Source organism: Euleptes europaea, chromosome 12 (assembly GCF_029931775.1).
Source record: "Euleptes europaea isolate rEulEur1 chromosome 12, rEulEur1.hap1, whole genome shotgun sequence".
Lineage (NCBI taxonomy): Eukaryota > Metazoa > Chordata > Lepidosauria > Squamata > Sphaerodactylidae > Euleptes > Euleptes europaea.
The window spans coordinates 34,194,374-34,337,828 of record NC_079323.1 but is presented as its reverse complement, the minus strand read 5'-3'; the positions used below and the strand labels follow the sequence as shown (position 1 = coordinate 34,337,828).

Genomic DNA, 143,455 nt, shown 5'->3' with positions numbered 1-143,455 from the left:
CCCCGCTCCCTAAACTCCACCTTCTCTAGCCTCCATCCCCAAATCTCCAGGAAATTTCCCAACCAGAGCTGGTACCCCTAGGCTTTTGTGAAGAGGACAGCTTGATTAATTGATGGTGAAAATCCAGAAGGAATGTTTGCCAATTTATTTTCTGGTTTATACTTTTTAAATATATAAAATCAACAGATTCAGCTTTGCTTGGCATGCAAATGGCTGCCAACGTGGAAGGCTTTAAGAGGGGAGTGGACTTGTTCATGGAGGAAAGAGGTATTCATGGCTACTAGTTAAAATGGATACTAGTCATGATGCATACCTATTCTCTCCAGGATCAGAGGAGCATGCCTATCACATTAGGTGCTGTGGAACACAGGCAGGATGGTGTTGCTGCACTCGTCTTGTTAGTGGCTTCCTAGAGGCACCTGGTTGGCCACTGTGTGAACAGACTGATGGCATTGATGGGCCTTGGTCTGATCCAGCAGGGCTTTTCTTACGTTCTTAAATAGAACAAGCAGCGTCTATTGGGGATTTTTTGGTCCTGGCAAGTACAATCGGTCTTCTGGGTTTAAAGCAGAAGTGGGGACCATCTGGCCATTTTGTTACCAGTACTCCATACTGGTTTACTTTCATCCTTGGTTTTCAAACAAGTTATTCACCTGTATCCATTCTGACATCATCATGAAAGGGACTTGAAGGCCTTTTATGCATGGGTTGTTCCTGTGGCAGTCACCCCCCAACTACTTCACGGCTTCATGTATGGGAACGCCCCACCACACACACACTGGTGCCACGGTTCTCTTCTGGGACAGAAATGTCCCCTGCGCCAGAGTAAGTGCCCCTTCTTCTGTGATAAGAGGGCACTTATGCTGGTGCAGGGGTCACACCGCCTCCACACCACTTTCAGCTCTAAGCTCAGGAATAGTCGGAAACTTTCTTCATATTCTGCATCTATCATTACCTTTTCATTTTCTGGGGGCCCTTGAGAATTTTTAGTGGGCCTGGCAGTAGTGAGACCTACCTGACGTTGAGGGCAGGTCTCTCCTGACATCACTGTGTGTGTGTGTGTAAAGTGCCTTCAAGTCGCAGCCGACTTATGGCGACCCCTTGTTTCAAAGGAGCAAAGAGCCGCTGGTTCCTGACTTGCTGATAAAATTAATTGCTGATCTGAGCAATATAGATATCCCTTGATCATTTTTATTGGACTAACTGTTTGTGTAAAACAATGGCCAGTCTATTCAGCTATCACGTTTCAGTACCATCCATAAAAGTCTAATTGCTGTTGTCATGGAAACTAGTCATGAAATGGTGGTTAAGAAAGCCTTTGCCATACAAACTGTGCCTAAAGTGCATTCATTTCTTTGTACTAATATTCTTGAAAACCCAACAATATTAGCACAATATCTTGTCTGAGCACTTAATGGATGGGGATATTTGCTCAGTATGATGGAGACAGAGCTCTTGGGGTTATGGAATAACACTCACTAAAATGGCAGTTCAATACGCTACAGCAAAGGCAGGGGAAATCCAGTATTAGGAATGAGGCTGAAAATAAGCATAGGTCTTAATTCTATAATATGAGTTTGTGTTATGGCCATACTTTTAATACAATTAACTGCTTTAATCTCCGCCATCTCAAAAGGTCAACTAAAATTATTGAGTTAGAATACACTTCCTACAAGGAAAAACTAAAGTGTTTAGTGATTTTTAGATTGTTTTGCTGCAAAACAACACACAAAAACCTAACAGAAGACTTCATAAGAAGTTTGTAAAACTGTGCATAAGGGGAAAGTGAATACAGAAATTTCTTTCTCTCCTATATGTAACTTCACACGTCCTAAGGAAACTGATTGGCAGTTGGTTCAAAAAGAAGTATTTCTTATACACAATTAACTAGTGAAATTTGTTACTACGATATATAGTGAAAGCTGTGAGCTTAGACTGCAAAGGATCATACAGGTTCAGTGTCTATAAAGGTCTCTTATGAAAGCTAAATGGCACTTTCAGTCAGCTACATGATTCTGATTACCAGATGCTAGAGGCCTGGGGACAGAGGATGGCTGTCACCTTCATGCCCTCTTTTCAAAATTTACAAAGCCACCTGACTACCCTCTAATGGGCTAGATGAACCTTAGGATGATGCAGAAAGGCAATCCTTATGGGCGGTTGAATGAAAGCTTGTTAATGCAAACTAGTAGAGAAATTTAAAATTATTTCAAAAGACAGCCCCCATCACGTGTGTGTGATTTTGCCATCAAGTCACAGCTCACTTATGACAACCCCATAGGGTTTTCGAGGCATGAGACGTTCGGAGGTGGTTTAGCCATTGCCTGCCTCTGCATGGGTTGAGAGAGGTCTGAGAGAACTGTGACTGGCCCAAGGTCACCCAGCAGGATTCATGTGGAAGAGTGGGGAATCAAACCCGGTTCTCCAGATTAGAGTCTGCCACTCTTAACCACTATTCCACACTGGCTCTCAGCCCCCATCATAAACTTACTGAAAGAAAGCAGATGAAACACTACAGATTATTATGCAATAAGCATGGAATATATATTACTGGCTTGTTAAGATTAATCACTGATATAAATTATGGCCAGTACCAGGCCAGGGTCTCCAAGAATGCATAAGTACTGCTAAATGTTACGTGCTACCATATGAAGAGTGGTAGATGACAGGAGAGAGTACTTCTGCCAACCTGTAGTTCTGAACCAACTAGATGTTCAATGTTTATTTTACAAATCTGAATTTATTGAGCCAAAACCTGAGCCTTGATTAACTTTGTGATCACACATTATAATTCAAACCTCTCCAACTTGAGACGTTTATTTGAATGAGGGAAATGAAATTGTTGTTTACCATCTCATTTCAAACCTGTTTAGCCTGCTTTTTTCCTATAAAGGACATGAGGCCGGGCGCCATGATTTTTAAAATAGACCAGAATAATTTACAAAAACCCCTACATATAACACAGATTATAAAAACTTCAGACAAGTGGAAAGAGTTTATATATTGGAAGTGGCATATAAATAATTTGGTCTTTTACTGCCATTGAAATGCTAATGTGGAAGCCTACCTGACCTGTGCAACAAGGTATTCAACCACAAAGGAGCTCCCACTGAAAACACTCTGGAGTAGGCAGATGCAAATCTCATTTGCCTCCATGATGGCACTCTAAGAAGACCTTGGTCTGGTAGTCCTTGATGTATGAAGCTGTCACCCAGCAGTATACTGGAAAAGGTATTCCTGAAGATACATATGAGTCCTAGGCCAAGAAGGGATTTATAGGTCATAACCATCACCTTGAATTGGATTTAGGAACAACTAGGGAGTGAATGCAATAACTTTGCTTATTCTCCAAAGCATCTATACCTCAGACTAAAGACCCAGTCCTGGCTTTCCTCCATTTCACGGGAGTAGGAGGGACTTCCGAAAGGATGAGGGAGATTGCCTTTGTGTCTGCAAAGATCAGCAGAAGAAACAGCTGCCTTCATCATAAGAGGATGCTTGGCTTAGAACTTCCTAACATTTTGTGCAACCTACCAATGTTTTGTGATTGGACCCAGCCCCCTGGGCAGCCATTTTTTGTTCTCAAAGTTTCACAAATTGGGCAGCCCATTCCTGAAGGGGGCAGAGATCCGCTGCGGTTAGAAGTGGTGCTGCCATGCCACCTCTACAGAGGCTTCCCGGCCACTGAAAAGAAATTTAATTTCTGTAAAAAGTTTTTAAAAATAGGAAAATGCCCCCATAGACTTCAGCAGGACTACGACACCAAAAAACGTGTCGTAGCTATACCGCTGCGGGAAGGGGCATTCCTGGGGTGAAAGGGGTTAGGAAGCTGCTAAGGCAACTCTGCCCCCAGGAACACCCTGGGAATGCCTCCCAGGATGCCAGCGTGAGGACTTGAACCACTAGAACGCTGCCAGGAGGCAGCACCTGCGCCTGAGCTGCGGCATGGTATCCCTGCACTGGCGTGGATGCCACCCGTGACAGCGTGAGTGCCCCTTATGCCGGCATAGGGTCACGCTGGCTCCTAAGGAGCTTCAGCCCCTCCTTCAGGTTTGCAGTCTTCATATGTATAATGGTTTATAAACTAATTGCAGTACTTGTAGAGCACAGGTTTCAAAGGCTTTGAATGAACAAGACCGCTTGTTGTCCACAATGGTAGCACTTACATTAAAGTATCTTTTTTTGTCATTCCAGATCATCATGCTTCTCAAGGATTTATTTCAGGTTATGACAACTCTGAAGCACCACAGCAGTTTCACATAGACAAACAAATAATGTCAGTTTAATTCAGGAGATGTGGTGATTTGGTCACGCAAATACATAAGGGCACAATCCAGTCAATGGCAAACACTTCTGATTTCAGTCATTTGAGTGAGAACATCAAGAGACTTAAAATCACTTCACTTTATCTGGACTTGGCAAACCTATTTAATTTACTGCTTGTGTATCCATACTTAAAAATACAACCATATATGAGAAAGCACAAAAATGCACTCCCTTTCATGGAACCCTCCATTTCTTCACATCTTTGTTAAAGATTCCAGTTTTAAAAATGAAGGTTTAGGAAAGACTGGGTGGGAGGGCACATTCGGAAGGGAAGTATGCCTTTGAACTCTTCTTTCACTGATGGAAGAGAGTAAGACAGTAAGTTTGTCCTCAACAAACATGCCCAGCTGTAGAAACAAGTCAGTGACTATATAGGTATTAGAATTCTCATGATATAATTGTACCTATACATCTGCTAGTATCTTCATCTTTTGGCATTTTGCTTGGCAAACCTAAAACCTAACAGCCTTGAGAACTGACGAGCCTCCTCTCCATTTCCAGCTGAAAGACATGATAAAACTAGATTTGTTGTTTTCCGCCATGGAAAAATACCTTCAAACACTATTCCTCATTATCAAAGTACACCGTTGATTTTGCTTTTTATAACCATGGTCTTGACATGTGAGCTGAGTAAGAAGAATTGTGAGACAGAGAAATTTAAAGTAGCTGATTCAGTCTTAGAATGAAAAAGCAGAGGCAGGTCTGGAGGCAGTTTTGAATGATATCAAAGTTGTGTTGTCATTTCATAAGATTCCTGATAAGGATGTCCTATTGAAGAACTCAATTAGTGGCTGGGAAGCTTGGTTGGAGAAAATGAAATATTTCATACAAGAAGAAAAGGTACAGGAGAGGAAGGGACTGCATCCCCTTGCCCGCGTGTTCTGCTTCTATAACTTAACATTTCTCCTGACCTCTAATTTATATGTAAACAGGTAGATTTCTGCACAATCAGCTCCACCCCAAGGTTGCTGTTAGATAAGAAGATGATTCTCTAATCTCACCTTGCTGCTGTCTGTGCATGTGGGAGATGTTTTATTGTTAGAAGGTGTGTGTCTCATTTGGCATTTCAAAGGAATGTGGTTGGAGTATTGCTGGTTTCTGTACTTCCAGTGTGGCCTAAGAGTGGACAAACAGCATAATACGCCATCAAAATGCCTCTTCCCGAACAATTTGCTGTCATCTAATGACTGCAATAAAGTTAAGCTTTGTGCCTGCATGCATTTCACAGAGGATGTTACAACCAGGCTGTAACTCCACAGCCTGAAAATTTTTCTTCCTATCCCTCTTATCTTTTCAGTATCATATTGTCTGATGAAGAGTTCTGGTGAGCTTGAAAGATTGCAAATGCTTTGTATCAAATTGGCTGGTTCTAATAAAAGGCATTACATGGATATTGTTCCAGGTTTTGGAAAGCCTGTGCTCTGTCTCAGGGGGTGTGCTGGGAAAACTCAAGCACAGCACAAGACTGGCTATTTGGCTGCCTCTAAGAAGCAGAGCAGCGCTTCCCTGCTTTACAGAGAATACATGCAAAACTTCCCTTTCTCTGAAGGTACCAGACCTGTGATGGGCTTCCTAGAGGATAGGGTTAGATCTAGACCAGGGGTGGGGAACCTTTTTTCTGCCAAGGGCCGTTTGGATATTTGTAACATCATTTGCAGGCCATACAAAATTATCAACTTAAAAAGTAGCCTGCTATATTTGGTCAAACGTTTAGCCTAGAGGCACGACCGGAGACGGCTCCGAGTGTCTGCCACATACAGCGACTCGCTTTTGAACTCTGCTGTCCCCAGCTGGGCCCAAGAGATTCAGGCAGGGCAGCATCCTGCTGAGCTAGAGATCTGCCAGGACCCATGAAGGGCCAGACCAAATGATTTTGCGGGCCTTATATGGCCCCCGGGCCCGACATTCCCCACCCCTGATCTAGATCAAAAAACCTCTGCCTCTGCTCCTTCCCTGGACCCCAGTCCATCTTTGCCACAATGCCATACACAACAAGCAAGGAATTTAACCAATCATACCATCAGGATCAAACCCAGTTCCCAGCATACTTCAAGCAAATGGTGCCTCTGGTTGTATGGAATGAGAGCCCTCCTCAAGACAATGAGCCAGTATTGCAGTGATCAGAAATGCTGTGTCCCCAAACACCATTGAGAGGTGATGTTGCTTGTGCGAACTTGGGCTAAGACCTCTGGCCTTGGCCAGCACATCTGTCAGGCATGCACTGGTGAGTATACCCCCTCTACTCCTCACCACACGAGAAGAACAGTCACGTAGAGAAAAAGTAACCGAAAGCAGACATTGCATCACTAGCAGAACAGTGGCCAAAATTAGTGTATTCTCGGTTCAAGTCCAACAGCTGGAGGAAGTTTCATTCAGATTGGTTAATCCTTCCAAGATTAACCGAGTTTAAGTTTTTTATGACATACTTTCTAAATGTATATCCCCAGCTTGTAGGAACTATTTATTGAATCGTGCAGAGGAATGGAAGGCATAGCATAGCGGTTAGGAGTTTAAGTGGAAAGGCTCCAGTTTAAATCTTAGCTCAGACACGTATTCACTCAGTGGCCTTTAGACAGTATCTCGGTCCAGCACCTCTTCCCCCTGCCCCCCTCCCACCTGTAAGATGGCCTAATGGTACTGATCACTGTTGCGTGGTTGTAAGTCTATCCCAAACATTTTTATCCTACACTTCCTCAGAGGGGCACAGCTACATGGTTCTCTCCTCCTTATTTTATCCTCACAGCCTGTGAGGTAGGTTAACTGAGACAGAGTGAGTGGCCCAAGGTCAACCAGTAGGGTTGCCAGGTTCCTCTTCGCCACCAGCAGGAGGTTTTTGGGGCAGAGCCTGAGGAGGGCGGGGTTTGGGGAGGGGGGGGGCTTCAATGCCATAGAGTCCAATTGCTAACGCGGCCATTTTCTCCAGGTGAACTGATCTCTATCGGCTGGAGATCAGTTGTAATAGTAGGAGATCTCCAGCTAGTACCTGGAGGCTGGCAACCCTATCAACCAGCAAGCTTTATGGCAGAGTGGGGATTTCAACCCAAATCTCCCAGATCCTAGCCTAACCAATCCACCACACTGGTGTGTACTGCTATAATTAATGATATACAACACTTTCATCAGCTAGGGGACAAGGTTCTACATCAGTGATTCTCTCTCTGTGGTTCTTTTAAGCACTGCTCCCCAATGTGACACCTGCCATATATTTTAGGAAAGTTAGCAAGGCCTTGTCCAGTGGAGCTTGGGGTGAATAGATGGTTCCCACCTTGAAATGGCCACCTTTGGAGGAATGAGTAAGCTACAAGCTTCCCTGAAGTGTACCTCAATGGCCAGCGATGGAAGTAAATGTGGCTGTTTTGATTGATGGTAATAAATTTATGAAAGTAACCCTCTCAGGCTGCAAACTGAGTACTACTATTCTATATCCATTCTAAATACTTATAGGACTGAAGAGGGGCCATAAGTCATATTCTTGATGGGGCGGGGCTACAGTTATAATCACCTGAACACCTGGTCAGAGATTTTAAATATACAATCATTGATCTTGTTCTTTATACCACTTTGCCAACCAAGGATTATTTAAAACCATACATTGAATCAATTTGGTGTAATAGTTATAGAGTACTAGGAAGATCCGTATTCCCATCTTAGCTGTGAACTATGAAGTTCAGTGGCTGAGGTTGGGCAAGTCGCTATTTTTCAACTAAAAGGTGGAGTGGTGTCAAAGCAGAGCCTGGGAAAGGGGAGCCTTCCATCCAGCAGTTGCTAGGCAGTTTCTGTCAACTTCCTTCAAGTGTTGCTGATTTGTTCCAAGACCTGCCAACAGTGGCAGGTGGTCTCCATGACAGCCAGGAGCCTGTCTCAGGTAATAACAGGCCCACACATTGTGCAGGTCACACTCTTAATCTGGTGTTTTACTCTGGGGAAGAAGAAGGACGAGGACTGTATTGCAGCTCGCTGTAATCATTTTGCTAAGTACGGTACTTTGTAATAAAATCTCTTGCATCTGTTCCAACTTAGAGCCTACATTAGCAGTGACAGGTCAGATGGTCCTAGGATACCAATTTGCGTAGTTGTGTGGGATACCTTTTATCTTCTCCAGTCCGAGGATGTGGACAAGATTCTTGGGAGTTTGAGGCCTACCACCTGCTTGTATGACTCTTGCCCCTTTGGAATTTTAAATCTGCTGGGAAGGGGTTGGGAGACTGGATCTGGGAGACAGTAACTTTCTCCCTGAGATATGGGGTGGTTGCCCCCTGCCTTGAAGCAGGAAAGTGGAGCATTCACTCCTAAAGGAAGGTACTATGGACCAAGGAGAGTTGAATAAGCTGGAACGTGTCCAGAGGAGGGCAACAAAGATGGTGAGGGGTCTGGAGACCAAGTCCTATGAGGAAAGGTTGAAGGAGCTGGGTATGTTTAGCCTGAAGAGGAGAAGACTCAGAGGGGATATGATAACCATCAAGTACTTGAGGGGCTGTCATATAGAGGATGGTGCTGAGTTGCCCTAGAAGGTCGGACCAGAACAAATGGGTTGAAATTAAATCGAAAGAGTTTCCGTCTAGACATTAGGAGGAATTTTCTAACAGTTAGAGCAGTTCCTATCTACATGACCTATCAGTGAACTATCAGACCTAAAAGGACTATTACTGAATGCCTAACCAGTCTGTGGGAAATCAGTCTCCATCCAGGAAGTATTTCTGTCATCTAGCACTGAGACTTGCTTAGATGGATTGGGAAGATCCGATGTTGCCTTATGGGTTTAATTTGTATTCTTCTCTGCTTAGTGTCTTAATTGAATTATTTTCCTAGTAGCATGATTGTAATTAGGAGCCCCGTGGCGCAGAGTGTTAAGCTGCAGTACTGCAGTCAAAAGCTCTGCTCACGACCTGAGTTCGATCCCAACGGAAGTCGGTTTCAGGTAGCTGGCTCAAGGTTGACTCAGCCTTTCATCCTTCCCAGGTCGGTAAAATGAGTACCCAGCTTGCTGGGGTAAAGGGAAGATGACTGGGGAAGGCACTAGCAAACCACCCCGTAAACAAAGTCTGCCTAGTAAATGTCGGGATGTGACGTCACCCCATGGGTCAGGAATGACCCTGTGCTCGCACAGGGGACCTTTACCTTTTATGATTGTAATTATTTTAATCAGGGTGTTAGCCACCCTGGGGAATAAGCTTTTTGGTGAGGGGCAGAATATAAAATGTTAAAAATAAATATTTTTTAAAAGACCAAATCAGTCATAACAAAAAAGGGGTGTCATCTTGTACACAGATAAGTCCCATGGAAATGCAATAGCCAAGAAGTAAAGTAGTGAAGAATAGCCAAAAGAATTTTATTTACATAGAATAGTAAAGAGGAAAAAAATAATCTGCCCAGAAAAGCAGTGTAATTTGTTTTCAATAACCTTTGGTTTTGTTTATGTATTTCAGCATTACTTTAATATTTCATTTTTTTAAAATAGGTGTTTGGGGTTTTGTCAGCAATTTACAAGATTTTCAGAGTGGAAATATTCTGCCCAGAGAAAACTAATATTATTCTGGGGAAATAACTTGCATTGTGTACAATGATCCATAAATGCCCACAGGACTGCAAAAGTGAATTTAAAATATCCTGTGCAAGTTATCGCCAAAGTTGCCAAGAGGTTCTTCTGCGCAAGTTTGGTTGCCGGACAAAAAGTCATCACCTTTCCTGTTTGCAAACATACCTGAAACAGGAGTTCTCATGATCATATTAGTACCTGAGTCCTCAACCAGAGGAATGAGAGCAGTTCCACAGAAAAGCAGGGCTACGTGTTGTAGAAAAGCTCGAGTCAACATTTATCTCCTTAAATTGGTCCAGATTGCGCCAGTCATGTTGAGCCTGAAATCACTCTTGCTTGCAATGTGAATTGAGAGGGGTCCAGTGCACATATCGTGTTGCTTCCAGAAATCAGAGCTCCAAAATATTGACAATATAGAGGAGCCTGAAAAGCAAAATCTTAGGAATGTTTACTTGGAAAATAATTCCATTGAATAAAGTGGGACTTAATTACCAAGCAAGTGTGCACAGATCTCCCATCAACCACAGTGGTTTGGTGCCTTTCCATTGACTGAGGAATCTTCTCTTCACAGAAGGGTCCCTCCATGAATGGCAGATTCCTCTACCAGTAGAAGGGACTTCTGAATCCCATCCAGTGGAAGGACAGAAGGTTTTTTTTGTAGTTTGCTCCTCTGATGATCAAGAATTCCATTTCCTCTCTTCGATGCAGAATTAGCCCACATGACTGCAATGCAGGAACAGAACAAGAGCTAAATAAACTCAACGATAAGGCTCTTTTATCAACACTATACGGGAAGTAGGTCACAAGAATATTCCCAGAGTAGCTAGATACGATTAACAAACATTGCATTATCCACACAAATATTTGCTGTACCAATGCAATTGCCACTGATGTCAATGTTCCTTTGTCAAACTAGCACAAAAAAAACATTGCTCTAGAAATTTTGGGGCCAATTTATACAAAGGCAGCTGCCATGTATTTATTGCTAGAGAATGGCCTCAGGGCCCAGTCACAATTAAGGTGAATGATAAAAAAATCATTCTGGATTTTTTTAAGGGCCACAATATTTGCTAGTTACAAGTGGGGTTGCCAGGTCCCTCTTTGCCACCAGCAGCAGGTTTTGGGGGCGGAGCCTGAGGAGGGCAGGGTTTCGGGAGGGTAGGGACTTCAATGCCATAGAGTCCAATTGCCAAAGTGGCCATTTTTCTCCAGGTGAACTGATCTCTATCAGCTGGAGATCAGTTGTAATAGCAGGAGATCTCCAACTAGTACCTGGAGTTCGGCAACCCTAGTTATAAGCCCAAGGATTATTTTCTTTTTATGAACCAATCAATACCTAAGACTGATGCCAAGTGCCAGAAGCACCAGGCAGCACCCTCCTTAAAAATCTTTTAAGATTTTAATAGGCAAGACTTTTTTTACCAGCCTTGATTTTGCAAGGCATATTTGCAACCACATAGATGGCATTTCTTGAGGACATGGCAGGCCTTTCCATGAGGGCAGGGGAACTGTGGGAAGATGGCTGCTGGCTTGTAATAGCCAGGCTGAGTGTTAGTCTCTGTCCTGTGCAAGTACGTAAGGCCTGGATGTGGCTGAGGGTAAGAACCAAAGAGCTCTTGGCCTTCGTTTCTTAGCCTAGAACTGATAAGATTTCCTGAATGGGAGTGGAGTCTGTTCTGCATTATATTGTACTTCTGTCCTGAGCAGCATGGGTCCCCATTTGGGGAGAAAGACAGGTGATCAATGAATGAATAAGAACATAGGAACAGCTGCAGACAAGGTGACCCGGAAGGCCTTGAAACAAATGCTAATATAGGAATCTGTAAATGGTGAACCTGTACTAAATCCACTACTGTGTACACCAGTGGTGAAAAGGCAGTAAAGGTTTAAAAACAAATCTAGCCTGAAAACATCACTAGCTCTCCCAAGCATACTGTCTACCAAACACCCACATAGGGTTGCTAACCTCCGAGTACTAGCTGGAGATCTCCTGCTCTTACAACTGATCTTCACCTGATAGAGATCAGTTCACCTGGAAAAGATGGCCGCTTTGGCAATTGGGCTCTATGGCATTGAAGTCCCTCCACTCCCCAAACCCCGCCCTCCTTAGGCTCTGCTCAAAAAACCTCCCGCCAGTGGCGAAGAGGGACCTGGCCACCCTACACCCACACCACGATGTTTAGCTCAGATCTTCTGTCCAGGCAGCCAGAACTGTAACACCAGTCTAACTAGATTCATACCAACAAGAGGCTTCTTTGTGGAAAACAGAAAAGTGGCAGAATCAAGTGAATGACTGATTAGCAGCTGATCAACACTCATGCTTCTTATAGCCTGCAAGATATCTGAAATACATTTATCTGTTTGATCATCCAACCTCAATCCAGTATCTTTAGTAAATAAGCTGCATAGCAAGTATAAAGCTGGCTGATTTTAAAGCAGGAGTCATGGGACCTGGTGAGTATTTATTACTGTTTTATCCCATCATATATTTATCATGTTCAGGGAGCTCTGAGCACCAATAGAAGATTCTCCTTACAGCAACCGTGTGAAGTAGGTTGGGCTGAGAGTGTGTGACTTGCTCAAGATCACCCAGCAATCATAGAATCATAGAGTTGGAAGGGACCACCACGGTCATCTAATCCAACCCCTGCACAATGCAGGAAATTCACAATTACCTCCCCCCCCACAACCCCAGTGACCCCTACACCATGCCCAGAAGGCCAAAAAATAATCCTCCAGGATCCTTGGCCAATCTGGCCTGGAAGAAAATTGCTTCCTATCCCCAAAGTGGCAATTGGCATTTCCCTGAGCATGTAAGAGAGGGCTACGAGAGCCAAACACTGACGCAACCCTTCCTGCCCTCCCTCTCATGATCTGCCTATGTTCACAGAATCAGCATTGCTGACAGATGGCCATCTAGCCACTGCTTAAATCCATCACCTCTCGAGGAAGCCTGTTCCACTGAGGAGCTGCTCTGTCAGAAAGTTCTTCCTAATCTTCCTTGGCAAAGTGGGCATTTGAACCTGGGTCTTCTTACACTCTAACCATCACACTACACTGGCTCTCATTTGTTTAGTTACTTAGCTTTTAAATAATTATAATAATACATAATTATAAATAATATATATTTCCTCAGTAAGAAGACCCCCCCCCCGCAAAAAAAAGGCAATTGTTGGAAGATTGCCCCATCTCCAGCAGTCCCAACCCCAAGATTCAGAGGTCAGGATCTAGTAATGTCAGGGCCTAACCACATGCTACGCTGGAACTTTTGTGTCAGAAGCTTCCAGTGTCCTTTTAAAAATCTCTTACAAGGTACACAGGGGCCAAATTTGAATTGGGACTGTAGTGTGAGGGAAGAGGGTTTTTAAGCCTCCTGTGCTGTTTTCCCAGTCTAGAGCAGCTGACACAGAACTTCCCGTATATTATCTAGTGAGTCATTTATAGGGCTGGCCAAGTGGTTAACAGTACCTTCTTGAACTGCTAAATGTGTCGGCAGAAAAGCTGTATATTCACCTAAAGCGCTCAGTCTGCAAATCTCCCATCCGCGACCAATACCATCTATATGTAATATCAAGACCCTACACTTCTGGTCACACAACACAATCTAGATCACAATTGTGCCACACAGGCAAAACAGGATATATTTTCAGAGGGGCAGCCATCTATTGTAGCAAAACAAAACAGAAATCCAATGACACCTTAAAGATGAACGCATTTATTCCAATATGGACTTTCATGAGTCAGAGTTCACTTCCCCAGATTCTCTGAAGAAGAGAGCTGTGACTCAAAAACTCACGTTGGAATAAATGTTGCTAATCTTTCAAGCAGGATATAACCTACGTACAAAGCAGATAACTGTCATGCAAGCAGCCAAGGCTCATATAACCATATATCTCACACACAGAAACACCTTGAACTCTCTATGACAGCTGATATTAAAAACAAACAATAAGGAACATTGTTGCTTTGGTTATAATTTTCACCGACACATCTGGTGTTGAAATTAGAGGCGGAGGCTAGGGCCAGAGAGATGGGTTGTAATTCTGGGAGAACATTAGGCTCCATCTAAAAGTTGGTAATCTTGTATGCACCAGCTACAGCATCTGCCGGTTCAAATAGCATGGGCATGATGAGCTATAAGCAGCTGGGGCTAAACCCCTCCTCCCATAGCCACTGTGTATACACATGTACTTTGAGACATGCTCACACCAAAAATCTTTTTAAAAATTCATTTTCCTTGGCTGCCACTTTTTGTCTCTCCCCTGGAGATTTAAGTCCTTTGGGGAGGGGCCGTGGCTCAGTGGTACAGCATCAGCTTGGCAGGCAGAAGGTCCCAGGTTCAATCCAAGGCATCTCCAGTGGGGGGAAAAATCAGGAAGTAGATGATGTGAAAGACCTCTGCCTGAGGCTTTGGACAGCCACTGCCAGTATGAGTAGACAATAGTGACCTTATTGGACAAATGGTCTGATTCTGTATAAGGCAGCTTCACATGTGTGTTTCTCAGAGAGGACAACTGTATATTACCAGCCCTCAAATATTATGAGAGCATTCTCTGTTCACATGGAATAAGAGCAAGGCCCAAAAGAACAATTCCCAGAATCCACTGAAGCACATCGGAGTTGCATGAGAGGCAAGTTGTTGCAGAAAAGGTTCCCTAAACGTAGAAAAGCTTTTTAAGCCACTGTTCTAAAACCAGAAGTATTGTTTTTCAAAGGCAACTACCATATTAAAATATTTGGTGTTCACGCCCTCCTTTTTTCATCCATAGTTCATTGTAGTTTTCTTCTCAACCATCCATTTTCTGTTACTAGTTAGTAACCCTCCCTGATCCATTTATAGTCATGCTTAAAGGATCTTTCAAATCAATGTAGCTTAAGCCAGTCCTGATCAATTCGTATCATTGATGGAATGAGGAAGAATAACTCCAGGAGGGCTACTGCATGCCTCTGTCCAAGCAACCAAGCATAAGGCCTGTTTGACCTCCGCTATTTCTCTAAAAGTAGGTTGGATGGAAAAGTGGATGGAAAGGCTGTTGTCTCTGCTTAAAAACCTACTTTTAGAGAAATAGCGGAGGTCAAACAGGTCTTATGCAACCAAGCACAAGGCCTGTTTGACCTCCACTATTTCTCTAAAAGTAGGTTTTTAAGCAGAGACAACAGCCTTTCCATCCACTTTTCAGATTTCTCACATACAAAACAATTAAAGCTTCCAAAACATTTGGCACCTCTCTCTCTCTCTCTCTCTCGTAGAACTCTTGTTCTGTTAATACAGATGAACATTCAGAAGTTCAACAGGTGAAGTTACCCCCAAATGCTGGAAAAGGCTCCAGCTGCTGAATTTCTACCTGCCATCCGCGTGTAACACACACACACACAATACCAAAGAGGCAACCATTTTTAAGATATCCTGTGCAAAGAATATGCACCAACCACCAGTTAGCATTTTAAAGCAATAAGGGAGAACAAGAGTGTACCTTCATATCTGAGGAACGAGGATAGATTTGAGCTGAGCCCAAACTTGTCTCAACTGGTTAACGTCTCTACTGGTTCATGATCCTCAGCCACTCTGCGATCCGTGTATTTGCCCCCAACTCAACTCAACCCAACTCAACCCAACCCCCACCTTTCCTCTGGGTTGTAAAGCGATATCAGGAGAAGCAGCCGGACAGCCTTCTCTCCATCCCTCCCCCTCTGCCCTTGGTCGCTAAAAGTGAAAGTTTCAGACACGTGTTCCGCACATCCGCTCTTTTTATTGCCGAGCTTCAGATCGGAGCTGCCTGGCTGGTTTCTGCAGCGGTTCAACGCGAGACGGGGCGCCAGGGCACTGCTGTTGCGCCACGCGGGAGGAAGGCGGGCCGGAGAGTGACAGCGCGGACTTTTTCGGCGCCGTGGAAATTCCCACGCCGCGTGAGCCATCGCGGGGACCTTCCCCGCCTGCCCGCCCGCCCAATGGCTGGAAAACCCGGACTGCTGCTCAGCACCCGGGGAGAGGTTTGCAACGCCCGCTGGGACCTTGCTGTTCCCATTTCCCAAATGCATTCCTCGGGAACGGGGTGCTTTTCTAAAACTCTGCACCCAGGAGCCCTTTATTAAAGAAAACTGACGTCCTTTCCCTTTCCATTCTCCTTTTTGCTGAGACAGCAAGGTAGACTTCCCCTGACTATGGAAGATCCACTGGTTTTGCAATTTGTAATAATCTCTTTTCCTTTCTCTAAATGTATTGAAACGTATTAGGACGGCAAGGGAATAGCTTGTTGTTGGGCAGGGCATCTCTATGTGTCTGTGTGCCAAGAATTGGGGCAAGAGTCAGGGAGGGTTACAGTGAACCATCACAAGAACTGGGTGAAACTGTTCCTATACTGCCGCCTCTCTGTCTGTATTACAATCAGATACGCCCTGAATGTTGATGGCTGTCATATCTTGAATTTGGATAAATATCCCTTCCTCGGTGGTTGATCGGGACTCAGAGATTTCTACCCATTAGGGCCTCTGGGTCGCAGCTGCCAGAATAAACTGTTTTCTTGAAATAACGGTTCGGGTCTCTCTTTCCCCCATGAACCTCTGGTTTACCATATCATTACATAAAGGAGAAATGAGCAGGGGCCTCGCTCTCTGTCTGGGTGTCAGCTTTGAAATGTTTGGTTGCCAAGTCTCACAAAAAAAAGCTGTGCGAAGGGGACACCTTTCGTCTTTCCCAAGTTGCTAAATTTTGCTCGGTGGCTATTAAGGTCCGTTTGAGAGAGACCGCTAATGGTAATGTTAATATTGGTTGCAACTAACTTTTAGGTAAATTTTAGTATAATATATATATTTATTGCAACTATTTTAGCATTTTAATGTATTTATGTTAAGCTATGGAGATACTTTTGATTTGATACCTACCCTTTTAAAATCCTTTTTAAGATTGTAGTTGTATACTATGTTCTGGCAAAAGCTGATAATAATAATAATAACAACAACAACAACTTTGTTTAAAAAATGAAACCATCAATATAGAAAGTACAGGAAGCACATGTTGTATTACATTGTAAAGATATGGAGGAATTTAAATCAACATGGTTAAAGGCTACCACATATTGGGATAAGGTGACAAAAACGGATTTTAAAAGTATAGTTAACGAATTATAGTTCAATATGATTTTAAATATGATATAATTATAGATATTTTATTTTGTAATGTCATAACACTCCATCGGAAGTCCAATGGTGAAGGGCACCGCGGTGGGGGGGTGGGATTTGGATTCAGGGCACGATGGAATTTAGTGAATTGTATACTGTATTAATGGATAAGTAGTGCGCTGAACATGTATTTCTTTTTTCTTTTTATATGTATTATTATTTTTCTTTTCTTTTCTTTTTTTTGTGTGTTTACGTTTTATTATAAAAACAATAAAAATTATTAAAAAAAAAAAAAAAAGGAAGCACATGTTGTAGATCCAGTGCTTGTGCTTCTGTTGCTAGCTTTGTGCTCCATTCGCTTGTTGCAATTCTCCCCAGCTGTGTTTGGCCATTCCCAAGGTGGGACCTGGAGTTCTTTCAGAATTACAACTGATTACCAGATGGCAGAGACCAGACCTCCCCCTCCCCGCCCTTGCCAGATTGACCTGATTTCTCACCTTCTCCTCATCCAGCAGGCTCTATGAGAATAATTAAAATACAGGACAGTAACTGAAATCTTCAACCAATTTCCTATGAAGTTGTCCTGCTGGCCTCAAAGGCATAAAGATTTCCATGACGTTCAAGAATGCTGAACAAAACAACCAGGAGTATCTGGGTGCATCTGCATCTACCACACACACATACACACACCCCAGGACTTTACATACCCCTCTGGCATCTGCAGCCCCATCCATCTCCTCCATTTGCAGAATATGCCAGCTGCCAGGGGCACATGCACGAGCCTTTTCCCGGGACTTCCCCTCACCTCTTGCTCAGTGCCGCCTACAGACAATGCTGTGGGCACGAAGCAAACAAGTGTGAATCTCTGTTCTGTCCTGCCTGAGTAAGCAGAAAGATGCACAACTTGCTAGCCCTTTTGAAAGATGATTGTTTTGAACTCTTCCCTGAAGCCAGGAAGCACTGTGTGGGTGAAGCTTGCCTGCTCTCTCAGGATATCATTATACCATTAGATTACCTTGATTCAGAACATGATTTGACTTAATTGCTTTTGACTGTCTCGTGTGAAGGTGGCCTAGGATTGTCTAAGCCCAATAAAATCAGTGGGGCCTAATCTAGTTAGACTGGTGTTTCAGTTTTGGCTGCCTGGACAGATGATCTGAGGTAAACATAGTGGTGTGGGTGTAGGGTTGCCAGGTCCCTCTTTGCCACTGGCAGGAGGTTTTTGGGGCAGAGCCTGAGGAGGTTTGGGGAGGGGAGGGACTTCAATGCCATCGAGTCCAATTGCCAAAGCGGCCATTTTCTCCAGGTGAACTATCTCTATTGGCTGGACATCAATTGCAATAGCAGGAGATCTCCAGATAGTACCTGGAGGTTGGCAACCCTAGGTCCAGTGATCACCACAAGGAAGTGATTTAGGATATGTCCGCTTACTTAGGATCATTAAACTCAGTGGGACTTAGATGCATAGTTTCAAGCATTTAGCACCTCATGTTGAAAGTACTTGAAGGACCTCTTCCATCCATAAGAGCCTGCTTTGATCCTCACACTGTTCAGTAGAAGCTTGCTGTAGGAACCCACTTTTTATTGATTTGGTTGGCAGGGACTTGTAGAAGGGCCTGTCTAAACTGCCACCCATCAACTCTGGAACTTTTTATTCCAAAAGGAGTTGGTTATATCCTTACAGGCCTTCTGAGGAAATCTGAAGACATAATTGTTCCCGAAGGTCTTTGAAGGCCTGAGGTTTTAACTGGACTGTATTTCTGGATTTTATTGCTGTTTTTATTGTTGTTGTTATTGTTATTTTGTGGGTTGCTTTAGGTATTCATACAATGGAAAGCAGAACATGAACTTCCATAATAATAAAGAACTCCTAAGTAAATAATATCAAACAATATGTTCTTTGCCCAGAGTACAGCACTTTGCAGACAAAATTCTTAACGCATGACTTCTTGACATAAGTGTTTATCTATAAATAACTGGACAAATCTAAAAATGCCTTCACATTGGGCATATGTTAAACAATGAATAGAAAGAATCCATACTCAACTGGACAACTCTCAGTGTAATCTAAAGTAAAGTTATATTCTTCTAAATCCATTGAAGGGAATGGGTGCAATTCTGTTTCAGATTGTATTGTAAGGATGCAATACTAAATAAACTTAATAGGAATTAAGTCCCATTGAATTCACTGGGACTTACTTCTGAATATATGTGCTTAGCATTGCACTGCATACCAGAAGTCCCCAGTTGTATCAAGATAATAATTTTCTTTTTATTTACTCTACTATATTTAGATGTGCTCCAGATAACATATGTAACAGGGCTTCCGTCATTAAGTAGGTTAATGTAAGCCAGCATAGTATAATGGTTAGAGCAGGGGTGTCACTCATTTGTTACGAGGTCCGGATATGATATAAATGTCACTCGGTCAGGCCGGGCCACATGCACCATAAAGTTTAATGACAGGTGCCGGTGATACAAACTTTATAGAAGACACAGACAAAGCCAATTAATGATATTATTTTTTACTTTATTTTTTTTTACTTAAAATACAAACCTTCTTAAAACAATAACACTCTTACAGCATTTTCTTTTATTTAACCGTCTTTGGTAATTGACACCTTGGGAGCGGGGTGGGGGTGGCCATCCCAGCGGGCAAGCCCACCAGGAGCTCACCAGCCCAACTTGGGAGTGGGGGTGGGGTGGCTACCTCGGCTGGGTCGTGGGCCCGATAAGAGCTTTCAAGGGGGCGTATCTGGCCCCCAGGCCTTATGTTTGACACCCATGGGTTAGAGTGTTGGACTGAGACTGGGGAGACCCAGGTTCAAAACCCTGTTCACCCATGCTCTATAGTTTCCAGCCCAGCACTGGCAACTGGCTGGAGGTTTAGGGGGATGGGGATGTGCAGATAGGATTTGTTCCAGTGCTGCAACACCGCTTCCGGCACAACTCCGAAGTGATATCATTGCATTGGGGCAGTGCTTTAGAGTGTACCGTAGACTTTTAGGGGAACCCTGAATCTAGGGTTGCCAACTGCCAGGTAGTAGTAGGAGATCTCCTGCTAATTCAACTGATCTCCAGCCGATAGAGATCAGATCAACCTGGAGAAAAATGGCCGCTTTGGCAATCGAACTCTATGGCATTCAAGCCCCTCCCCTCCCCAAACCCCACCCTCTTCAGTCTCCGCCCCCAAAATCTCCTGCCGGTTGAGAAGAGGGACCTGACAACCCTACCTGAAGCATAATCATTGCACCTTTGGGATTGCACTGGAAGTGCTGCTGTGGTGCAGGAATGATGCCCATTTCCCTCCCCATTTTCCCCCTGCTGCTCTATTGAGCAGCATTAGGCAACTGTGGCTGATGGTGGGAGGTCTTCTGGCATAGCAGGCGACCTGGCAGCCCTACCCCGGTCTAGTCATTCTCTCCCAACTCAACCTACCTCATAGGGTTGTTGCGAGGATAAATTGGAGGTGAGAACCGTGCCCTTTGCTCCTTGGAGAAAGGGTGAGGGGAAAAACTTCCATGCCAAATAACTATTACTGTTTAACAGGTTGAGCAATGTGATTATTACTTGATATTATCTGCTAACTGCACTTCTTGCATTTGTTGCAATGAACAAAGAAAGATTGCAATGACTTTGCTCTTTGTCTCCTGCAGCCAGGCTGGGGAGAATTCATACATTTGATTGAAGAAATATTCATGGATGAGGTGATAGCTGGTCAATTTCCTCCATATCGGCTACTTGCTTATAAAGAAGTTATGATCCATCACATCCCATGGTCGCAGTTTTCCATTGCCTTGGATCCATGGTTCTGTAGTTTAGGCTCAGTATTCTCATTTCAAAGCTGTATCTCAGAGCTACAAATCCACGTTCCTTGCAGTTCAGATTTGAGGAAGAGTCTATAACACAATGGCAGAACATTTGTATTCACCATTTTCCAGGTTTGGTCCTGGACATCCAGTTAAAAGGACCTTTGGCAACAGAGCTGGAGAGGTCCTCTTCCTGAGATTCTATACAGCTGCCGCTAGCAGTCAATCTATAAAGCAGCCACTATGAAGCAGCTTCACAAGCGAAGGATTTCAATATTACTTACCTCCAAGTATTCATTGGAAGGATGCTTACTTTTTATAGTAAGCATCAGACAATGCTTTTTAAAGAGCAAGGGGCGATCCTGAGAAAAGCAAAATAGAGATGAAAGACTACAACCAGTTGATAGATGGAGCACAATAACAGCACTGTGCCAAGTTCAGGGTATTGTCAGCTGAGTACATTACAGCAAAGGAACAAAGTGCCAGTGAGCAGGAAAGAGTTCTTAATCTGTATGACAAAAACTCATTTATATGCAATTACAAAACTTGACAAAAGTAGGAACAAAGCTAATCTACATCCATTTCTGGGATTATCCACTTTTGGCACTTAATCAGTGATTTAAACAAAATGCCAAGACCATAAGGAAACATGATGAAAGCAATACAAGGTGGGGAGAAAGTGTCAGCCGGGGAAAAGTTTAAATGGAAAAAGAAGAGACTAGCGGTAAGCTTTTCTAGCTTAAGCGGATCCAGGCGCAAAGGAGGGAGAGGAAAGGAAAAATGGATTCACACAGCTGAAGAAATTTAAAACACAGCTAGACGGGAGGGAATGAGTGGGTGAAAAGAAGAACACTGAACTCAGCTATGCAAAAATTTCTCTTTGACGTCAGTTCCTTTAGGGCATTTCATCTACATAGCTCGCCTGTTGAGTTGCATCACATGTTCCCAGTTTCTTTGAAGGGAGATAAGTCAAGAGCCTCCACAGCCTGGTTGCTTCTTTTTGGAGGAGAATCTTGTGGAGGTTTTTAATTTTAAAAAATATTTGTTTTAGTGGATACAGATTCAACCTAAGAGGCCCTCCTGCAGGACAGTGGATCTGCCACATAAAAATATCCTGTCTCTTTAATGGAGGTTTAATGGAAAGCTTTTTACCAGGTCATCACCTGGTAAAGTTCCTTCCATACCATGAGAAGCTTCAGCCGCTCAATTCCACCCATTAAGTCTCTGTTACAGGCACAGGGCATTTTTCTCCAGACCAGCAGACAACCCTACGAGTCATACCCAATCTCAGAGAGCATAAAAAGGGATCCTGTACCACCAACTTAGTATCCACCTGCTTTTCCCTCTGTCTTTTCCAATACAAATTTCTTTTTTCACATGCCTGTTGTAATATTTTCACTCTTTTCTGAGAGACCCCTTATATGTAACCTCTGTAAAAACACCTCTCTGTAGTGTTCTGCAGTGACGAGTGTTATGCTGCTTCCTTGCCTTTCTTAGCGTTCCCACCAAAGGCTCTTGCCTTAGAATTGTTAGTTGAACCCAAAGAACAGGATGGCTTAGTTATATTTAGTAGAATGACAGAATGGTCAGTGGGGGGAGTGGCTTTGAGGTAAAAGGGGATCCTTACTCTAAATAAAATTCCATTCATGCATGGCTATTTCCTTGAGGTCACCCCGCCGACTACTACTTCGGGGCTTTGCTTTGATTATGCATGCATTTTCCGACCATCAGAGATCGCCTCGCTCTCCCTGTGCGTTTTTGTGCATTTTCCCATATGCGGGGTGACTGGGAGGGAAACAGCCATGCATAAATGGCCAAACTGTTGGTTTTCTTTGAGCATAAATAGAGTTTATTTATAACAGTGCAGTGGTTTCTGGATGGTTAATAGGTTTAATGGTTTCAGATAGGTACATAGGTGTAATCGTTTCAGATTGGTGTGCAGTTCTTGTTTCTTTAAAGTTTTTAAAATAGACCTAGTCATACAGGCTTGTTTTCTCACTTGCCACTTAGGCTAATAAACTTCCACAAAGCTTAATTTTCCTGACTTGCCACTTAGGCTAATAACTTCCACACAGAACACAGATTTCTCTCACAGCACTCTACAGCATCTCTCTCCTCCTTCTCTCCACACACACACACACACGCTCAGCACTAAGTCTCTGTCATACAAAGCCTCTCAGAACAAAGCAGTCAACTTCACCCCCCTAGGGTACAGCTATCATCCAATTATCATGCACTTGAATCATCCATCCAGCCTCCTTCTTTCTTACTCTACATTCCTGCATGCATCACACCTGTTCTCTCCCTTAATCAAGGACAGGTTCATCTCCTACAAGCTCCTTGGATGCTACAACAGAGCCATCAATGGAGCATCTGCTAGCAAGTATACCCCACTGATGAAACATGTACTGTAGTTAAGGAATGGGAACCATGTTTTTGAGAGAGGCCCTAGCTCCAATATGCGTAGGTTAAACCCTGTCTTCCATTTACTCATTTATGTGAGACCATGATTTTGGATCCTGTGTCACAGATTAGGGGGACACAAAGATGTTGCTAAGCAGTAATACCATGTTCAGATAAGCAGTAATACCACGTTCGCATTTTTTAATGCTGGAAAATTGTTGATTTATGTCAGACTAGCAGTTCAAATTCTCTTTCAGGTCTCAGGTGTGACCTTTAACGTTTGATGAACATGCAAAGCCATAACTTTCCCTTCAGTCCTTTAAGGCACTGGTGCCATTTAATTTGTTAGTAAATGATCTGGAACTGGGGGTGAACTGTGTAAGGTCAAGTCTGCAGATGATACGAAATTATTTAGGATGGTGAAAACCATGGCCAACTGTGAAGAGCTCCAGGAGGATCTCCACAAATTGGGTGAGTAGGCAACAACATGGCAAATGAAGTTTGCTAGTGTAAAGTGTAACCCTAACTTTAAATATCTTCTGACAGGATCTGAACTGGTTGAGACTGAGACTGAAAGAGATTATGGGGTTGTAGCAGATAGCTTGATGAAAACGTCCAATCAGTGAATGGAAGCAGTGATAATGGAACATTCTATGTAGTGAAATTATTATTTACTTATTACTTATTAGATAAGTAACGGAAAACAAAACAGCCAATATTGAAATGTCCTTGTATAAATCTGTATTGGCTTTAAAAATCTGTATTGGCTTTAACAGATTTATGGAGGATAGGTCCATCTGTGATTATTAGCCATGGTGACTAAAGGAAACCTCCACATTCAGAGGCAGTAATCCTCTGAAAGCCACTGCTAGGAGGCAACATCAGGGGGATGCCTTGGCCCCTGTTGTTAGCCATCCTGGTCAACTGGTTAGCCACTGCATGAGACAAAGTGATGGACTAGATGGACCACTGGTCTGAGCCAGAAGGGCTTTTCTTATGTTCTTCTGATTAGATACTCTGTACAGCTCATACCCTCGTAGCTGTCACCATCTTCATTATTTATGCTCTTCCTCAAAGGTTGCCAGATTGCAGCATGGAGATTTCCCTTTTCCCTATAAATCTGCTATTGTACTTTACAAGGAAACAAGGCAACTATGACTTGTCCCATCCATCTCCCCTAAGTCCTCTCCTGTGCCCCTCCCTCACCTGCTGTAAGGAGTAGGACTCTAGGTACTCATGGGGAGGAGAAGTAGTTGACAGGACTAAGGGGGCTGAAGCAGACAGAGTTTATGGGGGTTAGCGCACTTTGTATTCCCAACGATGTATTAAGAGTTTGAAAATGTTGTAAAAAACATCGCTTTAAAAGGGTTTTTGGATACCACGGCTTATAAATGGTTGGAAAACGTCTTCACAGCTAAAGGGGCCAAACAAAGTGCTAACAGTATTTTTTATAACGTTTTCAAACTCTTAATACATTGCTGGGAATACAAGTGCGGTAACCCCCACCATTTCTCCTGTTTTTCAACAGGACTGAAGCTTGTGGCCTGAACTTAGTTTGGGGAGATCCAGGTTCACATTGCGCTGAAGCTCACTAGATGACCTTGGACCAGTCATGGTCTCTCAGCCTGGCAGGGTAGTGGTGAGCATAAAATGGAGAACCATGTACTCTTCTTCAAGGAACAGTGGGGTTTAAATAAATGTACCTTTCTTTTTAATGACAGAGCCTCTGTGCCTTAGTAGTAACAAAAATTCATTGGCTGTCTATCATAAACCTGCTGAAGGCAGAAGAGCCCTGCCTCAAACTAAGTGGCAACTCTACTCTGGAGCAAAACATCACCTTTTAGCAATCAAAATACTTTAAGTATTATGCTGCTTATATATTTTTTTCTAGGAATGTATACACACTAAGAGTAACATAAAGGATTCTCATATAATCCAAACAGCAGGAAGCTAGGGTGATCTTGAATTCATAATAGTGGTATCCTAGGAATCACAGATGGTTCTTTTCACCACTAATTTGTTGACATTCAGTGGCTAATATCGGTTGTCATGCCTTGGGATTTTTTAATATTACAAAACATTAGGTCACAGAAGAATGAGTCGAACAAAAACTCTTGTCAAAATCTATCCTACCATCTAGTGGCAAGAGTGAGCCACCACAAGCAGTAAAATAAAACGGGTACCGCAGCACTTCACTTTCATGGAATAAATGTAGTTAGTCTTTAAGGAGCCAATGGTGTCCTGCTTTATGTTGCTGCTACAGACTAATGGCTACCCCTCTGGCACTTCAAGCAGTTGCCCATATTTATCTGTACTGGAGAGATTTTCTTTTGCTATGTTTGTGCTTTCATGTCCACTCATGCACTCCTACCTAGGCAAGTTATGACTTAGATTGGGTGGTTTGCAAATAAACAACAAATGAAAGAGGAAAACAACCTCAGATCCAGGTAGAAGAGAAGAATCTCTGAACATGATCGTTGGCATCAGGGGACTGTAGGCAAAACAACACATAAAGACAACAAAATCCCCCTGAGTAAGTGCATAATAGTATCACTTGAGTAAATGTGACTATATTTGTTCAGATTACAGCATTGAACAATTTGCAGGACCAGACCTGATTTTTTCTTATGCTTTTTGTGTTTTTCCTCTGCTACCAGAAACATTTTCAGAAAGATCAATATGTCAAAAATAAATGAACTTTTTAAAATTGTTGTGTTCTGTGCTCTGTTGAGCAATGGACTAATTAAGCTTATCTAACGGAGTGTGACTTACAATACCAAGCAGCTAGCAACTTTGGTTACCACCAACATGGATGATAAGTAAACCTGAAGAATTAATAATCCAGGATGATTTATATCCAACTGTCACGTAGGTATGACGTACAATTGCCACAATATCGTCTATATACCAATAGTGAAGTTAGCCAAATCTGAGAATATTTAAATCCAGTGATTGGAGCTGTTAACAGGCAAGACAGATCTTTCTACAACCCCAAACAACACCCCAGGTTTGCAAAAAAATCTGAAATCTTTAAAAAAAAAATTAATTAAGGGGTTTAAAAAACCCCAACATGAAAAAAGGAACACCTTGTAGCTTTAACAGATTCCCTCAGTGGCTTAGCCATTGCTAGGCAACTACAGCATTCCAAAGCATGGTTTCTCTGAGTAAAAGGGGAAGGGGGAAGGGTCCTTGCCAGGGCTGTTCTGGTCTTTGAGAGAGGACTCATCGGAGTCAGGCCTAACAGCAACCGCTGGGTGACTTGATACCACTTGACTTGCATGACTCATGTTGGCCCGGCTGCTTGCTAGTCTTCAGTAACAGCCACCTTATGAAAGCTAGTGTGTTGTAGTAGTTAGAGCTTCAGAGTAGGATCTGGGAGACCCAGGTTTGAATCCTCATCTTGCTGTGGAAGCTCACTGAGTGATTTGGGGCCAGACACATACTTTCAGCCTAACCTACTTCACAGGGTTATTGTGAGGAGAAATAAAAGGAAAGGAGAATAATGTAAGCTGCTTTGGTTCCCACTGTGGAGAAAGGTGGAGTATAAATGAAGTAAATAATAAATATAGCTGAAAATGGAAGGCAGCTAAAAGGTAGGTTGGTGAATGGCTGAAAAGGCAAGAATGAGGCAGGGAAAGGGGAGATAATATGGGGTTGGCCAGGGGGAAGGAAAGAGGAAATTGTGTGGGGAGAGGGATACAGGGAAAAGTGAGGTGCCACCCCACAAGTCCTTGAGGGTTCCCTACCATGGAAGTGGGCCTCACCTAGAGGCCAGCACCACACAACTGGGCCATAGATTTCCAAGCAGAAGCTGCTGGGGGGAGCTATTGGACCTAGAAATACAATAGCATGTTTCTATTATCTTGGCATGAAACATCAAACAAGTGTCCTAATCCACCAATTTAACTTTAACTGGAGATGCCGGGGATTGAACCTGGGACCTTCTGCATGCCGAACAGATGTTCTACCACTGAGCTACAGCCTTTCCCCCAATTTTTTTTTTTACAGTGAGAACAGTTGAACACATGAACCTGCCTTATGCTGAATCAGACCCTTGGTCCCTTACCGCATATTCCTAAGTATGGCATTCATTACATCTTCCCCAATATTTGTTAGCATCTTTAATGTTCCAAACAGGTTTTGGTATCATCTGGCAACCACCTTTATATCTTGACTGTTTGCAATAATAGACTTTAGGGTATCATAATTTCTTGTGATTGCTAGAGCTGCCTGTGTCACTTCTGGGTAGCTCTAGGAATTGTCAGGGATTCTGTGGCCAGAACCTCTTGTAGACAAGGCCCTTTTTTTCTTTCTAATTGTTCTCCCCCTGGATAATTACACCCCATTTGGTCCCAGTTTCTACCCACTGATCAGCTCAGTATCAGCAGACAAGGGCTGCAATTGCCTGGAGGTCTCCTGTCATTAGCGGGCAAATGGGAACCCTAGCATCATGTGGCTTGATCCACATCTTCCCTATGTAAGCTTCCCAACATGATGTCAGTGCCTTTGAGTAACCACAATACTGGTTATATTTTGTAATGCAACAAAAATAATCCCTTTGTTCTGATATAGGTAGAGGCTAGCAAGTTTTTAGTCAGGCAGTGGGCATATAGCATGGGGCAATATATGCAAGCTATATCCTAAAGCCAAGCCCTGAATCCTCTCTATCTGCAATAAGTAATGTAAATAGTGATTTTTGGTAAGTCCCAGATGGAAAACAGCCCTATATTTTACTTGTTTAACACTCTCAGGTATATGCCAACCAAATCTGGTGACTATTTTTTTTTGGGGGGGGGTCAGTTAGCCCTAGAACTTCATTTCCAAAGTCCCACACTTGCGTATGTAACTTTCCCTTTCCTTTCACATTGATACTGATATGTCTTTATTGAAACCCTGTTCCCCCACCATAGCTTGAACCCTTATAAAGAACCCGTGGGTACTCTATACAAACAGTATGAAGCCATCTGGCTGTTTTGATATGAATGTCAGTCCATTCCTCCCTGAATATCAGGAGATACTTGGCCAAAAGGTGTTATGCACAGGCTGCCTGTGCTCCGTCTTACAGGAAGTCCTGAGTTATGTCAAATTTTGGGCTCACGCTGGCTGTGACAAGGTGACTGGCTTGACTTTATATCTGCCAAGTAGCTAGCCTCTAAGGAGCTCAGTAATGATAGTGCAACAGTATATTTACTAAGACATAACTGTTCATCAGTAAACAGAACATTACAAAAACTTAAGACTTCAGTCATCTGCCTTACAAAAGAAATGTTGTAAAACTACACCCCAAACTTTCCACTGACCAAAGGAGGAATGCATAAGCTATCCTTATTTATCTTTTATATTACCTAGATAATATTATTGGAACAATGTTAACCCTAACTGTGAAGTTAAAAATCACATCCTTTCTCGGTGTTGCATGATCTCTCTCTTCCTCACTGTACAAAGACATTTTGGCCTTACAAAGTCAATCCCTGATAGGATATAACAATTGGTAAAGTACTTCCACAACATATACAGTAGCAGATATTTTGATCTTCAGAAAACTGATTACAAAAGATTGAAAAAGTGACATCTTTACCTCTCACCTAGTATACATGGGATATAAATTCTGCCTCATAAGGGCCAGCACTTCTGTATGGAAAGGATAGACTGCAAGGTTTCTGGGATCCCTATTACTTGAAGCCGCCTCTCAGACTGCAGAAGGGGGGATTTCTCATGAAGCTGCCTTATACTGAATCAGACCCTTGGTCCATCAAAGTCAGTCTTGTCTACTCAGACTGGCAGCAGCTCTCCAGGGTCTCAGGTAGAGGTCTTTCACATCACTTACTTGCCTAGTCCCTTTAACTGGAGATGCTGGGGGTTGAAACTGGGACCTTCTGCATGCCAAGCAGATGCTCTACCACTGAGCCACAGCCCCTCCACTTCCCTTCCAGTAGTAGCTAGGAAGAAATATATCAATGACTATTGAACTGTGTTTAATACTGCAATAACGGACATTTTTTAATAAAATACTGACTTGCCTCTTAACGGCCTTCTGTGCAAACAAATGCAGTAACTGTAAAACATTTTACCAACTGGGAAGTGATACAGAAATGCAGATGAATATATGTGAACTAAACCTCATCTGTTATAAATATGTATACATGTGCTACAACGCAATCTGGACAAATCAGATGCAGGTTACAGCCACCTCAAATCAGCAACGGTAAATCAGCAGTGCGGATATATCCAAAATTGTACTACAGCAGCAGCGACCACATTTGATTATGAATTCCTCTCAGGAGACTATAGTATGTTTCTGGCGGACACACGAGAGATAAGAAAGCATCCAGCTGATTTTTCACAATGATCTCTTCTGGATGTAATTTGTGTGGCAAGTAGTGCGCCAGTGACATCTCCCAAGCGTCTACAAAGTACACTCCGATTCCTGAGAACATCTTCCTCATGATTGTGTCAAGCTGATATGAATACCAGTCACTGTTGAAAAGGCTCACTTCTGGCCCGAGCTCCTGGACGTTGGCTGTCCTGATGATTACCAGAGTTTTGGGGCTCCGATCCAACAGCCGAACGATAGACCTACGGATGTTTCTCAGTCTCCTGATGTACACTTCTACAGGGAAAGTGCTGAAATGAGACCAGATAGTTATGGCAATCACAGTGTTCCTCCCACCTACTATGCGATTCAGTTCATTGGCGATGTAGTGCAGTTCGCTGGTAAAAACAGTAGTAAAGCGAATGGGGGGCCCGTGGCAGCGGAATTTCAGCAAGATGTTGTGCTTGATGTCCACAGACATGAAAGGACCAACATTCTTAGGGCTGCCCAGGTTCAGTTCCACAAGGTCTGAAATGAGAAGAGTTAGGGTATCATTGCCTGCAATTTGTTACCAACCGATACAGTGTTTAGCATTAAGTCTTCTGAAAGGTAATCGTTTCGGATACAGAAGGTTAAATAGGTAGAGCTTACTTCACGGGCATCATTTGTAACCATTTCCATTTGAGACATATGACCAACTAGAAAAGCCTCTTTTGAAATTAAAGAACCCAGGATGGTTACCTCTCCTGCTGTGCCCATCCTACTGACCATATACTAACAGCGCAACCCTAAAGTCTAAACCCATTCATTTCAATGGGCTTAGACTGGAGTAACAATGCATAGGATTGCACTGTAGGTCTTGGCTTTACCTTTCATTGCTTCCTCTTCTCTTTTTTTTCTTACATAGAATCTGCTGACAAATCATGTCATTTTTCTCCCTCAACAGTGTTGCAAAGACCTGCCCCTTCCTCTCAGCTCTCTTGGCTAAAACTGATTCATACAGCATCTCCTACCTTGACTATTACACCTGTCTTTAGCCTTCTCAATCCAGAACTCTGCTACTAAAGTCTCTCTTGTCATTCAGACTGTGGGAACCCCTTCATCAAAACCCAACACTAGCATCCCATCTGTTTTCACATCTTGAATCAGCTCCTTGTCCTTACTTTAAAGGTCTGTTTGGGCATTCCACTCTAAAGTACCTTCTTCCTTCCTGCCCCGTGTGCTTGGGGCTTCTTCTGTCTTCTTCCTAATCTCTCTTCAAAAACTACCTCTTCCATTTATTTTTATTTCTTTAACAAAATTCATATCCTGCCTTTCTGCCCCCACAAGGACCACCAAGGCAGCTAACAAATTAAAACATGATCAAATCATCTTTTAAAACCATTAAAACCAACCCCCTATAAAGCCTTCAGCGTAAATCCTCACTCCCAACTGAAGCCTAAAAATGTGTAATTGCACATAATAATCCCTCTGACTTTGCTTTCTCTTTCCTCTGTATCTTTTTTTAATCTCCCCCGTTATCAAAATGTAAACAAGAAAAGAGGGGCCATTTACTCGCTGGAAGCAACCATTTGTCTAGGAGGTGAATATGCTCCAGGAGAAAAAGATATTTTTAAGCATTCTTGATGGTATAGTACAGTATTCTAGAGGTGATCAATATATACTAAATTTTTCAACACATAAATTTCTCTAGTTCCTTCAAATTCCTGCAACGTCAACCAAAAGAATGTTGGCGATAACCAAAATGCTACCATATTACCTAAAAGTATCAATTTCTAGACAAATGCTAATTCTGCAACAAAGCAAGAAAGGAACTGAAGACAGAGATTATTCCAGGAGAAGTTATGGTTGTGACTCAGGGTACACTGGGAATTAACAGTAAAAACAACAACAACATGATTCAGCACTTTATTGATTTATCAGATTTCAAACAACCCCTTCTTACATTTGGAAAAAAAAATGCTTTTGGTTTCTTGTCTAAGAAAGGCTCAGTGTGAGACTTGAGACAGTTTTTGTTCTATCAATTTTTAACACGCAAAGCCAAAGCAGAAAAAAATAGTCACCTGGAACAAATGATGTTAGATATTCAAACCACTGCCTGACTGTAGAGTCTCCAAACAAGTGGATAACTTTCCCCTGTAAACATTCAGTAATATCTGATGATTTATTAAAATGCTGAATCCACTGGGTTCTTGACCTCCATTCATCTTGGTAATAATAACCAGAAGGAAATACATCAGGGCTCTGTGATCTTTCCAGATTTTCCATCTCTGAAAGAAATAATTCAAAGCATTTAATTAAAAAAAAAGAAAAAGCTATGCCTTCTAATCTAGCTAGAGAATACGTTATCATCAGTTATCCTAAAATAGAGCTGGATTGGTGGGTGTTATCACTTAAACTTTCAGCTTCTTTAGAACAAGAGTGAGAGTTGGCAGCAGAGATGTTTCTCACTTATGCTTGGCATCCCAGTGAATCTGGACACATGAATTAAATGGGCCTCATTCTCATAGGAGCATGTGCATTCATGCACACATGTTAACACTATCAGATCAATGGTGAAATAGACAGAGCCTTTTTGTAACCTTAAAAAAACCTCTTCCATGGTTGTGAACAGGAACATTCAGTAAACACTTTCAAGAAACCCACCCCCACAAATGACAAATGCCAGCATGAAATATTTCAGCCAATTAGCTTCTTAAATCTGAGAACAAAACTTAGAAACAGGTACGAAAAAAACCTAATAAATGTGCTTGCAATACAGAAACCACTAGGAATACTTAATGTGCACTTTGAGCCTAATTATATGATCAGCTTAGTAGGTATTTATCCAATGATAGTTTCTTAATTTTATAAGTTGGCTTCTGACAGGCATTGGGAGCTGATATATATAGAGGCGGAGACTGGGAATCAGGAAGTTCCTGGTTCAAATCTCACTTCAGCCATGGTCACCATAGGCAAGACACTATTCTCTCAATCTCCTCAGTCCCCCATCTTGCAACCGCAGGATAATAAATACTGGCAGTAGAAAAGAGCAAGAGTCCAGTAGCTCCTTAAAGACTAACAAAATTTCTGACAGGGTATGAGCTTCTGTGAGCCACAGCTCACTTCTTCATATACAACTAGAGTGGGAGTCCATCTATCCTTAAACAGAGAAGAGTGAATTAGACACACAATGTAAATGTCAAAAGCAAGTAAATGACATTAGCAGGCATATCTCACAGGGTTGTTGTTAAGGTTTACTGAGATGATGTATTGAAACTATTTAAAGCACCATAAAACTACCTAGTGTTGTTGTTGTGTGTGTAAAGTGCCATCAACTTATGGCAACTCCAGCAAAGGGCTTTCAAGACAAGTGAGAAGCAGAGGTAAGTTTTGCCAGTGCCTTCCTCTGCAGAATCTTCCTTGGTGATCTCCCTTCCAAGTGATTCGCTTCTGAGATCTGATGAGATTGGGCTATACCATGCCACCTTCCCTCCCACCAAGTGTTGTTACGTGTTAATCTCTTCCACAGCAGCTGATCAGCAGCACCTCCCCACACCAATCAAGTTGTCACCTGACAACGGCACTCATTATGAGATCAGCAGTCATGTGAGTTTGCTCTGAGTTTTCACTGATTCCATGAACCCTGCAAACAAGGCCTGAGCGGTGTGAAACAAATCTTCCAAATGCTTACTTTACCTGCATGCCCCAATGGCCTTACAATCACCCTATCAGGACCACTCGAGAATATTGGCACTTTGATATTCACATCACTAGAAAAAGAAAAAGATACAAAAATGAGACAATTCATTGAAAAAATGCATACCTGTATTGAGTCAAAGGCTCAATGTTCCTCAAAATCTCATTATTTCAAGCATGAGGGCTGGGGAAGATTGGGGAGAACAGGCTGGAAAGGAGAAGGTGGATCTATGCACTGCTTTGTAGCTTGCATCCTCATTTGGAAGTCTAATACATCTACAAGAACCTGGAAACCTGTATTCCAAGGGTCTATGCACAGACTTGTATTGTCATGCATGCCCACAATCAATGAGGGCATATTAAATTACTGGCTGAATGCCACTTGTAAAAAATATGACTAGAGTGCATATATGTAATAGGAGCACCAACAGAAACCAAAAGCTGCCCTTGAAGACTGAAGCTTGGCTTTGAATTGCGCTCTCTGATGCTGTCCAGGCAAACTAGGCGCAGATAGAACTTACATATGAATACATTCATTCTTGCTGCTTGGCCCCCTTTTCTATGGGCAAATTCAGCCTACAATGTTGTTGATGCAATACCTTTCACCTTCCATGCACACAATTTTCAAGGGAACGAAACATCAACAGAATCAGCAATAATAAAGACACCATATGGAAGAACATGACCTTTGGAAAAGGAGGCTCTCTTCTGAGGTTAAAAGGCCCTTCTGATATCCCCCTTTGTAATGGCTGGTCCTGGTGGCACAGGAAAGTTTTCTTGGCTTGTAGCAAAACCATGGCTCACCAGTGTAGAGATCTGTGAAGTTACAGACTGGCATGTCTCCAGGCAAGCATACATTGCACACAGTGGTTTCTGATACCCTCCCTGATTTGAATAGGCTTTTAAAGTACACCCTATCTGGTCTTTCTTCTCGTAAACGTTGAAGGACCTGGATCCCTTCACTAGGATGGACCAAGGACACAGATACTGTGATCTCCCCTGGCCAAAGTAAAGTGAAAAAAACTCTGTAGGATCCATTCTGGTAATCTACAACTCTTCCAATGGCTCCAGCTTTCAGGTGAGCAGAGTGGATTCTTGTCTGAAGGTAGTCTCCGCCATATTGCTTTGGTTTTCCTTCATAGTCCTTCACATAGACCAACACCTCCAGCTGATCACCAACCCTGAAATGTGTATAAGGATTCAGTATAACAAAGTTGCTGTGAGAAGGGTCAGTGCTCCTCACGAATGGGATTTTGTTCTTTGTGGGCTTGGGCCACTGGACAGCAGCAAATAAGGACTCTTCTTCCCTTTGTTCTCTCTTGGACAAAACTTGGTGCTCATAGCCACAGTATAGCTTTCTGGGTATTTTAGTGGTTTGTGATGAAGACTGTTGGTCATCATCTTCTATCAACCATTTTAAACCTGTGTCATGGTCCAGATTCTACAAAAGAAGGAAACCATTTACAACAGGATTATATATATCCACAGATTGAAAGGTAAGAGTTCACTTTTACATCACAGAGCCATAAATGTGATCCCCGTGAAACATTTCCCCCGCCCATAAGATACTTATTGTAAAAAATGTATAGGCTAAGTTCTTCTCCCTTAATTTCTTATTTCCTTGTTGCTAATATACATGTATATCACAATGTGATCAGAAGAATAATTAGTAAAACGACTGAGGCAAAGTTTACATGCGTATAATCACTGTGGGACAATTCTTTCTAACCTTTTAGAAGTAGATCTTAAAATAGAACAGAAGTACAGAATGTATGAACTGTTAGTTACGTAAACAGACTAACATGTAACAGAAATCTTCAAAGTAATAATAGGCTAACTCATCAAATGATGTTAAAGCTTTGAATGTGCAAAAGAAAAAGACACAAGTTTCGAATGCAATTTATAGTCCAGTTTTGACAGTAAACAGGGATACTCGAGTCTAGCGTCAACGGGCTTGGTTACCAGTCAAACTGAAGTAAATGCTGGCAGTTGATGGAATTCCAGATATTCTCTTGTTATTCACTGGTTATCATAAAGACCAAGCAGGGACTCGTTTGAGCAAAGCTTTATCAGAGCCTTGCACTTGGATTTTTCGTATGTGTTCTCAAAGATACATATTAATGAAGAGTATTACTATACGTACGAAGGATTCATTGTGCTCATCACCAAATAACAACAGCTGCCTTTCACATCTAGAATTAGAGCCAGCCTGAATATCACAATTGCCCCAGGGATTTCTGTGGCCAGTCCCTCCCACCCCCATCCTACCAAGCAAGTTTGTTTACTGCTTGCTCCATAACAGGAGGATCACACTGTGAATTTCCTCATCCAAGATCCCCATAACTGGCCTTTGTTGCAATGGTGCAGAAACTCACATGATCGCCCTGATGATGATGTGCAAGTTGGCACTGGCTGTGCAGCTTTTATTGAGAGCTTTTATCTATTTTAATTATTTGTTTTAAATGCTAAAGCCGATAAGAGGCCTGGACCATCTGTTGACTCTAGACAGAACTTCTTGGCTATTTGCCAGAACTTTATTTTCCTTCTTCATTCTGGGAATACAACTTACCAAAATGGAGAAGTTGAAGGTAACATGATTTGTCAAGTCTGGCCCTGAGAAAACTCACTGGAAGCCACTATTTTCCTTGTTGGGGAAACTTACATGTAGCCCATCGTTACATGTAAGCTACCCCAATGAGACAAATAGGGCACCCCAGCACCGTTGTAGGTTGGGAAAACAGTGCTGGGAGAAGCTTAAACCCTCTCTTCCTGTGTGCTATGGTCCTGACCCAAATTGGTCCCCCACAGGCCCAACAATTACGTTTCAGCATAGACTTCCCAGTGCATGACTCCTTGACAGGATGGGCAGACCCAAAAAAACTATAACAGCAATGGTTTTACATCAACTGGCCTCCCTTCCCCTCCCTGTTCTTTCCTTTTCTTTTCCCTTCCCCTCCTTTCCATCCTCTTCCCTTTTTCTTATCCCTGTTTTTGCTCCCCCATTGACATCTGTCGGCTCCCCTACTCTGCATTTGCATGGTCTCTCTCCAGAACTGAAACGAAAGGGATCAACAGAGAGCCATGACTAGGGTGCTACTGTTAGCCTTAATTTCTGTAATTATATTTTAATTGACTTTTATATGGTATTTATATTTTAAAATTGCATTTATTCATGTTGTCGGCTGCCCTGATCCTGGCTTAGTTGAGAAAGGGCAGGATAAAAATATAATAAAATAAAAAAACACATAGTTAGGCCCTTCTGGAGGCATTCTCCCTTCTGTAACAGACTGTCCCCAAGATGATGCCTGCTGCCTACAGTTTTTATAAATACTAGTGTATCAAAATTAAACCAATGAACTAAAGACTGTGTCCCTAATTAACAGAACAATCAACAGATCCTCATGAGTAGCATAATGCCAAGATCAACTCTGAAAGAACAGGACAGAAGTAGCTTCCAGGAAGACTCGAGACTATCACCATTCTTTATAGATAAAGACACCTAAGTGCAGGGGACAACTATTATATAAGGTAGCCCATTAGCAACTACCAATTTAATTCTCAAAAAGTCTTTTGCAAGGCTGAAGACTGGAACAACCAAGTATGAATTTTGAGATGTCAAAGCAAAATGTGACCATTTCTCTGAGAGAGGAGCAGACAGAAAGGCAGTGAGAGAATGGCACCGTTGTTCTAAGCTAGTCAGGTATGGCTGATGGCATTAATAGAAGGCTTTGTACATTTATCCTGGCAGCCACATAATCAGCCTTTATCCTCTTATTTTTTCTTAATATTGCTGTCATCTGTGTACTACAGTGACACAGGGAGCCTGTCAAACTGATACACATTTGCCAATGTACTGCAACATTTCTGCAAAACATGCTACAAATTTTCATCCTGTAAAAGACAAAGTTGGGATAATTATTACATATTTGTTTTTTGTTTTTCCAATGGATGGAGAGCAACTTGGAGAGCAACTTGTCCCAGCTTTCTGCCAGTGTCAGGAATAAAACCGAAATAATTCTTATGCTCAGAAGTGACTTGTACGTCAACCATAAGAACATATTACTCCTTCAGGTCACTGAGGGATTTCTATTTATAATCAGTTGAACATCCAGTCTTTTTATTGATTTTCTGCACTTGCCTCTACACCTGGTGGCAATCCAAAATGTCAATATAGGACAGATTTAGATATATGATCTATTTTGGTAATGTTTGCTGTCATACAAACCATTATATTAAAATACTTTTGTCCTTCAAGTGAACAGGATTTTTGAAGGCACAACACCGATACACAATTCCCCGCTCCCCCCTAATGTAACTTACAGAATTATACACATATAATTTCTGTAGAAGTAGAGAGAAATTTTTTAAAAATTGGTATCTTTAGAATGCCTACTTAAGTTCTTAAAGGTGCTTTCAAGTGCTTTGATCTAATGCTGAAAAGCATTTTAAAAAGAAAAGCAAACCAGAAAAAAAATAAACAAATCATAAATAAAACAATAAATGCCTTAGGTGAAGATTTTTCTTCTTCTGTTAACCTTTTTTAAAAATACAATGATATCAGATATCTCCAAATAGTAATCACTTCACTACTAAATATTTCTTCTCAGCTGCCCACATGTAACAACCAATGGAGGACAGGGAAGAAATCACCCAAAAGGTTATCTCCTCTATTTACATATTTCACCCTCTGACTGTCTCTTCTTTGCTACATGGGTGACATCAGAAAATGTGGGGTCATGTTTCTTTACCCTGCTTTCCCTGTTATAATGACAGAAGATAGCCTGCAGCTTACAGACACAGTAAAAGGGAAGGTGATTAAGATACAAAATGAGTAATACTGGGTGTGGCATTGTACTGTATCCATGTAAAAAAAAATAGCACATTAATAAATAGAAATAAGACTTAATAAGACACAAAATTTATCCACAGACTGTCTAGTAGGTAGGCATTCCAGACCAATGTAAAATGTTTTGGGAATATATTATTAGCAATCTGAACAAAATTCAGAGAGTGATCATGAAAAGAAAAATAATGTTGGTAGCCAAACCAAAGAAGCTGTACCTTTGCATGTAAAATAGCCATTTAACAACACACACTCTCTTTGTATCACTCTGTACTGCCAATCAGATGTAATGTAGGGAAACGTTCCACAGGGAATGGGCATGGGAAATAAGGCATCATTGGCATCATGAACCAGAATCTGCAAGTCACTGATGAACAGAAGCACTTGGCCAATCTGCTCCTGATGGGTGTGGGAAATCATCGCAAGGATCCCTGTCATGATCTTCCATTTGCCACTGGAGAGGTACATGAGGGAGGGAGTAGGGTATGACTCTTCTGCTCTTCTCTAAACCCGGACAACTCCTTTTGCATTCTACTCACAGAGCCAGAGTATATGGTTCTCCTCCAGCACACGCACACCTGTGCAGGGTTTGCACATGCTAGTAGGGGCCACCGGAGAGCTGCCCTCTCCCTTCCCCCACCCCCAAACAACCCAGTACCATCTTACAGGGTGACATTTTTGACATTTTCCCACTTGCCAATTCTGAGCTGACTTCAGGAGGACAGAAAGATCATTCTCATCACAGAGACATGGGGTCTTTTCATACAGTTATTCCCATGGTTTGGGTGCTGAACTGCAGGAGTTTCCCTCTAGAGCTTCCTTCCTCCTTGTTTTCAACTTGTTTCTTTCTATGGTTTCTTCATCATTTTTCTGTGATATATCAAACTACCTTTCATCTGATTTGAGAAAGCATGAAGAAATAACAGGGAAACCATAGAAAGATAACAAATGGAAGATGAGCCAGTGAGGAAGCTCATAGAAAAACTGCTGTTCAGCACCCAAACAGCAGGAAATCCTCCACGTGAATAGACCCATAGTCCCCTACACCTAGAAACTGGCTCCTTTGTGTGAAGGCTGCCATTACAGATTCATTAACATTTGGGGCAGATGCAAGTCCACTAAAGAAGGCCTGGAGCTGCCTGTAACAATGCTCTGAATAACAGTTTATTGGGGGGCAGGAAAGAAGCGTTTTGTCATTTCCTCACTCTCTTCTCCATCACTGAGGGTGTTGCCTTGGGTGGAAGAAAAAGAAGAGACTAGGTCTATTTGGCTAGAGCTAGATTTACCCTATGCTCATTAGGATAGAGATGCTGTAATGACAAATGGGGTAGGAATTTGGCTGGGATCTAAGGGCTGGTTTACATTTTCAAAAGTTCACCATGTTCACCATGTGGTCACAAGGTTTTTGGATCAGTCATGCACTGGAAGTTGTCTACTGAGAACTTAATTTCCTTGTTCAAACAGGCCCAATTCAGATTGGGACTGCAGCACTGTAAGAGAAGGGCTGAAGCCTTCGTCCCTGTACATAAGATACTTATGTTCTTATGTACCATTTTCCTGACTTGAAAATGTACCATTTTCTTATGTTCTTATGTTCTTATGTACCATTTTCCTGACTTGAAATGACCCCTTCTGAAGATGCCACTATACAAATGTGTAATATTGACAGGTGCCTGTATCCAAGAATTCTCTGTTGTGGTTCCCACCTTGTAGAATGGCCTGCTTGATAGGGACAGGAAGGCTTCCACATTTCTATCATCCCTCAGATTGTGTAAAACAGAATTGTTCAGGAGGGCATTTTTTCTAAAGGGAATAAGGTTGTAGTATCATGGAAAGGTTCACGGGCATACTTCTTTATGAAAAGAACAAGATTGCAGTAGATTCCAATGTTTCTTGTATATTTTATCCTGCTCTCACTCCATTGTCTTCTACTTTTAAAATTCTATTTCCAAATTTGGCCTAGTGGCTGAGAATTAAGTTCCCAGGGGGTAACTCCAAGAACACATCGGTTGAAAGTCCACATAGGGGACACGTGGACTTTGTGACATGTGAATTGGCCCTTGTAGTGGGTAGGAGGAAAAGTAAAGGAGAGTAGAAGGAGATGAGTAATACAAAAGAAAAGGACCAGAGTTCTTAATACCCCCACAAACAATCCTTACTGTAAACATTTCATGAGGCTTTGCTTAGAGTAAGAATACATCACTTTACCTGAATAAATTTAAATCATAATTCAAATGGACTATGTAAATTTTATTTAAATCACATAAAGTGAAGAGAGTTTTTGGAGTAGTTAGCTGGAGTAGTTGTGGCTTGAAGCTTTTTTTTTTTTTTTGCCCTCAAGTCACGGGTGACTTCTTGGCAACACCATAGGGTTTTCAAGGCAACAGACATTCTGAGGTGGTTTGCCATTGCCTGCCTCTATGTCACAAACCTGTTCTTCCTTAGCAGTCACCCATCCAAATACTAACCAAGGCTGACCTTGCTTAGCTTCCAAGATCTGACAAGATTGGCCTAGCCTGGGTTATTCAGGTCACAGTAGTTAGCTACAGAAGTGAAAAGAAAGGAACCTGATAGTGCAGTCCTATGCAGAATAACTGCAGTCTAACCCTACTGAAAACAATGGTTTTAGACTGGAGTAACTTTGGACAGGATTGCACTGTAGAAGGACTATATGCATGTTACGTTTGCGAAATGTCCAACTCAAGTATTTTCAATCAGATGTCAGCCGCAAGTTCCCTGCTGGGAAATCAGTTCCTGACCCAAAACCCAAGAGGATACTACTTGCCTCATTTGGGATTGAACATGTACTAATGGGGTACTCGTGAGTTTCCCCAATGTGGCAAATAGCCCCAGAGCCCCTGGTACTATTTCAAGTAGGGAAATGGCACAGGGAACAGACTGGAGCCCATTCCTCCACATACTGCTGTCCTGATCCAAATTGGGTCCCCACGTGCTTGGGAATTTCTAGTGTCGGGAACATTACATTGATTGTTTTCTGTTTTCAGGTCTGAAACATGGCATCTTGCCATAACTCTGATATGGAGAACCAATCTCCTAACTGATTAGAGGAAGAGAATTCTGAAAATGATAGTAAAGCAGGAGAAACGTATGGGGAGAACAGAACCAGACCACTGGTCCCTATGCACACTGCATTTCTTTTTAAGGTAAAAAGGTATGGGAAAAACATGAATGGAACAAGGAATATTCAAGGATGTTGATGGGTAGTGTGATGGTTATAACAATATTCTGTATGACATTTGCAATTATTTTAGGAGTTATTTTTCAGAATGCAGTGAAATACAGCAACTCAGATGCCAACAACCCTTATATGCTGGGGCTAGGCAGCACTGGTCAATGATCCATCAAATGGAAAGGCCCATCAGCAGGGTAACAGAGGCTTATTTCATGTACCCTCTCTAGTCAGTGGGCCTTAGCCCAACCCAATTATTGTGGTCAGAAGAACAATGGGTATAACAATGGGTGTTGTGTTTTGACAGTCTGAGGGTGACAAAACAACACAATTTGACAAAATTAGAAACACGTGTTCATGTAGCTCATCAATGAAGTACCCTGAAGGACTACAGGAAAAAAAATATGAACTTTGAAATTCCCTTAAACAGGATAGAAAGTGAACAGAGTTCTCAGGATCTAAGTTCTGAACCCCTGAACTATAATGGAAAACCTGGTGGAAACTATATCTACAAGATGATGGAAGATCAGAACAGCTCATTGACAGGATCATAGTAAGGATAGCGCCTTCATGGCATGTTTGTGCAGGACTGATGTTTAAAGTCCTAACTGCACTGGATTTTTGTAACAAGCCTGGTTTTCCAATAAACGTTAAACAGAACACATTATGAAGAATCATGTATGAAACAGTGTTATAGCCAGACAGATGTGACAGCACGTCAAGTCCAAGAGTGGAATTGTGAGTACTATACTTGAAACATGTGCGAATGGAGAAAATCTTGTAGACTCCTGAGGAATGGAGTTCTATAAATGACAAAGAAACCACAGAAAAAGGCACTTCCTGGGGTTGTCAGAGGGCCATGGCATATGCAGGCATCTCTTTCATAAGGCTCTTTAACCCACTTTGGCTTCTGAAGCCAAACAGATTTTTTTGAGGCCTCACACAGTTAAGGAAGTCTTAAGCTGCATTTTTCAAAACCTGTTTTGATCCAACGGTGTGTGTTTGTATTTGCTCGGCTGCTCTGCAGCAGACTGTCCTCTGAAAGGTCTACCACCATTTTAAAGGTGCCAGCCCTCTTTCCCCACCTTCTCCCCCTCAGCTGTTATCCCGCCTTTCAATAAAAGGGTTCCAGCATATCAATATATTGAGCTATTTTGAGATATGTACTATCCAATCACACACAGAATGCAAGTTTTAACAAATCACGGACGTTCCTCTGCACTGACAGATGAGCTGACCTCCAGTCACAGCAGGTTTCACATAGAACTGTCAGGGCTTTCCTTATACCTATCAAACCCTTCTGCATGAACATGCCATCAAATGGAAGGTGGCGTGGGGCGTGGGGAGGTACCCTGGAGGGACAAAGAAACACTTGATCTTCTGGCAATTTGTGGGTAGGAAAAACTCCAGGAGGTTCTCAGAACCTCCCCCGGAACCTCTACAGTTTTTAGAACGTTGCTGATGTAGGAGACAGCTAGATGTAGGAACCATTGCTCTGTATTAGTGTGTAGAGCGAAAACAAATGCTTTACACAGAACATAAAAAGGTGGTTACCCATAATAGTTATTCTGTGAATGAGCCTGAAATATGCCCTGATTAGAATAAATTGGACCACATCTTGCACGGTGATGCGAGTATGAAGCAAACTAAAAAAATAACTGGAATATCATATTAGGAAAAGTTGAGGGCAGCAGGAAAAGAGGAAGACCCAACAAGAGATGGATGGACTAATAAAGGAAGCCACAGCCCTCAATTTGCAAGATCTGAGCAAGGCTGTCAAAGATAGGACATTTCGGAGGACTTTCATTCATAGGGTCGCCATGAGTCAGAAGTGACTGGGCGGCACTTAACACGCACGCACACACACATCTTATTCTACTAAGTCAATATACTTGAAACATGAAAAGGCATGTGGCATCAAAAATGTGACAGTTTAAAAACAGAAACAGCAATTTACAGTCTATTAGAAAATGGATATAACCAGTGTCTGAAAACTCCGTTTCTACTTTGCTTCAGAGAAAGACTAGGGAGCAACGCCTAGTCAGGGTAAACTGACAGTGCTCTGAGGTAAATTAGTTAAAATTATTAAATGCACTCCGATGCAATTTGTGTGAGTACATCCTCAGAAGGGTATAAGATGTAATAATAAGTTTAGCAAAATAAGTGACTTATCACAAAACTATATTTTACAGAATGTTACAGGTTTTCCAACTGCTGACAAAAATGAGATATTAACTGAAAGGAACTGCGAGCACATGATAAAAGACTTGTAACAACTGTAAGAATGTTAGTGGCTTTGCGGCTTGAATTTAAATGACAACCACTGTCACATTATTTTGACAAGTCTGAAACTCCTTTCTTCTGAAGTTATGATAAGCAGTTCCTCTGTTAGCAACGTCTCAATGAATAAAAGCACTACTATGTGTGTAATCGTATTTCAATAATAAGCAAAACAGAGTATCAAAAATTGTCTAATGTATGCAGCTTGTGTATGCTTTAACAATTATAATATTTTGGGAGGAGGCCTGAATAACTGACACTTGACCTGGAATTGATTTTTTACAGAAATTTGATTTTTCCTTCAGACCAAATAAATGGCAAATTTTAGGGAACCAATATATGGTCTGAATCTAGTTCCACAATGGGTTCAGTTAAAGCAGGATGAGGCCCTGAAAATATTTAACCAGTGGCATCCATCCTATTATCCCAAAAGAGTGTCTGCAATATGAAGATCAGCAACCAATCTGGAGCAACAATCTTGCAGATTTAAAATACCAAGATGTGTCAGGGCTCTAATATTATGGTTGCAAGTGAGAGCTATGAACCTTGGAAGAGAAGTAAAATGGTGTACAATTCTTGCAGATAAAGGACACTCCCATAAAATGGTGCATCTTGATCTTGAACTGTGAAGATGGCTGGTGACAAATCATACTAAAGAAGGATCTGATTTAATAATTTGTGACAGAATTGTATAGGAAAACTGTGCATCTTGATCTTGAACTGTGAAGATGTCTGGTGACAAATCATACTAAAGGAGGATCTGATTTAATAATTTATGCCAGAATTGTTTAGGAAAACTGTGTCTGAAGTTAAAAGAATTAGTTAGCCAAGAATATGAGCTTTATTAGCAAGCTATTGTTGGAAGACAATTTTGAAAACCTATAAATATGGCAAACTGAACTAATCTGGAATGCCTTATTTGAAGATGCTCCTTTTGTTTATTTATTAAAACATTTATATTTCGCCTTTCTTCGTAGGGGCTTTACTGCCACTTCCAAGTTTCCTCTGTGCTGCTCCATGCCAGAAACACTGTTTCCACATACAGATGTTTCTGAGTGGAATACAACATCCTCTTCCTTCAGTTGGGAACTTCCACTTGACACCTTGCTCTTTCCAAGCATTATTTAGCCAGAACAAAGAAGCCATTTTCCCATGAGCCCATATACAATGCCATCTGATTTTAATGGACTTAGAAGGGTATAACTCTGCTTAGGGTGGCACTGACAATGTAAGAAGAAGAACTAATTGTCACTGTTTCCTTAGAAGACCCAGTTATTTTAATCCAACTGTGATGAAACATTTGTTAAGAAACAGTTTCTTAAAGAGCAACAGAGATGTACATCTAATTCAATATCACTGACATTGCAGCTAATTTAAGCACTCTCTACAGCTAATACTTAGAATATCCTTTTAAGGTTCCATCTTCCCAAGTGTAAAACAGATTTCCTTTGAGCAGGAATTGTCTAGCTCTGAAGAAGCATTTTATACATGTGATAAAGCAAGTAATAAGCTTATCTGCAGTATGGATTTAAGAGCACATGAAAATGGGAATACACAGTTGCAATTATCCAGAAAATAAAATTCAGTGATGGATGGCATGTCTTTCAGTCTGGATTCTCTGAAACGCCACATACCTCATTAGTATACTTAACATTTCTAATCTCATCTCCAATGTTACCTCTTATCGTCTGCACATAGGTCTCCTAACAAGTTCTTCACGCATATCCATGCTGCAACCTTCCAACATGATGCAACATGATTAGCGTAGTTGGACAGTTGTGTGTGAAACTGACAGACTGAAATTTGCTGAATATAAGTGGAGACGTTCTGAAAATGACAACAGAAGAATGCTTCACATGCTTATTCTATTTACACTTACACGCAGAATTATTGAGCAACGCAAAACTTACAGACGAGACAAAACTTTTGATTTTCATTCCTGTTGTGTATATTCAGGTCTTTTCATGCACAGAGTGGAGCTTTTTAATGACTTTCCTGATCAACTGTTTACACCAACTCAAGCCAAATTACAAATGGCTGCAGGGCAGTTTTAAAAGTCTCCGTAGTTAAGGCTAAAGACAATCACTTACTGCTATTTTGGCAAGTCTGGGGGAAAAAGCCCAGGGTGCATGTGAAAAGCCTTACATGCATCTTTCAATCAAGACCCAATAGTATGCTGAAGGATGATCTTAAACCAACAAATAGAAGCCAGAGAAAGCACAGCCCTGCTTTTCCCACCACCATCTACAAGAAGAGCCTTATTGTGAAGCAAAGTAAAATGGCCTGGCCCCAGGCAGCAGATCAGGGTACTGCTCACCATGTCTTTGTTTCATTTTTGCACAAAAATAAAAAAAGCTTCCCTTGTGGCAGAGCCAGAGGCAGCCAACTGGAAGCTCTCTTGCACGATAGTGCCTCTGTCTTGCATCATGAAGCAGTGTCAGTATGCAAGGTTTTCCCGAAGCTCCTCCATCTCTCCCTGGTGGTAATGCTGAGATGAACCAAGCATGGAATCAACCAGCTGTTTTATTACAACTGTCTACAAGCAAAGGGCATGGAGGTCTCAGCCTTTCAATTACCACCCCCAAATCATCCAGAGGGACAAATCTTTGTTTAAATAAGATTTTTTTTTTTGCTGATAAGTCACAACTGACTTATGGCAACCCCATAGTTTTCAAGACAAGACATCTTCAGAGATGGTTTGCCAGTGCCTGCCTCTGCGTAGAGACTCTGGTATTCCTCAGTGGTCTCCTAATCAAATACTAACCAGGGCTGACCCTAAACATAAGAACGTAACAAAGGCCATGCTGGATCAGACCAAGGTCCATCAAGTCCAGCAGTCTGTTCACACAGTGGCCAACCAGGTGCCTCTAGGAAGCCCACAAACAAGACAACTGCAGCAGCATTGTACTGCCTGTTTTCCAAAGCACCTAATATAATAGGCATGCTCCTCTGATCCTGGAGAGAATAGGTATGCATCATGACTAGTATCCATTCTGACTAGCAGCCATGAATACCCCTCTCCTCCATGAACATGTCCACTCCCCTCTTAAAGCTTTCCAAGTTGGCAGCCATCATCACATCCTGGGGCAGGGAGTAAGCTTAACTTCTGAGATCTGATGAGCTCAGGCTAGCCTGGGCTATCAAGGTCTGGGCTAAATAAGATTAGATTAAGATAATTTTATTAAACCAAGCAGTGCCACTGGAAAGAAATGGAATGATCTGCCTGGCCAAGTGGGGAAAAGAAAGAAGAGGAAAGCGGAAAAAAGATTACCGTAGTAGAGGGTATGGTCAAATGAGAGTGGTAATAGAAAGAAAGTAAGAAAATGAGAGAATAAAGTGTGCAAAGCGAAGAAATTTTAACAACTGTTTAAATTTAAAATTAAACTTGAATATCTATTACAGATCTGTTCTGCCAGTGGACGCATTTTTCTCCTGGGCAAGGAGCCCTCCCTTTGCATTAGTGGAAGGTTCTTGGAGCCAGAGGAAGGTGACCATGCCTCTGCGGAATCCAACTCTGCATCCTTTTAAAGCAGATCAATCCTTTTTGAAATTAAATGTAAACAGTGGGGTGGTGGGTAGATGGCAAAATGGAATGAAATGAAGTGCTCCTTGAACACAAAGGGATAATTTCTTCAGAAATTAAATTCAGAATATTTATTACACTTATGGAATCAATCTGAAATAAAATACTTCTTTAAAATAGTGGGGGGTTTCAAAAAAAAGAAGAAGAAAAAAGGACAATGGAATGGGTAGAATCAGTCTGAAAAATAAAAGTCTCCTTTAATAAAAATGACGAGTTCTCTAGCCACGGTACACAAGCTTTTAAGTGACACAGAATTCGATATCTGATTAGATGTATCTACAGATTGTTTCAGATTTAAGATGGTGAATAAGGGAGGTTTTTTTTTCAGAAATGTAGAAAAATCATAAGCATGTTAAATAAGAAGTTTAACTGAAATCAACGGGACCTGGTCCTTGCTTAGGGCTGTCGCCCTAAAGCCAAACCAGGTTTAATGGTGACAAATCTGTTTGTCTGAGGCAGAGTTTGTACCAGTCACACTCAAAGGGGTGGGAGGATGCATTTTTTTAGTATTAGAGGCATGTACTATAAAGGAAATTGAACTCTCCTAATGCGCACAGGAATTACTGCAAAGGGAAGCCTATACTTTCTATATGTCCTGTAGGATACATTGTATTTATGTCATGTCTTTTGGAAAGTGCTTTGAACAGTCCACATACATGGAGACGGTTGCTGTGCAGTAGACTTTAATCAAGCAGGCAAGTCCAAACACACTTCTCTAGAAGTAAGGTATATTGAACATTACAATTTTCATTCCTCTGTATGCAAGTGTGCATGCACATATTTAATCAGGGGTCAAAATTCACTAAATAAATAAATGAATAAATCAACTGAGGATAATATTTCATGCATATAACCAGGTGGGATCTAGCCCCTGAAAGCTTGTAACTGTCATTCTAAATCTGTCATTCTTTTAGGAAAGAAGACCCTGTTGTTAAAACAGCAGCAGTACATGGCTCTTCTTCACTTTAGGGGAGGAATAGTGGCATGCTGCAATAACCTGGGAGCATGAAGAGGCAATGTTTATTGCCCTGCTAGAGAGTGCATCAACTGCTCATTTGTTTTTTACTTTTTTGTTTGTTTGTATCAGGATCCTGTTAAATGCACAGGAGGAAGACCAGAAAATGTGCTGTATACTAGGGGGGGGGGGCTCCTTTGCTTTTAAAAAGCTACATGACTGGTCTGAATGTAACCTCAGTACAATAATTGAGATGAAATGATGGCAAAAACAGCATCTGTTATATTTCTGCCAATCATGAAACCTTTGAAGGCACAGGACATCTGCTTGAGAAAGAATGCCTACAAAATGCAAAAGCATGAAAGAGTGCATAAAAAATACAGACACACAGAGTGCGACAAAAGTAAGCACAAAGGAAAAATGGAAGAACCACTCAGAAAATGCAAACAGATTCCGCTTTACAAAGTATTGATAATAAAATCGGAAGAACTTACAGACAGAAAACAAACAAGCTAAATTGCGACAAGGAAGAAAACTCCATTTAAACAATGGTAAAACAGATCTGACCTATATAAGAAGCAAGAGCAGATTAAGCATACACAGGCACCCTTAAATAATCTACTATGTAGGTAACATTGGTGATCAGGAAAGACGTTGCTCAAACGCACTATCCTGTCCTTGAGAGAATATTGCAGGACTCACCTCTAACTGATAAAAGTTGTGGACTAAAACCAGAAGAGCCAGCACGGCCAGCCCCAAGCACAAAATATGTATTTTGCAGAGACTGGGCCACATGATCCCTTCATCCCTTTCTCGCTCAGGTAAGATGCTGCCATGGTGCCCATAGTCCACAGGCACCAAAGTCATTGTGACTGAGTATCATGCAAGAGATTTCAACAGGAGGCTTCCGCTGCATTGCCTCTTCCTGTGAATAGATTTAAAATTTTCTCGATTAGATCTTACAATACAGCCATCAACCTATGAAAGTCCCCTCAAGTCTCACAGAGAAAGGCAGACTCTAAATAACATAAATACACAAATACAAAATTCAGCCAGGGATGAATTCTTTCTTTTTATTATTCTTATGCCATTCTCTCCTCAGAATGGATTCTAACCTTGTGAATTGCAAGAAATTAAAATGGAATGGAAACGCTGCTGCTGAAAGTGAAGAAGCTGTGATGTTAATGATTACACAATTGAAAGGTTTATGTTTTAAAGCAGTTAACAAATTCCTCTCCAAAAGAATCTTTGAAAAAAGCACCACTCAAGTAGTTACTGAACCACTAGTTTAAACTCCATGCAAAATATTTGTTATGCAGATCAGAGGTCTGGGATCAAGAAATGATGACTTATATCAGATGTTGCTGCATATAACTATGTAATGGTTTCTTGAGCACAATTTCTAATCTGCCTAACAAATTTAGATGTGGCTCATGTAAAAAATACCCCAGTAATGAAACAGATATCTGTATGCAGGTAAAGGCTACATTTGACTCCAAAAACAGGAATAGGCTCTGAATAAAGTTTTCTAATACAAATCTTGATCACAGATTTACCTTTTCTAGTCAGAAGCCCAGAACCTTCTAGTCAGAAGCCCGGATTTCAGAGAACTGGAAAGGGTTTAGTTGAATCTAAAGAAATTTAAAAATTGACTATAATACACTCTTGCCATAGGGTAAAATATCAAAATCCTGAAAAATGTCCAGATCATGTAAGCATCAGGAACTCTACCTTCAGCAGCAGAAATATTATTCGAACCTCCATTGCTGTCAGAAAGATTCCTGGTAATTGAAATTTTATGGAACCTCCATTGCTGCACTGGGATTGGGTTTGGAGGGAAATTATGCCCTTTTCCTTCCTCCAAGAGAATTGAGAGATTCACAGGCAAATTCAGCTGCCATCAGTACGTTGGTGCTTATATCCCATTTATTATTTATATATTTTCATTTACATCTTGCTGAGATGTAACATGGTTAAATTACAAGTTAAAGTCCTTCCATTCCAAGCATTCAAATCACATTATAACTGAACTTGGATAAATATCCTCCGGGTTTTGATCTGAAAAAGAAGTTCTCCCCCAACAGAACTGATATAGTACTTGGAATTTCTAGGAGAGGATATAAACATTAAGCAAGATCAAAGAAAAATCTTTCTTCAGCTATTGGTACAGCAATAGCATTGCTGGGCAGAATTGGGTGTTTATATTTAACACCCAGAAGTTGCCTCAAAGGGTCAGTCCCTTTCTCGCTTTCAGAATGTAGAACCCATGAATAATATCAGGGTGACAACAGTTAATCACTATTCAATTTTACTCAAGTTTCTTAGACGGGTATCAAATGTCTTGAAAAGTGTAATATATCTTTAAAACCCTCTCTTCCAGCCCATTGGTTTGAATCCACACTACATTTTCCAGTGGAAGAATAGAAGGCCTCCCCCCCTCCCCCTGCAGCCCACAAAATGCTGTTCGGGGGAGATAGAGGACCCTGAGGAATGAGATGGGGAGGAAGGAAAATCAGTGGAAATTGCCAGTTTACTCTGGATCCAACCCCGTATGTCCCATGATAACTATGAAAAAAGAACAGTATCTTTCCTGCGTGGGAAACAGCGGGCTGTCAAAAGCGCCTACAATTTTTGTTGAACACCAGAACAAAAATGATCGTGTACTGGCTCATTTTTCGTTTAGATTACTATGTAAGGTCTGAATAGATAAAAGGGAATTTTTTTTAATGAAATTGCTCCAAATCAGGATTTCTACTGTGCTTACACCTTCAGATTCTTTTATAATTCTCCTTTTGAAATAATTGTATAATTCTCCTGGGGCTGGTTCAAAAAGCACAGTCTGTAACCATAGCTGTCATCACAATTATACTCCTCCCACTTTCACTTTCCCCAAGTAGCAGTGATCCATTTGAAATTCAGGATGCTCCCCCACACTTCCTTTCCTTCAATTAAACAAATGTTTTTGAGAGCCAGCCATTGATCTAACACATTGGTCCTGTTTGCTCTGAGCACATATGAAGCGCTTTATGCTGGGATCACTGGCCCATCAAGGTTGGTGCTGTTGACTCTGATTGACAGTGGCACTCCAAAGTCTCAGATGCCTTTCACATCACCTACTCCCTGATCCTTTTTTTTTTTTTAATGAAGATGTCAGGGACCTTTTGTATACAAAGCAGATGCTCTACCACACAGTCACAGCCTCTCCCCACCTCTTCTACCTTTACTGAAGAAGAGGGGAGATCTAAAACAGACAACTGAGATTAAGGTAAACTCAGGGATAAAAGCCCTATTACTGTACCACGTGGTAAACCACAATTCTATGCCTGCTGTGTTGGGATCAAATTCCAGTTCACCCAGAAAATGGACTCGGGTTAAACTTAACACTACTTGGGAGATCTGATTAGTACAGTTATACCTTTCTACGGCCAGTGAAGTCAATGGGTGAAGAAAGGTGTAACACTGCTTAGGATGGCACTTTGTTGCGGTATGCTAACAGCCCTCGGCTATCCTAGTACACCCAGCAAGGTGTTCAGGACTGGAGCTAGTGTGCAAGGAGGGAACATTGCTGTATAGTTAGAGACAAACAGGGGTCTCCTGGCAGCCATCTTGTTTGTGCCAAGCTACAGAAGCCGACTGGGCAAAGTTCAGGCTGTTTACCATGCTTCCCCTGGGAAGAATATCTGGTGTTCCTTGGAATACCAAGAGACAAAGACAAACCTCTTTAGCATTTCTTTAGCTCTCCTGCAGCAGAAAAGACACACCTTGCCAAGTCTCATCAATCCCATTCCCAGGCATTGCCAGTGAAACATAGCCTCCAACTTCTTCCCTGGGTATAAATGTTTCCCCATTCAACATAACAAATTGCTAGTGTTTTTCCTGGATCCAAGACACGAGCCATGATACTTGAGTGTATTGTTAGGGGAGGGGCCGTGGCTCAGAAGTTGAGCATTTGCTTGGCATGCAGAAGGCCCCAGGTTCAATCCCCGGAATCTCCAGTTAAAGGGACTAGGCAAGTAGGTGATGGCCATTTATTCATGGAAGGTTTTGCATTGGATTTGCCACTCTTGAGATGCACTTTTCCCCAATCCATATTCTCAAAACTCAACAATAAGCCGCCATGCAGAGTTTTGAGACTTCAGACGGGGAAAATGTGTATCTACAGAGTGACAAATCCAATGCAAAACCTTCCATGAATAAATGGCCGATGTGAAAGACCTCTACCTGAGACCCTGGACAGCCGCTGCCAGTCTGTGTAGACAATACTGACTTTGATGGACCAAGGGTCTGATTCAGTATAAGGCAGCTTCATTTCTTTATGGTTTTCCTTTCCTTGCAAGTAGTGCAGGTCGTCACAGTGCTGCCTCTATCTGGGCCTGCACTCCCCAGAAGGTAAATATCATTTCCCCGGGAACCTTCAATCTTTGTGTCCACCCCCTCATACCTTTACTTTCTTAGCTCTGTATGTACTGGGATTTGTATGTGTGTGCAACTAATTTGATTACTTTGAATAAAACCCTTACAATTAATAAAAAGCCTCTTTATTGGGAACCTTTTCCACTGGCATGCTCATCCCCATAAAATTTGGTCAAGATCCCCATGCTAACCTCTTGCAAAGCTCTACCAGTCTCCAGCTTATTTCCCACAATTAAAGGAGCCCCCTTTGCTTGGTATAACTGTGGATCTCCAGATTTATTTATTTTTTACAATATTACAGTACCTCATAATTATGCTTTAACCTTTGTGAACCTATTCTTCAAAACAGCCCTTCAGGTGGCTAGAATGTCCAAGCACAGTGGGTCTAGATACAATTTATGTTGTTTTATGGCTTGTTTCTACATGGATAACTGTGCTACTTGAAAGCTGCTACTGGCTATTAATATTGCCCTATTTATCTTTTATGCTTTTTATTATCTGGCCATCGTGCTCTCTCGCACTGATTTTGCTCTGTCGCTTATCTTCTTGGTGCTGCTGTGTTTGCGCAGCACTATCGTAGTTTATTGATTATGTGGGTTTATTTATTATGCAGTCTGGATGTGACTATGTTGACAAGCCACTATAAACACCTTTTGGTGGAAGGGAGCACATAATAATAATAATAATAATAATAATAATAATAAACAAACTATTTTTAGTTGCTGTATTTTTGTCGGGATTTTTTTTTTAAAAAAATGCATACAGTATATGTTTTTAATAGTGGGGGACTTCTGTAACACCTCCACCAACCCCTTTCACAAATCAAAACGGTTTTGTTCTAACTTTGGGGGGGGGTGGATTAACCAGAGCCGGTGGGAATTTGCTAGGAAGCTGAACCCACCCACCCACATGCATTTTATTCATTTTCCAAAAATATGAGGGGGAGGGAATGGAGGAGAGGAGGCTGTATCTACAGCCCTGCTCTTCTTGAAAGCAGGGAGGGCTACTAATGAGATCGAATTTCAATAAGCCCCATCCATGGTGCTACACCCCGTCCATGTCATTAAGGCCATTTATGCAGGGGAGGTTTTGCCTTGGGTGTGCTGCTCTGCAGATGCGCATTTTCCCCATCCGAATTCTCAAAACTCTGCATGGGGGCTTGTTGTCGAGGCCATTTATTCATGCAAGGTTTTGCATTGGATTTGCCACTCTTTAGATGCACTTTCCCCCCCATCCACATTCTCAAGATTCAACAATAAGCCGCCATGCAGAGTTTTGAGAATTCAGATGGGGAAAATGTGCCTCTCGAGTGGCAAATCCAATGCAAAACGGATTGGGGGGGGGAAATGTGCATCTCTAGAGAGGCAAATCCAAGGCAAAACCCTCCCCTGAAAAAACGGCCTACGCCAGCTCCTTCTTGCAACCGACTCGGTTCTGCCCTCCCTCGCCCAGTCCCACAAAGAGGACCGAGCCACTTCCACTGCAGCTTCTCCCCCCTCCTCCCCTCCCCTCCCCAAATCCCGATGGCCACCCTGCAAGGATGACTGGAGCCAAGGTCTGGCCCAAAGCGCCTCCTTTCCACCACGGCGCACCCCCTCAAGCGTGCCTCTGAGCGCACGCAGAGCGCCCCTCGGGGACCTCGCGGCTCCGCAGGCAAAAAGCGGCAGAGCTCGGAGAGCGGAAGGCACGAGCGCAGGCGGGACCGAGCCTCTCCGCACGCCCCCCCCCCCGCGCCGAAATGGACACGCCCAGAAACACCCCCGCCCGGCTCCACTCACCTGCACCACTCGCCCCAGCAGCCCCCGAGGCCACGCGCCTGCTTCGCCCTCCTCACTCTTGCGCTCGCCGGCTGGCGGCTGCTTGCAGCGGCGGGGAGGACGAGACCACTCTAGGGCGATGGGGGGGGGGCGGGGATGGACCCTGCAGCCCGCCGCCGATTGGCAGATGGCGGCGCGCGCGCTCCTCGCCACGCCCCCGCGCGGTCCTCCTCCTCCCGCCCCCGGGACAGTGACAGAGCCCGGCGCGACTGCTGGCAGGCCCCGCTGCCTGGCGTCTGCTCGCTTGCAGCGCAGCTTTGCCCGACGGCGAGCACTGGCGTTCCTTTCCTATATGGAACAGATAGGGAAGGATTTATCAAAACAAAAAACCTGGGCAAAGGCCGTCACATGTTGGGATAAACTGGCAAAAATGGATTTTACTATTTTAATTAGTGAGTTATAGAAACTAGTTTTAATACTTTTACATTTTACTGTTAATAGGTATTTTAAAACTGTTTAGACGCTTCTTCGGAAGTCGGGGGATGGGTCACTTTTTAAGGTGGGTGGAGGGTCGAAGGGGTATCTTTTTGAACTTTATAATTTTGTAACCATGAATGTATTAATAAGTATATATAGATACTCTTTTGTATTTTCTTTTTTAAATTTTCTTTATATTATTATTATTGTATTTGTTTGTTTTGTTATAAAAATTATATATACATACATACATTTATATATATACATATATATATACACACACATATATATGTGTGTGTGTGTGTGTATATATATATATATATATATATATATATATATATATATATATATATATATATATACACACACACACACACACACACACACACACACACATACACACACACACATATATATACACACATATATATATATATATAAGAACTGGCGTTCTTTTTAGGCCCTCATTGGAAAGAGGCAAGCTGGCTTTTGATGTTTAGGAGGTTCTTGTTCAGGCAGGAGATAAATCCAGCTTTGTTATCGGTTTTTATTTCATTCATTTTGACTTCTGTCCCCGGCAGGGTGGCTAATGTGGGTGTAAAGTGCCTTCAAGTCGCAGCCGACTTATGGCGACCCCTTTTGGGGTTTTCGTGATAAGAGACTAACAGAGGTGGTTTGCCGTTGCCTTCCTCTGCACAGCAACCCTGGTATTCCTTGGTGGTCTCCCATCCAAAGACTAACCAGGGCTGACCCTGCTTAGCTTCTGAGATCTGACCAGATCAGGCTAGCCTGGGCCATCCAGGTCAGGGCGGCTAATACCCAATAAAATAAGTACAGTTTGATTAAATACATTTTTGGGCATATTTTATTATTGATAGGAAAGATGAGTTAATTTTGAGCTTACATAAAAATTCTAAAGACTTCTAGAGTACAAGATGCAAAAAGCTAAGTGCAAAAGGGAGGGCAAAGCAGAATGAGCTGAAATATAAGATCTATAACAATCAGCCAGGTGAAATTGGCAGTTAAGGTACAAGAAGATGCTAGCTCACCACAACAGGGAAAAGGTGCTTGGTTGCTAAGGGTTGCTAAGTGAACAGGATATCATTTAACTACAAATGCTGAACAACTGCAAGTAGGGAAATTCCAAAATGTCAAGCAAAAGGTAATTGTTTTCTGCGTATGCTTGAATTAAAAATAAGTTGCTTGCTACTTATACTGGAGAGGGGAGGGGGTTATGCCATATAAGGCTATAAGTACCATATTCACGCCGGGATAGTTAATTGGAACCCTTCCGCGCGGGGCCTTAAATTGAGCTGCACTGCGCCACAGACCTTCAGAGACGCACCCAGGTGCTTTCTCTCTGTGATCTGCAGTCATGTAGCCTTCCTCTCAAAATACTCGAATTCGAGGGCATCCAATGAAGTTGATGGGCAGTACAAAAGCAACACTTCTGTATAGAGAGCTATGTTGGCTTTAAAAGGACACTAGGCAGATTGATGGAGGATAGATCTATTGGTGGCTACTAACCATGGTGACTGAAGGGAACCTCCACGTTCAGAGGCAGTAAACCTCAGAATCCCAGTGCCAGGACACATCAGCAGGGGAAGGCCTCATACTCTGTGCTCTGTTGTTGACCCATCAGAGTAACTGGCTGGCTGCTGTGTAAGACAGGATGCTGAGTTAGATGGACCAGTGATCTGATCCAGCAGGGTTCTTATGAGGATAAGTTTTCTCCACAGGATATAAAGAAGAAACTACAAGCATGTACAGAGTACTCACTTGTTCAACCTTTACAAATCTGGGATTGATTAGAGAAGACCTTAAAGAAAACAATTTCTTCAAAAACTTCCAACATTCAAGCCTCAACCCCCAGTAATTCATGTCTGGAAGAGGAAAAAACTCACCCTCCCACATAAATATGGCTTCTGTTGATTATCTCCATCTGAATGTAGACTAAGGGCATGCCCAGTTGTTGCACCAACTGGATTTATCTGCCACTTTTGATACAGTAGACTATGCTACCTTGTTGAACTGTTTGGAGGGAGGCAGAAGAAGGTATTGGGGTGTGCTTTGGATGGGTTTAAATATTTACAGAACAGACCCAAAAGGTTGCCACTGGAGACCAGTTATCATCAGTGTGAGATTTGTCTTTTGAGGTTCCCATGCTATTTAGTCTTTATGTAAAGGGTTAGAAGAGGTCATTCACATTTTTGGTAAAAACTGGGTGTTGGCATAATATCTCTCTGTAGAAATCTTCCAAGGATACAATAGGGATCTTGGTTAAACGACCGAGCGAACGAACTGAAACTGGACCCTTACAAGGAGGTGATGCTGGTTGGGAAGAGTGAAGTCTTGAAGGAGATCATGCTTCCCACTTTTTGTGGGGTTCAGCTAACCCTTACTGACCTAAGTCAAGACTCTAGATATTATACTGGACCCAGTGTTACTGCTGGAAAAGCAAATTAACGCAGCCACAAAAACCGCTTTCACCCAACATAGTTGAGCCTGCTCGGGTAACCTAGATCGCTACCACTGTAACATCTCGACTATTGTAGTGAATTCTACATATGTCTCCTCTCAAAATCAACTTGGAAACTCATTAGTGTAGAATGCCTCGGCTCAATTACTATCAGAAACTAGGCTGGCCTGCATATTACATCCATTCTGAAGTCATTCCATTGGCTGCTCATTACTTACTGGATTAAATTAAAGGTACTGGCAATCATAGGCAAAGTCCTTCAGTTGCCTCATATCTGTAGGATTACCTCTCCTCCTGTGCCTCCCCCCCATGACAACTTGATTTATCTGAACGAGCAAGATCAGCAACTGCCCACACATGTGCATTCTCTGTAGTGGCTTGAACCCCATGGAACGGCCTGCCTAAGGAGATCAGGGAGGCTCCCACACTTTTAGCTTTCCACAAACTATGTAAAACAATAGTTTAGGGGGGCATTTTTATAAAGGAATAGGGCTGCATTAGAATGGTTTAGGAAGAAATTTCAAGAGAAGGAATGGGATTGTGGATTATACCACTGTGTTGCTGGGTGTTTCTACCTGGCTCTCACTGCATTATTTTTCTATTTATGTACTATCATTTCTTACATTAAACAATGTCATGTTTAGCACTTATACCTTGTTTCAGATTTCTGTAATCCTAGTCCTATATTATTGAATGACTCCTCATCCTATTGTTATGACTTGCTCAGTCTCAAAGTGATTACATAATGTGAGAAAGGCAGACTATTAAAAAAAAAACCTAAATAAGTGATAGCCAGTGCTGCTTTTTAATACAAATAGGAAGTCTCAGAATTATGCAGCAGTGAGATAAGGGTAATGCAGGCATTTTTCAAAAACAGGAGGTGGCTGACTTTTTAAAAAGTCATTGTAAATTGCAACCCACATGGACTTGGAAGTAGGATATATAGCATATCCTACCATCAGATATCTGATCAAAATAATCTGTAAAAAGGAGGAAGAGAGCATGTGGATTCCATCCAGGTGTTCCCACTCATGAGCACCTAGTACAATCTGATGTTGCTGTCAAAGCTCTGATCAGGCAAACAAGATGGGAAGGTATAGTGCCTGGACTGATGCATCTTTTCTAGATTTCTCTTGCCTGTCCTAAAGTCCAAGTGTTGAAAAGCAGGCAGGCTGTCAAAATACTAGCCAGCTGGAAATGCTAAAAGGATTTTTTAAATATAATAATTAGTTTGTCAGCCATGATCATTGCGGTAGCATGAATCACACTGTAGAAAACCATGTTATCTAATCTGTTTTGGCATCTTTAAAATAGGAAAATGCGATGAATCTGCTACTCATTCTTCACTGTCTCCCCTTTGAGAGCATCTGATCAAACACTAGGTTCCCCTAATAATATTTATCCATCCCTCACATGGAGCAAAGGCAGCTCCGGCAGATACAGAAATTATGAACAGTGTTTTACAGAGTAATCAGAAATAGTGTGTGAGCTGAAAAGTATACCATGTAATTTAGAAAGGATCTTTATTTGGCTACGTCGAGACAACTCGCAAATGCAATTTTTACAAATTGGGGCATGCAGACTTTTTTTAAAGGAACTATAAAAGTTATATTTCATTAAATGCGCAGCATAGAGGATTCCATGACAGTTTCATGATACTTTAACTTAATCTCAATTACACAATCTGCAATTATCCCACCTGTAATCTTACGGGCTTGCAGCACAAGAGAGCATGCCATGGACACATGTTTTAAAAGAAAAATGTCCTATTGAAAGGGTTTTCCTCTTAAACTTTGCCTTCTGGAAGGTGTGGAAGTTTTATTACTAATTACAGTAAGAACAGTGTTAGAGAAAATGCCTCTGAAGGGCTTACACATTTTGTTTTATCAAGATTAACAAGAGGCAGACTAGCCCCCAAATCTGAAGAGCACAGACCAGTGTGCTAAAAATTCCACACTGTTTATTTATCCCCAAATCACACATCTATGAAAGAAAATACAGGTGGCGATAATACCGACTGGTTCGTATCCTTTCTTTAAAGAATCTAAAAGAGGACAAATATGAAAATTAGAAATGCGTTCTAGAAGCTTGCTCAAGGCCATGTTTATTTGAAAGTAAACTCCCAATTATTTCAACAAGAAATGCCTGATTCCAGCATGTTACATACAACCGAAAAAGCATCAAATGCCAGTAGTAATCCGGGTTATAATATTGGCACAAGGATGTTTACAAGAAAACCACAAAAATTATGGGCCCCAACTGAAAAAAGAATTGTGTTTCAGATTTTCACTGCCTCTTTGATAAAGGTGGTGGGGCATCCTACCATTATGTTGCTACGGAAGGAAAAGTAGCATTAGAATGAATTGCAATTCCTCTTTCCTCCTTTATCATAAAAAGACAAAACAAGCTGGCTTGTGGCATTTGGAAGTCTAGGTAACAGCTGAACAGGAGCAGCCACCAAAGAAGTGGTGCAGTTAAGAAGTACGGGGAGCAGTGGAAATGCTGTTCTTCCGTTTTGCCCTTGCGGTTCCTTCCTTGACTTCCCACAACAGAAACATACACAGACTCTGAATGTGATTTATCCAAAGATGGAATTTGTCTTAATGTTTAAGGCTTAGAAAAAGTAGGCAGCTTCACACGAACAGTCCACTATCATCACACACATACACATTTTAAATCAATGCTTTAAGAATCCAGTGATAGGCTAGCTTCAAGGAAATAGCTTTGTTTTGTTAATCTGAGAACTCTCAACCCTTCTTTTGCTTCCTCACAGCAAAAAGAAGTACTGTTCCTTCTATACCACATACCATTTAGTTGTTTTGCCTACATACAAACAAATTACATCTACCTGTAGGAACTAGGCACCATTACACCACAGAAACTAACCCAAAGCCCCTTACCTATACATCTCAGTCATAAAGAACAGAATAAAATGTTTTATTTGGCACAACAAAGACAAAACTGAGAAAATTTTGACTCCTTTATTATGAACACCTCCCCATACTAAAAACCTTTTAGTTATTACATGGAGAGATGAGCATGGAAGCAAAACAAGACTAAATAATATTGGATTCAAACGGAAGAACCTTTGAGCGTGTGTGTTTTGAACTCCACTGCTACAGGCGAACACTGAACATTCTGGGCTTTCTCTGAACATTTGGATTTTCCGTTATCATGGCAACTAGGCAACAGATTTTATTTCTTCACAATGCCATCTGTACAATAGCATTCCAGTCTAGTCAAGGATTCCTCCATGCATCAAGCAAACAAGCAGTTAAGTACCATGCCAGACAAAGGCAACAGGACGACACTCAATGTATGTTTCATTGCCAGGGAGCATGTCTGTTTGCAGCTAGGGAGAGATCATTACAGAAAGCAATGTGAAAGAATACTCAGGGCTTTTTCACACATGCTGAATAATGCACTTTCAGTCCACTTTGCAGCTGGATTTTACTGTGTGAAACGGCAAAATCCGCTTGCAAAGATCATTAAAATGCATTGCAAGTAACCTGAAGTGCATTATTCAGCATGTGTGAAAGTGCCCTAAGTGTAGCTATTGACAGCTAGTGTACAATGACATAACATATACTAGGCCTTTGAGATTTATGGTCCTTAATCACCAGTCAGACACTCTTTGCTTTTCAAGCACATGGCTCTGTTAAATTAACATTTCACTTTGAGAGACTGCTGATTTCCACCCACTCCCCATTCTCATGGATCCTTATTTCAAGAACAGCGGGAGGAAGGAGACTTTCTTTCTTTCAGTGGTCCATATGGGTCCAAAATAGCTGTTCCTTGCCTCTCCAAAACACTGGAGTTCTTTAACTCCAGCTGACTTCTGAGGGATTGAAAGGCTAGTTATATCAAGCCATCTAGAAGGTAGATGTGCAATTCATACTTTATGGTGGATATGCAGAAAAATGATGAAAAGATGTCTTAATTATCTAATTTTATAGTCTCCTCACTGTCAGAAATATAGCTCTAAAATTCCTTTGTTCATTGACAATGCAGATAATACCTTTGTATAGCTTTCAAAACAAGTCAAGCTATTTCAGATCCCACTGTGTTATGGTAGGAAGGAGAAAATAGAGTCTTTCCCAGCTGGTAAACTCCTTTAGATCAAGGGTTCCCTGGAAAGCACGTTGGTAACCAGCTGCCACCACTCAGGACCACCTGAGAACATCTAGACTGACCCACTGAGAAGACACTCTTCTCGCACAGTACTAGAGCAATAATAAATAACAGTACTAGAGCAATAACAAATAGACAGGGTAGAAACCCTAGGAAATACCTTATCAACTATGTAGCGCCTGTGCTGTGTAGTACGAGGGGAAAAGATTACGAGAAATATCCCAGAGAAATAAATTGTACTATGTGAAGCCAAAAAAAAAGTCTTTGAAAAAGGGTTTATTATAAAAGAGAGCGAGAGAAAGGAAAAGGGTGGTTGGTATCAAGAAGTGGTAGAAAAGGGACAAAATAACAAAAGCACAGAGATGTTCAAATGAAAAGCAATACAGTTGAACTAAACTAAACATACATTACCAAGGCTGCAGCAGGTTCCTCAGAGCATGTACAGAGCTCCTTGCTGTAACAAGAAGTTGAAGGGGTTGTTAACCCCTACCCAACTTTCTGTGGACTCAGTTTGCCATTAGCTTTAAAGGACACAGAAAGGTGTAACTTTGTAAGTTGGCATTGTAAGTCACTAGCCTTTTATTAAAGACTTAAGTGGTGCAATAGCATTGTGTTTCTATGGGGAAAGTCATTAGTTTCATGTGAGCTATATTAATGCACTCCATGAAAATATTACTACAAGATGAGTATCCCTTATCCAAAATGCTTCGGATCATTCTGTATTTTGGAATATTTGCATATACATAATGAGATAACTTGGCAATGGGACCCAAGTCTAAACACAAAATTCATTTATGTTTTATATACACTTTATACACATAGCCTGAATGTAACTTTAAACAATGCATTTAATAATTGTGTGTACCCTGAACCATCAGAAAGCAAAGGTGTAACTATCTCACCAGAATACCTGTATCAGCTGTTAAACAAGAGAAACAACAAACTAACAACGGCAGGCTTTGTTTCCACCTACAATGCTGTATACGCTCTATTTTGTTTTTGTTTTTAGGTGAAAAGAAACATCAGAAGCAGTTGAGGGACCAGGAAGACCAGCTTTCGGGTCATTCTGGTTTTTTAGTTAAGGGATAATCAAACTGTAGTAACTCCCGAGCAGGGGGAGGAGGGAGACAAGAGGAGAAACGTAATATCTGAGGTGTTAGAAAACGTAGTGAATAATCTTGTGGAAGTGAAGCTGTGATAAGGAATGCAGTCTTCATAAGCAAACCCCTCAGTTAGATTCACTGTTGTTTTCTAATGCAAGATCACACCACACACTCCTGCATTCTAAAGTACCATGGCGGCAAATCTGAAAGTTAAACTTGAAATAGTTAAGATTTTTACAAAATGTCTAGTCATAAACGCACGGCAAATTTTGCAATGGACTTAAAATGTTTTGCAAATTTTGCCACTGCAGGTTTGTTCTTTATGCTGTCTACAACCTTGTCCCTATGCCTAACATTGAAAAAATACACACACATCAATGATTACATCTATGTTCCTAAATCCTCATATAAAAATACCCATTTACCACTGTTCATAGTTAATAGTAAAAAAAAAAAAGTTAGTTTACTGTCAAAACCAGCGGGGATTCATGTTGGGAAGACAAACTCTCCTGAATAGTTACAAATGGAATCAGGAGAACTTATGATTCCCTGCGACCACAAGAATCTCTGAGATGCACAGCAGGGCCATCATATAGAGGCCAATTTCTCTTTAGCTGAGAGCAAATTCAGTCAGAGCTTCTCTCATCTCTTCTGAGCAGACGATGACACAAACTAAGGCAATTTGTTGAAAAATGTTGAGTCCAACACTACCTTCTGCTTCAGTTGTTGCCACATCAGCAGAGGTTGGTGCCAGAATAGCTGAAATAGCATCCCATGCAAATCTATACCGATACAAGTCTGGCCAGTTGCCTTTAAGAACCTCTTATCCACCCACCTTTACTGCAGTAAGGACCTTGAAGTACAGAGACCTAGAGGCTGAAGAAGTCTTAACACCCTAACCTCTAAAAACTTCTGCTTGGAATACATAACAATTGATTGTCAGGCTGCATTCAAACATCATGAACAAACCCTAGTATTTTTGCGATGAACACTCCTCATGCAAAAAAAGGCGGGGAAAATCTTAAACTATCTTTAATAGGTCACAATATCAGAATGCAGCTGCCTGGACTACTTGGGCCTTTTCCCCTTCCTCTGAAACAGTATTCTTAAACAAGATACAACCATGGTTAAAAATCCCAGGTACTGAGAAGGCAAATAACCCCAAATAGCGCAGCCAGCTGCATACAGATGTCACAACCTAAGATTTCTTTCTTCAATCACTTCACGAGGGAGGGAGTGTGAGAGCGTAACTATTAGACGTAGTAGTGTTGGTTTTTGATACCTTGCTTTTATCTAACATAAAGAGTCTCAAAGCAGTTTACAATCGCCTTCCCCAGCCCCCAACAGGCACCTTGTGAGGTAGGTGGGGTTGAGGGAGTTCAGAGAGAACTGTGACTAGCCCAAGGTCACCCAGAAGGCTTCATGGGGAGGAGTGGGGAATCAAACCCGATTCTCCAGATTAGAGTCTGCTGTTCATGTGAGGAGCAGGGAATCAACCAGGTCTGTTAACTAGGTTTAAATTAGTCATAAATAAACTGAAGTTTGCTCATAACATTTGAAGAGGGTTATGTCATTGAAAGTCATGACAGTTATGTCACCGAAAGCCCTATCTGATAAAAAACAAGGCTGTATGAAAGTCAGCAACCATGTTTGCAAAAATACATATTGCATATGTTTTTTCTTCAAGCAAAATGATCTGTGTGTGTAGCAAGTCTGGGAAATAAAATAATTTATGGCTTAGTACCTGAGTTCTTAAGCATACATTTTTGAATTGCCTGTCAAAACACTTCCCCTAGATTGTTATATTAAGAAACACTGACCATCTTCTGTCCCTTAGACATCTACGTACTTCTCCAGTTTACAAATATTCTTAATTATTTTAATTTCTTCCCAAAAGCAGACAAAAGTGAGAATATAGTAAGAACGTATGCTTTGTATTTTGGAAAAACGAACGGCTTAGTTCAACAAAGGTAATAGGAAAAGTAGTTAGAATGTTCAAAATTATATTTCATAGAAACCTGTTCAGTGTTCAATTACGTACAATTTTGAATTAAGTGCATTATATCCATTATACTGAACCTTACCTGGTAGAGTTTAACACAGTGTCAAAGGTTAGAAGATCAGCAAAACGCTGTTTACAAGATAAACTGTTCTAACAGCAGGGGACTGGAAGTCCAGAACAGCCTCCTCCCACCAAAAATAATCAAATTTTGTATAAATAACAACGAGGAAGTGGCTTTTCTGCTGTTTCAACAGGTCTATGCCTGCTACACAGTTACGCTAACAGGAAGTGCCTGGAATGAAGAGTCACAGTCTGTCGGTTTTTCTTCTGCCGTTTCTGCATTCAAATGACACCTTTCTGATGCCTGGGCAATTCCATCTTGTGCCGATGGAAACCCATCTGGGGAGCCTGAGGTTTCAAATGAAACAGCTGCCTGGAGCCTACAGCTTTCTGTTTCATTGCTGCAACTTGATTTTTCATCAGCATCGTCGAGCTGCTCAACTGATTTTAAATACTGCTGGAGAAGGCTATTGTCCAGCTCACTGTTGGATCCCTTTTCACTACCTTCCCCGTGGTTTAGTGGGACCTCTTCCGCATCTGAAAGGCAGCCTGAAAGAGAATCTTCGTGCAGTTTGACTGTTTCCAAAGAAGTCCCTAGCGTGCTCTCGTTTGTTTCTGACGAACTTTCTTCAGATCTCCTTGATTCGTTAAGGCAATTTTGGTCAGTTACACCGGAATGAAAGCCTGAATCAGGAAATTCTGATGAAGACTTCTGTTGACAAGCTTCAGCAGCTGAAACTACCCAGGTAGAGCTAGCAACAGGAGACAGTACTCCGGATGACTCTTCGGGTAGCTCTGAAGGATGCAAAGCACTTGATGTAGGGATGCCATGCTGCCCGGCAATACTTAGATGTTGGTTTACAGAAAGTTGCCACTCCTGCATGGATCTAAGCTGTAAACAACATAAAGGGAAATTTTATAATACAGTATGAGAAAACTAAACACTTGTATTTGTGACAGCTAGGTGTAAATTAAATCTATGATGTGTTGAAGAGAAAAGCTATACTCTTGGCTAATGAAGTAAAGAGGAGCAAGATTTGATACGCACTGATTGGTGATGTGCAATGACTCCTGAACAAACACAGATTTAGCCACACTGAAATAAAATGAATTTGAACTGGGACACAAAAAAAGGTGCAGGTGAGAAAAAGAAAATGCTAACACATCAAAGACAATAAAAGGAGCAACAGTCATAAACCTGCCCTGGGCCTATGTGTTCTTACATGTGTGTTGTGTGCATGTAAAGTCTGTTTCTCTTCATTGTGCCACCACCCCAAGTTAAAATCCAGCCTGCCACATTACCAGTGACTTGGGGTACCCTGGTAAAGGCTGCCTCTGGGCAAGTACAAAGGGCAGAGGTTCCCAATTACTTCAGTCCATCCAGTGTGCAAGCATAAGAGCATGAGTGATCTAAGGCATGTGCAAGGAGGAGCTTAATCACAGTCTGCTTTCTTAAACAGGACAAGACTTGATTATTACAGATTAAGCTACAACACAGAGAAAATAGCAATTATGCCTACTGGTTATAGACTGAATGAAAAGAACAGAAATGTAAGTCTAAGCTAAACCATACAGAAGAGTTACCTCCACCATCCTCCCTGGATGGCTATGGAACAAATGCACATCCTGACCCCTACCTGCTGCTTGCAGAGGAATCCAACTTTCAGCATTTGGACAAAGACTAATGGATGTTTCCACCTTTTAATTCTTTCTGCCCTTTGTTGGTGGGAAAGCCTCTCCCAATCCAGATTTAGAGAACTTTTCCCACATGGGAAGGTACACCCCAGTCTTCCCCAGTCAACCTAGCTCACACATTCCACACTTCTCCATACCTAGATGTTTTACAACAACTTTCTATCATGCCCTCCCTGGCACATGGCAAATGGTTATCTCTCTGCGGAAATACATCTTCTGCTCTCTCTCACCTTGCTGTGCATGTTATGGCTCTTCCTTGGGAATATAAACAGCTGACAGGATCCCAGGACTCCCCGATGCACCTTGCATCCCCAAATCATAACTAGTTTAAAAACTCACAGCAAATAAAGTTTGGAAAAAAACATGGTTTTGAGGAAGGGATGCACATAATAGCAGACAACTGAAGCTTGAACACATGAAGCTGCCTTATACTGAATCAGAACCATGGTCCATTGAAGTCAGTATTGACTACTCAGACTTGCAGCGGCTCTCCAGGGTCTCAGGTAAAGGTCTTTCACATCACCAACTAGACTAGTCCCTTCAAGTGGAGATGCTGAGGATTGAACCTGGGACCTTCTGCATGCCAAGCAGATGCTCTACCACTGAGCCACAGCCCCTCCCCAAGCTTCAACAGTATGGCACTTTATTCTGTGAAAATCTGCACCAACATGTACCTGAGGATTGCCAAAATGAAATTACAAATGTTATGCTCTCTGTCTAATGTAGGCAAAGATCACTGGAAAGCAGCAAGCCATTTTTTTTTTAACAGAAGCCTTTACATTGTCTTTTAAATTTTTCATAAAAGACTAATTTCTTCAATGGATAGCACTTAGATGAGGAAAACCACACATTGTTTGAAAATGGTGACAGATTCCTCTAGTGTGTATACACGGTGTTTATCACATGATACATGCAGTTTTCTATATTGAAGCAGTATCACTGGAGAAAATTTGTTCTGTGATGCTTCCCATAGTCAGATGAACTACAATACCAAACATACTTCTCTTCAGGGTATTCCTATCCCACGGAGTCTTGCTTTATATTGAGATAAAGCATGAAAAGGATTTAGTGGCAAGCTTTTTACCTGGTCCCAAAGGAATTTGACAGCCTCCTCTTGCACCATCCTTTGAAGCTTTTCCTCATCTTTTTCTTTCCTTAATCTAAAACAGCAAAGACCCAGAACATATATTATTTACACTAGAGAGAAATGTAGGATACCTTAAAACTGTTACCTCCATCCATTGGCCATATTTGCAGCAGTCTTCACATTATAGTGTTACCATTAAAACTGCATCACTCTCCCCGTGTGCCAATTCTTATTCTTAGAATGATAAATAATAAAAATCCCTCTTTGCTATAGATATTCAGGACTGTGGCTTTCCTTCTTGTGCAATAAATGTTAATGTAATGATTCTGCAGGATAAAACCATGTCTTCTGTTGCCTCCAACAAGCTAGCCTCTGAAACATTCTGTAGATGGCAGGGTTGTTTTTTAGTTTCCCTCCACCTTACCTCATATAAAGAATTAGAACAATACAGGAAGAAATACAACTGAGGGTGCAACAGCTGTATCTTGGTATCCTCTTACAGTTAGCAGCTAGATGTGTTCAAGATTATATTAAGCCTCAACCTGTTAACAGTATCATTTCTAAGGGTCACTGCGAAAAGGCAGCTAGAATTGCTGACTTACTTTCCCATTTCTTCAGTTAAATGCACAATATGTTCCTGCATTCTGCTGAGTCGTATTTCATAGCGCACTTCTTTGGCTCTGGGATGGCGGTTCCTAGTGTAATATCCTCTCCAAGAGGCCTGAAGCTTTGTGGCTGCTCTGTCCATTTCTTCAAGCACATCATTCTTTTGAAATAAAGGAGCAGAGGCATCAGAAGATGTTTCTTCTAGGTATGTGGCAGGGCAAGCAGTTTTGATGATGTCTTCCTCAGGTGCAAGTGAATGCTTGACAAGCCTGCACTGAACACAGTCTTCAGAGGATGCCTGATGGCTTCCAGCGTCAGTTGATAGAGTAACAGTGGCCACTGGCAGACTGGAAGTGGACAATATGCCTTCTTCTTTTTGACTTTTCCTTTGAGTTTCCATAGTCTCTTCTAATTTGATGGGATGCTTTCCAAGAGCCAAAAACGTCTTTTCCTGCTTTTCTTCATCTTGTTTATTAACCTGTTCTACACATCCAGTGTCAGCAGCACCCACACTTTCTGTATCAATACGAACTCCATGAAGCCTCAGTTCTGCAGTAGTAGGAGACATCGGTGAGAGCCCCGAAGCAACAGGCATAAAGGTAGACTCCGAGGACAGAAGGCTACTGTTTAACTTGTCCTCATCAGTTTGTATGTCTTCCAGATAAAGGTCCTCACAAGCATTCCTTTCACCTTGTGAAGAAGCTGGAAAAACATTTGTAATTGCATAGGAATGGTCATCGTTAGATCTTGGCCCAATCCAGGAATTCTTTTGGATAACAGGTTCTGTAAAAACAGAATGAGACAAGGTTAACAGTACTTTGGGTATTCTGTCATCCACTTCTGTCATCTGAGCAGTAACGAATAACGATCAACATGATCTACTTCTCAGACCTTCAGAGTGCATGATATTTCTCTGCTGGTTTACAGCCAGGTGTATGCAGTATTAGCCATTAGCTTCAGTGGGAAGCCAATCCATGCTTCTTTTAGAAGCATACTTCTGTTCTTGGTACTCTCTAAAGCTGCATGAGAAGGCCATGTGTGCTTCAAGCATGAGTAGTATCCATAGTACGAAGCATGGATAGTGAAGGAGTTTTGAAGCTGTAAGATAGTAACTCGTGGTTGAACTCTGGACATGTAGATTATACTGTCAGTCACAATACATCATCTCTCTACCTCAAAAAACATCATTACAGTCAAGTGCTGTAAACATAACCAACATCTCTCTGGAAATGCTTTTTTTCCCTTTCCTGAAGAAGAGGAGGCATATTCTCCTCTGCCTTTCCAAATGAAGCAGCATTGGTTTGCACTGACATTGAGATACTGCTGCCCATCTCTGAACTCCGCCAGTACATTAGCTGACATTCTCCAAGTTCTTAAAGACCGAACTCTCTTTCGCAAGATTCCTCCCACACCCTCTTAGCCCCAACATACTATCATCCTCCCTCTCAACTTAAGCTTACTATAATTGTGCCATTTTGGCCACAGTCAAGAGAAACAGGGGCTACTAGTTTACAAGGAGTCCCACCACCAGAAGGTATTAAGCTACATCAGTGAGTGTGACTTACCTAGTTCAGTCCTTATTTGCGGCCCATGGGCAGGGCTGTTTGGTTTGCTGGTAACAGGCACCCCTTTATTCCGAGACAAGGAAACAGGGAGCTCATCGGCTTGGCTTTGGTACATCAGTTGCCTCTGGTGCAACCTGAAGACAATAATTACAGACTGGCTTGGTTTTGCTAACCATGGAGCAGATTGGTATGAAAACATCCTGCTTTTTTGGAGGAGCTAAATTAGCAAATGTGAATAACACAGGCCTTTCTTGTGAGAGCCACTGTGTCCAAGTGTTGGAGTAGAGGAGGCCTCCTCACCATAAAACTCGCTGGGTGATATTGGGCCAGTCATCCTCTCTCTTCTCACCTGTTACTGTGAGGATAAAATGGAGGCAGAGAGAAGCGTGCATGCAATTCTGAGCTTCTTAGAGGAAAGGATAGGACTCACAATAATGGGTTTAAATTGTGGGCAGAAAGGTACCAGCTGGATATTAGGGAAACATTTTTTACAGTAAGAGTTGTTCAACAGAGGAATCAACTACCTAGGGAGGTAGTGATCTCCCCACCCCACCCCGCTGGCAGTCTTTAAGCAGAAGCTGGCAGTCTTTAAGCAGGGATTCTCTAGGCTGATCCTGCATTGAACTGGGGGTTGGACTAGATGGTCTTTATGGCTCCTTCCAACTCTATAATCCTATGATTCAAGCAGGATTAAAAAAAATGCACTACAATAAATTCTGCATTTTCACAAGAAGACAATTCACAGTATTTATAGCTAGTGGTATGTGGGCTGAAGCTGCCAAATCAACTGAATTATCCTTTCAGCACTTCTGCTACAAAAAACAATTCTGTCTTATTAAGTTACTTACCGATGACAAAAGAGAAGTGTTCTCACCTTTGTTTATGCAGTATTTTTTCCAATTTGGCATCCTCGGCAGTTTGCAGCCCAAACATAGTGGTAAGAGGACAAACACTAGCAAGGTACTGCACTAAGGAAACATGTTGGCCTGGGCGAAAAGATCTTCCCTTTCCTTGACTGTAAAGCCACTCTGCTTTCAAACTAGAGGGAAGTACAGACAGTCATGGTAGCAGACATGCTTTATTCCAATTACAAAACTGAGAGGGGAGAGAATGGCGTGATTAAGGAATTTTGGTAAAGGAACTGGAGAGGTGATGAACATGTTTTAGTCAGATTAGTTACCCAATGCTTACCTTTCTTTCTGAGAAATCACATAGCCATCAAGAACTTTAAGATTAAGACACCAACTAACAATATATGGCCGATAGTCAAATCCTGGGATGGAAGGAGTGGCCATCACACAAGGATTGTTCATAATTGACAACTGCTCCAGCTCAGGGAAAGAAGCCAAGAAGGAAATCTGAAATAAACAGTAGCTTTGTTGATCAAATAAAACTCAATTAATGTCATGGGCTGCATATGAATACTATACATTCTGTCCCATTTTGGTTTATAAACAATGAATTGCTTGAGGAGAGAGAAATGCTTAACTTCAGTGGCTTAATTCCATTTACAGGCCAGATTTTTATTTACTGTGACTTGGGTCACATGTTATGCTAAATCCAGGGATGGAAAGAGTGGCCTTCATACAAAGATTGTTCACAACTGACAACTGCTCCAACTCAGGGAAAGAAGCCAAGAAGGAAATCTGTGACTCCGGTCACATGTTATGCTATATATCATGAGTGAGCCTTAGCCTCACCAATGCCTCCATTCCATTCCCTCACACACTACGATTCTCTCCCTCCTTAACAACAGTTTGCAACTGGGGGGCGGCAAGCACAGTTTAGATCAACTACAAAAAACAAGTTGGATCTTTTCAAAGTTCAGTTTCATCACAGCAGAGAAGAACTCCTATTTTCTATCAAATGTTTTTTGCTTTGGTTGGTCAGGAGGTAAGGAAAGGAAATACAGGAAGCGCAGCTCTACAGCACCTGCCCTCTTGGCTCTCCTTGGACTGCTGGTCTTTAAGTCTATAAGCAGGTGCTCTGCATTCCCCGAAGCTGTGTAATGCCACAGGTACCCAGATGGAGAGCTACCTCTACAAATGATAAAGTCAACTGATTCCCAGATCTAACCCAACTATATGCTGTAACAGAGAGTAACATATAATCAAAATATTCTTCACAGATGCCTATGTATCATTTCCAAACTGGAATAAGTGCCATCATAATCTCATGATCATAAAACACAACCTATCTGTAAAGTCCTTAGCTATAACATTTCCATATTAATCTTATATAATCATATTTGATCCATATGATGAGCATCAAAGCCGTGTTCAAATTCCAACTTGAGATATGAACAAGCCTGGACCACAGCTCAAATGCACAAATTGACATCACTGCTTAGCTTGGGGCAGATGCATTTAAATATATGGATATTTGGAGGATGAACTTAAGCAGGGTTTCATAGGAACCCACTCCATGAATCTGGGTAATTATGAGAGTCAGATAAGAGAGGCCCAGGATATGCACCTCTGTGGAAAGGAACTTTATCTTTTAATTACAAAAAATAGCATCTGTCCAACAGAATGACCTTCATTCTTCTTGAAAAATAGCTTTTAATTATTCTGCCTTAATCATATCTTCTTTTTGGAAATTTTATAGCTGCCATCTGTTCTGTGCCAGTGAGTATGTGTAGCTCCCCTCCTGTTTATGGACATGAACAGGAAACTAAAAGCTTCAGTGACAGTTATCTGTGCTTCACTTACAACTTTATTTCAGCCTTTCTCAAAAAGATACCTAAAGAACGACTCATTTGCTTTTGTTGAGAAAGGCCATTCTTACCTCATTTAAGTCTCTGACTTCATTTTCTGCCAAAGAAAGAATAGCAAGACCTTGAGGTAAACAAGCAGGAGCTGTACGCAATGATGTTATGATATTTCCATGCAGCAAAAGAGTCTTGAAGGATGACAAGAGGGGAGGGAAGTCCGACAGGTAGAAATCTGTTTTAACAGTGTTATGTCAATTGCTTTGAATGTTCCAAAAGAGCTGCCTAAATGCCATGAAAACACCCCTCTGGCAAATAACTGTAGAACGTACCAACACTAAATTTTATGTTTATCAATAACAAAGAAAATATTTTAACCTTCATGTCCACAAAAATATTTCATTTGGGAATCCTTGAAGGATTCCCAAGCATGAAAAGCATTTGTAGCTAGGAAATACAGTATTACCTTGGTTGTACTCAAATGTCATAAACTTCTCTTTGTTCGTCACAAGACAGCTAGAAAGAGCTTGGTTTCAGGCGCTCCCTCCCTCCTCCCTCTTCCCTTACACAACTGTGTGTGTGTAAAGTGTTCAATTGCAGCCGACTTATAGTGACCCCAGCAAGGGGCTTTCAAGGCAAGTGGTGAAGCAGAAGTGGTTTGCCATTGCCTTCCTCTGCAGAGCCTTCCTTGGTGGTCTCCCTTCCTTGCTTAGCTTCCGAGATCTGACAAGACTGGGTTATACCATGTCGCCTTCCCTCCTCTTACACAGCTGGGAAACGGAAAACCAGTTTAGACCCGCAGAATGTTCTGACACTAGAATCAGACAAACCAACTAACTGAGATTTGCTCGCTAGCCTACAAACCAGGTCTAAACTATGGAACAAAGAACAAAGGTTTGCCTGTGATGCTTGAACACATTCACAACTTTAATGATGAACAGCTCTCAGCCAAGAAAAATAATACCACACAGAACAACCAAGCAACACTTACCTTCAGAGAAGAAAGCTTTGAGATATCACCTATTTGGGATATATTATTGTCTGATAAATCAAGGTGTTGAAGTGATGCGCAGCTGTTGAGTTGGTCCATAATCTACAGGAACATAAAATGTTTTTTCAGCAATCATAAACATTTTAAAAATTATTAGATGAGTTTCTCAATGAATCAACTCTAGAACTACAACACAACTTCTTGCTCTTTAAATTTAAAACTATGTCCAAAAGACTGTAGGTCATAGAACTATTGCCCTAGGTGTTCCGGAATTCCATTCTAAAAAAATGTACCCACAAAAATGGATTTTTGTCACTAAGAATAAGCAATGAGACTGATTACATAATTAAGGATTTAAAGAATTCAGAAATTTTAAGCCCTGGAATAGGGCAGTAGACAGAGAGGGAAAAATGGGATGAGCAGGGTGTGCACTGATGAACAAGGAAGGAGACAAAAATAGATGCATAGTAAATTAGGGAAAATGGTTCTGGAAATACTGCTGAGGCAACTTCCCTCTGCAAAAATAAATGCTACAAATGCACTTTTAAAAATGAAGATGAATATTCTCTGGGCTAGTTCAGGTATAACACTTGGCATCATAACATGCAATGATTCCAACAATACTTTTTGTTGCATTTGTGTGAAAACGATTCATTCACAGGTGTTAAAGCTTGCTTTCTAGCGACATCATGTGCTGCATATAAATAGTCCACAGGGTCACCTCCAAAGAGTTTGCATGGGCAACCCTTTCTGATGTAATGTTTGTCACATTTTCGTACTGGGTCTGTGTGTTCTGACATGCGTGTTGCGTGGCTGCCTGTATAACTGTGATTTCTCTTCTTGTCACCACCCCAAGATACAATCCCTCAGTAACTCAGTAACCTCAGTCTTGGGGTACATTGGTAAGGCTGCCTCTGAGCAAATACAAAGGGCAGAGCTTCCAGTTACCTTAATTCCCCCTTGTGGGTGCATGTCTTTAGAGTGTATGAGTGAGCGCGTGGGTGGTGTTTCAGACACAGTCTTAGCATGTGGGTGGGCTTTCAGACACAGTCTGCTCTCTTAAACAGGAGCTTTATTACTAAAGATTAAACTAGAGCACATACATGGAAGTAGCCACCATAGTAGAATACAAAATCTAAGGAAATAAAAGGAAAACATATATCTAACCGAGTTAAATTATGCAAGGTACCTTCAGATGGAGCAAACACATTCTCGGTCCCCACATCTGGGCGAAGTGTTTGAACCCAGAACAAGGGAAGAGTTCACCTTTTAACACTACTGCCTGCTTAAGTGAAACCCCCTCCCCCCAATCCAGAGTTAGGAATCTTGCCCCACCTGGGAGCTGCTCTGCTCTCTGCCAATGGTGCCTCTTCCCACATTTCCCTCTTCTGTCTCTCCCCCTGATCGAGAATTTTATGATGCCCATCCATCAGATCCCCTTTGGCAAGTAGGCTCAAATGGCTGGACCACAGCTCCTGTTTTTCTGATTCTCCTCTCTTGGGAAAATAAGCAGTTTGCCATGGGTTCAGGGACCCTGATCATAACATGTTTTCCTGAGTTTGCAGCTGGGTAACAATTCCATAAATTAATCTGTACATGAAAGATACTACAACAGAACAGGTCCCTGAGATTTGAAGAGCCATCACATACCACTAAAAAAAAAAAAAAAAAAAAAAATTCTAAAAACCACTCCAGTGGCATAAATATCATAAAGCAAACTGCAACACATAATAAAAATTAAATCAGATTAAGTTTTATTAGTTTAAGTGGGAACAATTAAACCACACACAACTTTTGTTACAGTTATCTAGTTACAGTTATATTCTGACAGAAAACGTAAGAAAATTCACCTTTAAATTATTTCCTGCCAGGTTCAGCCACTCCAAGTGCACCAGATCCTTCAGTCCTTCTACATAACCAATACTATTGTGAGGCAAGTTTAATACCCGAAGCTGAGTGAGTTTTGCTACTCCCATCATCCGTACCAGCCGATTATTCGCAACGGACAGCTGCAAGGTAAAACAAGGCACAGCAGTCAACAACCATGACATGTAGTCAACAAATCAACCATGATGGCATCAGATCTGGTTTCCATTCAACTGTCAATTTATGACATTTTCATGCTTTTCAAAAAGCGCATGACCACACAATTAATAACTTTTGAATTTATCCACAGCAGAAACATACTGGGTGTGGAAAAGGTAACAAAGTGAAAACACAGTTGTGTTAATCACTATCTCAGAAAATTGTTGGAAGAGCTGGCAAGATATATGATAACAGCGGCAAGAGTCATCATAGAAGCAAAGTGGAAATCAGAAGAAAGCCCAGACATTGAAGACTGGAACAATAACTTAGCAAAGTATGCAGTCATAGCTAAGCCGGATAACCAAGTAAACAAAAACCAAAAAAAATCTAAGCAATAATTTTTTTTAAATGAGAATTGTATTTTTCATATGCCTAGAAAGCTGTGTATAGATAAGAAATGTTGTAATATGGTGAGATATAAATTTTTGTTATTAGGTTTAGACATTCTAATAATTATGAGTTGAAGAACCAAATATTATATTAGGAAAAATGTATTTGTTTTATAGTGGATAATGGCTATATATAGTTAAGTAGGGTATTGAATTAAGGCAGCGATGGAATATTTAGGATATGTTCCAAAAATTAGTATAAAGGAATAGCCACATTATTATATTTAGATTTTCTATAATAAGATTGAATACCCCTTAAAAAAAATTATGAATTTACAGGAAAAACCATGAGATCTCACATCGGTCAACTGCAAAATCTCAGCTGCCATTTGGGGAACTGGCCAGCAACTCCATAAACATAGCTATGGCAAGGATAATGCAATGCAATCTGGCCTGCCAGTTAAGAGCTGCCTCTCAAACCCTGCTCTCAACACACCCGCCTTCAGAGGTGAGGCAGGTAGCAACTACAAACGGGGCATTTTCTGTGGTGGCATCTTACCTTTGGAATGCCCTCCCCCTTCAGGCTCACCTAGTGCCTTCTTTACTTTCTTTTAGGTTCCAGACTACAGTACATCTCTTTACCCAGGCTTTTAAATAGGGGTTTTACCTTATCAGCTTTTTAATAGTCTTGTTTTATGGATAGTTTTTATGCTGCTTATGTCCAGTGGCTTGTTTTTTAACACTGTTGCTTTAAATTGTAAGCTGTCAAGAGCAGGACTCCGAAGAGGTGGCACAGGCCTATTCTAAACAAACAAGGGGAAACTGCAACAGAGGAGCCAGTGGTCGCAATCATTTGCTCAAATTTTGTTATGTGTGTAAATATTTTAAAGTTGTTAGCACTCCAATGTAAAGTTTGTGAAAAATCTATCAAAGTATTCTAATATGTTAAGGAGTAGTTATTGTTCCTCAACTTTTAAGGATTCATTTGTCTCATTTCCCCCCCAGTACCAGTAAACCAAGGATAATCTAACTACAATAGCACAAGTGTATCATAGACATGCACAACTAACCTGCATCAAGTTCCTGCATTTCTCCAGGTGTTCCAATTTAATTAACTGGTTTTTATCCAGAATCAAAGTATGTGTATCTTCGTCCCATGCCAAAGTTGGTACCAGTTTTTGTAATCCTTGCCCTGACCAATTAATTACTAAACCTGTGAAAACAGAAAAAATTCAAAGAATTTTACATGTATATGTTGCCTAGTACTAGGAAAAATTAAATTAACTTTACTCACAGGCAATTTATTTAATAATTATTTATTAACAAAATTTATATCCCACTTTTCTCCCCTCACAAGGGCCACCAAATCACCTAACATATATGATAAATTCACATTTTAAAATTATTAATATCAGCCCCCCGAAAGCACGCACCATTAAAACAATTAAAAACAGAGTTAAAAAATCCATACAAAGCAAAAACTAAAACACTGGCTAGGAAGGAGGGATCACTGAAGGAACGCCAAACAAAACAAAAAAGTCTTCACCCGCTGGCAGAAGATGGCAACAGAAGGGGACTGACGAATCTCCCTGGACAGAAAAAGCTCAGATGACATGACCAAGAAGGCCCTCTCCCAGGTTTCCACTCACCTAATCTCAGAATGTGGGGGTACCCGGAGCAGGGCCTCCGAAGAAGACCACAGTGGTCATGTTATGCCATAATACTTTAATCTTTAAAATTATGGTAAATTCCTGCCCCATTCACTCTTTTGGGTGTTTGCTTGCTTGAAACCAACATTAACAATGCAAAATGTAATGCTATTTGTTTATCCAAACAGTCCATCCAGTTTAACAGGAGCAAAGCTTTATCCATCCAATGGCAAAATCTCCTCAGCAAGCTGCCCCACACACTTTTGAAAGCAGAGCTTAGGCCTGCCCCCTCCCTGCATTGTCCCTGGAAGGAGTGTCCATACAGGCACTTCCCACAGCTAATATGTGGATACTCCTTTTTAATGGGATTAAAACATTTGTATTTTTAATCTGTTTAAAGGGGAAAACCTTGGGAAGGTGATGGATTGTGCTCAGAATATTTATCATAATCACACCCGGATGCTCCCCTTCAGTGGAAGAGCATTGTCAGGAGCTTCCCATGTGGAAGCAACCAAAGATAAATGAAGAGGGAAGAATTGTGCTGGCCAATGGCCATAACAATAAAATGAAGAGGGAAGAAAATATCTCTTGGGAAAAAGCAAACTACTTTGGGGAAAGTCACATATAAATTGCACTAAATAAATGGATTAGTTGAAGAGGGCCTGCCTTGCTTTGGCCCCAAATTCTACCCTCCCCAGGCACTGCCCCAAGAGCTCCCAAACTGGAGTTAGCGATGGTTCTGTCAGTTGTAGGATTGCCAACAGATTTACACCTATAGGCCCATGGACACCACTGGTTTGAGCAGAGTGTAACTCTGCTTAGGATTGCAATGCAAGATACATATCACTTCATAATACAGAAGTAATGACTAGGTTATCGTTTAGTCTTCAGAACAGAGGACACCACCAATGCATACATTCAGTAGATAAAGTTATGCACATAAAAAGATGATTGTTTGGCAAATTAACAGTGTCATCTGAAACAAAATTACACCCTTGTAAATCCACTGACATCAGCAGGCTTAGACAGAGTAATTCTGTTTAGGACTGCACTATAAATTAGCATACAACATCTCTTTAGAACTTGATGTGACCTTTATTTAGACCTCTTAGAAATCTAACATGCTCTCTCAAAAATACATGGATCGTGGACAGTAAAGAAAGGAAGGGCAAAGGAGGCAACTAAATGGGAATGGGAGCATAAATTGATAAAACACAACCCAAAAAGTCTGCCGCAACAAGCATAAAATAGCTTTACAACGTCCTATATCTCTTCGGCTGTGTGTGTGTGTGTAAAGTGCCGTCAAGTCGTAGCCGACCCCTTTTGGGGGTTTTCATGGCAAGAGACTAACAGGTGGTTTGCCAGTGCCTTCCTCTGCATAGCAACCCTGGTATTCCTTGGTGGTCTCCCATCCAAATACTAACCAGGACCGACGGCTAGCCTGGACCATCCACGTCAGGGCTATCTCTTCGGCTAGCCTGTGCTTCTGTTCCCTCGTCTGGTTCTGTGTGCAGTAATGAAGACCCTGTGGGATTCACACCTGCCTGGAAACCACTTTAAGAGTAAACCCCTTTTCTCTTCCCAGCCGCTCGGCAAAGGGTGTGATGGCTCAGTAGTAAGGACAGGGCACTCTGCACATGTTCAGAGACCTTCATGACGACCGAAGGACAGGGCACTCTGCACATGTTCAGAGACCTTCATGACGACCGTTTCCTCGTAAGAACGTTCCGCAGTTGCGCTGGGGCACTCAGAGAAGAGACGCTAGCTGCAAGGCCATTCAAAAGCTTTGGCCGATCTTCTACTCTCATCAAGACCAGAACACCTTTTGGAGTACTAGCCGTGGCTCAGTGGTAGAGCATCTCGTTGGCACGCAGAAGGTCCCAGGTTCAATCCCCGGCATCTCCAGTTCAAGGGACTAGGCAGGTAGGTGATGTGAAAGACCTTTCTCTGCCTGGGTCCCTGGAGAGCGGCTGCCGGTCTGAGTAGACAATACTGACGTTGATGGACCGAGGGTCTGATTCAGTATAAGGCAGCTTCATGTGTTCATGTGTTCTAGCAAGAAAAGACAACAATGCCCCCAAACTACTGTCTCATGTGCTTCTATGGCTGATTTCACCTGCTGTTTGACACCCGATTTGACGGTTATAGAGAGGCAGCCAAGGGAAAACCATCTGAAGGCAGCTAGGGCCGGTTTGTATTTGCTACACTAAATTGTCGCACCGAGAAAAGGCCAACGTGCCCTTTCCCCTCGGCTTTGAACAACCCCCGTTGTCTTAAAAGCACAACGCCCGCTCCTCACAATAAAGAAAACGGCCATCCCGCAAGGCCCTCTGGGAACTATAGTCCAATTCTAAAGTAACTAAAGACGTTAAACGAGACGCGGTAGAGGGGGGAAACTACAACCCCCATAAGCCACCACCGGACACTTTCTTCTCTCTCTCTCTCTCTCTCTCTCTCTTTCTCTCTCCCAGCCCCATGAAAGATAAGTACTTGCCTGCCCCTCATCCAACCCCCCCCCCATAATACCTCTCCCTGCACATTTACCAAGGTCCCCTCAATGCTTTCCCTACCGTCCATAAATGACTTAGTCGCCTCAGTCCTGGAGGATGATCCCCCCGCAGCTACTGCCGACGCCATACTTCCCGCTTGCTAACAACACTAGGCAACCGGGCGGGTGCTGAATGCCGATTGGCTGGTTAAGGGAACCTCAGGAAAAAAAAAATTTCCAAATATTTTTTTATTAAACCATGAGGTTTTCGAAACCTTACGGCGGCATGAATGGTGATTTTTTTGAAACATTTTCGGCATTCACTAGCTGCCTGAAAAAAGCATCCCATGATGCCTTGGAAACGGGGGCGTTTCCCCATAACGCCCCGCGCGAGTATAGAATCCGGTTTCCCGTGATCCTCTCTTCCTTTTCGCCGCTGGAGTCGCCAGCGCTGGAGCAGTTGCCGCCATTATGAAGTAAGAACCGGGCTCTGCCTCGGGGGGGGGGGGTCTAATCCGGTGCCATCCTCTGGTTTGAACGCTGGTAGTCAGTCGTGACGGGCGTTTCCCGCCTTGCTAACCCTTTCTTCTTTCTTCCTCGCTGGCCCTTTCTCGCGACGCAGGGTCGAGCTGTGCAGCTTCAGCGGGTACAAGATCTACCCGGGCCACGGCCGCCGCTACGCGCGCACGGATGGCAAGGTAAGGCGGGTGGAAGTATTGGCAGTGGTTGCGGCCCCCGGGATGGCTTCGGCGGCGTCTCAGAACCGTCTCTGCTCCTGGTTCTTTCTAGCGCGGTGCGACAGCGGTTTCATGAGGGGTTGACGCTGACCCGGAGACGTGTTAGCAGCTGTTTGTAGAACTAACTTGTTCCTTATAGAGAAACTGCTGAATTACAGTTGATGTTCAAACTAAAGTCAATGCATTGACCTGGGCTGAATCAAGACCTTGCATTCATGGCTCATGACCAATGCTGATTTTTTATGACCTTAAAGACCTTGCATTCATGGCTTATGACCAATGCTCATTTCTCCACACCCATCTCTCCCCTGGACATCACAGACTCGTCTGCATACCACCCCTAATCCCATCACGCCTGCTATTCACATTGATATACTGTTAACGTTTACATACTAATGCTTGTCTGAATTCACTCTCCTCTACTTCAAGACAGATGGATTCACATTCTAGCTGTATCTGAAGAAGTGAGCTGTGGCTCGTGAAAGCTCATACCCTGCCAGAAAATATTTTTGTTAGTCTTTAAGGTGCTACTGGACTCTTGCCCTTTTCTACTACTTGTGCCTTATTGTTGCCCTTCCCACTAAGGTGCTCACTTTGGGATACCTGACTGCCAAGGGGAGGGGCCGTGGCTCAGTGGTAGAGCATCTGCTTGGCATGCAGAGGGTCCCAAGTTCAATCCCCGGCATCTCCAGTTAAAGGGACTAGACAATGCGAAAGGCTTCAGCCTGAGACCCTGGAGAGCAGCTGCTGGTCTGAGTAGACAATACTGACGTTGATGGACCAAGGGTCTGATTCAGTATAAGGCAGCTTCATGTGTTCATGTGTTCCTAACAACTTAGCAAGGTAGGAGTGGCCGAAAGAGAACAAAGAGAACAAGTTGCCGAAAAGCCATTCATTGAGTTGAACAGATAGTTGAACGTAGGTCTTTCCAGGCCTGGTCTCAAATGCTAATCACTGCACCACACTGACTTTTAATGCAACCCAGGCAGTTACATATCTGTTCATGTGAATGCCGTAATCTGTGAACTGGTTAACTTATGAAATTCAGTTGTACTGTGATGCCGAATGTACAACTTGCTTGGAATAGTAGAAGTTTTCCTAGAATTATTGGACCCACTAGTCTCGCTTAAATGTTATTTCTTTTAACACTGCTTAAAAAGTTGTCTGAGTTGTTGAACGTTTGATGGATCAATGCAGTTAAGTCAGTGGTTCAAATTTTTTTAAGTAGGTCTTCCTTCTAAATTTGCTCTGTTTTTGGGATCTACTTGCAAAGAAATTCCATGCTCTCCTACATGTAACACAAGCGTCATGTCAGTTAACACCAAAGAAGTGTAACGGTTAATAATGTATAATATTATTGAACACCAGGTTGTACTTTATGGCTATTTCACATATTATGCAAATGCAAGTCCAAATTTGCATCAAGCATCCCAGAACCACATCTTCCCAGCTCCCCATTTTAACTCTTCTGACCTCTTTTTGGGCCTAAGCCACAATTTGAAAAGAGCTACTGTAAGTAATAGCTCAAGGAGGGAAAAGGCTCTAATTAGATACAAATGCTTATTATTTATAACATATTCATATATTTTTTAGCAGTGATTGTTCTCTTGTTATAGTGTGAGAGTGTTCACAGCTCACAATTTTACTCTGCTATACCACCAGTTAGCCTTTAGGTGGTAGAATGGAACCCACAGATATTGCCTGATCTGAGGTGTTTTGCACCAGCCTACGTAAAATTGTAGTGCTGCAATGTTAAGAAATGGATTCTGGCCTGTATGTTTGGGCTGAAGGTAAGTCCATGAAAAGGTTAAAGATTTTTGCTTTAGAAGGCCCTACTTTTATATCTGTGCAGTGTTCTGTATTTGTGGCATGTAAACTGAATCTTCAATAACTGATTTAACAATTATTATATTACAGGTTTTTCAGTTTCTTAATGCAAAATGTGAGTCAGCATTCCTCTCCAAGAGAAACCCCCGTCAGATCAACTGGACTGTTCTATATCGGCGCAAGCACAAGAAAGGGCAGTCTGTAAGTATATTGCAGCTTGTGTGCTTATTTCCCGAGAGTGATAAATGGTAGGCGAGATGACCATGCTGCTTCCCATTTAGTTTATGATTTATTGCATAGTGGGTAATGATTCATTACTGAATTTGGTGACTTTATGTAGCAGCGTAATGCTTGAGCTGGGCCAGACAGGGATTGTGTGTGTGTGTTGTCCTTTCATAATCCCTTTTGTATGCAGACAAATCCTCTGTGATCACTGGGTGGTGTTCAGAACCAGATACTTGTTAGCAGTGCCTTTCATAAAAATAAAAAAGCATCAAAACTTGTCACTATAAACTGAAGGAGAATGTTTGCAGTGTATAACTGAAAGAAAAGGACGGTTTAGGATTAGAAACCCATTAAGCACATAGACAAATGTAGCTAATTAGCTACCAGTTTTAGCCAGTTCAAGGCAAAGGCATTGAACAAATAAGCCAGAAAAAAACCTAGCTACTGGGGTGAAAGTTTCAGTCCACACATAGCCACTTCCTGTCCTCTGGCATGTCCTTAAATTTGGACTTGGATCAAATTAAATGTTTCAGTGGACAAAGGATTTCCAGCCACTGAGAATAATTTTCTTAATCTGTTAGATTCAAATCTGTACTTTGTTTCCATTTGCACTTATTTTTTTACATTGTGGAGGCTGTCTTTTGCTGCAGAGTGCATTCTTCTAGTACTAGGCACTTTTTTGGATCATTAAAAGATTGCAGGAGCAGACATGTCTGGTGGCAGAGGAACAAGATCCAAGAGTAGGGGACCCCGATTGTGACAAAGAGCAGTGCAAGTAAAAATGAAGTATAGGATCCCCTGGAATGAATGGTTGGGTTTCATTTATAGAAAGCACTTTTTCCCCTTAGACAGCTTTTGAAGTCGTGGGTAAGTCTGGTGTCTGATAAACTTGGCACAACTTGCTGTCAGTTGGTTAGATCCTCAGCAGTTACTTCTGTATGAGTGGTTGATATCTGTCTCAATTATAAAACAGCCAAGGATACGGTCCTGGATACATGTTACTTTGGGAGGGGGATGCTGATAGCTGTTCTACATTAATAGTATCTATTTTACGTTAGGCTAAAAAGCTACCAAGAGGCTTAGAGAGATCTTATGTTTAAAAAATAAAAACTAGCGTGTAGCATTCTGTAAGCACTCTGTATTTAGAGTCAAGGGGTGTTCAGAAGTGATGCAATTAGTAAGGTCCTCTGCTCTTACAGTGTGGGTAGATGTGAAGCAATTTTCTTCATGTTTTAGGAAGAAGTGCAAAAGAAACGTACACGACGTGCTGTCAAGGGTCATAGAGCAATCACTGGTGCCTCTTTGGCTGAAATAATGGCCAAGAGAAATCAGAAACCTGAAGTACGAAAGGCCCAAAGGGAGCAAGCCATTAGGTGAGTCATAACATTCCTTTGCTATCAACAACATTAATTTGTATTTATTTCCAGTAATTCTCTGGCTTTCTAGTTGTGCTGTGCCATTGACTGTCCATAAGCAAGAGACTATTGGTTGACTACATTTGTAATGCTGAGTCTGAAAGCACAGGAATCTGAAAACTTTAGCTTGCCATAGCCAAGCAAAACTGATTACCAGGATCGTACCCATCCCCTAATGGCAGAGCAGAATGGTCTTCTCTCTCACATCAAACTGAGCTTTGGAGGTACTTGGAACATGTCCAAAGCAAAGCATAACTGCAAGGTCAGCTTCCTTAAATTCAGGAGGAACGCTGGAGCTCACTCACTGCTTAACTGGCTACCTCTAGCCTTCATCCCAAACTTGGACTGAGAGTTCATTCCCCATAGTCACATTGTGCTTCAGAGGCATACTGAGCATTTCGCTCGGTGGATTGCAGCTTATGTCTACTAGTGAGAGGGATGCCCTTCACGGTAAGATCCATGGTTAAAATACAAACTAGTGGTTTGGATTTATTGGTATTGTCCATGACGCATGATTTCCTTGCCCTCCCCCCTTCCGCCGCAACACAGAATGCTCCTAGGGGATAGAGGGAGAGGCTGGAGGTCTGTTGTGAGAGGAGAAATCAGCACAAATCGCTCCCTCCTTCCACCTGTGAAAATACTCTCTGGCATTCAACCCTCTAACTTGAAAAATATCATTGTTCTTGATATGTTTATAAATTGCTAACAAGGTATGCCATTGTAATAAAGATTTGTGTTAATTTTGGACAGTATGCACAAATGGTATGCATGATTAGAAATGCCAATTTCTGTTGCCCATTTCTTTGCCCATTCTGGAATGTTGGCCAGGATCATTGACTGTTTTCTTGTAAACAATTCACAGAGCTGCTAAGGAAGCAAAGAAGGCTAAGCAGGCAACCAAGAAGACAGTACCTTCCACAACAAAGGTGAGGTGTAGCAAAGAATGGCTAGGAAAGATGAGCTGCATGTCTGTGTATTTTCTTCAGTGGCATTTCTAAGAGAAGCAAAAACTGTGTGGCTGTAGCTCTTCAATTTAACATTTTCCTGTGCCCTTAATGAATAGTAATAGTCGTGTGCCCTGTGAGGGAAGTTGGGTTGTGAGAGTGATTGGTCTAACCTTATATCAATTACATCATACGCAACCTTATATCAATTACATCATGCCGGTTCTTACTGAACTTTATAGGACTTTGTTCTGAAAAGGCACTCAAAGGATTGGCCTGTCTTAATTCTGGTGTCTCAAAATGATTTTGGCGTGCCATCAAAGCTAGTACAATGTAACAGATACAGTTTTAGACAGTACTAATTTCTCCCCCTGTTGTCTTCCTCAGTCAGCAGCTGAGGGAGGACAGTCATACAGTAGCACAGTCCCTTTAAAACAGCTAGGAAATAAATTGAAAATTATATAGGTGCCTTCTTGTTTTCCAGGGTTGCCAATCAATTCCATGGACACAGTTCAGCCTGTGTTACACCAGTTAGGAGGGGGGGTGACACGGGAGGGTATTCCATCCTCTAGCTGAATACCTTGATAGGGAGTAATTGGGTGGGAGCGTGCCCATTCAGCTTAGTGGTTCCCTAGAAAGTCCATGCTATGCTTTCAGAAACATTACCCTGATTTACAATGGCTACATGATAATAGTATATCCTGATTAACATCTTTTTCAATTGACAGGCACCTTCAAAGACTGCACCAAAGCAGAAGATTGTGAAGCCAGTGAAAGTTTCTGCTCCCCGTGTTGGTGGAAAACGCTAACTTGTCATAGTGTTTTGGTTATGTCAAATAAATACTTGACTTGTAACTTGTATCTGTGACTTGATATTATGGATTTTTTTTTTTACTTGGAAATATTTAAAGTAATTTAGACTTGTATACAAATGAATTATAGGCAGATGGTATAATAACAAAGTATTTTGTAAACATTCAGTTAACAAATATGTCTGATGAGATTTGGAATTGCAAAACTGGCATACAAAAAAAAAACCTCCAATGACATGACAGCTCCATTATAGAGCTGCAAAACACACACAAAGAAAACCTGTACCTATTCCATGATGGAGTCACCCTTATGTTGAATACTTTGAATTCCCTATAATACTATTTGCCTGGCTTAAATGTTTCACTTGAATAGCCTGAGCTGTTGTTTGATTCCAAGTTGGGGGTAGGGTGTAAATATTTATTTGGAAATTAGTAAGAACGTGTTATATAGGGTAATTGCATCATTACTTTTGCCACCGGCTTGTAAATCAGTAGTTGAAAATGATACTGCTGTGCTTCAGATGAAATGCTTTGGCATGGTTCAGGTAGTTGGGTGTATCCAACCAGCTTTTTTGCAAATGAAAATGGGAGGGAGGGGGTTCCCCCTTGTCCACTTGCATGGACAAAAAGCCTGGATCAACAGGCTGTCGTTTGGTGAGACTGAGTGAAAAAGTTGGTTGGATCCACCCCAGTATCTCCTGCTGTCACAGCTTTTGCATTGTAAAAACACTCCCTGTTTTTTTCTAGGTGAAAAAAATATCACCTAATATCACCTAATTCAATGTGACCTCACCCCATGGGTCAGGAATGACCCGGTGCTTGCACAGGGGACCTTTACCTTTAATACAATGCAGCATTATGTTTAAATAGCTTCAAGGCAAACATGGTTTCAGGTCAACCTGGTATTACATCAGATTATATATTACTTTCCATAGGAGGGAGTGCTCATGCAGTTTTGAGACCTGCCCTCATAAACTAGAGAACCAAGTTCAATTCCCCTCTACTCCACATAAAGCCTGCTGGGTGACCTTGGGCCAATCACAGTTCTCTCAGAACAAATATCTCACGCAGAGGCATGCAATGGCAAACCACCTCTGAAAGTCTCTTGCCTTGAAAATCCTATGGGGTTGCCACAAATCACCTATGACTTGATTGCACACACACACATACCTTATTTCAGACATTAGTTAATTTAATTGTAGATTTAAAACATGAAGCATTTGAAATGCCTGATTTGAGTCAGTCAATTTATTTGCAGTCATAGACCATCAAATAAGACACATTTGCATAGTTAAATATCAGGATAAAAACAAATACAAAATAGATTTGCGATTTAAATGGTTAAAAATTATCAAAGTGCATAACTAATTAATATCCGAGCAAATACTAAATGTTGGTAAAATTAGAATGCTCGATAATATCCTAAAATCTTGATTTGAGTCCAAAGGTGAATCTCAGCATTATGTTAAGCACACATTTTGATTGAAAGCATGTTGTAACTGAATCACGTTGACCACATTGTCTAGACACAAATAAAGCTTAAAAAAAAATCATTTCTTTTTAAAAAGGGAAACATTCAGTACTGTCAGAAAATTAATATATTACCTGTGTCTTTTGGAAAGTATCCTGTCATTCTACTGTCGGTTTCAAACCAATAGTTAATTTCTGGGATAGTGTGAATGAGAATGGGGAATAATCAACGATGACTGAAATGAGAACGGGAGGAGGCCACCCCGGAGCAATGATGTGGATTGGGGAGGGTCCGATCGAAATGTTTTGTGTAATCTTCCTTAGAGATCCTTCAGGATAGAAAGACAGACATCCAGAGCAAAGTGCCAAGTTGTTAGACTTTGCAACTATATATTGAGAGAGAGACGTACTACTAAAAGCGAGGGTTCTCGGTTATTATCTTGGTAATAGTAATTCACAGTGGGTCGCCGTGTTAGTCTGTCTGCAGTAGTAGAAAAGGGCAAGAGTCCAGTAGCACCCTAAAGACTAACAAAAATATTTTCTGGTAGGGTACGAGCTTTCGTGAGCCACAGCTCACTTCTTCAGATACCTGAAGATACCTGAAGAAGTGAGCTGTGGCTCACGAAGGCTCGTACCCTACCAGAAAATATTTTTGTAAGTCTTTAAGATACCTGAAGAAGTAAACTGTGGCTCACGAAAGCTCATACCCTACCAGAAAATATTTTTGATATTCTTTAAGGTGCTACTGGACTCTTGGTCACAGTAGTCTGCAAGCTGGGCAACACTATCTATTAACTGGACCTTCCCATTCCTAAGAAGACCCATTCCACTCGCGATTACCGGGGAGAGGGCGGTGGCCCGTCTCGCCCCATTCAAAGATGGCGGCGGCCGTGCAAGCCGGCCTTACAGAGCAGCCCCCGCGCGGGCCGCCTCCCCCACGCCCGCGCTCGCCCGCTCCCAACATGGCGCCCGCGCCCTCACCCACTTCCCTCCCCATCCCCGCGCCACGAGCCGGTCCCCATTTCCCCGGACGCCACTTCCGCTTGTGCAGCAGCCATTTTGCCTTTCCGTTGATCCCGCTGCCCGAGCTTCTTCCTCCCACCCGTCGCCGCGGACCGCGAAACTCCAGTTCCACCCCCCCCCCGGGGCCCGACTCTGCCTAGACCTGGGTGTCTCCCCCCACTCTTATTTTCCTATTTGCCTCGCGCTGTCCCTCCCCCCACCCCCACCCCAATTCCTTCGCCTAGGTTCGCGCTCTTTCGGAGACCCGTGACAGGAGAGTTCCCTAACGGCCGGCCCGCGAGGGCCCGCAAATGCTCCCCCCCTCCCCCTCCGCAGCGCCCCTCTCCCCTTGAGCCATGTCGAGCGAGGAGAGCTACCTGGCCATCCTGCGCTACCTGACCAACGAGCGCGAGCCCTACGCGCCGGGCACCGAGGGCAACGCCAAGCGCAAGATCCGCAAGGCCGCCGCCTGCTACGTGGTGCGCGGCGGCACCCTCTACTACCAGCGCCGGCAGCGGGACCAGCAGCGCTTCGCCGAGCTCGAGGTGGTGCTGCAGGCCGAGCGCCGCGCCCGCCTCATCCGCGCCGCCCACCTGGAGGCCGACGGCGCCCACCGCACCCGCCTCCACACCTGGCAGCGCCTCTCCAGCCGCTACTGGTGGCGAGGTGAGGGGGGGCAGGGAGGAAGGGGCCGGCGCGCACCACGCGGCCCCCTCGCCCTTGGTCCGGGCGGAGGAAGGCTTGCTGGTCGCCTGCAAGGAACTGCCTGGAAGAAGGGTTCCGCCCGCACGAAGCGTCCTCCAAGGGAGAGCGCTGTCAGCGCGGGAGGAGGGGTTCCCCTGTGGCTTAGGGCGAGGGTTTTCCCTTGGATTGGCCGCTCTCTGGACGCGCGTTTCCCTAATTCCCAAAACTCTGCATGGGGGCTTGTTGGCCATTTACGCATGGGAGGTGTTGCCTTGGATTGGCCGCTCTCTGGACGCACATTTCCCCCATCCTAATTCTCAAAACTCTCCATGGGGGCTTGTTGGCCATTTACGCATGGGAGGTTTTGCCTTGGATTTGCCACTCTGGATGCACATTTTCCCTAATCTGAATTTTCAAAACTCTGCATGGGGGCTTATTGGCCATTTATGCAAGGGAGGTTTTGCCTTGGATTTGCCACTCTCTGCACACACATTTCCCCCATCCTAATTCTCAAAACTCTGCCTGGGAGCTTATTGGCCATTTACGCATGGGAGGTTTTGCCTTGGATTTGCCACTCTTTGGATGCACATTTCCCCCATCCTAATTCTCAAAACTCTGCTTGGGGGCTTATTGGCCATTTATACATGGGAGGTTTTGACTTGGATTTGCCACTCTGAATGCACATTTTCCCTAATCTGAATTTTCAAAACTCTGCGTGGGGGTTTATTGGCCATTTACATATGGGAGGTTATGCCTTGGATTTGCCACTCTCTGGACGCACATTTCCCCCATCCTAATTCTCAAAAAACTGCATGGGGGCTTATTGGCCATTTACGCATGGGAGGTTTTGCCTTGGATTTGCCGCTCTCTGGACGCACATTTCCCCCATCCTAATTCTCAAAACTCTCCATGGGGGCTTATTGGCCATTTACGCATGGGAGCTTTTGCCTTGGATTGGCCACTCTCTGGACGCACATTTCCCCCATCCTAATTCTCAAAACTCTGCATGGGGGTTTATGGTTGAGTTTGGAGAATTTGGCTGGGGGAAATGTGCATTTAGAGAGCGGCATATCCAAGGCAGAACCTCCCATTCGTTTCTTGCCATCGGAAGTCTTGGCCTTTAGTATAATATTTGGCATGCATATTGCTCGTCTGCGGTGTTCAAAGCGTTTTACGCTATCTCAGCAGGCACTACAGCTATCGTGTTAGAGAAGCCAGTGTTCCTAAACAGGACAGCCCAATCCCGCCTGTAATTTACCCAACAGTTAGTTCTGATGTGGACTGACTGAAAATGCATTTATCCGATGAAGAGGATGAAAGCTGATTCACCAATAAACAAAAGGACTCTTGTGACTTTTCCTGTTAAAAACTAGCATAGTTATTCCAGTGGGAAGTAGAATCCCAAGTAATTATGGGAGGAAGATAATCATATTTTAAATTAAAAGGTGTCTTGTGGGCATCTTTTCTATACTTGAACCCTCAATCAGATGCATTAAGCGTATGTATCCTCAGTTGGCTGAATTATGTTCAGATCTGTGGGATGGACTTTCGAGTAGTCATGCATTTGGGCTGCAGCTGATCTTTAAACTCTTGGGAGCACATTCCATATCAATAAGGAGCTTCTTTCATTCAAGTATTTGGAGCAAAAATAAGAATGGTGGTTGTCTAGCTTGTTGAGTAGCTGAATCTGTTTTGAAAAGAAAGGGAGAGAAGAGTGCACTGGGGCATCTTGATTAGGTTATCCTTTGAGGACATTAAGGTTACAGAGATTCTCCAGGGGCATCCAGACTGTGGCCTGAGGGCCACCACTAGCCCACAGATTCTTTTCATCCAGCAATCAGAGCCTGCTAGTGCACAGGTCATCTTTGTGCCTCTAATGGCATACCTGAAAGTAAAAACAGGCATATCTGAAGTGCATGGATCCAGCATCATGCATCCATCCCTCAGATGCCTACCTATGAAGAGGAGAGGCTGTTCACATTTAGAGATTGTAGAGCAGCTGGGGCATGTGTGAAAGAAATAGGATAGACAGTGCCCTAGCCCAGTCTACCAAATTGTTATTATGGAGTGGCGGGTAAGGCATTTCTATATTACCTATACAGGATCTTCTCTGGGACTTGGTTTTTAGAAGTCTATAATAAGAGTTGAGAGGAAAGATGACAAGCCCATAGTCAGTACGTTGAAAATGGCACTGGCAAAGCCTTCTTTATTTCTCATGGGTTAACTTACTGGTGTCTAGACACAGGCACAGCTGATGATTTGGCTGAGGTTGTAAAAACAAATATCAGCCTTACAGCCCGAGGTTTGTTTTGATTTAGGTAGTAAAATGGACAAGCTCTACCGAGTACACAGTTTTCTGCTCAAGTGTTTCTTGGAGGGATTTAGAAGGTGGTCTATTCAAAGGATTATCTAAGAGCTTCCTGTGCTGGTAGAACCCAAAAAAGGGAAATCCTGTGTTATGCAGAAATTCTGCAACAGTTTCTTATGTGAATTGTGTTTATGCTTGGGGCACAATTGCCATGACCTGCTAACAGAGAGGGATAAAGACGGTTGCTGTGTATTTTGCAGGATTGGATGCATGGAATCCTCATGTTGGCTAAGCTGTGTAGGAAGGTCTGTAGGAATGTCCTGGCATTCGTTTTTCTGGTTCCATCAGTTTCTAATGGAAAGCTGGGTCATTATCTATTGTGTTTCACAAATAGTAGTTGGTCTGTTATTTTCTGCTCATCAGCTCCAACATCCAATCCCACTGCAGTATTACCTGGAACTATCCTATTATTGCTAGACTTATGAGACATTATACTAATTGTGTTAATAAAAAGAAAAATTGTTCTTATAATTGAAAGATTTGGGTTCATGCTGTTCAACCTTGTTTAAATCAATGAATACATCAAATGGTTTTTATTTTCAAGATGTGATTAATTTTGTAACTTTTTGACCCATTTGCCCTTAAAATAAAATAAAAATAGCAAACTAAATTTTTACAACAGAAGTTCAAATACTAAAAATGTACATTTTTGGTTGAAGAATTTTGTACCAATCTATAGCTTCTTTACATTTTGGGCTTTGTTTAGACTACAAAAGATATGTTGTATTTGAGCTTGTTGTTTTGGTTCAGCCAGCCTTTCTGCAGGTTAAAATAGGTAGAGGGGTCTCCTTCAACCACCCCTATGCTGAGGACATGGGACCTGCACAGACAAAAGTTATGCAGGACTGGGGCTATAGCAAGAAAGAGAGTTCAGTGACCTTTATGTATTTGCTGTTTAAAAGGCTAGAGTCATGTTTAGTTCAAAATATTGTTTTTTTACAAAAATGAAGGGAACTGACAAGTTTTCCAAGAACAATGAATTATGTGCACCTTAAAGCCGTTTTGCACATATTTGGTGGCCATAATTTATACATTCAACTTTTTGAAATAGAGTTTTTCCAGATAATGGGAGGGGCTATGTCTTACTACAGAGTGCACACTTAGCACGCAAAAGGTCCCCAAGTTTAGATGTTGGCATCTGCAGGTAAATGGGTCTCTGGTAGTAGGACTGGAAGCAATCTATGAATAGTACACTTAGGTCCACCTCCCAGCAAAGTAAACAGTGCTGCACTAGATGGTCTGATTCAGTATAAGGCAGTTTCATATGTTCCAGCCTGGAATCTTATGTACGGTAGTTTAATGGCAGAAACTCCTGTTAACCTCAGTGGAACTGGCATACAATCATTGTAAGCATAACTGTAAGCCCCTGGGTCTGGAAAAAAAATAGTAGCTTTTTTCAGTGGTGCATGTGTGCTCTTCTTGGTTCTCCTTTCTCTCTCACTGACTGACTGACTGAGGAAGAGGTTGCAGGAAGGGCATTCATATATTAGGAGAAGATATATTTGATGCACAGAAAAACCTTGGCTGAAATTAAACTAAAAATTGACTAAAGGTCACTATTACAAAGGTCTTAAATGCTGATCACCATGTTGAGGTCAGGAAGCAATTTTCTTCAAGGCCAGGGTGGCCAAGGATCCTGGAGGGTGGTGTTTGTTTGTTTTTTGCCATCTTCTAGGCATGGAGTAGGGGGTCACTGAGTGAGTGTGTGGGGGAGGTAGTTGCAAATTTCCTGCATTGTGCAGAGGGTTGGACTAGATGACCCTGGAGGTTCCTTCCAACTCTACGATTCTATCTCTGGCAAGTTACGTTTTTCTTTAGAATGCTAATCACCTACGTGAAAGACACATTAGGTCACCTATTTTACTGTTTAAGATACTAGAAACCCCATGAGCAAAGCCATCCTTTACTGTGTAAATGAAGTCAAAAATTCAAAAGATTTTTTTAATGTCTTTCCTTAGGTATTCTAAAGCAAGTCAAAGATTACATTAAAGAATGTAGCAAGTGCCAAGAAAAATTAGATCGTTCCAGATCCTTGTCAGATCCTTCTGAAATGCTGGAAGAGCTTGGATTAGACACAGCATTGCAGGAAGATAGCAATGAAACAGATGACGAATTAAGCAACTCTGCCTCGCTCCCAGCTGCTTCACCAAAGCCTGTAAAAAAGAAGCCAATAGCCAAACATGAGCTTGTATTTGTAAGTTGCATTTAATATACCTTGGTACAGGAGGGTAGTTTACATGTTTATCTCATTCCTTTAAAGCAGTGGTTCCCAACCTTTTTTTGACCAGGGACCACTAGGACTTTTTTGTTCGGTGCAGGGACCCCAAGGTTCAAAATAAAAATTCTGAGAATTTGAAAATAAACTTTAATCATAACTGTTAGTTAAACATTAAACTTAGAATAATATTTGAATATATATATATTTATAATGGAGAACTTTTAACTGAAAATATTAATTTATTATGGGTTTATAACTTTGTTTCGTGGACCTTAATTTAGTTCTCGCGGACCCCTGGGGGTCCACGGACCCCCAGTTGGGAACCAGTGCTTTAAAGAAAGAAATTTAAAATAAGTCAAAATAAATTTGTTTTATTGCACAAACAACACGACTGTTATTTGCTGTATTTTTGTCCTCAGAGTGGCTAACAAAATTTGAAATCCAGTGGGTGGGATCTAGACTGCCAGTAAATTTTCCACTGACATAAGGAGTGGGGTAATTTCCACTGAGGGATCCTCGTGGCGCAGAGTGGTAAGCTGCAGTATTGCAGTCCAAGCTCTGCTCACGACCTGAGTTCCATCCCAACGGAAGTGGGTTTCAGGTAGCCAGCTCAAGGTTGACTCAGCCTTCCATCCTTCCAAGGTGGGTAAAATGAGTACCCAGCTTGCTGGGGGTAAAGGGAAGATGACTGGGGAAGGCAATGGCAAACCACCCCGTAAACAAAGTCTGCCTAGTAAACGTCGGGATGTGGCGTCACCCCATGGGTCAGGAATGACCCAGTGCTTGCACAGGGGACCTTTACCTTTTAATTTCCACTGACTCCTATCTTCCTGCTGCGGACTCCCTGATTTGCCTCTCATTCTGCCCCTGAAGGTCCCCTGTCTCCCAGGAGCAGCATTTCTGGAAAATCCATGGCTGCACTGTGGAGACAAGAATATTCTGTCCCACTGACTAGAACATTTTGGCTAAAACTAACCCATTACCCATACTGACTGCAAAACATGGTTCTGGAAGAGAATCGTTTTTTCCTAGCTGTTTATTAGAAACATTTTTAAAGATATGTTGAAAGTTTAACATGCTGCTTGTTGCATATTTTTTTTAATGCCAGGTTGATAGTAAAGGCCTTGTGAAACAGACTTCTTCAAAGCATTCTCAGTCAGTCTTGAATCAGCTGAACCAACAGCGGCTTTCCAGTCAATTTTGTGATGTTACTTTGCTCATTGAAGGAGAAGTATACAAAGCACACAAATCTGTTTTGGCAGCTAATAGCGAGTACTTCAGAGAACTCTTTATCGAAAAGGGAGCTCTTTCCAGTCACGAAGCTGTCGTGGATCTTTCAGGTAAATCGTTCTGGCAAAAACCATAAAGAAAACCAGTTTATTGAACTTGTGTGTCCAAAGTTTGGTTGATCAAATATAAATGGTGGACAACTCCTTGCTGTGTTTTTGAAAGATTGGGGAGTGTTTGTCCCCCAACAGAACTGAGATTGTTGGCTGTTTGGCTTGGTTTTTGTAGTCATGCTCTCTGGTTACATTGGCCAAGTTCCAAGTAGGCATGTGCTTTATTTGGACAACTTCCCTCTACTGGCCTGTATCCTGCCACTCCACTCAGCAAGGTTTGAATCCTTCCTCCAGCCTAAGGAGCATTGCTCCGACTTCACTTCCTCCAGTGGAAGAGCCACTAAGGTTGGAGGAGGCCTCCATAGGCAGGAGAGAGCCTTCAAACTCTGCTGAATGGAGGGTACAGGTGAAGGGCCATTAATAAAATATAATTAAACTATATTGATACAGGTTGCTATCTTGTTGCATGCTTGATCTGAATTCTGTGGAAATCTCCTGGAGTCACAGCAGAAGGAATATACACTCTACCTAGCGCTGGAACAGGCTTCAACCAGTCTGGGGAATAAGTGTTCCTCACTCATGCGAGTTGTTATGATGAGAGCCTGTTACCGTGTCATGGATTTGGCAGCTGCCATAGCTATAGTTCTTGTGTAGTTTGCTTATTTTGAGCAAGTGGTAGCTGCACAAACTAGTCTGAAGAGAATGGAATCTAGTGTCTTTTTCAGCTATTGTTGAACCAAATCTAGATAATTGTCTAAACTCTGGCTTTAACATTTTACAAAGTAAAGTTGTACAGAATACAAAGATGATTTCTTATGAAGTGTTGCAATGTTTTGCTTTAGAGCAGGGGTGTCGAACCCATTTGTTATGAGGGCCAGATATGACATAAATGTCATTTGGTCAGGCCGGGCCATGGCTTGCAAGCCCAGATCAGGAGCTACCTCAGCTGGCAAGACCACACTGGGCTCCCCAGCCCAAATCAAGAATGGGGTGGGTGGGTGGCTGCCATGGCTGGCTCGTGGGCCAGATAAGAGCTCTCAAGGGGCCAGATCTGGCCCCCAGGCCTTATGTTTGGGACCCCTGCTTTAGAGCAAAGATTGGTTGCCACATAAGCCTCTTAATGAGACTACGAACATGTGAAAAACCTCTAGTCCTGTTTGTGTAGGCTACCCAAAGAAGGGAAAGGTCTCCATTTCACTAGAAGCCAAAACAGGCAAGTGCTGCTTGAGAAGGCTTCAAGTGCAATCTGATTTCTATTGGGTATACACAGTTATGGCTGTTGTTGCCACCACCACTACACACAGTCTCTGGTTTCAAGCATCCTTCATTTTCTAAGCCCTCTTCTTCTTTTTTTCTTGTTTGTTTGAGGCAATACACTCTGAGGACATTGTGCACATACCGTATTTTTCCGTGTATAAGACGACCCTTTTTTCTGTAAAATTTACCCCCAAAATTAGGGGGTCGTCTTATACACAGAAGCGGGCAGTTGCCACCTCTTTCCCCGCTCACTCTCTTTCTCCACCCGTCAGCTGTTGGGTGGGGAAAGAGAGCGAGCGGGGAAAGAGTCCTGTAGCCCTGGCCAGTCGGCGTCCAGCGTTCAAACCGGGTGGGCGGCGACCAGTTTGAACACCAGATGCTGGCCTGCTAGGGCGACAGGACTCGTCCGCTCACTCTCTTTCCCCGCCCAACAGCTGATGGGCGGAGAAAGAGAGCGAGTGGGGAAAGAGGCCGGTGGTCCTGGCTGGCTGTTGTCTGGTGTTCAAACTGGTCGCCACCGCCCCGCCTGTCAGCTGTTGGGCTTGGTGGGCAGCGCCCGGTTTGAAAGCTAGACGCTGGCCAGCCAGGGTGACAGGATTCTTTTGCCCTATAACATGCCTCCATGTATAAGACGATCCCTATTTTTTCTTAATTTTGGGTTTAAAAAATAGAGGGCGTCTTATACATGGGGCGTCTTATAGACAGAAAAATACGGTAGTTTAAAATTGTTGCTGCAGTCAGTAATTTTCTAGTACATAAGAACATAAGAAAGGCCCTGCTGGATCAGACCAAGGCCCATCAAGTCCAGCAGTCTGTTCACACAGTGTCCAACCAGGTGCCTCTAGGAAGCCACTAACAAGACGAGTGCAGCAGCGCCATCCTGCCTATGTTCCACTGCACCCAAAATAATAGGCATGCTCCTCTGATTCTAGAGAGAATAGGTATGCTGCATGACTAGTATCCATTCTAACTAACAGCCATGAATACCCCTCTCCTCCATGAATATGTCCACTCCCCTCTTAAAGCCCTCCGAGCTGGCAGCCATCACCACATCCTGGGGCAGGGAGTTCCACAATTTAGTAAAAACATTGATTCATTTTAAATTAAACTGGGAGTTTATCTCTGCAAACTCTTCTGACATCTTACTTCTTATTTGGTGCAGGGTTTTGCAAGGCCAGCTTCCTGCCTTTACTGGAATTCGCTTATACCTCAGAGTTGACTTTTGATTTCTGTAACATGGCAGAAGTAGCAGTGCTGGCTCGACATCTCTTCATGACAGAAGTCCTAGAAATCTGTGAAAGTGTTCACAAACAAATGGAAGATAAACAAATCACAGTGTACCAGAAAGGGGATGTTCAGGTAGTTGAGGTAGCTCAGAATCTTTTAGAGCAGGCTGAAAACGGGGCGAACCCTGCTGACAGGACTGAGCAGCCTTCAGCCACAGAAGATGCAGTCACAACCATGAATGGAGCATACCCAAGCACTGAAGTGGAAGAGGTGACTGCGTCAGAGGCTGTCCTGCAAGCTTCACCAGAACCCCCTGTGGATAACCCTCCAACGCATGTGGTGCATTCTACTGATACAGAAACAGCTGAAAGTAATGTAAAAGCCCCAGCAGAGGAAGGCGCCACAGATCAGAGTGTAAAAGCCCCAACAGAGGAAGACATCACAGATCAGAGTGTAAAAGCCCCAACAGAGGAAGACATCACAGATCAGAGTGTAAAAGCCCCGACAGAGGAAGACATCACAGATCAGAGTGCGTCTGTGGAGCAGTCTGAGCCCTCAGCAACAGAACAAGAAGTCATCAGCACTCCAGCAGAAAGCGAGGCTGATAAAAATGCAAGCACTGAGCAGAACGCGAGCAGCGAATTAACTGCAGATGCTGCTGCTGAAGAGTCCCAGGAAGGACTTAAGCGAAAACGCGGTAGGCCATGTAAAACGCAGAGCGTTCCACTGCCTGAGTCACAGACCTCCGTTTCCAGTCAAGATGACACTTACAAAAGCAAGCTTCGCCAACGGTCCGTTAGTGAAGGTGGCTACATCAAATTGCACAAGGGCATTGAGAAAAAACTACAGAATAGGAAGCCAACCACCAAATCAGCCATCCAACAGGTATAAGAGATACTTGGAAATTTGCTAGTATGTTGTCTTCCCTTTGGTCTCGTGTGATGCCTTTGGTCACGCAAATAGTTCTTTGATAACTCTCTTAGCGTCACTGATTCTGTCATCAGGTGTTCTGCCCACATTCATTTTAACTAGCAGCTAACACTTTTTATTTTCTAACTAGGTTGCCATGAAGCTGGTGCAAAGAGGCAAAAAGATGAAGCAGCCCAAGAGAGAGCCCGTGGAGCACAGTGAGGCAGAAGCACAGCACAAATGCAATGAGTGTGGAATGATTTTCCAGAGACGTTATGCCCTTATAATGCACACACTGAAACATGAAAGGACAAAAAATTATAAATGCCCAGTGAGTTGATCTTGAAATGTAATCTGAGTAGATGCTTCTGTTACCCTGTTAATCTATGGGTTGAGGTCCTGCCAGTATTTCTATGGGTGGGGGTGATCTCAACTGATTTCTTTCTTCACTGCAGCCTTGTCCCACGTGGCACTCTTTGCTCATGGATCCCACAATCTGTGGCATAGCCTTTTTTGAGATAAAGAGATCATTTTTCTCCAGCAGAAAAGCTGGTAGTATCCAACCCTACATAATTACTATTTTTAAGAGTCAGGTTTATCTGGAGCGGTGGACTCTGATCTGGAAAACCAGGTTTGATTCCCCACTCCTCCACATGAGCGGCAGACGCTAATCTGGTGAACCAGGTTCGTTTCCCCACTCCTCCACATGAAGCCAGCTGGGTGACCTTGGTCTAGTCACAATTCTGTTAAGAGCTCTCTCAGCCCCATCTATCTCACAGGGTGTCTGTTGTGGGAGGCGAAGGGAAGGTGATTGTAAGCCGGTTTGATTCTGCCTTAAGTGGTAGAGAAAGTCGGCATATAAAAATCAACTCTTCTTATAGCCTAGCATTACCACTTGAAGTATTATTTGGTTAGGTGCCTTGGCTTTCTTTTTAGAAAGCCTTCTGATTCTGTGCTTATTCCAATGATCTGATTGATGTCAATCAATAGTTTATTTGCAGTCATAGACCGTCAAATAAAGCAAATTTGCATGGCTAAAAGGTACAGGATCAAAACAGATACAAATGGATTTGCTATTAAAATAATTAAGTAGTTAAAATAGTTAAAAATGGTAAGATTATCAAAATGCATAGCTAATTAATATTCGAACAAATACTAAATGTGAATAAAATTAGAATGCATGATAATAACCTAAAATAACAGAGACTAAAACTAGGAAGATGAATAAATAAATAAACATGCATTCAACCTGTGTAATCAAACAATATTCATTCTCTATTTCGTTGGCTATTGTATGTTCTTAAGAAAACTCTGCCTAATTTTAATTGCTAGCCAAGCAAACCTAGCGATGCTTGCTCTAATTGATGTTTAATGTTTCAGTCTTCTCCCAGGTTTGCTTCTCAGAATAAAATAACAATTCCACAGTAAACACTGAAACTTTGTTGCAGTCCTTCATCTTGATGATTTTATAGTTATATCGTCACCCAGTCTTGGAGTATTACATGGGAAATGTAGCTTTTGCGTACTGCGTGTGAATTGATACACTCTAGTCTGAGTCTGAACAGTCTTTTAGAATTCCAGATTTCACTGGTCTATCAGAATCTCACCTTTGCATCCATAGGGTTTGCAGACCTGGAGATAACTCCTGCATTTACAAAAACGTGGTATGCATGTTGGTCCTTGACTTTGTGCTGAGATCGCAACAGCCTTTTCTGTGAGAAATCAATGCACATTTTTGTTGTCCTAGCTATGCAAAAAAGAGTTCCAGTATGGCGCCTCGTTACGAGCCCACCTTGTTCGTCATACCCGGAAAAATGAAGTGACGGTTGCAACGGCCAGTATTGAAGAGAGCGGCGCAGCTGCAAAGGGCCGAACTAAACGGGAGTTTATATGTGATATATGTGGAAGAAGCTTGCCTAAACTCTATTCTCTGAGAATTCATATGCTGAAACATACAGGTGTAAAGCCACATGCATGTAAGGTAAAACAATAGAACTGTTTCTTAATGTCCTCACTCTCTTGATGCAACTATTGCATATCCTAGCCATGTTACTAAAATTCAAGCCTAACTGAAAAAACAAAACTTCAAATATTGTTGTATATAAACTCTTAAGGAAAATGTGTGGTCGACTGTAATTAAACTCATACTTTTGGTAGCTTTAGGAATAAAGCCAGAAGTGCTATGGAACTTTGTTTATTGAAATTAGTTAACGGTCTGTATCCATAGCAGGAGCAATGATGCGGTTTGCCACATTCCTCTGCCTCCAGCTGTGTTTTTTCTGACTCTGGGGAAAGTTGATCTCTGGAATTGTGAGACCCATGGGAACAAACAGCCATGTGGGTTGGGGGGCTGCAGTGAAAGTGCCAAATCTCCTTTCTACCAGAAGTGCCACTGTGCCAGAGGGAGAGAAGGGGACTGGTGATTTCCCTCCCTTTCCCCTCACTGCAACAGCTGACCTGTTAGTCCATTCAGATCTTGTGATCCCAGGAATCAGCATTTCAGGGATTGGAAGGGACCGCTAAGGGAGGGGGATATGGCAAAAGTCTATATCTGCCAGCATCTTCTACTGACTGCTCTCCAGATCCATCCCAGTACCTGTGTTCAGTACTTCATAAGTAAGATGGAAATTCCTGTTATCCCAGAGATAACTGACTTGGATTGAAACTCAAATTTTTTTAAATGACTGTCACTCATTTCTATGCTGCTGTAACTGTTCTTTCAATATGAGGGCTGGCAACTTGTTCATACATTATGTTGGAATCTGTAGATTTGTACCACTAATGGTGACAGTTTTCTGTAGTGGAGGAAGCTCGTCTGTCAGCAGGAGGTTCTTGTGTGGGAAGAAGATGCCACCATGCGTGGAATGGATCCATAGGATCTAACTCAGTGAGTTTGGCAGCAGCAAAGTTGTCCAGTCTTTTGGTGCGCATTATATATCATGATATTTGCAGGTTTACTGTTGGTGTCGAGGAATCGTTGATGGAGCTGTACTGCTCTTTGCAGCTGAAAGTTTGAAATTAAAATTGAAGCGTTTGCAGGAGGATTCTAGAAGTATTGGTTGAAATCTCAGTTCGAGTTATTAATTAAACATTGACAATATTTGCATGCACATAAAATGGACCTCTTAAACTGGATAATCTGAGGGTTCTTTTAGCAGGGGTGGATTTTAATACTTCATTGGCAGTCACCAAATTTCTTTTCCAGTCAATTAAGATTTAAAAAAATACTCATTTTCTTATGGGCTGTTTAGATCGTTCCTTTTTTTTCTTTCTCTTTATTTTGATCTCAGTGTGACATTGTTCAGGGCCGAATTGGCCATATGAACAGTATCATTAAAATAAGTAAAATGGACCTCTCAAGTATTCTTAAGCTTGTGCTTCCTTGCTAAGTTTCTGTTCTTTAATGGAATGTTGTCATCTTTAGCAAATACAAATTTTGTCCATTTCCGATACAATCTACTTCCTTTTGCAACAAAAGGTAGTAGGGAAATAGAACCCATTAGTCCCAAGTGTATTCCATGAAGTTTATTTATTATGGTATGTGTTGGTCTGCTTGGGAAGACATTAACATTCTTGCTGACAATTTTGTGTCTTGTAGATGTGTGGCAAGTCATTCACCTACAAGCATGGTTTAAAGATGCATCTTGCCCTCCATGAGGCACAGAAGCAGTTTAAATGTGAATTGTGTGAGAAGTCTTTTGTCACAAAACGAAGCCTTCAGGAGCATGTGAGCATTCACACAGGTAAATGAGTTCCATTTCGTTTATGCCCCAGCCAGTTATACAGGCAGCAATAGCTGTTAGGCTGTATAAACCAAATATATTTAGCTACAAACCCTCAGACAAGGACATGGTTTGCGATTTCAAACTTAGACGTGAAAGTAGTTTTTTTCTCAAACTTTAGGCCAGGAAGCTGAGCGAGCTGAAGACCAGAGCTCTCTCGTGGTGAGATACCTGAGACTGTGGGAGCTCATTCAGCCCCGTTGCTACTGCCTCCTCTCTGTCCCGTATTGGATTCTAGTCAGTTTTTTTGAAGCTTTGGGGGAGGAGAGGCTGCCATTCTGTCACTGGTGGCCTGGCAACCTTTCCATGAGTACATTCAGGACTGCTGAGGAGCCCTCACCCGCCCCTAGCAGACACTCCTTGCCTCAGTCACAATAACCTGTGTTACCAGAGCGCAAGTCAGTTCCACAGTGGCCTGTTTGCTGATATGCAGTGGTTCAGCTAACAGATGAATGAGGGTAATGCAGTAGGAAATGAACTGGAAAAGTAGTTGAGAGTTTCCCTTCATTAGAATGCACTTGGTTGGAGTGATGGAAAGTTAATGCATAATGTTTTCCAAGGCTTGGAAATGGGCAAAAGATTGTCTGTGCGTGCAGAATGTATGGCTTTACTTCTGTTGCTGACCTTAATGTTAGTCGTCTACACACAAGTCTGATGCCAAAGCACATTAACCTCATATTTCCTTAGAGCTGGTAATGTCAGAATATGTGTATGGGCTGACCAGACTCTGAGCTTGTTAATGTTTAAATGATAATGTTTCAGTTTTTTATGGGTTGCCTTTTTAAATTACATTTACATATCTAGTTAGCACTTGGTAAAAATTTAGGCTTTTGCATGTGCCTGTTTGTGTCTCACTGACATGCCCTTTAGCTATTTTCTACAACCCTCTTTGGTTAAGGTCACCTTTCCCCCTGCTTCATTGTTTCTTCATTGTATACCCTGGTCCCTCTTCTTCACATCCTTGATTTCCTTTCCTCTTATCAAACAAAATACTGTTTGCCTTTGCTTCAGACAAAACTTGAATTTGTGTTTATCTTGTTTCCTGCTTTCCCCTACCTGGTATTCTTGCCCTCTAATAATTAACTCCTTAGATCTCTTATTTGGGAACTATAGCCGCCAAACTGCCTTGTGTGAGACTTTTCCCCTTAGAGAAACGGTTTGTTTCCTTTCAAAAGTGGGGGGGAGTTTTCTAGAAAAAATCTTCAAGTAATACCAGCATTTAGAATGTCTATATAACGTGACATCAGCCAAGCCTGTAGCTGGCAACAGGACTTGCCTGCAGCCAACAACCTTTTAAAACCACCCACACTCTTGGTTCCACTTGCCTGAACATATTGTGAGCACTGTTTGGTATTTTTAATGCTTATGTAGTTCTACAGTATTGATTTAAATGCAGTTAGCTCTGTGCTTAACAATGTAATGTTCATTAATGGCATTTCAACTCTTGTTTCACCAGGGGAATCAAAATACTTTTGTTCGCACTGTGGAAAATCTTTCCATAGAGCTTCAGGACTTAGTAAGCATATAAAGAAGCACCAGCCAAAACCTGAAATTCGTGGATATCAGTGTACTCAGTAAGTAGGACTAGAATCTTGAGCCAGTAGAAGTAAATTTTATTTTGCTAATATCACTGGATATTGAGAGAGATGTGTCTGTTGATTTCAGTGAAGATGGCCCAAATTGGATAAGGGAATAGCGATTATTAAAGTGGTTTCTATTGCTGAAAGAGTGCCAGCTTTCTCTGAGAAAAATCAGTAGCTGGTAGTCTTCAAACAGTCTTAAAATTTTTCTTGGATTATGTGAAAATGCTTTATTTTTGCTGTAAACTAAATAAAGAAGTTCCTGAAGGTTTGAAATTTTTTGTTTCAGTTCATCTGTTTTTTATTCTCTCACTTCTTTAAATAAGGGAGAATATACCATATTAAAAATACTTTTGATACGCATGTCTTGTGGAGTTAGTTCTGTGAATCACATTAAATTAACCGAGTTACCATACTCTAATCAATCCACTGCTTCTTTCATATCTTTCCCCGGAGCAAGGAGTCCATAGTTAAGTAATATTGGATATGCCATTAAAGGTTTATTGATTGACTGACTGATTGAGTCCATAGTTAGACAACTCCAAGCTCGCCCTGGCTTGTGCATAGAAACTTGAGATCATGTACAAGAGAAAGCATGAGGACATGCTCCAGTGAGCAAATTGGAAAATCTGCTGGCTCTTTGTATGGGAATTAAATTTTAGGCTGATTAATTTTGCAGGACTTTCAAAGGTGGCATCCTGTTTTTTATGGCTTGTAGAATGTCACCTGTGATAGTGTAATAGCTTATTTTATGCCTTGATGAACGGTTGCTATTTTTAGAGGAAAAAAGTCAAGTTGAATGTCTGTCTGTTAGAGGTGTGATAACAAAACATGTTCTAGGGTGCCAAATCAAATGATTTAGTCTTTAAAATCAGCCTGTACCCTCAAAATCCACTTGGGTAGAGGATTACACAAACATCCATTTACTATAGCATAGGCAACTGTGCACTGTAATGCTAGTCTACTGTCTCTCTTTTCCTTGGGATTATTTTTACACTTACATTTGAACACAAAGAAGCATAATGTTGTGGTACGCAGAATTGTGCTTTGTTCTTTTAACATATGCACACATATTGTGTGATCATACACACTTTCAGATGTGAGAAAAGTTTCTACGAACCTCGGGATCTCCGGCAACATATGAATAAGCATCTTGGGGTGAAACCATTCCAGTGTGAATTTTGTGGAAAGTGCTACAGCTGGAAGAAAGATTGGTATTCTCATGTGAAGTCCCATTCCGTTACAGATCCTTACAGGTAAGTAAAGTTAACCTGTTCATGTCATGAATACTCAGATGAAAGTTTGATGGTGTCATGGGCCCTGCCTTCGGAGCTGAGGACCCAAAGGACTCTGAAGCTGAAGTGGAGGAACAGGTTGCCTCTGGGCCTTCAGTACCTCCATTGCAGTCAGTAGTACAGGAGCCTGAAACAACTCAGCAGGAACCACAGCTAGGCAGAGAGATGGAACAAAGGCAGACAGAAGCTACTCGTCCCCCAACTCCTGCAGTGGAAGCTGAGAATGGCAGCCCTCCAAGCTCACCTGAACCTGATAGGCATATCAGGACTCGCCAGCGTATAGTTTTGCAGGGTAGGCGAAGGAGTGCTCGCCTGGAAAGCCTAAGCCAGTGATGGCGAACCTTTTAGAGACCGAGTGCCCAAACTGCAACCCCAAACCCACTTATTTATTGCAAAGTGCCAACACGGCAATTTAATACTGAGGTTTTAGCTTAGAAAAAACAACTTCCCTGGACTCCCTGCTGGGCAGCGGGGAGTCCAGGGAAGGGGGCAGGGCCTTTGAACTGCTCCACGCTGCCTGCAAAAACTGCATTAGAACAAAAACTGCATTAGACCTAATATAGATGGGAACCAGACATCCATAGTGGTACCTTCACATTCAGAGGCAGTCTACCAGTTGTGGGAGGGCTGTATTCTCCATTCTTGAGGAAGTCCTGGAGAGACCTAGCAGGCATTTGCTGGAATCAGGAAAGTTTTCAGGGAGGGACGGAGGGAGGAAAAGGAAAGGAAGAAAGGAAGGAAGAGCTTTCTGGCCAGGGAAGGAAGGGGGCTTCTGGGCTGGTGAGTAGGGCGGTTTTTGGTGGGGAAGGGGGCTTCTGGGCCAGCATGAGAGGCAGCTGCAGCCTCGCAAGCTGAGGAAAGGGGCTTCTGGCGGGGGGGGGAGAATGAGGCTTCTGAGCCGGCGCGCTGCCACCTTGCGCGCCCAGGAAAGGGGTTTTGAAGGGAGAGGGGAAAGGGGGCTGCAGGGCAGCTGCCTTGCGACCCAGGAAAAGGGTTTTTGCCCATGGAAGGCACTGAGGGAGAAAGGGAAGGGGGCTGGAGGGCCGGCTCGCGAGGCGGCAGCCGCCTCGTGCGCCCTGCAAAGGGTTTTTTGGCCGGGAAGGGGGGGGGAGGGAGAGGGAGAAGGGGGCTGGAGGACGACAGCCGCCTCGTGCGCCCTGCAAAGGGTTTTTGGCTGGGGAGGGAGAGGGAGAAGGGGGCTGGAGGACGACAGCCGCCTCGTGCACCCTGCAAAGGGTTTTTTGGCCGGGGAGAAGGGGAGGGGGAGGGAGAGGGAGAAGGGGGCTGGAGGGCGGCAGCCGCCTCGTGCGCCCTGCAAAGGGGTTTTTGGCCAGGGAGGGGGGGGAGGGAGAGAAGGGGGCTGGAAGACAGCCGCCGCCTCGTGCGCCCTGCAAAAGGGTTTTTGGCTGGGGGAGGGAGAGGGAGGCTGGAAGACGGCAGCCACCTCGTGTGCCCTGCAAAGGGGTTTTTGGCCAGGGAGGGGGAGAGGGAGAAGGGGGCTGGAGGGCGGCGGCCACCTCGTGCGCCCTGCAAAGGGTTTTTTGGCCGGGGAGGAGGGGAGGGAGAAAGGGGCTGGAGGGCGGCAGCCGCCTCGTGCACCCTGCAAAGGGTTTTTTGGCCGGGGAGGGGGGGAGAGGGGAAAGGCTGGGCGGCGGAGAGTCCAGGGAAGGGGGTGGGGCCTTTGAACTGCTCCGCGCTGCCTGCAGGTAACGCAGAGCAGTTCAAAGCTGGCGGCTGGGAGGGCAGGGGCCCCGCCGCCCAGCTGAGCCGTGCGTGCCAGCAGAGAGGGCGACGCGTGCCGGAAATGGCACGCGTGCCATAGGTTCGCCAACACGGGCCTAAGCAGACAGAGAACTGGTGCTGAGTCGTTGCAGGATGAAGCCTAGCTTGGAAGTGCACTGACTGATAAAGGCAGTGCAGGCACGCTTTCACTTTGCGGAAGCAACCGTGCAATTTCCCTGCCTTCTTGCTACTGCTATGATTGATCTTTCCGGCCGTTGACTCCTGCCTGTTTTGACGATGCCTCTGAATACTGACCTTGGGAGATAGCAGAATCTTTGTTTCCTGCTCCGAAAGGGGCTAGATACCCCCCCCCCCCGCACGTCTGAGGACTGCGGGCACCGCCCAGCCCTTGACCTACGCCGGCACAGATGGGCAAGATTGTATTTTGTAACTCTGCTCATGCAGAATGGGATACATGACCTGATGAAGCTGCCTTATTCAGAGTCAGACCATTTATCAATGTCATTATTGTCTACTCTGACTGTCAGCCAAGATTTCAGGTAGAGGTCTTGCACATCACCTACTACCTGATCCTTTTAATTGGAGATGTTGTAGGGTGAGGAATAGTTGGTGTAACATACCTGAAAGCCATGCCACATGTGGTCCTGAACGTTCATCAGATAATCTAACCTCGGCGAAAATTAGGCCTCAGCCCAAATACACAATTTGCTTACTCCTTTTAACAAAGCCTTATGAGCCTCCCCGAGAACCTTTTAGGTTTCTAGCATCGGGTAGCCTTGTCTTTAATTATGTCTATCTTTGGAAGTGAAAACACAATCCTAAAATACTTTTATTACTGTAGGGTCACTAAAGTACCAGATAAAAATGCACAGTAAAACCTATTCTCATAAAAGTTGCACATAGATCTTGAATGTATGTCTTCAACTCAGTTTACCTGCATTTTTTTCAGGTGCAATGTGTGTGGCAAAGAATTCTATGAGAAAGCTTTGTACAGAAGGCATGTCAAGAAAGCCACCCATGGGAAGAAAGGGAGAGCAAAACAAAACTTGGAACGTGTTTGTGAACATTGTGGGAGGAAATTCACTCAGCTCCGGGAGTACAGAAGACACATGAATAACCATGAGGGTAACTGCGATATGTTGGATGATTAGAGATATAAATCATAACCAGTGTATTTAGTTTAGAAACAACAAGGTATCCTGTTTGATCCAAAGAAATGCGAGTTCAAGGGCATTTGCAGATACTGATTTCCCCCCCCTCAACCTCCCCCTACCCAAAAACAACAACTATTCTGTGATACAGCCAAAATGCTGATGGGAGGTCACAGGATACACATGGACCAAAAAAAAAAAAGTGGTTCTGAGGGCTGCAGTGAGGAGGTGGAGCCAGATGAAACCTCATCTTTCAATAGTATTTCTGTGTGCAAGACCTGGCACTAAGGTTAAGTGGAGGCAATTTCCCCCAGTTTTCTATTTTCATTTTTGCCCCGTCCCACCCCGGCTTGTGGCTTTTTTTGTCCTTGTGAGTCCCACAGTGTCTAGCACCAACTTTTGGGAGGTCTTGAGATGCCTGTGGAGAGATTAATGACTGGAAAGGTCCACATCAGCATTTGCTTTCCACTGGTACTTCATTGGGTCCAAACTATTATATTGGTGGGGGTAACAGTTCCTGTCAATATTGCTTTTGCAACATTGTAAACGTTATGAGAGTCCGGAAACAAACAAATATGCATCATCTAGATATCAATTACCGTCTTAACCCAGTAAAGGTTGTACCGTTCTAGCACAGACAATGGCATCTTTTAAGTATATTTCATTATCCCTCCAAGTAGAATGTTTATCTGTTTAATACTGTGTTGCATATCAAAATACCAGGTGCAAAAATAACTTAGAGCGGCTGTGGTTGAGGGTGATATATCTTGGCATGAAGACATAAACCAGTGAGAGAGGGCCTTTTAGAGTCAGTGTCTTATATTGTAATCTGTGCAGACTGAGCCTCCCGAGAGATTGCTACCTACTTACTTTGGCAGAGGAGATTTTACTCAGTCTTCCAAAAGCTTTTAACTTTTTTTATTTTCATATTTCGTTGACTAGGAGTTAAGCCCTTTGAATGTCTAACCTGTGGAGTGGCCTGGGCTGATGCTCGTTCCTTAAAGCGCCACGTGAGGTCACATACTGGAGAGCGGCCGTATGTTTGTCCAGTGTGCAACGAAGCCTACATAGATGCCCGTACCTTGAGGAAGCACATGACCAAATTCCACCGGGATTACGTACCTTGTAAAATTATGCTGGAAAAGGACACGCTTCAGTTTCATAATCAGGGGACGCAAGTGGAGCACGCCATCAGTATTTTAACATCTGAGGCGGCAGAACAAGAAACGGAGATGTGCGGTGAAGAGATTGAGACAGTTGTAATAACTGAAGAAACCCTTGAAGCCGTTGCAGCTACTGAAGAGTGTACAACAGTTTCCACTCTTTCTGACCAAAGTATCATGCAGGTAGTCAATTATGTATTGGCACAACAGCAAGGACAGAAAATAGCTGAGGTTACAGAAGCTATTCAGACTGTAGAAGTCGAGGTGGAACATGTTTCTGATCAGGACTGAACACAGATGCTCTCTAATGCAGAAGAGGATGACCTGGATGGAACAGCATGCAGTTATCAAACTATTACCAGTGAGAGTGGCTGGACTTGTATAGTAATACAGTAGTATCAGAACCATGTTCTGCGTTTCTTTGCTATATAATACTAACTTCTGTAATTAAAAGAAAAATTGGAGATCGGCAGCATAAACCATGATCTTGTAGTATGACTACTGCATCCATTGTAATTACTTCATTAAAAAAGTAATCGAAAAAATAAAGTCTTCTGTGTGATGGTGGTAGGTATGCTGTAGTTTCCCCCCCTCTGCAGACTGTGTGTATGTATATGTGTATATATATATATATATACATACACACATACACGTTTTGTTCATCAGAGTAATTCATTATACCAGAGTTGTGTGAGTCATCTTAAAAAAAAACAAAGATGGTAGCCATACTTAAAAGGCATACTGAAGACCAGGATGGGGCTGTGCTCTTGGAGCTAATTATGAATCATTCATTGATACAGCTGAATATTGTGGTCACAGGCATGATTGTGTAAGGTAGTCAGTCTGACATGCTTATTTGTTCAGATCTCTGCATAGCTTTTTTTTAAAACTTAAGTCTAGCATACATAGGTGGTGGAAAGCTACAACTTTTTGTGCTGAGGTTTTCTTACGGAAATTAAGTTGTAATCAAGTGTGATCTTTGCAAAGCCCACTAAGTGGCAAGCAGCCTCACAGGAAAACTAATACAAATGCATTTGTAAATCCTAGTACTTCCCATTTTGTTGTCTTTTGCATAACCTAAGTCCTTATAAGGTTGCAGTTTTTGAGACAAGTAAAATATGTTTGTATATTTTATTTATATTAAGCTTTTGTGAAATTATGCTGTAATTAAAAAATATAACTCAAAAGGAACTAAAGCTCAAAAGTAGTATTGTTGTATATATGAAACTTATTTTTGAACATCATAAAGTTTGGCTGATAAGCTGACAGAATCAATACTTTGAAGTCTCTTGTGGAACATTCTTCAAAATGGAAATTGTGTTAATGCTAAGCTATAGGCCACAGCTGAGTATGTCTGAACAGAAAAGGTAGAATTGTCTGTAAATGACGTATAATACGGTGTGTGCATGTGAGCCATCAAGTCACAGCTGACTTATGGCGTCCCCGTAGGGTTCCATGGCAAGAGACTGACAGAGGTGGTTTGCCAGTGCCTGCCTCTGCATCACTACCCTGGTATTCCTTGCAGGTCTCCCATCCAAATTCTAGCCAGCGATGACCCTGCTTAGCTTCTGAGATCAGCTAGCATGGGGCTATCCAAGTCAAGGTGTAATACTATGGCTCAGTAATGAAATATTCAGGAAAATTTAGATATAGTGTGGCTATGTCTTGAAACAGAAAAAAACAGCATTTTAGCTAAAGATAGGGAGCTGTACTGGCTGGCACTTGCTTTTGTGCCAGCTCTTGCCCACTACAATCAGGGCATGGGCCACCTAGTGAATGCACACCTTGTTTATAGTTTGTTCTAGAAATTCTCTGCCTCCCTTTGTGTCCGTTCCCCATACCTATTGTACAAACCTGCAGTGGCCTAAGGGATGGGTACATTTCTGCTACTCCCAGAAACATTTGTCAGTGGCAACATGAAAGCACCTTGTTCCCATGAAGAGACACATAGTATGGCCATATGGATGAATCACTGTTCTTTCAATTTGGTGTTTTAAACATTAAACTGCTAAATTGTGTATGCCTGCCACAGCTGCTGGCGAAACATCAGGAAAGAAAATACCAAGACCACGGTCACACAGCCCGGATAACCTACAAGAACCAATGAACTCTGACCGTGAAAGCCTTCGACAATATTTTGTGTATGGGTTGTGTATCAAGTTTCCACTTTCACATGTTATGGAATTCCAACTAAAATGCTGGTATTTTACAATAGCTGTTGGTTGAGTGGGCCCAAGCACTAATCTTTCTCAATATGTTAGTTAACACAAAGAATAGTGGGTTAAAGAACGCTGGTGCGTCATTGCTTGCCGAGGTGCATAGAGGTATGCAAATGCTTATGATGTTATCATAATTTTCACACATGTTGGTATTATTTCAGAGCCATTTTAAAATATCTGTGTAGAAGGGTGGGAATCCCTTTTGTAATAGAAATATGTGCTTAGGATTTTAACTCAACTTCAAAACTAAAACTTTATCCTAGTGGATGTATCTTTTTAAATATAAAATTTGAAATTATCCCTGCAGTGCTTAAGTACAGAGAAGTTTTCTCTAAACAGTATATTTAAAAATCCTTTCCTAGTGCTCATTTTGCCTCTTCAAAGGGGCATTAAAGGTGTCTCAGTGAATCACAAAACTGCACACCTTTATGAGATGCTGACGGAAGTAGAAACTGACTAGGCTTAAATAACAGAAACATGGTTTCAACCTCATTGGGACTGGCCCAGGATTTTATCGCTTCTTTGACTGACTTGGGTCTCTCCCAAATTGTGACTGGCCCAACATATGAAAGTAGTCACACCCTAGACTTAAATCTTTTTGTACCCAGCCTTTGGGGTTGGTAGAAAAATGTTTTGGTTAAGTGCCCCAAATTTGGAAACTTAGATATCCACAGAGAGGGGCCACACTTGAGAAATATACAGATGACAAGTGGTGATACTGATGGGGGGGGGTATCCTTCTCCCCTTCTTAGTACCCTCACTGGGGTCAACATAGCTCTCAGCCACACACACCCAATCACCTACAGGCCAGACACAGCTCCCTGGTGCTGTCATTGGGCCCAAATCTCTCCCCCGACCCCCTTCACTGTTGCAGCTACTGGCAAACCTCCCTCCACCATCACTGGCACCAGTGACAGGCCTGGCACACCTCCTGGCCTTACTACTGGGTCTGCCACAGCTTCTTCTCCCTTCCATTGCTGCTGTGGTCACCAGTGCTGCCATAACTCAGTGCCCCCCTCCCCCAGTATTGCCAAAAATGCTGGGAGGGATAGGGCAACTACTGGCTTTGCTACCGGTCCTGACACAGCTTCTCCCACCCCACCCCCTCCACATCACCATTGCCGTGGTGGCTCCAATCCACCTCCCCAACCATTACCGACAACACCAGCAGGCCCAGCATGGCTTCCGGCTTTGCTGCCAGTCTGCTGCAGTTCACCCACATTGCCACAGCCATTGTTGGAGGGCCATTGCAGCTCCTGGGCACCCATCCTATCACTGCCACGGATGCTTGGAGGAAGTACGTGATTGTCTGTACACGTGCAGACAACCCTCTTGTTTGGGGGAGAAGTCTCCCAACCCCCATGTATTTTTCTACAAACCTGGGGGGTGGGGGGCAGCCAAATTTTCAGGAAAATTGTTTAGTGTCAATGTGGCTCCAATCCACAGGTTTAGACACCCTCAGATGGGGCCTGACTTCAAGATATATAGATGTCTGCTACAAGCATATGTTCCTCTACCACAGTAGTTTTCAAGAACATCCTTTCTACATTGGCTAGTCTGTGACACCCCAATGAACTGAAGCCTGCTGTGGGCTGCAGTTAGTTGGGGGAGGGAGGCCTGTCGGTCCCCACTGCTGTCCTACTACATGAAAGAACAGAAATGAAACCTAAAATGCACATATTTTTCTGAAAGAAGATATGTTCCTGTTCACCTTCATTATAGCTGGTCGCAATTCTTGCCCATCTATACTTCCTTAATGGAAAATGTACCACCATCAGTGACAGAAATATGTTGTTTTACCAATATGTCTTCTGGTATAACTCTTTCAAACTAAAATGCACAACTCCTCTGGTTGCAGGTACGTATGTATGTGGCAAGATGTCTTTCAGGGAAGTTTGCAATTACAGATCTTACTCAGAAAGTTCCCCAGAACACTGTTTGAAAGAGTTATACCAGAAGACATATTGGTAAAACAGAACATATTTCTGTCACTGATGGTGGTACATTTTCCATTAAGGAAGTATAGATGGGCAAGAATTGCGACCAGCTATAATGAAGGTGAACAGGAACATATCTTCTTTCAGAAAAATATTTTGAATGCTTGGTACCTCTATTATCAACACCTTGCAAACGATATGAAGAAATGCCTACTCGGTTTCCTGAAATAGCAGCATAGGAATTGTCATCAGAAAAATACTTGGACTACAGGCATAGTTGTATTATCTACCTGCAATTGGTTTCATCTAGGCAACCTTACAAATTTGCCAGAAACTTAAAATAGGGGAAGTAAGCTTTTGGTATCCATGAAATTATGGTACAAAGCCATAACATTTAAGAACATGAATTTGACATGGACTAGTGACTTGACAGTTTTTATACTTACCCACTAACTTAGGTAGTTCATCCAAAAAGTATACAGTATTACTACAAGTAAAGTTCAAGGAAGCTCTCACACCTTTCAACTTACTTAAAATGGAAGATACTCAAGACTTCTACCTTCCCTAAAGGACATTACAGGCTTGAGTGCTACTGCTTGTGTTTTGAGTATTCAGAGTACTGAAAGCAAATTTGTTAAATTTACTAGAAGGAAGCAGGTACCGATAGCTGAGAAACTCCTAACCACTGGTCATCCAAACTTTTTTTTTAAAAAAAGAAAGTGACTAATTCTTTTTTTCAGGCTAAAAGTGAATATTAGTGACAATGTCTGCCTATATAAACATGTATCATGGACTGGAGCCAGAACAGATTTTTCCTGTCCCACCCTCCCCGTGTACTCCAGTATGCTCGCCAAAATGCCCCTGGGGTTCATGGGACTTCTACAAGAGCAATGGGCTTGATTGGGGGTGGGGGGAAGAGGATTGGGGAAATCGCATATTCCTCCTCAAAGGAATACAACATTGGGCTTACAGGAAACCACCATAGGATCCAACCCAATGGCTTTGGGCCACTAACTTCAATGATAAAGAGCCAATAAGATCAGACGCAACACATTTTTTTGAAGTCTTGAACTTTCACAAGTGTTTGAACAACTTCAATTATAAAAGAAATAACTTGTACATTTCTAATGTTTGTAACAAAGCCTTTAAAGAAATTATGTTACAGGGTTGTTTTTTTAACTTCAGACAAAAAAAATTCATACACAAATACAAGAATTAAAAAAAAGTTTAGAACTTATACAGAGAAGCCTACAAGGTCAAAGTTCTTTTAAAATGCCAAAAAATACAAACAAAACTTGGATGAAGTTTTGTTCCACCAGCTACCCTCCATTTTAACACAATGGGTTGACTAAAATCGATGGCAGATAAACTGGAATAAATTTATGATATCCAGACTCGCAAGATCCAATTTTGCCACTACATGCTACTAGATAATTCAGGCCCACACTATCACATAATTTTGGAGGTGCTTGTTTATACAAACCTGTCAGTAGTGACTGCTAATACTACCTAAAACAATTCAATTCTCCTTAAACAAGATCTTAAAAGTAGTTTAGGTTTGTAGGCAGGATCAGGACTAAAATGGAAGTAATATTATAACCTCTGTTGTAAAACTAGTAAGGAAATAAAAGATAGCCTACCATTGATCCAGCCCAACTAGATGTGATCACCACAGATAAAAGTGAAAAGTTAACCCTAATTAATTCTAAATAGTAACTGCTAGAATTAAAGTGGAATAAAAGGTTGTCCTTCAGTGTGATAAGTGTCTTAATTAAAAATACAATTCTTTTAGGGTCTGAAGTAGAATTTTAAGCCATAAAAATATGACCACGCATTGCTACATGTGCACCTCTATAACTGGTTACTCATTTACTTAAGCATGTAGCTTCTATTCCCCTTAAAGGACTGCCAAAAATACTGAAACCCAACTAAGATAACATGATAACGTATGAAGTCATACTTTTGGTAATGTCTTTTTATGTTGATAATAATTGCATTAATTTGTCTTGAACTGACAACGAAACATTAACAAGCACTGCTCAAGACTCATGATTAAGAAGACATCAAAAATACTGATTAATCTTTGTTGTGAATCTTCATTGTACACACGCAAGACCCATTTCTATTGGTGAAACAGGCCACAAAGAGATTACACAAATTTCAAAATGAGATTATAGCGCTAAGCTACCACAGCCAGAAGTCCAGGTTTGGTGGAGGTTTAACTAAATGACTATAGCTATAGCCTAGTTTTCAGGTTTGTATGCAGTCTAGAATGGCAAACAGACTGACAAGACCTGGTCTACAGCATGGTGTTCCCCCTTCTATGTAGCCTGAGGGAATCAAGCATGTCACTCATTACAGAAAAAGAGGAGCTGGAAATCTGTGCAGCAGCATTTAACTTAAACAGATTCATGAGACAGCAACCTTTTATCTGTCTTCATATAAGAATAGTTGTGAAAAAAAATTCTTAAAAAGGTACCACTTCCAATGTCTTTATTTTCCGTAACCTTTTGAAATTAATTCCATGGAGCTACAAAATTAGCAAATGCTTTGAAATCTGTATACAAAACATAAATTACCTCTACTTTTAAACTCAGGTTTTTGTGCACCACTAGAAACTTTAAAAGTGGTACCCAAAATAGCCTTATACCGCTCTAAAAAAAGGAAACTGTTCCTTTATGTTACACCCTCCCATTTCCCCAACACCCAAATCTCAATGCACAACTTATTCATCTTGTTCACGGACATTTCCAAGGTGACTTTTCATGTTCCGTTCCCATAGCTTCTGGTTGTCAGAAAATCCATGCTTGCCTTTGTTGAAAGAATTTGGTCCTGCTGAAGTTGGAGTATCCCTAGGATAAAAAAACAAAAGCAACCGGGTAATTTTATTATTTTCTCATTCATGGTTTTCAGGCTTCAGTACACATAACCAAGGCAGTCCATATGTCATCTACAACCACCAAAAAGTATCTTTAGAAGTTTATTACATACAGCATTTTTTCATTGCCCAATTCCTAATACTTTTAAAAATGTGATACCATCTCTCTACAATTACACACAATCCCCAAAAGACGTATGAACCATCTTTGTTATCTCTATGAAATACCAGTCTTGTTGCAACATAGATAACACAATGGACAAGTACAGCGTTGCAATGTAATTAAAAAACCCACTGAATTTGGATAAGCTATCTGGCAATCAGCAATAAAAAAAACCTTGCCGAGAAATGCATCAGGAAAAGGTCATGTTCAGCCAACACACCCCGCACAGTTTGTTTCAAAGAACAAAGTTACAGGTGGGACCCAGTGAATCATGAGCAGATCTTTCCCACCTCCCATTTCTTCCACATACCCTTGGGAAATCACTCCTGAGATTCCAAGGGCTCTTGTAAACACTATGGGATGTTGCTGCAGGAGATCGCCAAAAAGTACTTCAACTCACGCAAGTGGAGAAAGTTTAAATTAAACCCTACAAATATAGTCATTCTCTCTCCAAAATGAACAGTCACACATCAAGATTAGCCTCCAAAAAAGGTTATGATCCGATTAGTTATGAAAATATTGTACTAAAAAAGCACCAGAAAGCAAAGAATTTATTAAGAAAAAACAGGAAAAAACTCCAAATAATAGTAAGATGCCAAACAGTGTTCCATCATTGAAACTATTTTGGCATTAGGTAGAAAAGCTGTTACAACTTTTATTTGGCAAATCCAAAACTACAAAACCCACTAATTTTTCATATACTCCTAAACCACCCACTTGTTGAATATCTTTTTCCGATTTTTATTTAGAGCTACTATACCTTCCAATGTTCTTCATTCGCATTTTTGCTTCTGGAGGCATCTCTTCAGGTTCACTCTAGGGGAAAAATGGATGTAAGAGAGTCACAAATTCGATTCTTCTGTAGTCAAGTTGGTGAGAGGCAGTGTGGTACAGAGGTCAGACACAGGCTAGGACTTGAAAGATCCAGGTTTCAATCCACAGTCCTCTATGATGCTCACTGGGTGAATCAAACCAGTCACTCTCTCAGACCAATTTCACAGGATTGTTGTGATAACAGAATAGAGGAGAAAACCATAGGCATTGTCCAAAGTTCCTTGGAGAAAGGGCATGAGGTGTAAAATACGTTTTTTTAAAATTAAGGCCTATAAAATCAGAGACCGCCTCAACAGTTAAATGCATTATACCCTTATCCAATTTATACTTTAAAAAACTTTGTTATTAGCACTGAGAACAGGCACACATGATCTCTGTAACACTCTAAACAGTTTTCATGCCTCATTAACATGTCTACAGTATGAAAGTCTGCCCATCACACTGTATTAAAATTTAATCAGTTAAGCTCCAAAAGGGATACTTTTATATTTTCCAATAGTGTAGTTCTAGGGGGAGTGTTAAAAACAAAAGGGAGGTCCTCATAGCTATTAGAATGACCATAATCCTTGAACGCCCTGACCTGGATGGCCCAGGCTAGCCTGATCTCGTCAGATCTCAGAAGCTAAGCAGGGTCAGCCCTGGTTAGTATTTGGATGGGAGACCACCAAGGAAGTCCACGGTTGCTATACAGAGGAAGGCACTGGCAAACCACCTGTTAGTCTCTTGCCTTGAAAACCCCATAAGGGGTCGCCATAAGTTGGCTGCGACTTGACGGCACTTTACACACACAGATCCTAGCAAGTATCATCAGCTGCACTAATTTCTCAAACATCTGGGTCTGAAGACACAGCTGTTACTGTTATGGGCAGTCAGAGAAGAACAAGAAAGTACCTCACTTCCATAGTGCCCATCCTGATCCGACATATTCCTTGGTAGGCTCAACCAAGCAGTTTAAAATCCAGCTTGTGCCCTCCAAATACGATGCCGAAGTATCCAATAAATATTGGGAATATCTTTTGGAAATAATGTTGTAGGAAACTATAACCTAACATGCACAGCTCATCAGACGTTGTTGCATCATTTTAGTGAAACTCAGGACTAAATTAGACATGACAAAGAAAGGGGGGGACTGCTTTGTGTCTCCAGTTCACATTCAAAATGGACGAGGGTCCCCTTTACACCCTGCTTGATGAACCTTTCTTCCAATCCAGCTTGCTTCTAGTAGAGAAGCTGAGCTGAGAGAAAAAAATGCTTAAGAGAAAGTAGTAGTAAGGGGAGCTTGTGTGATATTTATTTTGTAGAAAATGGACCCACTATTGCTGTGTGAGAAAACCAGCGGACATGAGATCCCCCCTTAACTTCTAGATGGGTCTTTGATCAAAGCACACAGGAAAGTGGCATTAATTATGCAACCAAATTAATTTTCACCTGGGTTCTCAGTACTGTAAGAATTAAATGAAATTAGCTTTTAAAACTTTATTTCCCTTTTTCCTCCTCTAAAACACCACCATTTTAGAAGACAAGCATACAATTTGCCTGAAATCCTGATAAAAAGACAAGTGGCCAACAACCACATTTTCATCTTCATTGGAATCATCAAAGAAAGCACATTATAGTCCTATGTTACCTTTGTGGTTGGACCCAAAGGTTTCTTCTGTGAGCAGAAGAGTACCCATTCACAGAATGGGGAGGAGAGCAACTTTTCCCTCCTCCCAATGCAGACCCCCACACCACACCCATACTGTTGCTGGGATCCCCCCAACAACCCTCTCCTCAAAGCAATATTTTGGGAAGGATAGGGGATTGCATCAGTAGAATTCAATTCCATTTAATCCTAGCAATGAAAGTGGGTGTCCCATGCTCCTCAAACACAAAGCTGTGACTGATATTGCCAACATCATACTACCCCCCAGCCTCAATTCTACACTTTCACACTTCTTGAACCCGAGGTCAAATGGGCAACTCTGGTGTTTTACTGAGAGTATTGATATATTTACAGAAGACTGAAAATACGAAACATTCACTACTCTATCTTTAAAGAGGTCTTTAAGAAAAAGAACTGGCCGGGTACTCTGTAGTCCTACAACATACCAGGAAATGCTCATGTCAGAGTTAATTAATGGCTAACCTCAAAAGGACACTTACACCTTTGGTGTTCTAGGGGAATCTTAGGCCAGTTCTGAGTAGCAATGCATCAATGGTATGTTTATGAAACTCCCACTTCTCAGAACATAATTCTAGCCAGAAAAGACAAAGGTTGTTTTTTCCACTCAATGACGAGATATTTACTTACATCTTCATCTTCATTGAAGATTGCTGCTACAGTTTTTGTTTTTGGAGCAAGGGTTGGAGTAGGCTCTTTAGGTTTCTAAAAAACAACAATGCCTACAATTATTTCAGTCATAGAGTGTAAACACAGCCCAATAACTTAAAGCACATTGCTGCTCCTATGATATTATGGAATTTTAGATTCATAAAAAAATAAACCTGGTAGATGTATTGCCTTAGTAAATAAATACCACTAAGATCTAAGCAATCATGAAGCCAGTTAGCTCCCTGAACCCAAAGACTGCTCTTGAAAATCAGACCCTCCCTGTTTCATAGCAATCAACTCTGAGCCAAGGGAAGTCAAAAGCAACTTTTCATATGGAATGGCCAACTTTCAAGGAAAAAAGTCAATTCAGCTTATCTGAAGGCCCTGATATTCAAAAAGCCTAAGCAACTTTTTGGATTCTGGCCAATAAATTCTTGAACATTTAATCATACCTTAAGTATTAACCATAAATAATTTGTGTCCTTTTACAATGTCAGAATAGGACAATACAAGCATACCTTGGAGATATTGCAGATTGTTTTATTTTTATTTATTTATTTAGTGATTTATAAGCTGCCCTCCCCGGCTGAAGCCGGCTCAGAGCGGGTAACATCATATAAAAGCATTACTACATCAATATAAAAATCTAAATTTAAATTTAGTTCCAGACCACTGCAATAAAGCGACTATCGCAATAATGCGAGTCACATGCATTTTCCCCCCCAGTGCATATTAAAGTTATGTTTACACTATACTGTAGTCTATTAAGTGTGCAACAGCATTATGTATAAAAAATGTACTGTAATAATGAAAACGTTTGAAATATTGCAAAAATTACCAAAATGTGACACAGAACATGCTGTTGGGAAAATGGCGCCAAAAGACTTGCTCGAAAATGCACTGTTTACAAAGTGCAATAAAGCAAAGAACAATGAAATGAGGTATGCCTTGTAGTCTTATTTTGCTAGAAGTTAGGTAGTAATTGGCTTGGAGCCTGCCTAGGTTTCTGCCAGTGCAAAGAGAAGGGGCAATTTTTATCAATTCTTCCTTCCTCAACAGCCCTAAACATACTCTAAAATGCTGCTCCTGGGGGATAGAGAACCCCCCAGGGATAGCTTAGAAAGAGAACTGGAGATCTCTGGCAGGGGGGACCGCCCTCCCTTCGTGTATCCATGGACATCAAGGTGGGATCCAAGCCAATACGTATTATGCTATTTTATAATCCCTTAAACCACCACAAAGGAACGTGTGTGTGTGAGGGGGGACCTATTTCTTAGTATTTCAAGAAAATTTTATGCCTACTAACATCTTCCAGAAATTATTCCCTCAGACCTTTGTGACAGCAAATTACTATAAATATTTATGGACAATTAAAATTTAAATAAGGTATCTTAACTAACTTGCTTTTTAGCAAGATTACAAATTTATCATTCAGAGGAGAGCCTACAAACAACTTACATTTGCTCCAAGTTTGATGGATATCGCAGGTGGCTTCTTTGCAATCTGTGTGCCTATGGCAAACCCAAACTTGGACATTTTGGCAGGTGCAGGCTTTGTGGTGAAGTCTTCATTTTCTTCATCAGCTGCCCGCTTCTCCACGCTGCGACTCGAACTTTCCCCTCCATTACTGGAAGAAACAGTCTTAGTTTTCACAGGTTTTTCTGCCTCTTCTTCAGGTCCTGGTGAAGTCGAAACAACTTACCAAGATGAGCTATTTTTACTGAGTGGACTGATGGGAGCAGAACCTCATAAAGAACTGTTATGAAGAGGAGACGTTTGCACTTACAGTGTCAGCGCCTCCACAACTGTTTATACAGAGCACACTGTAAGAATATAGACATACAGTGAAAGAAGCTCCAATCGTGTAACTAATGCATAACATAAACATTCAGTTATACATAAAACTATTGAAACTAAGCATCCTGGAGCCTTATGACACCTCCACAGTGACTGCAAAGACAATTCAAATATAGAGAAAGCTAGTTAACTAGACACTCAAAGTCCACCTCTGAACAATCCCCATTTTATGTCAGGACTGGTCTATCCAAGGCTGTAGATTCCTCTGATAGTTAAAGATCAGTAGGTTAAGCTGGTAGCTGCAGCACCATTATCTAAACCATAACAGTTTATGCAACAATAAAGTAGTTAGCTTTGAAGGTGCTGCAGGACTCTCTGTCAATTTTTTAACTGACACAGCTACTCTTCTAAAATGGTTATTTCAGAAGCTTAGCATAGGAGACAAGTTGTCTGTAAGGTAAGACCTTAGCATTTGTACAGCAGCCATTTTGCGGGCTCAGAGATGGAAGCATGGATTCTAAAAATGTCTGAAAAGCACTTCAGAAGACATGTTTTATCATGGTTTCAGTTTGATACCAGGGGTTCATGTGTGTGTGTGTAGATATGCGACAGTGCAAGGGCCCTTCACAAGGGCCCTTCACAGTGCAAGGGCCCTTCACAGTTTCATAATCATTATTAATGTGGAGTTTTACAGTTAGAGGCTATTCAGTTTACAGGATTGTTTAGCACTAAAAACAAAAATGAAATCACAATCAACCTTTACTATGTACTGTTAGGGCACAAATAACGTCTTTAAGATTTCTTCAGTAATTTGAGAAAAGTTAAGGTAGTCAATATGGTTAGGGGGCACTAAGCTTATGAACTAAGCTTATGTAAAACTACTAACAGGAAGTAATGTTGGCTTCCATGGAGAAAAACTACCCATGATTGTGACTTAACATGCATCCATTTTAGTTACTTCTTAAATTTAGAATCATTGTATCCTATATCATCAACTCTCTGAGGCATTTTATCAATCTAGTACAGTAGCTGGGATCCAAAAGAGCTACTTCAGATGTGCCCAAGACCTTGAATGTGCCACAAATGTTTATTTTTTAAAGCGCCAATTGTCCCGGCTGTTATCATAAACTACTTATGAAACTGGTCCCTATTTCAAAGAGGTGTGCATAATTAGTCACATAGGGCTTTAGATTGAGATCATTGTGTTTCTGTTACGAGATGGCTGCATTTACATGGCCTGGGTTTTGGAGAGTCTCCATTGAGATGGAATTTGGGGGGAGCAGTCACCAGTCATGCACCACTCTTTACTGGCTAAGATGACACACTGAGAGGAATTCTCAGTTGCCATCATAGATAAAAAAGGGAAATAAGGGAGAAGATGGTCTCTAACTATTCTGTGCCCAAACCACTGAGGGCTTTGTAGGGAATAACCAGCCCAGTTGAGCAAGTTGTTTTTTTAATTAACAAAGCTGTCTAGTTGCTGCTGTCAACGAAAAATGTTCCAAAGAAACCAAACAGTTTCTCAGAACTTTTGACTACGCAGATTCTCTCTTTAATTTTATCTGATATATTTTTATGTCACCTTTCCATCCAATCAGGGTCCTGAAGGTGGCAAAGGTAGAATATTTGAACAATTAAAAAGAACATGTAAAGTCATAAATCATAAAATGATTCAATAAAAAACAACAACAAAACAAGGAAGGAGGGCCAAAGGATTTTTAAAAAATCCATTAGACATATTCAGTTAACATAGCCAGAATTTTGTCTGCATACTGTATTTTAAAAGTTTTTTTATATTATTTTGCAGAAACCAAGACCCACTAAATGAAGATAACTCAGAGTCACCAAAGTATCTGTAGTGATTTGAAAGTGTAGTTTTTGGGGAAAGCTCTTACTTCCTTCTATTTCACTTTTTCCTTGCTCAGAGAGTGGAGTCATAGCAAAAGGTACGGCATGAACTTTCATTGCTGCAAAAGCTGCAACTGCAATGAGCTTGGAAACTGCTTTTCTATGAAATTTGATGGCTTATGACTACCAAGTTAAAAAACTTCTTAAAACAACAGAGGCCACATATTTGTGAGCTCATCTAACAGAAGAAACAAGTTCTGGCTTTAATCCTAACAAACCCCAACTCGGGGGGGGGGGGGAAGAGAGATGACTGATGTTTACAAGCAAAATCCTGCAAAGGTAATCATGGTCATGTTTATTTGTTTTTCTGGGAGCCCCTAGCATTGTATCATGGTATATTTTTTAAAAATCACTATTTCATCCCTTTTTAAAAGCTCCCTGCACAGCTGAGCTTTAAAACCTGTATTTTCTATGGTCCCATGTACACTGGCCAATGCAACTGGAATTTTCTTCCTTTTGTCTCCATCTTTTTTTGCCCCTCCTCCATCTTTTAGAAATGCCACACCAACCTATTTTGAGAAAACCTTGGATCAACTATTGACAGTAGGTCTCCAACAGTATAGTTCTGAAGTACATGCATGTGTTTATGATAAAGATGCACCATTCTGTATCCTGAAAATAAGTACATTAGCCCTTTTATTTGGAGAAGACGAAAACCCCTGGATAGTCTAGGCTAGCCTAGTCTCATCAGATGTCAGAAACTAAGCAGGGTCAACCCTGGCAAGTATTTGGATGGGAGACCTCCAAGGCATACCAGGGGCGTGACACGGACGCAGGCAATGGCAAACCACCTCTGAATGTCTCTTGCCTTGAAAACCCCACCATGGGTCGCCATAAGTCAGATGTGACCTGAGGAAGGGGGGTACTCCAAGCGAAGTTTCCTGCTTGATGTGTGGTCAGTTCAAGCAAAAAATCTGCTAAACCAGTTTTAGAAGGTCTACCTATTTTCCAACTGCCCTTTATCCCCAACTACCTCTGTACTTCACCAGTATGCCTACAGTAATGTAATGTACTGACAACTGAGAATCACTTGAGGAGATAACTTTCTTCCTATTGGTAGCACTCAGCTCACATCTGACAAAGTGGACTCTAGGCTAGTGAGCTTTAGCTCACATTACAGTAAATTTGCTCTTAATTCAGCTTCCCCTTGGAATTGACCAAACTAACATTCCAGAAAGCTACCGTTATACCATACTTGCACAAGCATTTAGTCAGGTGTTGCTATTTTACAATAGTAGAAAAGGGCAAGAGTCCAGTAGCACCTTAAAGACTAACAAAAATATTTTCTGGTAGCCACGAAAGCTCATACCCTACCAGAAAATATTTTTGTTAGTCTTTAAGGTGCTACTGGGCTCTTGCCCTTTTCTACTACTGCAGACAGACTAACGCGGCGACCCACTGTGAATTATTTTACAATAGTCATGGTAAGATAACCTAAGCATCTTCAGTCCAGCTGCTCCCGACAACTGACAAAAATTTGGTCACGGTCAAAAGAGGTACGTCAATCATATAATTCGTCTCACGGATAGAGTAGAATCATTGATATGTATTTCAATATTATGTGTTTCAATAGTCTGGCGTTTTTCAGCATTGCAGCATCTCAGGCAAGATGACCCTCGCAACGCTGCCCTGTCACGGAGCGTGACATACGAGGCCTTTCAGACAACCACCCGGGGGCAAGGGATTGTGATCCTGACCATCCTAACCCCACCACCCGGGGGCAAGGGATTGTGATCCTGACCATCCTGACCACCCCCCCTCGGGTGCAAGAAAACATTCAAGGCACTCAGGCGGTTTACTGTCGGCCCCTGCCCCCAAATCGGCCGCCACCAGCCAGTTAGGGGGCTACGGCGAGCCAGCAGAAAGCCGCAGGGGTTTTCCACACAAGAGACTGGGCCGCGGAAAACCAGCCCCGAAACACTAGACGGCGGTTCTGCTCCGGTTGGGGCGCCGGGAGGGAGCCGAACAGCCCCAAGGCCCTTGAGGGCTGCGAAGGACGCCTGGCACCTCCTCTCCCCGCTCTTCCCGACACGCGAGACCCCTAAGCTGGGCTCTAACCCCCCTCCCCCCCAAGAGCCCCTCATGCAGGGAAGGGAGTGAGAGTCAGAGCGACGCAGCGTGTTCACCTCCGTCAAGCGGCGGCCGCCTCAGCTTCGCGTCGTCCGCTTTGCCGTCCGCCATTTTCCCCCACCGCCTCCTCCTCGCTGGCGAGTCTCGCGCATGCGCAGTGCGGCGGCTCAGTCGTCCCCGCCTCCCTAGGCGCAAAAAAAGGGGGGGGCAGAGGAGGTTCGTTTCCATGTCGCCTCTGTGACGTCTATAATCTGCGCTCCCAGAGTCATCTTGCTTCTGGGGTGACCGTAAATTCCGGTTCACTGCAAGCCGTTTTTTTTGTTTTTGTTTGTTTTACAGTGGACATTTGTGCACGGGAAGTTTTGCCTTGGCTTTGCCCCCCTTTAGAGGAACATTTCCCCCATCTACATTCTCAAACCACGTCATGAGACAAGAGTCACTGGAAAAGACCGTCATGCTAGGAAAAGTGGAGAGCAGCAGGAAAAGAGGAGGACCCAACAAGGGATGGATGGACTCAATAAAGGAAGCCACAGCCTTCAATTTGCAGGATCTGAGCAGGGCTGTCAAAGAGAGAACATTGTTGAGGACTTTCATTCATAGGGTCGCCATGAGTCAGAGGCGACTTGACGGCACTTAACACACACACACACACACACATTCTCAAAAGTGAACAGTAAGTCCCCATGCAGAGTTCTGAGAATTCGGATGGGGAAGGTGTGCATCTGTGTGTGTGTTAAGTGCCGTCAAGTCACAGCCGACTTATGGCGACCCCTTTTTGGGGTTTTCATGGCAAGAGACTAACAGAGGTGGTTTGCCAGTGCCTTCCTCTGCATAGCAACCCTGGTATTCCTTTGTGGTCTCCCATCCAAATACTATCCAGGGCTGACCCTGCTTAGCTTCTGAGATCTGCCGAGATCAGGCTAGCCTGGGCCATCCAGGTCAGGGCTAGGCGTGCATCTAGAGAGCGGCAAATCCAAGGCAAAACCTCCCATGCGTAGTGAGTAGTTCAGCAGTGCAATCGGCTGCCTTAGGGAGGCGGTGAGCTCTCCCCTCACTAGCAGTCTTCAAGCAGCAGCTGGACGAACACTGGTTAGGGATGCTCTTGGCTGATCCTGCATTGAGCAGGGACTTGGGCTAGATGGCCTCCCAACTCTTATGATTCTATATAAAAACCCAGAAGTGAATCCCACAGAGCGCTATGTATTTTCTTACAGCTGAGTGTGTGTGTGTGTGTGTTAAGTGCAGTCAAGTCGCTTCCGACTCATGGCGAACCTATGAATGAAAGTCCTCCAAAATGTCCTATATTTAACAGCCTTGCTCAGATCATGCAAATTGAAGGCTGTGGTACAACTGAGTACAGAGTTGCAACTTTTAAGCAGCCTAAAATAAAAGCACGTATGTAAATTGGCACTTGGCAAGTAAATGATCCTATAGCTGTAACCAGCAAATAAGAATGATTTAATTCAGAACCTAGGTGTAAAGAAAAGCAACCTTGCTCTTCTTCTGATCACCAAACCTTGGTTCAGGCTGCGGCCTTCTATGTCTTCAATGTCTTGATATCAGACTCTGGGAGCTGATGACCAGCTCTCTCACAAACCATTCCCGTGAGAAACCATTCCCATTTCCCATGGGAAGCCACTTCACTTTGGGGGAAAAGGTGTGGAGACCGGAGGCATTGCCACCTCCACTTCAAAGCACCTCCATTTCAAAGCCTTCCTATTGTAAATCAGCTATCTGTTCTTTTGGTGATAATCCTGTTAGAAGCCTGACATCTCAAAAGCTTGAAGGAGCCCAGATGTTTTGTATTGCTGCAGAGATGCAAATACATCTGTAACTTCAAAAGGCCTAGAGGTGTCATGCCAAATATCTTAGAAGTTTATTGCATCCCCAACATCTCATTGGGCGGAATGGCCATCACCCAATGAGATGGGAGAGATAAATATGAACTCTGTTCTAATCAAAATCATGAAGCTTGGGAGGGGGACATGCTGGTCATGTCTCCAAGCGATCATCATCTGGGAACCATGAAGGGCTGACACTGCGTGTTAGGACCAAAACTGGGTCTTGGTAACTATAAATCAACTAAAACCTTGCATTTGTTACTCTCTTGGAAACTTTGCCTATTTTGCCTGAAACTTAAAGAACTACTGTGAAGTTAGAGATTGCTAAGATTTCTTGTTTTTATGCTATCTGCCTCGCAAACAATTTCCTTTCTGTAACGAGCACATTTTATTAAATAAACTTATAGACTTTATATTGAAGTCTGAGATACCTTTTTTGGGTCTCAGGGCTAAATCCAAGTGCCTGAGTGTGTGTGTGTGTGTGGGAAACCACCTACCCTAGTGTTTTGTGGCAATAAGCCTCCCCCTGGCAGAAGCTCTACTCTGCAGGGACGGTTTTTGCTTGGTTTTGACTTTTGGGAAACTGGCTGGGGAAGAGTAGCTCTCAGCTCATCCCTGGGAAAGCCAGCCTTTTGGAATTGAGAGCTGGTGGCGAAATACCTGTACTACGCTCAAAGGGGGAATCCTGGGGCACAGTAAGGAATTTGGGTTTCCTTAGGGAAACATTTAGTGACTTTGAACTACAGAGGAATCGGCCTGCTGGAGAGCAGACCGAGTCTCCTCGACAAGGTAGCAGAGTCTACCCGCATTGTGCTTTAGGGAGAGTCCTGAAGCCCAGTGGGAAACATTTGGCAACTTTTGACCCAAGGAGGAACCGGTTTGCTGGAGGGCAGGCGGGACCTCCTTGACACTAGGGAATAACCGAGCAGTTTATGACCAGTTAATATCTTATTTTTACTATGTATGGGTGTGAAAGCTGGACATTGAAGAAAGCTGATAGGAAGAGAATAGATTCCTTTGAAATGTGGTGTTGGAGGAAAGTGTTACGGATACCGTGGACTGCCAAAAAAACAAATCAGCGGGTTATAGATCAAATGAGGCCTGAACTGACCCTAGAAGCTAAAATGACTAAACTGAGGCTATTGTATTTTGGTCACATCATGAGACGACAAGTCACTGGAAAAGACAGTCAAGCTAGGAAAAGTTGAGGGCAGCAGGAAAAGAGGAAGACCCAACAAGAGATGGATGAACTCAATAAAGGAAGCCACAGCCCTCAATTTGCAAGACCTGAGCAAAGCTGTCAAAGATAGGACATTTTAGAGAACTTTCATTCATAGGGTCGCCATGAGTTAGAAGCAACTTGATGGCACTTAACACACACACACACACAATATCTTATTTTATCATCCGAGTCAAAATATTTTTAAGCCCCAAAATCAATGTTTATATTTTCCTATTTTAAAGCCTATTTCATAACTTCTGGACTTTACATGTCCATGCAGCATAAAAAGGTGTAACTTTCCTTTTGTGTTAAATATACTTTAGTATTTTCTTTTAGCTACAATATATATACTGGAAATCACTGCAAACAAGCCATATCAGGGAAACGAAAGTGTGTTTTATAAGTTTGTGAATTTTTTTATAAACATAGCTCATACAAAGGAAACAATAAAACTAAATCATAACCAAATCAGCTTTTATTTTCAACATGTTACAATCAAGGCAGCTCACAATATTTACATTTATGCAATTCCTGTATCAGTCTATTCGTAATTTACTAGAAAGACTGTACTCTTATGATTCTTGTCTGACAACTGTTTAAAGTAGACACAGTTCATTGTACCAATGCTCACTGGCTGGCCCCAACACTGCAATACAGCTGAGTTATCAGTTGCTCTCCACCGGTAATATAGCATAACAAGTACTCAAAAAATGACATGTGCATTGCTAAGGCTGGGACTTCCAACAAACTTCCAGGGGTAATACTCTATAGACTTTTTCATGCCATGAAAGCCACAGCTGTTGGTACAATACTTTTCTGACCTCAACTTAAAAGTAACTATTTTAGACAATATTTATTTTGCTTTTGACCCTCTCTAATTAGAAATAGGATGACTCAGCAATGGTGGTCTGTTTGCATAGTCATATTTTGATATGATTAAAAGCCTAGATTATTGGAGGTCTTTGTTGATTCCAGGCACAAGTATCACCAATTTCAATGAGTGTATTGAAGAACATTCAGCCGTTTTGCTTGGGCGAGGGAGACTCCTCTCTGTATTGACTTGTCAACTAGAGATCCAATTATATAGATTTTATCATGCTCAAATGTTTTCATTACATTAGGAGAATCAGCAGTTAAATAAACAAGCTGATCTCGTGGGAAGACTTCAACATGACTCTTTTCTGACACTGTCACAAACAATTTATTAAATTGATCCCACTGATTTAAATGCAGTTTAAGAGATTTATTAAAATTTTTAAATTGATCCCACTGATTTAAATGCAGTTTAACGTTAAGAGATATTTCAGATGCTTGCAAATTTCAGATGAGGGCAAATGGTTATAATGCAAATTCTCAACTCAAAAATTCTCAACCCATTTTCAAGTCAGGACCAGGGCTCTTTAAATCAGGGCCTAATTCAAAACAGGGCCTACTTCTAGCTGCACTTCCTGAGAAACTGACTTACGCTGTTGGGAGAAGGGGTAATAACCAACAGTGAGCAAGAGCTTGTTAAATACAGGATAGGCTCTATTCTTGCAATTCTAATCTTCTTAGCTGTGACTTTCTGCCAGTGTTTATGAGAACTGTAGTACTTTTCACCTTATACTTTTCTTGGTCTCCTAATTCAAACTATAATTTTAATCCATTCTGATAGGAAATGATAACCAGGAATACTGGAACTGGAATTACAACCCCTGCGACAGTGCTGATTACTAAAGCAAGGACTATTGCTGAAACTTGGTGGGAATGAGATTAGCAAGGTAGGCATCTGTTTGTAGCATGGGGGTTTTTTGTTTTGTTTTTGCAAGCACCCCTTCTGAGCAACTGCAGAAAGCCCTAGGATTTTTTCAAGAGTTCAGCTGGGTCACATACAAAATAATATTGTTTTTCGAGCTGAGCACAGGGATGGTTTTACCCTATTTTATTTTTTAGGTAATAAAATGCACATTAACACATTCAAGCTAAATTGAAAACTTGCATGACTCATAACCTGGTGAACAATATATTAAGATTCATCTTCCCACCACTTTCTCTGGGTTTGCCGTGCTACGAAGTTCCTTGCAAACTGGTTGCTCGCCTTTTCTTGACCAGTTGTTTTGTCAGGCACTTTCATTCTCTTCCTAGTCTCGAGGTGATCCTTTGAATAAAAGGCAGGGACTACAAAACCTGCATGTTTTCTTTTTGGAACAAACTGCAAAGCTTTCACCCAATCCCCAGTGTCTTTCAGAGTCATTAAGATTTGCAGCATTTGGTCTAGAGTAAGGTTTTTGGCACCTTCCTCCCACTGCAAGTAGTTGTCCAAAGGAAGCCGTGCTGTTGCCAAATTCAGCCGTTTTGCTTGGGCGAGGGAGACTCCTCTCTGTATTGACTTGTCAACTAGAGATCCAATTATATAGATTTTATCATGCTCAAAAGTTTTCATTACATTAGGAGAATCAGCAGTTAAATAAACAAGCTGATCTCGTGGGAAGACTTCAACATGACTCTTTTCTGTCACTGTCACAAACAACTTATCCCATGCTTCTCCATAGCGTTTGAGAAACACTTTGTGATAAGGACCATCCACTTTGAGATTACAGTAATGAAAGTGAAATGGGTCCATAGCTTTACGATTGACCCCTTCAGATTCTACCATTTGTTTCACTGCATTTTCCATTTCTCTTTGTGACATACAGTTTTCATAGGCCATATCAAATACCAAAGGCTGTCCGAAGATCATAGACTGAGCAGCTCTCCAGTGGAATAAAGTATCCTCAGACTTGGACCAAAACCTCATTAAAAATGTATTCTTCGGCTCACCATTATTATTTTCATTAGCTTTTAGTTTCTTTTCCTCCTCCACTTGCTTTTGTTTTTCATGCTTCTTTTCTTTCTGGGCTCTCTTTATACGTTCCTTTATAGTCAAGAATTTTAAATATTTCCTTTTGGAAGTCTTAGTAGGACATTCCATTAAGATTTTGAATTGTTCTTCACTGATGTGTTCTGGAACAGCTTTACCCAATAATCTCGACATCTCAATAAGATCCCTAGTAGCCGCTAAATTGGAGTCACCATCATTCTCTGATATTTTCTCACTGGTTTGTTCTTGTGACACAGATCGCACAACATGTTTCCATCCATCCAAATCTAATTTTTCAGTGCTGCCTGATGATGAATCCTTATTCAGCAAAGGAGACAGAGCAAATGTTCTGCAAGTAACTACTGTGCAAGGCCTCATAAAAAAGAACCTCCTTTTTAGCCCACCTTGTACAGCTAAAGGGAAGCAAAGTCTTCTAACAACATTAAACAGATGCTTGTTGAAAATTTTCATGTTTGGAAATGTGGCATCCAACAGTTATCTGCAAATATATATAGATAGAAAATTGCAAATTAGCAGACGTAAGCTATAGTGAAACTGCTTCTAAACTTATCATATTACAACAGAAATATATATGCCTCTTAATATGCATCCCCAGCTAAAGTACATATTCAAACCTTGCAATATCTCAAGGAAGAATGGGTGAAACTGTCCAAGAAAACCTTTAGGCAGCTAAGGATGCTGGAATGAAGGTTATGGCTGTAAGAAAGCTGTGGCAATTAACTGTGATACTCTTACAAAGCTATTTGCTAAGAAAGTCTCTCAAATACGCTGATTTAGAAAACGGTGATATACAGCTGAGACAAACCCCCAACATAGCATCCAGTCCCTTTATAGATCACTATGATCTGGTTACTATGATGGATACAGCCAGGATGCTGGAATCTCTGGAAGCCACCCCTTGTGCCTATCCTGGATATTTAAAGCATGTAAACATCACATCAATGAGTCCCTAATATCCATCATAAATAAATCACTGACGCAGGGCACATTTAATTGTGCCTCAAAACAGGCGGTCATTTGTCTATTACTTAAAAAAATACACAGCTAAAGAAAAACTGGCTAATTATTGCTCTTCCTGGGCAAAAATGATAGAAAAAGTGGTTGCACAGCAATTGCAGGCATTTCTGGACAAATCATCTGCCCTAGACTCCTTTCAGTTTAGTTTCAGGTCTGATCTCATGTTATTCAATAGCTATGTGAAGCCCTTGGTATAAATCATTTGTGGATTTGGATTGTGGTGCCACCATTATACTGGTGATACCCAGTTCTACATTTCTTTATTCAAATCACATGGTGATGCTATAGTGCCTCTGAACCAATACCTGTTGTAGTTGAATGGCTAAGGGTAAACAAGCTGAATTGTTTAGGAGGGCATTCATGTAGAGGAAGTACAGCTATGGTGTAATGGATCAGCAAGGGAAGTGACCTGTATTAGGAATGTTTTTTCCTTCCAATTCTTCAATCCCAACCCCACCGCATTAGATTGATTTACTAGGAATATCTGATGTTAGATTCTAATGTTATCATATTTGTAATCGGCTTATTTGTTGCTATTTTACTATGCCAATAAAGGTGTCTGAATCTGAATCTTTTAAAGATATTGATAAGGAATTTTATGCAGGTCATGGAGGGGCATGGACATCCAGCATAAATATTTGAAGAGATGCATCACAGTTCTTTAGCACATTACCATGATAAGCCCTTGCCTACCTGCTCTTTTTAATGACCAAAACACACCAGTCAGTACAGTAACAGCTTCTCCTTTGCAGGCATCTTAATTTACAGCAGCTGTAACAATACTCTGTTTCCAAAACCTGAAGCAAAAATGAAATCAATTGGAAAGACAGGTTATGTGCTTTAAGTTAAATAAGATAAACTACAGATGAAAAAGCAACAATGCATAGAGAATATTTGTTATTACCTTTTACTTATTCATTCAGGTTGTTTGCTAAAATATAAATATATTAACTTTGCTGTGGTTCCTAGAAGAAATATGGCATTTAAAAAATAGTCCTATGAGGCTTCAATTACAGTTTTATTAGAAACAGGACATTTGGTGATCTCCCCTACAATATGATCAGATACACACTATCATAATGAATGGCTCTCTGAACTACACAACAGCTACCCATCATGTTTAACTCTTACAAAGAACTGGAAAATTCAACAACTCACGGTGAGAAAATTCTTTCACATCACACAATGCACAGCCTTCTTTATCCCCACCTGTGTCTTTTCCTTTCTGAAAATGCTTTGCTTTCCTACTTATTATTGAATAATCACAGAATGCACTCTTCAGTAATTTGTTTCTCTCTGTAAATGGATGGAATCAAGGTTCTCCGTCTCTAGTGTAGTTTTACAAATCTACCTACCCATTTACAAAGAAAATCTAGGTGATTAAAAAGTGCTGTATGTGATTATACTACATGTAAGGATATGGAATGGTCTGCTGGAAGAAATACAAATGGATGGGATAAGATGGTAGCCTGCTTTAAAGAGAAGGCTGTCCTATGTTAAGGCATGGATGTTTCATATGTTGGGAGGCAGTCTGACAATTGCTAAGAATTCTCAGTTTGACTGTGCATCTATAATAAAGCTACCAGTTATATAGCCTATTTATTGTAACACATTTTTGCCTGTTTGCCAATTTTGATCCTTTGGATAAAATTAGCATACACGTTTTACTACAAATGAACAATCTTGGTATTGCTTTGTGGCCAGTATCTGTCCCCTCCCCTCACATTTGTCTTTCCCATTCTCCCATATGTACAAACATTAAGATTGTTAGGCGCCCTTTATTTTATGTGCTGTTCTCTGTTTTAAAAGGAACAAGCTGGAGGCCCCTGGGGAAGGGGAAAAACAAATGAGGACTCCACTCCCCAACAGCACAATAGCAGAAGATTGCAGAGGCAAATAAACAATGTCATGCTTGCCTAGTTCCATAACTCATACGGTCTAGTGCCATAAAGCTAATACCCTGTGGTAAGTAATACTGATGTTTGAGTCTACATGAGCAGAAAGCTGCTCATTCATCTCTGGATCTGAGTGGTCCAGTTCAGGAGGAGCATTTTTACAACCCATTCCCATACCATATGAGACTGCAGGGGTGGGAATTATCTCTATACTTTCCTCCAAGCCTAACAAAATCCTGCTCCCAGTGATTGAATTGTAAAGGGGTAAGAGTCCATAAAAGCTTGCAGTATCCTGAATTAGGGATGAATGAGTGAAGAGAATTAGTGACTAGAGATTAATACCTCGCTGGGCAACAATGTCCCAATCCAGGATACTTTAAAGGTTGTTAGAAAATCTATCAAACAAATTCTTCCTCCCATTCTTTTAACATTTTTCTGTTTGACACTCAGCAGTTACAACATCCCATGGTTCCTTGCAGAAACAAGCATACTAGTCCTTCTTAGGGCATGGTGATGTGGTCCTTCAAAAAATTCTAATGGCAGGGGACTATGTAGAAAAAATCTCTTTTTTTTCATAAAATTTTTATTATTTTCACAATATTTTACTGTCGGGTACTTTTCAACAACACATTCATTTCATAGATAATACAAAAGAAAACTTTAACAGCGTCATCGAAAAGCATATTCATCAAGTAATAAAAAGATATTCAAATAAAAGACTTCCCCCTCATCTTCCTCCATCTTGCTATAAATTTATCTATTCTTTTGTGTAGAAATTCTAATCCAGAAAAATACATCAAACTTGATTACTAAATTAATTCTAAATTATTTAGTTCATTACAGTTAATACGTGTTTATTATTAATTTCACATATAGTAACAGATTTTATTTCAAAATCGTTCTTAAAGTAAAAGGATTACATCAATAGTTACAAAGTTCACTAGTCATCATTTAAATCCCTGTTTAACCCTCCGTTTCTCTCTATCACCCATAAACTGCATGCTTCCTTTTAATTTCATTCTTGCTGTGAGTTTTTGTTTTTCCAACACTTCTGTTATCGGTCCTTGTAGGTTATCCGGGCTGTGTAACCGTGGTCTTGGAATTTTCTTTCCTGACGTGTCGCCAGCATCTTGAAGATGCCTGCCACAGCTGCTGGCGAAACGTCAGGAAAGAAAATTCCAAGACCACGGTCACACAGCCCGGATAACCTACAAGAACCAATGAACTCTGACCGTGAAAGCCTTCGACTTCTGTTATCATTATAGAAAATCTCCATCTTCTCTGGATGGTCCCATTTCCTTCTTCACTGAAATACCTGGGTCTATCAAGTTGGCAGCGAAAAGGAGGAATGTAACTTATCAAGGGACCGTTCTATTTAAGAAACGGCAATAACTTTTTCCAGATCTACACAACGCAATGGACCCATGCAGCTTTTAGAAGCCGCCAAGTAGCTGATGAAATACACGCTGTACTGCGGGTGGGTGGGGGGGTGTCCTCTCTTGTGTCACAACGTCTCTCAGCCTGCCTTTTAAAGACTCGGCTGCTGCCTCCCTTCTCCCACCCCTGCCCTAACACTCACCCAAAAGAACAGAAGCCGCGCGCTTTCTCACGCTACGCATGGCAGCTCCATCCCTGATGCACCTTTCCGCCGGAACCAGGAGCGGCGCTCTGCCCGGAAGTTACGGCGCGCCTCGAGGGTCCCGCCGCTGACGAGTCCCGCCTTGTTTGGGAAACCTTTGGAGGGCGGCGGCAGCAAGCGAATGCTTGGCCCTGATAGGAGAGCTACCAAGCCAATCACTAGGCGCTAGGACGGACCTACCACGCTGGCGTTGAGGGAAGGTTTTGCGAACATTCCCTTCCTGGGGGCGTCAGAGGCTTGTGCGCATGCGTCACGGTTGTCAGTTGTATTATCTAGGCTTCGAGGGGCTACATGGCGAGGGTGACTGGTGCTTTCAGGCTGAGTCGTCATGAGCTTTCTATTACCCAAACTAAGCTGCAAAAAAGAAGTAGACGAGGCTATCAAGCGCGTGGCCGAGAAAGTCCTGGTGCTTCGCTTTGGCAGAGATGAGGATCTTGTCTGCTTACAGCTGGATGATATTGTGAGATGGTGTTTTTCTTCCGTAGATCGCAACAGTTTTGCATGGTATTCCTATTCATTTGTTGTGCTGTACAAGATTAAACACTTCCCGGGAATTATTTTCTACCACAGTCCAAATAAAGCTGTTGAAATGTAGAGCGAAGGCGTTACTTTCTCCACTTCTTAGGAGTTTCTATGTACCCACACCCTCTGTGCTCATTTATGGCTCCTTAAAATAAATATTCTTTGCCTATAATTTTGTAGGGCTTTCAAGGAAGACTTGTCTAGTACCAAGTCTTTTTAAGGGTTTATCTGTGGGCACTGGAAACTTTTGAATTCTAAATTGGTATGGTTGTTGTTTAAACGATGATGACTTCTACTTTTTGGAGTATTTGTAATGATGTAAGCAGCCTTGAAAGTGGGGAAAAGATGGGATACATTTTTTTTAAATAAGGTGGTAAACATGCACACGCTTAAGTCCTCAGTTGGATATACTTTCAAATCAATAGGTGTAAGATCACACTGTGTGTTGTCTGAGCACCTATTCCATTAGTGTTGTCAAACAATTTCTATGGTGGAATAAACTCCAGGCCTTGTTAGCATATAGCAGAAAAGACTGTGAAAACTGCAGTCCTATGCATTTGTTTGGGGGCAAATCAGAACATGTGCTGTGTGTGACAACTGGAGGATTATGCTAGTACAGCTGCCATGGTACAAGTAGAGGCTTGTGACAGCTAAATGGAATCCATATAAAGTGAATGAAACGTGTGTAACAACCCAAACCATGACTATCTCAGCCTTAATTATGCAATCTGACAGCACCAAGCTACAGTACCATTATCCTTATGTATTCAGGTCACATGTCATCTCTTCATGCTTCCCTCCACCCAACTTCACAAAGCACAGTTGTACTGTACCTTTGAATCTCATATTTCTTTCAAAAGTGAACTAAAAATTGCTGTAGCGATCTAAGACTCCACTTATCTTCTCATGTAATATTTTCCCCTGTGAATTTCTACAGCTTGCAAAAACAGCTCATGACTTAAGTAAAATGGCTACAATTTACTTGGTGGATGTAAACAAGGTGCCAGTATACACCCAGTACTTTGACATCAGTTATATTCCATCGACAGTCTTCTTCTTCAATGGGCAGCATATGAAAGTGGATTACGGGTAAGTAGCTTTGCATGTGTTTATCCCAACTATTGATAACCCTGCTTAGTCTCAAAGGTGTGATTTATGATGCCTACAAGCCACACCAACACATAGAAGAATAGTGCCAAAATTGGGAGAGGTGTAATTTATTATAAGAGTAATATTGTCCCTATTTAAAATAATTCAACCTGTAATGGGAGGTATGGTAGAGATTTATGAAATCATGTCTACAGTAAATACATTTTTCTCCCCTCATATAATACCAGAGCTGGGGTCACCCACTGAAATTGATTGGAAGCAGATCTAGGACAGACAAGAGAGAATGCTTCATACAACAAAAAATTCATATGGAATTTACTGCCATAAATAATGACCACTGACTTTAAAAGGGGATTAGACAAACTCCAGGACATTAGGTCTATCAACGGCTATTGGCCCTGATAGCTAAATGGAACATCTAGATTCAGAGGCAATATGCCTGTGGATAATCCTTGTGTTATGTGCTTTTTAGAAACATCTGGCTGGACACTATCAAAAACAGGATTCTAGACTACATGGACCTTTTGGTCTGATCCAGCAGGGCTTTTCTTAAGAATGTCCTGACACCTTAAAAGGCTAACAAATTACTGATTGAATTGGTGGAGTGGAATGACTGAGAGAATGAGGTGTGACCTGGGAAGTTTAACTTTTCTTCTTCTTCAAATTTATAACCTGCCCTCATCCCCAGCAAACCGGGCTCAGAGCGGGTAACAACAATTAAGAACATAAATATCCAATGTACCTCCTTAAAACCGTAATCATTAAAACCCTAATCAGATGGCCATAACTATACCTAGGTGCCACAGCAGATAAGTGTCAGCAGATTAACCCCCCCACAGATTTCAAGAGTGGGGGCGAGATGGGGAGGCCAGTAAAGATGGATCTTCTTCTTGCAGCTCTCCTCAGTTATAGGCCTGGTGGAATAGCTCCGTTTTACAGGCCCTGCGGAACTCCTCAAGATCCTGCAGGGCCCTGATGTTACCAGGAAGACTATTCCACCAGGCCAGGGCCAGGGCCAAAAAAGCCCTGGCCCTTGTTCAGCCACACATTCTTTGTTACTTCCACCAATAATTCACTAGGTGGCCTTAGGCAAGTCACTCCCACTCCAGCAATATGAAAATGATACTGACTAATCTTACAGGGCTGTTATAAGGGGATTACAACAAGATTATGTGTCTGAAGTACTTTGAAGAGCAAAATATAAAGCGTTCATCACTGAGTCATAAGCATTTCAGAATGTAAACTCTGTACACTAATAATCTCCTGTCACTTGCTTTTCTTTCCTCTATAGATCTCCAGATCATACTAAATTCATTGGCAGTTTCAAAACAAAACAAGACTTCATAGATCTGATTGAAGTAATTTACCGTGGAGCAATGCGTGGAAAACTCATTGTCCAAAGTCCAATTGATCCTAAGAATATTCCTAAATATGACCTCTTATACCAGGACATTTAATGACCCAATGGAGATGAACAGATCTTGGAATGTGAAGATCACAAGACTGATCAAACCTTCTTCAAATGTGTAACATTTGAGTCCAGAGGAAAGAACATAATTTTGACTTTTTATCCTCAGAATCATATTGGTCACTAATGGAATACAGATATTCTGTCATGAGTTAACTGGAATAGCTATTCTCACTAAGTTAATACATAAATTTTGTAAAGTAAAAGGAACTGTTATAAGGTGGTTTCAAATAAATACTTTCAAGCTGCTTCTACATAGTCGACTACTCTGTAAAACTAGTCCTATTACCTGGGGTGAATTTCTTAGCACTCAAATGAGCATCACCATGGACAAAACTAATCTTCAGAAATGTAAGACATTCCTGGTTTTGCCCAGATTAAAATGGATAGTAGGTTCTCTGAATTGTTGTTCAGTTTTGTATATCTTTAATTCAGCTGCACTTTATGTTCGGTGCTGCAATAGTGAACGCTGAATAAGGCTAACCTCAACTTCAAACTAAGTATTTTGCACTTATTATTTACATCATTTATAAACCATCTTTCTCCCCAGTGAGGACCCAAAGCAGTGTATATTGTTCTCCTTGCCTCCATTTTGTGTTTACCACAGCCCTGTGAGGTAGGTTGGGGTGAGTGTGTGACTGGCCCAAGGTCACCCAGCAAGGTGCCTTATCAAAGTCGGGATTAAAACCTAGATCTCCAAGATCCTATTTTGAAATTTTAACCACAGCACTACACTGGATCCTATGTACTATCTGTTCATTTACATAGTGCCATCCTAAACAGTGTTACACCCTATTCAGCCCATTAAAGTCACTGGGCTTAAAAGGGTACAATTCTGCTTAGGGTGGCACAGTAAGTGCGTTAGGTTTTACCAACTTTCCATTAGTTCATGGCGGTCGTTCCTCCTCCCCACTTCAAAGGCTATACACCAAAGACTGGGACCTGCATGGATAAAAGCCACATGAGGACAACTGGATAAGATTGCCCCATTTCCTGTTGTGGCAACAGAAATCTGGTAGGTTCCATCCAACTGATTTTTTTAACAGGTTTACACCAATATTTTTTTAAAGAAAACAAACTTCGCCATAAACTGTTTTTATTTTATGACAAAAGAACAGCTGCTACATTCAAACACAAGTTTGCATTGAAATAATGAAACATTACAGATTAAAGAGATTATAACTTAAATAATATGTTTCATGTCTAAATAAAATATGTATAATGCTACAAAGGTGAGCTAAGGCAGCTATAAGGCAATATGTCACTTTTACTGACGACAGGGAAGAGTATGAGCAATACACAAGCTCAGTTTTTTTTCATGACTTTTCTACTTGTTGCTACAGGAGAACGAATGTAGTGTGCTTTAGTGCTGACTTTCAGTTCATTCTTAAGATATTTGAAAATGGACTGCAGAGTAAAGGAAGGAGCAAGACTATGTTTTTCAGTTCCTGCAGAGACTGTAGGGCAATCTGTTTTCATAGAGCGGCCGACTACTTTATCTAGAGGTTTATTATTTGATATCCATTTCCTGCAATGCTTCTGGATCCATTCCTGCACCTGGCAATTACCTTGTGTCTGGTGCAATGTGTGGTGAGTAGAGTCAACAAGAGCAACAGCGTACACCTTGTTCATAACGTCAAAAGTTCTTTGCATGAGTAAGTTAATGAAAACCAATCCTCCATAGCCGTGAGCAATGAAAGCCACCTTCCCAGCTGTATTCTTTGAAATGAAATGGTCCCAAACATATGTTGTATGCTCTTCAGGGCTGCTGTTGCATCTTTTGGGGATTACATGTGATGACTTTAAAACACAACAGGATTCTTCGTTTTCTGTCTTCAGATCAAGGAAATTGTCGTTGGGATTTAACACAATCACTTCCCAACTGTACTGCAGAGCCATTGTAATTAATGGTATCTGAGTTCCATGTTGGAGCCCTTCATGGATTATGGCCTTTTGATCCCACTGACCAGCACGAAAGACTCCCCGGTCTTGAAGAAGAACAACTAGAGTCACACCATTTCCTAATGCATTCTCACTCATGAAAAAGAAACTCTTAGGCTCATTATCTAGAACATCTATTGGGATGTAAATTTTTTGCAGTTTGCAAACCTGTTCCAGAAGTTCATAAACATACTGGGTGATTAAGTGTCCAAGAACTTCATAACGTTTATGATTACTGTCATGGGAATTGTTATAATGAAAAACAAAAGGTTCATTGGTATCTGCATGCCTAAGCTCACCGTTTTTGTTAAAGTCATAGTTTAGTTTGTCTGGGCACTTTGAACCACATATTAGTTTTCTGAAGCTCAGATCCTCAATAATTTTCAACCACTACAAATAAAATAGATGAAAAGAGGTCATGTCATAAAGGCATACTTTTTCAGGAAAATATTTTCAGGTTCTTTCAACATCAAGAATATTGGCAATTGTCAAGGCCTGACTTCATTAGATAGTCTTAGTAAGAGAAATCACAATTCTCAACATCCTCCACAACTACCCCCTCATCAGGGCATGATAGCCCATATAAGCCTATCAAATTAAATATGTTTACATCTCACTGATTTCAGTGGGCAAGCTGGGCATACCGCCCATTGAAAACAGTGTGATACAGAGTATGATCTTAAACAGACCCTCCAGAAAGGGTTAGAGTCCAGTTAACTTTTATAGTGGTTGATTTACAGAAGTTGTTAGAATGCCATTAGAATGCCGTACTAGGATCTAGAAGGCCCGGGCTCAAATTTCCATTCTGCCATGAAAACTGACTGGGTGATCTTGGGCCAGTTACATGTTCTCAGCCTAATTTATCTTGCAGTGTTGTTGTGAGGATAAAATGGAGTAGAGAACCACATAAGCTGCTTTGGAACCCCATTGGGGAGAAAGGCAGTGGGTTAAAAATTCTAGTTTGGGACATTTCTGTGCAAATATGAAGAGCATACAGATAAGCATAGGAATAATTCACAATAGCTGTAATTGGTGGTAACACCGATCACTTAGCTATATTAAGAATTTAACATGTTTAGAGAATGAAAGAATTATTAGACTTATTGAGCTCCTGGCCAGGAGACCTATTGATGGAGTATAAGCCAGCAATTTCCTACTGAAGTCTTTGAAGTATCACTGCTAAATAATTCTGGCTTTCAGGTCAGCTTTGTGTAAAATATATGTAAAACATACTTACGTTCATGCTGCTTGAAAGTAATGGCAAATGCTTCTAGATACTTCAGTTATTCTTCAGAGATCTGTCTAAACAGACGCAAGCATTATGATGGGCTACAGATCAATGTCTGTCCTTTTCTAATAAATGTGTAATAGTGCCAATTCTAAGAGTCTGAAGCAATTTATAAATAGCCCATTGTTTAATTCTTTCTTTGATTCAAATCAGACTTAAAATATGTACTGTATGCATATATTGTGGAAAAGCTATGCCATTTGCCACAGATCAGTGCTTTTTAAACTTATGTTTACTAAGTATCACAATTCTGGTTCCCTTTGGTTTGAATATTACTTTGTAGTTTTACTTTATAACCACCACGCTGGCAGAACTCTTAAAAGATTCCCAAGTTATATTTACTACTGGGTTTTTAAAGAACCAAATTAAAAATGCATACACATGCTATATACATGCACAAGAGGATAGCTTTATATGCAATCAGTGTAGCATTTGAAGTTTCCACTACAACTACTTACTTTGCTAAAGTTTAAATTGAAAAGCAGATTGCATCTTTAACAATAAAAGTACTATTTGAAGTAGAAACCAGAAACATCAAAGAATTCTACATTTCAACTCAAAAGCAAGTTGCCTTTACATTATGTAGAAAATGCTTCAGCATGGTCCTCTTATTTTCCATCATGCTCTTGAAAACCACCTGAAAGTATAGCAGGATGGCTTGTGGTCCCTAGACTACATTTAAGCACCACCACCATAGAAGGTATTGACTAATCTGCTGCTTTTACTAGGAAAAATTAGTTTGCATTTTGCCTAAGAGTTCAGATGCAGCCTGCCACTAAGAATCTGCTTGTATGTCATACTGCATGGCATCTAACTCTAGCCCCTTTCTACTCAAGCAGGATGAGCTGTTTCACATTATTACTGTTATGGGATGTCTGGAAAGGTTTGTGCCACTTAAAATTACTCAATTACTTTACATTTTTAGTCTGTTTGCCTAAAAGTACCCAAACAAACCTAACTTCAAAATATTGTCGAAGACTTTCGTGGGCCTAAGCAAACTTTCATTAGATGTAGTAATTCTACTTGCTGAGCATGCACAGGTCCTCGAGCATGATGAAGAGATACTGAGTGAATGCAGTTGCCGTTCTGTCGAAATTGCGTTTATAGGATTTCAGTGAGAAGCTGCATATCGGTTATTAACCTTCTAAAGTAATAACCAATTTTAAAGATTTCCTATTTCACATGGTTGTGAATCACCTCTTTGAGCTAATTCACAGTGGGTAGCCGTGTTAGCCTGTCTGCAGTAGTAGAAAAGAGCAAGAGTCCAGTAGCACCTTTAAAAAGCTCATACCATGCCAGAAAATATTTCTGTTAGTCTTTAAGGTGCTACTGGACTCTTGCTCTTTTCTACTCTTTGAGATAGTTACTGCTAAAATTAAATCAAAGTCACAGCATACGCCAAAGATTTGATCATATTATATATATATCAAATTATACACACACACATATATATATGTATATACAAGAGCGGGGACCAAAAACCCACCTGACCACATGAAGCTGCCTTATACTGAATCAGACCCTTGGTCCATCCAAGTCAGCATTGCCTACTCAGACCGGTAGCGGCTCTCCAGGGTCTCGGGCTGAGGTCTTTCACATCACCTACTTGCCTAGTCCCTTTAAACTGGAGATGCCGGGGATTGAACCTGGGGCCTTCTGCATGCCAAGCAGATGAACACATGAAGCTGCCTTATACTGAATCAGACCCTTGGGTCCAACAA

At 41.9% G+C, this 143,455-nt stretch overlaps 8 protein-coding genes across 9 annotated transcripts; 3 read left to right on the top strand and 5 right to left on the bottom strand.

Annotated features, from left to right (window-relative positions):
• Positions 1–29,384: 29,384 nt before the first annotated feature.
• On the bottom strand, positions 29,385–48,957 carry NXPE3 (neurexophilin and PC-esterase domain family member 3). Of its 2 annotated transcripts, XM_056858896.1 has the most exons (5): positions 48,738–48,957; positions 33,871–34,625; positions 33,185–33,258; positions 31,570–31,776; positions 29,385–30,034 (listed from the first exon to the last, which is right to left on the bottom strand). In XM_056858896.1, the coding sequence occupies exons 1-5, from the start codon at positions 48,900–48,902 to the stop codon at positions 29,433–29,435; spliced, it is 1,803 nt and encodes a 600-aa protein (XP_056714874.1). In that variant the 5' UTR covers positions 48,903–48,957; the 3' UTR covers positions 29,385–29,432. The 2 variants fall into 2 exon arrangements, with proteins under 2 accessions (XP_056714874.1, XP_056714876.1); XM_056858898.1 differs by lacking the exon at positions 31,570–31,776.
• A 15,685-nt stretch (positions 48,958–64,642) lies between these two features.
• Positions 64,643–79,811, bottom strand: CEP97 (centrosomal protein 97). The gene is made up of 11 exons (XM_056858176.1): positions 79,745–79,811; positions 76,596–76,738; positions 74,962–75,120; positions 73,112–73,213; positions 72,198–72,311; positions 70,602–70,768; positions 70,285–70,449; positions 69,411–69,544; positions 67,842–68,628; positions 67,237–67,312; positions 64,643–65,349 (listed from the first exon to the last, which is right to left on the bottom strand). Exons 1-11 carry the CDS (start codon positions 79,809–79,811, stop codon positions 64,663–64,665), a joined length of 2,601 nt encoding a protein of 866 aa, XP_056714154.1. The 3' UTR covers positions 64,643–64,662.
• A 234-nt stretch (positions 79,812–80,045) lies between these two features.
• Positions 80,046–85,659, top strand: RPL24 (ribosomal protein L24). Its single transcript, XM_056858899.1, has 6 exons — positions 80,046–80,138; positions 80,285–80,360; positions 82,317–82,427; positions 83,688–83,824; positions 84,729–84,792; positions 85,539–85,659. Exons 1-6 carry the CDS (start codon positions 80,134–80,136, stop codon positions 85,617–85,619), a joined length of 474 nt encoding a protein of 157 aa, XP_056714877.1. The 5' UTR covers positions 80,046–80,133; the 3' UTR covers positions 85,620–85,659.
• Positions 85,660–88,450: 2,791 nt separating this feature from the next.
• ZBTB11 (zinc finger and BTB domain containing 11) lies at positions 88,451–109,118 on the top strand. The gene is made up of 12 exons (XM_056858900.1): positions 88,451–88,760; positions 93,105–93,340; positions 94,473–94,704; positions 97,124–97,558; positions 97,688–98,073; positions 98,249–98,428; positions 99,845–100,078; positions 101,696–101,840; positions 103,336–103,453; positions 104,557–104,715; positions 107,447–107,622; positions 108,591–109,118. Exons 1-12 carry the CDS (start codon positions 88,451–88,453, stop codon positions 109,100–109,102), a joined length of 3,123 nt encoding a protein of 1,040 aa, XP_056714878.1. The 3' UTR covers positions 109,103–109,118.
• A 6,325-nt stretch (positions 109,119–115,443) lies between these two features.
• PCNP (PEST proteolytic signal containing nuclear protein) lies at positions 115,444–125,080 on the bottom strand. Its single transcript, XM_056858553.1, has 5 exons — positions 124,988–125,080; positions 120,615–120,835; positions 119,136–119,210; positions 116,769–116,824; positions 115,444–115,819 (listed from the first exon to the last, which is right to left on the bottom strand). The coding sequence occupies exons 1-5, from the start codon at positions 125,040–125,042 to the stop codon at positions 115,693–115,695; spliced, it is 534 nt and encodes a 177-aa protein (XP_056714531.1). The 5' UTR covers positions 125,043–125,080; the 3' UTR covers positions 115,444–115,692.
• A 4,846-nt stretch (positions 125,081–129,926) lies between these two features.
• On the bottom strand, positions 129,927–131,327 carry TRMT10C (tRNA methyltransferase 10C, mitochondrial RNase P subunit). The gene has a single exon (XM_056858424.1). It carries the CDS (start codon positions 131,302–131,304, stop codon positions 130,000–130,002), a length of 1,305 nt encoding a protein of 434 aa, XP_056714402.1. The 5' UTR covers positions 131,305–131,327; the 3' UTR covers positions 129,927–129,999.
• A 4,380-nt stretch (positions 131,328–135,707) lies between these two features.
• TXNL4B (thioredoxin like 4B) lies at positions 135,708–138,544 on the top strand. Its single transcript, XM_056858564.1, has 3 exons — positions 135,708–135,865; positions 136,865–137,016; positions 138,329–138,544. The coding sequence occupies exons 1-3, from the start codon at positions 135,734–135,736 to the stop codon at positions 138,492–138,494; spliced, it is 450 nt and encodes a 149-aa protein (XP_056714542.1). The 5' UTR covers positions 135,708–135,733; the 3' UTR covers positions 138,495–138,544.
• A 1,266-nt stretch (positions 138,545–139,810) lies between these two features.
• On the bottom strand, positions 139,811–141,705 carry LOC130485235 (putative protein FAM172B). The gene is made up of 2 exons (XM_056858375.1): positions 141,684–141,705; positions 139,811–140,836 (listed from the first exon to the last, which is right to left on the bottom strand). Exons 1-2 carry the CDS (start codon positions 141,687–141,689, stop codon positions 139,811–139,813), a joined length of 1,032 nt encoding a protein of 343 aa, XP_056714353.1. The 5' UTR covers positions 141,690–141,705.
• Positions 141,706–143,455: the final 1,750 nt, after the last annotated feature.

Bases quoted from the DNA above. Each gene is read 5' to 3' on its own strand.
- NXPE3 (XM_056858896.1), bottom strand. From the start codon at position 48,902: ATGACTTTGGTGCCTGTGGACTATGGGCACCATGGCAGCATCTTACCT. The intron at 34,626-48,737 runs GTGAGTCCTGCA...CTTCTTTTGTAG, and splicing joins ACAACTTTTATCAGTTAGAG to AATCTGGACCATGACACAGG. The intron at 30,035-31,569 runs GTGACTATTTTT...TTCTCATTTCAG, and splicing joins TCTAACATCATTTGTTCCAG to ACCTTGTGGAACTGAACCTG.
- CEP97 (XM_056858176.1), bottom strand. From the start codon at position 79,811: ATGGCGTCGGCAGTAGCTGCGGGGGGATCATCCTCCAGGACTGAGGCG. The intron at 75,121-76,595 runs GTTAGTTGTGCA...TTTACCTTGCAG, and splicing joins AATGCAGGAACTTGATGCAG to CTGTCCGTTGCGAATAATCG. The intron at 70,450-70,601 runs GTAAGCATTGGG...ACTTCCCTCTAG, and splicing joins GTGATTTCTCAGAAAGAAAG to TTTGAAAGCAGAGTGGCTTT.
- RPL24 (XM_056858899.1), top strand. The intron at 80,361-82,316 runs GTAAGGCGGGTG...ATTATATTACAG, and splicing joins ACGCGCGCACGGATGGCAAG to GTTTTTCAGTTTCTTAATGC. The intron at 82,428-83,687 runs GTAAGTATATTG...TTCATGTTTTAG, and splicing joins AGCACAAGAAAGGGCAGTCT to GAAGAAGTGCAAAAGAAACG.
- ZBTB11 (XM_056858900.1), top strand. From the start codon at position 88,451: ATGTCGAGCGAGGAGAGCTACCTGGCCATCCTGCGCTACCTGACCAAC. The intron at 88,761-93,104 runs GTGAGGGGGGGC...GTCTTTCCTTAG, and splicing joins CAGCCGCTACTGGTGGCGAG to GTATTCTAAAGCAAGTCAAA. The intron at 94,705-97,123 runs GTAAATCGTTCT...TATTTGGTGCAG, and splicing joins AGCTGTCGTGGATCTTTCAG to GGTTTTGCAAGGCCAGCTTC.
- PCNP (XM_056858553.1), bottom strand. From the start codon at position 125,042: ATGGCGGACGGCAAAGCGGACGACGCGAAGCTGAGGCGGCCGCCGCTT. The intron at 119,211-120,614 runs GTAAGTTGTTTG...GTTGTTTTTTAG, and splicing joins CCATCAAACTTGGAGCAAAT to AAACCTAAAGAGCCTACTCC. The intron at 116,825-119,135 runs GTAAGTAAATAT...TTTTTCCCCTAG, and splicing joins TCTTCAATGAAGATGAAGAT to AGTGAACCTGAAGAGATGCC.
- TRMT10C (XM_056858424.1), bottom strand. From the start codon at position 131,304: ATGAAAATTTTCAACAAGCATCTGTTTAATGTTGTTAGAAGACTTTGC.
- TXNL4B (XM_056858564.1), top strand. From the start codon at position 135,734: ATGAGCTTTCTATTACCCAAACTAAGCTGCAAAAAAGAAGTAGACGAG. The intron at 135,866-136,864 runs GTGAGATGGTGT...GAATTTCTACAG, and splicing joins GCTTACAGCTGGATGATATT to CTTGCAAAAACAGCTCATGA. The intron at 137,017-138,328 runs GTAAGTAGCTTT...TTTCCTCTATAG, and splicing joins CATATGAAAGTGGATTACGG to ATCTCCAGATCATACTAAAT.